General features: G+C 39.6%; 1 protein-coding gene across 2 annotated transcripts; it reads right to left on the bottom strand.

Annotated features, from left to right (window-relative positions):
• Positions 1-29,845: 29,845 nt before the first annotated feature.
• Positions 29,846-95,422, bottom strand: LOC124622376 (dolichol kinase). Of its 2 annotated transcripts, none has more exons than XM_047148062.1 (8): positions 95,026-95,422; positions 94,658-94,915; positions 83,070-83,290; positions 78,837-79,025; positions 39,355-39,564; positions 32,754-33,015; positions 32,043-32,120; positions 29,846-30,451 (listed from the first exon to the last, which is right to left on the bottom strand). In XM_047148062.1, the coding sequence occupies exons 2-8, from the start codon at positions 94,854-94,856 to the stop codon at positions 30,315-30,317; spliced, it is 1,296 nt and encodes a 431-aa protein (XP_047004018.1). In that variant the 5' UTR covers positions 94,857-94,915; positions 95,026-95,422; the 3' UTR covers positions 29,846-30,314. The 2 variants fall into 2 exon arrangements, with proteins under 2 accessions (XP_047004018.1, XP_047004017.1); XM_047148061.1 differs by having other exon boundaries at positions 29,847-30,451; positions 94,658-94,899.
• Between the last annotated feature and the right edge of the window lie 48,757 nt (positions 95,423-144,179).

Here is a 144,179-nt window from a genome sequence, read left to right as displayed (position 1 = left end):
GCTGCTGATTCTGGCAGGAACCACATGTCACAGGCGTCTGTAAACGTAATCATTTGATACTTGGTCAACATGTTATCTACAAAATAAATTTTGTTGTGTTACCTCTTGTCTTTCTTGGTGTTGCATTTACGGTGGCCAGCAGTGTACTACAGCATCATCTGCAAAAAGCATCAGTGAACTTCTGATGTTATCCACAAGGTCATTTATGTATATTGTGAATAGCAACAGTCCTACGACACTCCCTTGCGGCACACCTGAAATCACACTTACTTTGGAAGACTTCTCTCCATTGAGAATGACATGCTGCATTCTGTTATCTAGGAACTCTTCAATCCAATCACACAATTGGTCTGGTAGTCCATATGCTCTTACTTTGTTCATTAAACAACTGTGGGGAACTGTATCGAACACCTAGTGGAAGTCAAGAAACACGGCATCTACCTGGGAACCCGTATCTATGGCCCTCTGAGTCTTGTGGACGAATAGCACGAGCTGGGTTTCACACGATCGTCTTTTTCGAAAGCCAAGCTGGTTCCTACAGAGTTGATTTCTAGTCTCCAGAAAAGTCATTATACTCGAACATAATATGTGTTCCAAAATTCTACAACTGATAGACGTTAGAGATATAGGTCTATAGTTCTGCACATCTGTTCGACGTCCCTTCTTGAAAACGGAGATGACCTGTGCCCTTTTCCAATCCTTTGGAACGCTACGCTCTTCTAGGGACCTACGGTACACCGCTGCAAGAAGGGGGGCAAGTTCCTTCATGTACTCTGTGTGAAATCGAACTGGTATCCCATTAGGTCCAGCGGCCTTTCCTCTTTTGAGCGATTTTAATTGTTTCTCTATCCCTCTGTCATCTATTTCGATATCTACCATTTTGTCATCTGTGCGACAATCTAGAGAAGGAACTACAGTGCAGTCTTCCTCTGTGAAACAGCTTTGGAAAAAGCCATTTAGTATTTCGGCCTTTAGTCTGTCATCCTCTGTTTCAGTACCTTTTTGGTCACAGAGTGTCTGGACATTTTCCTTTGATCCGCCTACCGCTTTGACATAAGACCAAAATTTCTTAGGATTTTCTGCCAAGTCAGTACATAGAACTTTATTTTCGAATTCATTGAACGCCTCTCGCATAGCTGTCCTCACACTACATTTCGCTTCGCATAATTTTTGTTTGTCTGCAAGGCTTAGGCTATGTTTATGTTTGCTGTGAAGTTCCCTTTGCTTCCTCAGCAGTTTTCTGACTCGGTTGTTGTACCACGGTGGCTCTTTTCCATCTCTTACGATCTTGCTTGGCACATACTCATCTAATGCATGTTGTACGATAGTTTTCAACTACGCGATGATACACTGTTCGTCGTGTGTTTCCCTTCATCCATTCCCTGCCACCTGGTGAAATGTGTTCCCCTCTCGCCCGACGTCGACCTGGACATGCTTCATGTGTTCGCCACGCCCACCGGAGACATCATCGTCGTCGCTCCGTTCCACCAGCAAACCGCTGGCCTCCCTGTCTCTGCACGACCAGTACGACGTCCGGTGCACTTCAACAACTTCCAGGTTCGGTGGCCGAACCTTCCTTCATGACATCTACCCACGCAGCTCCCCGATGACGCTGTCGAACTGACTGGTCCGGCTTCTGCGGGCCACCCCTGCCAATGCCTTGGTCACCCCCCCCCCCCCCCCCCGGCCTCTCAAGAGTACTCCGTACTGCGGGGGGTGGGGGAACTATGTGGACGCCGATGAGGTCGACACCAGCGTGGCATCGATATAAGTTTGTCTCTAGACTCCGAGCATCATCTTTGGACGCTAAGCTAAGATTATCTTTGCTCTCTTCCGTCATGTCCAGTTTTTTGTAAGCCTTTGATGTGTTTAGGTGAATAAACGAACTAATGCAAAATGGGAGTGTTGTTTGGTGTAACCGACCCGAACTTCCCCCTCAATATAAAAGATTTAGGAGACAATCTGAGCAGTCGTCTCAGGTCATTTGCAGATGGTGCTGTCATTTATCGTCTAGTAAAGTCATCAAAAGATCAAACCCACTTCCAAAATGATCTAAATAAGATGCATGTATGGTGCAAAAATTGGCATGAAGAGCACGAGGTTATCCACATGCATGCTAAAAGGAACCCATTAAACTTTGGTTTCATGATAAATCAAACAAATCTAAAGGCAATTAAATACCCAGGAATTACAATTACGAATAACTTAAATTGGGAAGAACACACAAAAAATGTTGTGAGGAAGCAAACCAAAGACTGCACTTTATTGGCAGAACACTCAGAATATTTAACAGATCTACTAAAGAGACTGCCTACACTACACTTGTCTGTCCTGTTTTGGAGTACTGCTGTGCAGTTTGGGATCCTTACCAGATAGGATGAATGGATTACATTGAGAAAGTTGAGAGAAGGGCAGTACATTTTGTGTTATTGAGAAATGAGGACATGATACAGGAGTTTGGGTGGACAGCATTACAACACAGACATTTCTTGTTGCGGCGGGATATTCTTAAAAAATTTCAATCACAAATGTTCTCTTAATGCAAAAATATTTCGTTGGTGTTGACCTGGAGAGGGAGAAATGATCATCATAGCAAAATAAGGGAAATCAGAGCTCACACGGAGAGATATAGGTATTCTTTTTTTCCATGCGCCGTTCAAGAGTGGAATAATAGAGAAGTCCGCAGCTTGTGGTCTTGTGGTAGCGTTCTTGCTTGCTGCGCATGGGGTCCCGGGTTCGATTCCTGACGGGGTCAGGGATTTTCTCTGCCTTGAGATGACTGGGTGTTGTGTGTGTTTCAGCATCATTTCACTCATTCACTCGCAAATCACCGTAGTGGTGTTAAAGAACTTGTGGAGCGGCGGCCGAACTGCACCGCGAGGGGTCTCCTGGCCACCAATGCCATACACTCATCATTATTATTGTGAAGTTGGTTTGATGAACCCTCCGCCAGGCACTTGTGTGAGTTGCTGAGTAGCCATGCAGATGTAGGTGGCAGTGGCAAGAAAAATGTTTCTGAAGAAAAGAAATCTGTAACATTGAATACAGGTTTAAGTGTTAGGAAGTCTTTTCTGAAAATATTTTTCTGGTGTGTTGTCCTGTATGGAAGTGAAACATGGGTAATAAACAGTTTAGATAAGAAGAGAATAGAAGCTTTTGTGACATGGCACTACAGAAGAATGCTGAGGAATACACGGGTATATCATGTAACTAATGAAGAGGTACGGAATGAAATTTAGGAGAAAAGAACTTTGTGGCACAACCTGACTGCAAGATCACTTGATAGGACACATTCTGAGACATCAGGGGATCACCAATTTGGTGTTAGGGGGAGGGGGGGTTTCAAATTGTAGAGAGAGACCAAGGGATGAAAACAGTAAGCAGATCCAGAAGGATGTAGGTTTCATTAGTTACTCAGAGGTGAAGTGGCTTACACAGGTTAGAGCAGCAAGGAGAGCTGCATCAAATGAGTGTTCGGTCTGAAAACTACAACAACAACATACCTCAATACTCTGTGTTACAAATCCATTTAATTTTTGGCTTGCACCTTACTTTCAAAACCCTTGTTAGAAGCGAGAGCAGAACTATTATAATATTTAACTGGCAAATTATTTTTAGATGCCATATCTTTTGCTTTCTAGTTGTTGACATGAGCTAACCACATATAGCCATGTGTAATTAGTATCAGCTTTAAATTAAACTTGTCTGTACTATGCTGCTCTAGACACTCTTAGCTGCATCATCTGGAGCAACCCATCAGCCTGATGTGACAGCTCCGTACAACATGAACTTCTGTATAAAACAGCACACAGTGTCATTTTTGTAGGAGATAAATCCTAATTTTTAAATATTGCAATTTCTACAAAACTACTAATTTGATTTTGAAGAATAAAACATCATTGAATTATGGTACTAGCAGCAGGATTTATGATAATTCCATTTGAAAAATGGAAGATGATGTCAGTATCTCTCTAGTTCATATGGCTATGGAAAGGGACTGGACGTTATTTAATGAGGACTTTTTCACAATTAATTTGTGTGAACACAGAATTATATTATCTTAAATGGTTCAGGAAATATCTGACATGAACAGGTTAGCTGAATCACTCTGTATGTTGTGTATCACTTCACAATACTTAATAATCTACAGTACATAGTATATGTAATTGGTGTAAGCTTTGATGGTAGAGCTATCACTGAGTTTAGACATACAATGGTATGAAATGTAGTGTTTCTGGTATTCTTAATTATACATGAGTGACATAACACAAAATTTGAGTAATGACAGCTACCGTCTCTTGGCGTTATACAAACACTACTCAGTATCCAGTATATGTTACGGCTTTCTTCAGAATCTCGATAATCTGTATGCCTGTCCATATGGTGGGACAAGAATCAAATTTGATTTACAAAGATCATGATTTGTCACCACTACCCCTCTGGGGCCTTGTTGGTTATCTTACATAGTCTGTATTAATACAATGCTGGATTAATGAGGTCTTATTCACATATACACAGTAAAATATTAAGATCCCTAAGATTCTTTTTGTCCCATTATCTGCATGGCTCACTTTATAGTAGGATTATTTTTTCACTTTGAAACAACAGACCCACCCAGTATTGTGACTCCATACTGCATATGCCAATTACAGTTTAAAAGACCATTATAATGTTCAAGAGCTCTTGATATGCACACTTATTACTTGGCCAGTTGTTTCATTACAAATATTATCGCTCTTAATTTACTTGAAACAAAGTTAAAATTGTTTTTCATTTTAAGTCAGTGTCTGTTTTTATGCCTAAAAATTTAATTGCAACTATTTGTTTCAGCCTTGTTTCATTCATAAAGACTTCCTCTTGTTCCCCTTTTCAGTTATTTTTAAAAAATGTGTACACAAATATTTGTTTTAGATTAATGATTAGCTCTGTTCCTGTGAGTCACTGTGCTTTATTGTTGACAGTTATGATAAATGTTTTTTCAGGTGCCTCAACATTGTTGGTTACCTTCCTCACAGCGTCATATCATCTCCGTACAGTATGTTCTATTAATTTTCATCTGTTGCTTGAGCAAGCTAGATCCTGTGTATTTACTCGTATTTTCCTGGCTCATTTCATTTAAAATCAACCAAAATAAAGAAATCTTGTTGCCATCATGTCACAGATACTAGTGAAAATTTGGTGTAAGAAAGTACATAAATAGAAAGTTATAAAATAATTTTTTTCAGATTTTTAAGATCAAAACTGTAGTCAGCGGGCCATTTGGAAATGTCTAGCATTTTCTCCATCTGGCATCCATACAAAAGGTAGGTTGAAAGTTTTTAACTACTATAACTCCCTTATTTATAAAACAATTTTATTCAATTTTGGGTCATTAGAAAGATAAAAGGATCAACTACACTCCTGGAAATTGAAATAAGAACACCGTGAACTCATTGTCCCAGGAAGGGGAAACTTTATTGACACATTCCTGGGGTCAGATACATCACATGATCACACTGACAGAACCACAGGCACATAGACACAGGCAACAGAGCATGCACAATGTCGGCACTAGTACAGTGTATATCCACCTTTCGCAGCAATGCAGGCTGCTATTCTCCCATGGAGACGATCGTAGAGATGCTGGATGTAGTCCTGTGGAACGGCTTGCCATGCCATTTCCACCTGGCGCCTCAGTTGGACCAGCGTTCGTGCTGGACGTGCAGACCGCGTGAGACGAAGCTTCATCCAGTCCCAAACATGCTCAATGGGGGACAGATCCGGAGATCTTGCTGGCCAGGGTAGTTGACTTACACCTTCTAGAGCACGTTGGGTGGCACGGGATACATGCGGACGTGCATTGTCCTGTTGGAACAGCAAGTTCCCTTGCCGGTCTAGGAATGGTAGAACGATGGGTTCGATGACGGTTTGGATGTACCGTGCACTATTCAGTGTCCCCTCGACGATCACCAGTGGTGTACGGCCAGTGTAGGAGATCGCTCCCCACACCATGATGCCGGGTGTTGGCCCTGTGTGCCTCGGTCGTATGCAGTCCTGATTGTGGCGCTCACCTGCACGGCGCCAAACACGCATACGACCATCATTGGCACCAAGCTTCACCATTTTAAATTTTGTCTCAAAGAATTCCTATTGTCATGCATTTCAACATTAAAAAAATCAGAAGGGTGTTTGTTCTGTTTAATCATTTAAAACAGAAAGGACATAAATAATAATACATACATTTCATTTTGTGACTCTTACCTAGTGGTCACAAATGATGATCAGTTCTCATAACACACATTCATAAAATTCTAAAAAGCATTCATTCTTTCGAACAAGTTTTCAATAGACAATATTATGTCTGATTCAAAAGTATATAAACAATGAGTACTTGTGCTTGCACTAGGAGCAGGAAAAGTCATTAAAATGTTTTCATAAGGTATCCAGCAAACATCAGTGTGAAGTGGCCATGAATAACTTGAGGAAGGGCCCTTGGACTCATGAACTTGACTTCTGCATCTGTGTGTTCTTCACTTATCTCTAGAATTTTTCTAAGCCACCACTGGTTATCGTAGATAGCTGCAACAAATGTTTCTTCTTTAATTGTGTTAGAGGCAGTGTTTTGAATTCCAAGAGGAACTTGACTGAATTTAGTAGATCATGAAACAAGCTTTATTAGCAACTTGTTTTCATTCAGTGGTTTGAAAAAATGATTCACTCTTGTCCCAGGAATGGTAGAACCAGTCTCATATCATTTTTGTAACATTTTTGTGAACTTTGTTATCTCCTCTGTTGTAACATAAAAGGTTTCTGTTCCTGGAACATGAGTTTTGGTAAATGTAAACAGATCTTTTGGACTTAAAATGTGACTCTCATATGGACGCTGTAAACTTGCTCTTGTTGCTAAACATTTAATAGTACTACTGAGGTGTAGCGCCGTATAACGATCCTGGCTTGGAGGCGGTTAAGTGGGAGATGTGTCTCAGAGCTGGATAGTGACAGATGGTGACACGAGACTGGACGCGCATGTAGTTTATGTATCAGCCGATAGAGGACAATATTGGATAGGGGGACTGTGATTTTAGTTTCAGTTGTGCCCACTAGAGTGCACTAAAGTAATAGAATGTTTTTCATAGACTGTCCTAGTATTTTCATAAAGTGTTATTATGTCTTTTTGTGTATATAAAATGTTATAAATGTGTTTTAGCAGTACGAATGATGCGTGAGTGTGGTTCAAGGTTAATATGAAGATAATTGTTTAACGAGTTATGTAGTAGGTTTTAGTGTGGGAACATTTTGAAGAAGTATGGATGTGGAGAAAGGGGATTTTTGTAGAATAGATTTGTAAAGTAAGTTTAAGGTAAAGGGAAAGTTAATTCAAGTATAAATAACAATAGTAAATAACTTTATGCATAAGCAAAACTTCAGTATATTAGATAATTGTGTTGGTAAAAAATGCAATCATTAGGTTTACTATTTTGCGATTGGTTACTGATGAAAAGCGTGGACTGACGTGGGAGAATGTTGTTTTGCTATTAGCTGTTGAGTAAACTGACCAATGGTAAAGCAATATTCTTCGCGCGCCTTTCTCTGCTGGTAGAGAAGACTTAGAGTATTCGAGGAAAGAGTGGGAGCCTAGCTATGAAACAGTTCGGACGTGTGTAGTAGTAGTTCTGATGGAAACGATAAGTTGCCGGATCTAGCAGTGTTTCATACATCAAAAGGGTGGTAAAGTGACTGCATAATTATTCCGATGGGTGTGTAGAAATTTCGGAATTTTTAAATGAATTTGGTGACGAGAAAAGACATAAATTCCACGTGGCTTATTGAGCAGGTCGGTGGCTAAAAACTGTGACTGCATTTGGTAACAACAGACTTAATATTTGGCGAGCATTATCAATCAAAAACAATCAGTATTTTTGTAGCTATTACGTTTTCGGGAAATGCAACACCATAAACTTGCTAATGTAAGTGAAAGGGATTGTGAGTGACTGTGTTAAGACTAGCATGGCCTTGGCAGTGATACTTGTTCACCTAAGTTTCAGAATATATTAATTGAGGACAAAATTTCCAACTTTTAATTTGAGTGAAAACTTTCTTCCAAAACATTGATTAGTGACTTTAATTGCAGCCTGGTTCACGTCGAAGTACAGTAGGTTTCGCTCGGCTTTCCTACTGATGATCTGCTGAGACAATGTTCACAGGTAGGTGCAGGTCCGTTGTAAAGGGACGGAAAGAACCGCGCCGCTGCACGTGGTGCATTGGTGCCGGGAAACACTAAAGCCGTAGTATTTTGAATACACGGTCGAGAGAAAGAATTTGATGAACTGAACAGTGAACGTTAGTGAATGAATTTAGTGAACTGGTAGTAGCAGAAGTTTGAATGGAACCCAGTTCGAGTTGCTGGAGTTGCAAGAAAGAAGATGATATGCAACGGCTGCAGGAGCTACGGGAGCGCAGCGAAGCAGCAGATGGAATCTTAGCGGTGATGGCAAGCAGTACAATGGGGCAGCGCGGACAACCTACACGACGAGCGGGGGCCTGGAAACTGTTACGGCAGCTGCAGGGGATCAGACTCGCAGTTTCAACACACCGAAGCTGCAGCATTCGACAAAAGATAAGTCAACTTTGTTACATCTGTTGTGTTTGTGTGCTGAAAGACTGAGAAATATGGCAAGTGATAAAGATTTGGTGAATAGGGTGAAGGAGGAAGAACTTTCATTCAGTGTTAGTGCTTCACACACTAGCACACCTGAACAGAGAGAAGGGGTAGATGTTAAAATAAAAGGGGATGTTTTTGATGATATTTCTATGCTATTTACAGACAGTGGAATTGAGTCTTCTTCAAGTATGTCTGTAAATGTAACTAGTGGGGATAATACTAATCCCAAAAGTGGCATTAAGCATGAACTCAGTAACAATCAGTTGTGTGATGATAGTGTTAGTAATGTTACTGAATCAAATGTGGATAACATGTCAAATGTGGATACCAAATTTGGTATAGTTACGGTGGAACAAGGTAAACAAGAAACAGTGATGCCAAAAATGGAACTACGAAGTATGCAGGAAATGTTTGCCGCTTTAATGGGCTCTATACAAGGACAATCTAATGTGGCTGAAAAAATTAATAGTAAACTCAAAAAACTTGACAGTGGTTTTAGTGAAAAAATTAGTAAACTTAATACTGGGTTTAATGAAAAACTTGAAAAGCAGACTGCTGTTTTAAAAGAAATGTGGGAAAATAAATTGAAGTCATTAGAAAATAAAGTAGATGACAAAATTTCTCGAGTTGAGAATAATTGCAAAAGATCTGTTAGCGTTGTAAAAGGTGAATGTGTTACGTAGTTTGTGGTCAGATAAACAAAAAATAGGTTTTATTACGTCAAAATTCTTAGGAGAGGCCAGAACTTGGGGGGTTATTGCTACTGAAAGTACGATACTTTGGATAAATTTAAAGAGGCATTTTTGAAAGAATATTGGAGTAAGCAAAAACAGATGGAGTTATTAAATAGCTTCTGGGCTGAGGAAAACTTTAATACCAGAAGGGAAAGTGTAAAAAAGTTCGCTTTAAAGTGGATGACAAATTTGTCATACTTAAACAACAAAATCGAAGCAGAGCAAATTGTTATGGGTTTGGAAGGTAAACTGCCTGTGCACTGATGGAACAAACTTATTTCAGCGCCGAGGGATGATGTGCATAAGTTCTTTAGTCATTTGGGGAGGGTTGAGAAGTTATTGCATGAGGAGGAATATGCAGATCGTAATGACAGACCACCAAATGATGCAGGACCGTGACATAATGTAAACATTAACAGAATTGGCGTGTTCTGTGGAAATGGCAGGGGCAGAGGTGCCGGGAGGTGGCACTATCCTGCAAATGATAGGCGAAGTAATGGGGAACAGGTGTACGATTATCGATCATATTCTCCAGTGCGAGAGAATAATGTTGCACAAAGGCAGCAGCAGAGAGGGTAAACGTTAGAAAGGATACCAAATTACAGAATCCGTCAAACTAAATGCCGTCTGTGAAAGGGCTATCATTTCCCAGACAGGAAGTAGTAGTTCAAGCCCGCTAGCAAAACCTTTTGTATGTGTTAATAGGAACCAGACAGGGACTGTAAGGGAGAAGGTAGTAGCAACAGATGAAACAAGCTACGTAAAAATCTGTACGTTTAATGGAGGTTTAGAGGATTTTTTAGATAGACATAAACAAGATAAACACTGTATTGCAGACGAGAGGGATGGTATATTAGTGGACGATGTGACAGAATCCGATTGGCAAGAAAGTGGTTAGCAACCAAGTTGGAGTCAAGTCATGTTCTGAGGAAGAAGAAAGTACAGAGGCTGCAGAATTACAGGAAATTAGTGATGCCAGTGTGGAGGAAATATTAGCGTCTATAAATGACGACATTTGTGAGGCAATTAGGGAGAAGCAGGAGGATTGTGACCAAAATGGGGGTCGACCAGTTAATAGTGGAGATAAGGAAGAGAAGAGAGGCTATTATGGAGAATAGTGAAGCGCCAGAAGGGAGTTTTGAGTTGTCACTAGTGGATAGAATACTTAGTATGGGGGAGAAAAGTGGTGAAGCTGATTCTGCAAAAAGCTGTATAATTTCCGGAAACAGGCAAGGTTTTGATAGAAGAGAGGTTGTGAACGACTTGTTGGAGGAGGGTGCTGATACTAGCAAGGAAAGGAAAGTATTGAGTCAACCAATAATTAGTCTGCAAGTGTGTGATGAAGAGGTGCAGTGTTTAGCAGATACAGGTAGTGATGTATGTGCTGTGAGTAAAGGTTGGTTAGAATCATTGCAAAAAGGAAATGATCTAGTAATTATGCCAGTAATGGGGGTACAGATTATTGTAGCTACTGGAAAAGTGAAAAACCTGTTAGACATGAAGTTCTGTTGCCAGAGAAAATAAATGGGGTGGAAGTATTCCATAACTTCCTTATAATTTCTGATCTGTGTATAAAAATGTTGATTGGTGTAGATTTCTTTAACCATTGCAAAGGGAGATTAAATTTTAAAGAAAGTGTGATAATTTTTGAAATAAATGGGAAAGATATGGTTGTGCCATTTTTTCGAAAAGACTATGAGATTATTGAAGAAGTAGCCAGTATACCAGTTAGGTATTGTAGAAGGACAGAGGATTTGAGGGACTACAATGAGTATGGAGATGATGTGGAGGTGGACCCCGAGGAAATGAGGGTGGTACAAGAAACAATAGAACAAAAAGTGAAAGAGGTGCCAGTCTTCCTCTTCTGATCATTCTGAGCTGAATCTATCTTCTGTAATATTCTTCTCTATCAGGGAAGGTGTGTTTGTAGGTGTAAGATGGAGTCATGGGATTAAGATGAAGTAAGTTTTGTGGTGAGAGAGATGGGGGTCAGCTTGTGATTGAAGGCTGAGTGACATGTACAAATATGAGAGTAACCGGACGTGACAAGGGCAATTAGTAAAGGAGATCTAGGTGAAGAATATTTTTTACTTGTGGAGTATGAATGAATGTGGAGAATTTAGGTATATTTTGTAAACACAATTCTTGATTTCTGTTACATAGTGGTGAAACTATGAGGAAGAAGTGATGAAAAGAGACACTACATAAAAAGTGGTAACTATGTAGTATAAAATGTTTATAAATAATTGCTTTATAGGAAATGTGTTTTTTACCATTAAATATTTTCAAGTTGAGTGAAAGCAAACAGAAAAAAATTAATGTAACCTTTGCTTGCAATAGTAACTAGTTCTTTTAAATTCATTAAGTTTTTGCAAAAGAAGTAAATTTTAGAAAAGATTTTCGAATAGATTTGATCTTGCTGATTTGAGTAAGCAATGCTCTGTTAATTTACTTAAATAGTAGGCCACCAACTGCAGTGCCTGAAAAGACATTCAAAAAGTAAACATAAAAAAGTTATTAAAAAAGTTAGGAATGTTTTTGAGAGATTTGCAAAAAATGTTTTCAAGTAAGAAAGGATTATTATCAAAGAAATTAAAGATTTTAGACTAGGTTAGTTATAGACTGCCAAGTCCGAAGTAAGACATTTGTGATTTTAGACTGTAAGAATGAGAATATTTTGTAATTTTAAGTCAGGATCGATATTATTTTAATTTTACAATTTTTTGGAATAAAATTTTATAATCATAGGGGGTGTGAGGCGTAGCACCGTATAACGATCCTGCCTTGGAGGTGGTTAAGTGGGAGATGTGTTTCAGAGCTGGGTAGTGACAGATGGTGACGCGAGACTGGACGCGCACGTAGTTTATGTATCAGCCGATAGAGGACAATATTGCATAGGGGGACTGTGATTTTAGTTTCGATTGTGCCCACTAGAGTGCACCAAAGTAATAGAATGTTTTTCATAGACTGTTCTAGTATTTTCATAAAGTGTTATTATGTCTTTCTGTGTATGTAAAATGTTATAAATGTGTTTTAGCTGTATGAATGATGCGTGAGTGTGGTTTAAGGGTAATATGAATATCATTGTTTAACGAGTTATGTAGTAGGTTTTAGTGTGGGAACATTTTGAAGAAGTATGGAAATGGACAATGGGGATTTTTGTAGAATAGATTTGTAAAGTAAGTTTATGGTAAAGGAAAAGTTAATTCAAGTATAAATAACAATAGTAAATAACTTTATGCATAAGCAAAACTTCAGCATATTAGATAATTACGTTGGTAAAAAGTGCAGTCATTAGGTTTAATATTTTTCGATTGGGTATTGATGAAAAGCGCGGACTGACGCGGAAGAATGTTGTTTTGCTATTGGCTGTTGAGTAAACTGACCAATGGTAAAGCAATATTCTTCACGCGCCTTTCTCTGCTGGTAGAGAAGACTTACGATAAGTTGCCGGATCTAGCAGTGTTCCGTACATCAAAAGTGCGGTAAAGTGACGGCATAATTATTCCGATGGGTGTGTAGAAATTTCGGAATTTTTAAGTGAATTTGGTGACGAGAAAAGACATAAATTCCACGTGGCTAATTGAGCAGGTGACTGCATGTGGTACTGACAGACTTAATATTTGGCGAGCATTATCAATCAAAAACAATCAGTATTTTTGTAGCTATTGTGTTTTTGGGAAATGCAACACCATAAACTTGCTAACGTGAGTGAAAGGGATCGTGAGTGACTGTGTTAAGACTAGCACGGGCTTGGCAGTGATACTTGTTCACCTAAGTTTCAGAATATATTAATTGAGGACAAAATTTCCAACCTTTCATTTGAGTGAAAACTTTCTTCCAAAACATTGATTAGTGACTTTAATTGCAGCCTGGTTCATATCGAAGTACAGTAGGTTTCACTCGGCTTTGCTACTGATGATCTGCTGAGACAATGTTCACAGGTAGGTGCAGGTCCGTTGTAAAGGGACGGAAAGAACCGCGCCGCCGCACTACCAACTCCATCACATGCATTTTTGCCATGCCATGACTGGTGCATTCCATTCTGCAGTTACTCCGTGATCTTGCCTGTGATGGCACAAATTTAAAAAGTTCTTAAAGTTTTTATATTGTACAGGACTGCCCTCACTGAAGTACATAACATGTTGGACGTGTGGTAATTTTTCCAATACATAAGTGGCAGCAGTTTTCCGGATAACATAGAATGTGTTTGTATCATGCTGCAAACAGTCACTTGTACAACACAATGACATTGACTTAATGCAATCATCTGTTTCAAAGTACACCACAAAAGAATGAAGGGTGACTTGAATGTTCTGCCAGTGAAATCCTTGTGCAGCATCCTGAAGCAAACGGGTATAGTTCTCTGCAAAATCAACTATGATGATGCATGTAGTATCAGGGAGGGTTTCTTTGCTTGATTTAAAGTAGTGACTCTGAGATTTTGATACATAATGATGTTAAGTTTTGAAGTTTGTGTATGAAATATTCAACAAATTCATTGGTCATCTTCATTAATGTCTTCAATGTCGATCAGTTTGCATCCATTGTTTGAATATGATATTTTTACAATCTTGTAAGGACTCCAGCTCCATTAAAAAATTGCGCAGATCATATTCGTCATGACACTGAGAACAGCGATGCAGCATGCACTATTCGTTTTCCAGATAGCACACAAGTTTCTGTAGAAGTTCAGTGTATGGTTCTTTCACATGTGCAGCATGCATTAACAGTTTTACGGTTTGGTGATACATGCATACATCTATGTTGTGCATACCACAACTGTTTACAATAACACATTCTTTTGGCCTAAGTTCACAAAATTTAGTAAAACCAATTTTATCTTCAGGATATTTTTCTCTGAAAGCTAAGTATACATCTTTCAGATTATGTAAAATTAGTCTTTTTGTCTTATTCACTCTTTTGCCATTTTCTCAAGGGACAGACAGTCTTTTTTATTAGCAGAAATGCAACTTACTTTTCCCACTTTGTAACTCCCTTTTGACAAAATACCTTCTTCTTTTAGCAATACCCTTGATTTCTTTACCATGTATTTGGTAGTGTTGAAAAACATTTGGGTTTTTCCTTTACTCCGTGCAGCTGATGCTAAGGTAAGTATTTGTAGTTTTTCTTTGACAGAACTTCTGGTGGATTTCTCTTTAAGTTTTTGCATTAAAATATTACAGTCTGTACATTCAGCACTGCCAGTTTCTTCAGACACATTTTTCACTGGATCACGTAGCACTTCCGATGCTGTTTCCTGGAATTTTAAAGCTAAGCGATGAGACTTGGATCGAACCTATTCTGGATGCCTGTCTTGTGCTCCGTTGGTAATCTTAAATGGTGAAATTTCAAGTAATTCACAACTTTCATTAAGTTTTTGAAGGACTGTAGATGGATCTGCTGTATATTCTTGATCTTCAACTTCACATTCATCCATCCCTGGAAGGTTATCCCCCATAGGAGATAAAATGTCCTTACAGCATGTTATGCACAGCTTGGTACCTGGGATAAGCCCAAGGGCTTTATATTTCCTTGCCATGGTTAAAGAAATAGGTTTCAAAGATTTCTTAGCAGTCTTTTACTATGCTTCTTAAAAGGGTCACAGCAAATTGTCTGTCTTCAAATGTTCTCAAATAGAGTCTTTTGTGAGAAGAACAAACACTCTCAATATTTTCATAGGTGCTTCTTAGCTTCAATAATTCAGTATCAGCTTGATTCAGGCTTGACATGTCTATTAAATCAAGCTCTTCACTGCAACTACTTTTCTTCTGACACACAACTGCTGACACAAAACTTAAAAACATTTGGTTTCCATTGTGATTTTTAATCAACTATGTATGTTGCAGAAAAGAACTGGATGGTTTGAAACTTTTTCGTGTTCTCTAATTAGGCACACAGCCTGTGCTGCATGTGAGTGTTGCTACTAGGCTGAAGTTTTCTTTGTTGTTTCATGTATTGTTGATTAGCTATTTGGAGCAATTAATTATTACATTATTGAAAAATTATAAGATCTAACAATAGAGGACAAACACCCTTATAATTTTTTTATGTTGAAAAGTATGGCAGTAGGAATTATTTGAAACAAAAACTTTCAACACGAAGTATAATCTGTATGTTGTCTTTTGTTTTAACTGTTAAAAAAAAATGCAGATTGTCCCTTTCCTATCTTTCTATTATTTTCTTCTAAATTGCTAACATTTATTATTTGAACACTCCATTTCCTACACGCAATTAAATTTTCTTTTAATGCGTTACCATCACCCTTGTTTTATTGCTCAAAACAAATTTTGCTAGTAATGTGGAACAATGTACTGTTACATGTAAACTTGTATTATGTACTACTGGCTTTTTAAAACATCAGGCAGCAGGTCTTAAAATATGCAGCAAATGAAATGAAATTAATACACCATCTCAAACCCTTCACCAACATTAATTGAGAGGAATCCAGTCTAGTGTGCAGTCATAACAGGAGCCAGTATTAAATAATGTGTCTGTAGATCTCTGGTTTACATGACAATATCCAATCTTTCATCAACCAATAACTGTCAGAACAGCATTCAAGTTTTTTCATGAAAGCCAATGGTCTGTTAAGCATGAGCGAAAGCCTGACTACAGATACTGGTCTGTAAACGTTAAAATCACGCACACACTACCTTAAGCATTTTAAGTTGGTCGGGAACTATAATTTCTTGGGATCAACATTTCACAATCTCCAATTGTAGTACAATTATTTCCACTGCAAAGAATTTGTCAAATTATGATTACATGACAGACTAGCTAATCAAACAGGAGTGTTTGATTAGCTGTCATGTAATCATAATTTGACAAATTCTTTGCTTTTACCTTTTAAGTAACTTTTGCCAGCTCCATCTTAGTTATCAATTTCAATAAGCATTCAGTTTCTGTGACTATAGACTGATTACTCCTTTAGGTATTATTTCCATACTTCAATTTCTACTGAATCTCTGTAGTTATTATTCAGGATATTGGCAATATGTCTCTTACCTCTGATGATTTTATTACACACATTCATATTTTTTATTTAGTTTGTTCTATGTTTATGGTTTTTTTTTTACACTTGGTGCTGATAATGTCTCAAGCATTTTTTTTACTTTATTTGTTGATATTTAAGCACTCACCTTTATTGATTTAATATACCAACAAAAATAATCAATTTTTGAAAATGTAATATAGCTGAATTAGACAAAAAAATCTACTCACCAAGCAGTGGCAGGAGAAAGCAGAAATAAAACTTTAAGAAACATACAAGCTTTCAGAGCCAGTGGCTTCTTTTTATGGCAGAAGGGTTGAAGGGGAAGAAAGAAGGAAGATGGGAAAGGGCTGGTGAGGTTTATGTAATGGGGAGAGTTACGTAAAAGTTGCCCGAAATGCTGGATCAGGAGAGACTTACCAGATGGGATGCAAAAGAAAGACTGATCAATCAGTATTATTGATTTGGATTTTGCTTGACTTAACAAATGTGTATACTATTGCTTCCTGTGTGCTTTGAATGTTCCAATACTTCTGTTTTATTCCTCATATGTAGCACTCTGTTCTAGTAAGTCCTTTGTCATCCACTGTTTATTTTGAAGTAGTTTTCTTTTCTCGAAGTTCATAGAAATGCTGCTTTGACTCATTCCACATCATTACGAAATATCGTATTCATGATCCATGGAACTAGTATTAATCTAATCTAATCTAAATGAGGTAATGTACTAAAATACATTGAAAAGCATTGTACAATTCACTTGTCTACTGGGATTAAAGACTATTCATTTCTCAAAATTGCTTTTAATACATTGATGTTTTGTTAGTTGAAAGACCTGAGATCTCATCCTTTAATTTTTGTTTTCTGTTTACGAGTTTCCTGTTATGCATATTCTGTCACATTGTGCCACTGATATTGATGTCCAATTGAATCTTAATGAAACAAATAATCTTCTATTTCCATCCACTCACAAAAAGCTCATACATTATTAATATCCATAGAGCAAGATTATCAGATTATTTTATGGAAACTTAGGACACCAAGGTAAAAAAAATGTAAAACATTTGACATAATTGTAGGACATTACTGGTCAGTACAAAAATGATGTAAAGTTTGAACTTAAATTCTATTCACATATACTCACAAGCATACACATTTATATTTTTCTTAAAATCCTGACATGTAGTGTTCAATGTGATCATCAACAGCAATGATTTATACTTCTCTCAACTCATCTTGCACAAAACATGTAGCCTGTTTGAAATACCATATAACTGAAGTTTTTAAAATTATGCTTCACAAAAACATTGTCATTGATTGAATTAATAGCTAATCTGTTCCTTTCATCTGTCCACTGCACACTTATTAATGAAAATACTCTCAACATTAGCATTTTTAGTTTAGTTTAGTTTAGTTTATTAGCATCCTTTGCGTCACTTACATGATACAGAATTGACATAACACTATACAGCATAGGTGCAGCACAATTCTATTAATTAATATGAAATTAACACTTTACAGTGTATTAAAGAAATTATACAATGAACTAATGAAGTGGTATTACACATGTTCTCTGAATAAGTAAATAATAATTTGACATGCATGCACTGCACTTAGGTGAACACATTCATCACATCGTTTACACTTAAAAGAATACACAAAAAAATAAAAAAATTATAATGAGAATAGGATGATTTCAATAATATTGAAGAAAATACAAGTGTTTGTTAGTGATTTAGGGATTCAAAATATTCCTCTACATGATAAAAATATTTCTTTAACAGGCAATTCTTTTAATTCTGACTTAAATTTTCCATCATCATTATTCCCTTGATGCAAATTGGCAGAGTACAAAATGGCTTTATTCTGTAATGGGGCACATTTTTTGGGTTTCTATTTTTCTTGCTCTTTCCACATGCAGATTCTTGCTGATACATGTATTATAGTGTTGGAAATCTGAATTTATATGTAAACTACTCAAGTGTGTTCTTACATACAGTACACTTTTGAATATGTAAAAATATGGTACTGTAAGTATTTCTAACTAAATGAATAAGGGTCTGCAGTGTGTTTGTGGAGAGCTGTGTGCAATAATTCTAACGGATCTTTTCTGTAATTTAAAAATGTCTTTTAATTGAGATTTTGTTACATCCCACAACATTATTCTATAAGATACAATAAAATGGAAATTAACAAATACTCTATTCTTGCACATTCTGTGCTACAGTTCTAATGCTACAAATTATTTTCAGTGCAAAACATGCAGAACTGAGTTTTTGGGATATGTAAATGACATGGTCTTCCCAACATTGTGTGCAGGAATTGGGGGGAAAAATCCTCAACTAGTTTCAGCAGTTCAGAGTGGCACCAAAATATCTAATCCACTTATCTATAAGGGCAATTTCCCAAGTTCAGAGCTATGCCAGTACAAAAGCTGGTTCACACTACACACTTTATCACAACATTTTACATCCTCTATTACAATTCCTTTATCACTCAGGAATTGCACACACTTTTGTACATCATCTGTGCATACTTTATCATTTAAGTTCACTAAAGCATTTGAGTTCTTAAAATGTCACACACCATTTGTCTAAGTAGTCTAGGCATTCACCAGACAACGAAGTAGCCATCTGCTCAAAACTGTCAACTTTTTATCAAGGCTCTCCTCCCTAACATTTATCAATGTTTTTTCATCTCTAGTGGCATGAAATTACTTTCTAATCTGTTCTGAAGAAGGTGAGTTGTTAGAACAGAAGTCCTGGTGGCAGTGTGCAAATAAATGTGCACTGCCATGCACTGAGTCTCTCTCAAATAAATTGCATTCTTAGGTGACATGATACAATAATGATTTCTCAGATTTATGAACAGTAATTTCATTGTTTTCTTAATAAATATATTGCTGGAAGTTTGTATGAGGTCCAGTAGAATGAAAATTTGTCAGCGACAATGTTTTTTGCCACGTACAACAGTTTCACACCTATTATGGTATTTTATCTTTTGTTTCTGAATACTTTTATCTTTTCATTATGCCTCTATAAACTCAAGAATGTTCACGGTGCAGATCCACCTTACTTTCACTGATTCTCTAAGTGGCAGCACCATATTCAGGTTCATCAAGTTGCGGAGTTCCTTAAAGATGATGAACAGTGTTAGGTGTTTGTGTCATCTTCCCGGCAATGTCGCGTGATTCGGCATATCCACCAATCCTGCTAGGAGATTTCCAGGATGAAGGAACTGGCATGCCACTGTGTTTACTGGCCTTGTATGTTCAATGGTGATGTACAGGTGGGGCAGTTGTCAGGCACACTGGTCAGCTCCACTGCAGTTCTCGCCATTACCAGCTCAGAGGCAGCAGTAGGACAGAGTTCACGCCAACTCCTTGGGACTCCTTTATCCACTTCATCTATGTCCTCCACCTCTAGCAGACAACCACAGTGGTAGTCTTGGAGAGGATCTTTAGAACAGAGGGTGCACCCCTGCATGCTGGTGACCTAGAAGTCCCCAATTCACAGTGTCAAAATTCAAAAAAGTTTTGCACCCACAATGAATTTTAGCATCTTACCACACCCCTCAGCCTCAAACAGGCTGGCAGAATGGTCCATGCCAAAGTGCGACATATACCGGTATGTCCTCCAGGGATGCCTCCACACGACATTTCCAGATCTCCTGTGCCTACTACTGAAAACACGAAGCAAATGCAATGACATTATTCTGAGTGGGTGCCCCGGAGGGGAGCAGAATCTGTAATGGACCCAGGCTCCATGGCAAAACAGCAAGGGTGTCAAGTGTTGCTGGTGGCTACAAAATGTAGGATGCTATATCGGCACCACAACCAGCTCTGGTTGCAGCATCCTAGCCAGTAGCCTCCATTATCAGGAAGCACTTCGCTCTCCCATTGTAGCTTTCCCCAGCTGCAGATGACATGGGTGGCCACCTGGCCCCCTCTTACCACAAGCTACGGGACACACAGACATCGATCCAGCTTTAATCAGAGTTGAATCACTGGATCTGCCACATGCTGCAGGGATGCCTCCATTCTCAGAAGACTGAGCCTACACAAGAAACTCCACATACAACACCACTGTCACCAGCAGCCCTGGATGTCTTCCAGGAACCTTTGATCTTGACATCACCCAGTCTCTGGCCATTTCTGCTGCCTCTTCCTCCCTCATACTGGCCGGACAAGTACTGGAATTACCTGCCAGTGCAACAGGATGGAGGGGGTGGGTGGGTAGGTTAAGTAACCCTACCGAATGTATATTGGAAGGTATGGGCATAGCAAAATGTGTAAAATCACCTGTGTCTCCTTCTGTAATGGGCAGAAATATGACACCCCAGTGATGATTTTCCTGTTATCTGATTCACCTCCATCTGTGGACCAACTGCCGTGACTGTTTACTATGTCCATAGTGCTACAAAACAAACATTTTGGTTTCCATGACTGTTAGGTTTAATGGTACTTTGACTACTAAACACCTTCATATTGGCTAAGTAGTAATTGGACTTTCTGACACTTAACTAATCAGGAACTGTCTAGCTTTTATTTCTATTGTGGCTCAGAGGAACAGTCTGCTGAGAACTTCTACTGCTTGGTTTGTCAACACACACACAATTTTAATTTGTTGTTAAAGAAGCTACTTGTGTTCAACAAATGTTGTAACAACTTCCATTAGACTTTACAAAGATAATGAAAAATCCAGAATCGAAATAGGAGTCAGGCAACAGGTGTTATATCAAAACTATTGTCATTAGGCCATTTAAGTAGGTATAATACGCAACTTGTCACTTTTTGAATTTGGTACAGTTTAACTAGTTTGTGACACACTGTGGGCTCATGTGTTACAGCAATACTACTGGACTGTGCAGCTACACTCTAAGGTTACCATTATTGTAATGGCTCACGGTATCCATGACAAATTCATTTCACTTTCAGACATCCCAGCACAACTACAGCAATTTACAACTACAATTCCGACTGTTCCTTGATCCAAGCTCGTCCTGTATTTGCCATGCACCCTTTGAGATTGCAGCCCACCCCGTACTTTCCCCGAGGCCTTCTAACCTAAAAAACCGCCCAGTCCACACCACACAGCCTCCGCTACCCGTGTAGCCGCCAGCAGGTGTCCAATAATCTGGATTCTCATTTAACAAAAGAGTTAAATTATCTCTTCCCTCACACTCTTAATGACTTCATGATCATGGAATGTAACAATACCAGAGAAAGAAAGTTGCTACTCACCATGTAGTGGAGATGCTGAGTCGCGATAGGCACAATAAAAAGATTCACACACACACACACACACACACACACACACACACACACACACACACTAACAAACTTGCACATACGTCTGCAGTCTCAGAGAGCTGAAACTGTCAGTGATATTATCTGTCCATTTGGTTTTCAGAAGGGGCCTGTAACAGATCTCAAAAGAATTCACACACTCCCTTTCAATTCCCCAAAGTCCAGTTCTCATACCCATTCATTGCCCTGTCCAAACATACTTTTAATAAACTTTTGATGTTTCTTACACTGTATCATGCCTCAACTTCTGAAGTTAATATCTTCTTTTTATTGAAGTCATACCTCTAACAGTGATATTCCACTACCTACTTGACTTACACAGTATCCTAGCCCCTCCTTATTCAACCTTGCTCCCAACTGCTTGCCCCATAGCTTGTATCCCTGCAACATACCTAGATGTGAGACCTTTTCCATACACTCTCCCACTACCACCCATTCCAGTCCTGCCACAGGTATCTCCTACCCAGTCATGTGAACTACCAATGTAGACACAACCACTGTACGGCATTCTACATGGGCCTGCCAATAGCAAGCTGTCTGTCCATATGAGTGGCGACCACTAACTGGCAAGGGAGAGCTGGACAACCCAGTTGCTGAGCAGGCCATTCAACATGATGGGCCTGGTTTCAACAACTGCTTCACAGGCTGTGCCACCTGGATTCTTCCCACCAAAACAAGATTTTCTGAACTGTGCACATGGTAAATCTCCATGGAACTTATCTTTCATTTCCAGGAAGCCCCCTTGCGTCAACCATCACCACTCCCTGATCTCCACCTGCCGGTATCCAGCCGTAAACATTCCTATCCCAACAGCATACCTGTGCAGTCCTTCCCCCCCCCACCTCTACTTCTCTCCTCGCACCTTTGCAGGCCCAAATCTTTCTCACCACAGTCTAAATATTTCCATGATAGTATCCATGGCTTTAAAACTTCATTGTGGTCAAGAGCACTTTTAACACAGTTCCTTAAAGATAAAGGCCCTTTAATACCACATGCATTAAATTTCTCAAAAATATTGTCAAATATTTGGTAAAAAATTGTAATAGTAGTAGTAGTAGTAGTAGTAGCAGCAGCAGCAGCACACGAGAGCATGGTGTCACAAGCAAAACACACACACACACACACACACACACACACACACACACACTTGACTGCAGTTGTGGTTGTGGTTTTGTGTGTGTGTGTGTGTGTGTGTGTGTGTGTGTGTGTGTGTGTGTGTGTGTGTGTGTGCGTGTGCGTGACCTATTTTTAATGAAGGCCTTGCTGGCTGGCAGCTTATTTGTGACAGTCTTTTTGTTGTGCCTGTCTGCAACTCACCATCTCCGCTATATGGTGATTAGCAACTTTCCGTTTCATAATATTGTACATATAAATCAGCTTTTATATGTTTCACAGATTTTGAAAATGAAATTATAGTAATTTGATTACAATAACATGTTTCAGGGATAAATTTTCACAAGCATTTGAGTTAATTTAAAAGAGTAACACTAATCACTTTGATTATGGTTTTGGTCACTATGATTACGGTTTTGGCTGGGTATACTAGGAGCTGGAGATTATAAGACAAATCAACTTTTGATGTGTGTTGTACTTTTCTTAAAAGAAAGTTTTTATGTTCCCTAAAAAATATGCACTTAACAAAGTTATGCTATTTCTAAAATGACTGATTTAACTGCAGAGCTTACCTTATTTTTTTGGAAAAAGCTGGTAGTTAGATGAGCTGGGAAATGTTCTTCCACAAAGCAGAACCAAGCCACCCGCCATCTGAAGTATGAATTGTGTTTGACCTAAATAAACTGTTTCTGATGTTACAAAATTAGATTGTTTTCTTTCATGTACTAGGCTTGGAAAAATTTTATAGTCCTTAGGATGAAATTTAAGAGATTGGAGGTACAGACTAAGTCAGGCACATTTCTCCAACGAACCCAATTTCTGGGAAGTCTTGACAACATAAATATGAATGAGATGTATAGCTTTTACTGTTGCTATGAAAACTAGCACAGTAATAGCTGTCAAACTTCAAAATGCCATTACTCATTGTGACCCACACATTATTGTAGGTAAGTGTCCTCAAAGCCAGATAATGGAGCTATAGTTCAATTCTTTCATCTTGGCGGCTCGCGCATGCCTGACCAGACGCGGGAGATTGCTGCGTTGCCAGTTGCACACGACGCATGCGCCAATAGAAGCAGTGCCGTAGTATAGCATAGCTCGCAAACTTACGTTTAGGGGGGAGCGCGCAGTTCATGAAGTAAAGCCACCACGGCCGCATTAACCCTTTCGCTGCTACAAAGACGTGCTCCCTGCCTTCCGCGCTGTGCGCGATTTTGTCACTGCACTGCTCGCCTGTGCAGGCACATCGTGTTCCGACTGCTTTGACACTCTTATCAATCGATTCCACAAAAACTATTTGGCCCAAAAATTAGATTTTTACACATCATCTTGACTGATACCTTCCCCCATAAATGACTTAATTTTGTTTCGATGTTCAACACAGTTATTATGCAGCATTAAATATAGTAAACCATTGCACGAAATTTTAAAGAGTTTGCAGAGGTAAAAGTCCATAGGGTATACTTTCCGTATGGTCGATTTTAGTTGCCACAATGTTGAGAATGAAATGTGGACAAGATACCTAAATTTCATATAAAATTTACTGTATAACAGTAGCTCATTTAAGTACCACATAGGTGTCGTATGTAATATTGAGAAATATTCCGTCTTTCGCGACTGTAATAAAAGTTTTATTTACACTGAGCACGTTTGGCTTTATTTTAAAGCACTTCAATCAATCAAAAGGAAGTAGACAAAATACATTAAACAAAACTGTGGACTTACAAAAACATTAGGACTTGAATATACCGTCTATCAGTGAAGTGCTCTGAGCTATGTCAAATATAATTTTTGTGTGTGGCACACACAAACATCATTTATTTGCTAAAACACTGATCTGCCAACACAAACGTTGAATATTGTGTTACCGCAGCACAAAACTACGAAAGGTGACTTGGCAATGGAGGAGACAAAATACTGTCCACTGAAGATGCTTCAAAAGAGAGAAACGCGTCTGGTCTAAATAAGCCCCTTATTACAGTTGCAGAAGAGGAATATATTTCAGTACCATTGGTAAGACTGCGACTGTAGAACAAAAACGAGAAAGAGAGCATGAATACCATTGTGTATGTGCCATACCTTTCCTTGATTGAAGTGCTTTAAAATAAAGCCAAACGTGTCCGGTGTAAATAATTTATTTATTACAGTCGCGAAAGACGGAATATTTCTCAATATTACATACGACACCTATGTCGTACTTAAATTAAATGAGATATTGTTATACAGTAAATTTTGTATGAAATTTAGGTATCTTGTCCACATTTCATTCTCAACATTGTGGCAACTAAAATCGACCATACGGAAAGTATATGCTATGGACTTCTACCTCTGCAAACTCTTCAAAATTTTGTGCAATGGTTTACTACATTTAATGCTGCATAATAACTGTGTTGAACATCGAAACAAAATTAAGTCATTTATGGGGGAAGGTATCAGTCAAGAAGACGTGTAAAAATCAAATTTTTGGGCCAAATAGTTTTTGTGAAATCAAACGATAAGTGTGTCAAAGCAGTGGGAACCTCTATGTGTCTGCACAGGCGAGCAGTGCAGTGATGACAAAATCGCGCACAGCGTGGAATGCGGCGAGCACGTGTCTGCAGCAGCGAAAGGGTTAATGAAGAGACAAAGCACTAGAAATTTAAAAAATTGCATTCAAATGAATATAATTCGTGAAGTAAGGCACTTCGATATTGTTTTTAAATAATGAAAATATTAAGCAGTGCACAAGGTTTGAACTCGTAACCTTTCGCGTAGCAGCCCAACACCTTAACCGTTACGCTAACGTACCTCGTCTGACTATACTACTCCATGACGATTATAACATGTCACGCAAAATACTGACAAACACTGTTGGTATGACTATGAATTACTCATGCTTCGTCGAAGTACAATAGGAAATAAACAATTATCGCTGTTCTTTATTGCGAAAAAGCGGTTCGTGAGAGTGATACAAACACCTTTCCTTGCTATCGCCTGAATTAGGAGTCTTATTGCTTGTTTGTTTTAATTAATTAATAGAATATGAAGCAATTGGTATAAAGAATGCTTTTTCCAAACTTTCTATAAAAGAATGTCTGCTATCAAGACATTGCTTTTGTTCTATTACTTTATTTATGACTGAACGTTTCTAAAACTGAAGACACTCGTCCATGCTCTGCACTGCAGTCGAGATGTGGCAACGTCGTTCTCTGTTCATTGGCTGACTGTGTTTTGTGACGTCAGATGCGCAGAACGAACCTAAACTCGGCCGCCAACATAAATGACGCGCACTTTAGTAAACATTATGTTTGCCATTAAGGCCATCTCACAACAGACAGACAGTTTAATAGTTTCTGATAACTAGTATTTTTTACTTCAATTTCACATGAAGTCCACTGATTTTCGCACACTGCTTTCCAAGACATCAAAAATTTAATTTAATTACTTTATCTCTGATACAGTAGCAACAATGGGGGAATTACTGTCTTTTGCTGTAAAATAGGTTTTCTCCTCGTTTAACATTTCATCATTACATTTTTGTGGCAGTTTCCTCCTCAGTAACAGTGTCTGCTGGTTAATTTTGTACAGTAATAATTTTTCTGCAAAATGTCTTGTCTTCGGCTACTTACTTGCCATTTCCTAGTCCTAGAAAGAAATGGCAATCTTTACTTAATGTAGGTTACATGAGAACTTTTATTGAACAATCTCCTGCAATGTGATGTTACATCCCCCTCAGAGCCATTACAAAACCTAAAGAATGACTAATGTGAATCCTTTGTTACTGTTGCAACTTACTGCATTACAATGCTTTTTATGTAAAAAACAAAAAAATTAGAAGTCAACAGAAACAATACTATTAACATTCACATGTAACTGTATTCAACTGGAACCTGTTATCCACTTGGTATGCTGCCATCACAGTAGATAACAAAAACTAGTAGGAGGATCACTGATGGATGTGTTCTACTGTGTTAGTGTGATGATCACTGACTGTGATAGCTGGTTATAGTCTAGTTAGTCAAAGAAATTTTTATCACCAATGCTTGGTCAGGAATGAGGAGAACGAATGAAATGGTGATGCACATTTCTTTAGTATCAGCTGCTGTTTCAAAGTCCTAGGTTAAATCACAAACCTGTGCATAGTCTATTACCTATAGAGGAGACAGGATGCTTCTGGTGATTAACCCCTCAGATATGATACAAAACACACACACACACACACACACACACACACACTAGACTTAGTTGCATAAAACTGTTACTTCTTTGGCAACAGAAAATGTGAATGAATTTTACCCGTTGTGGATGCTTTTGAACTCCCTGACTGTTCCTTTATAGGGTGTAGAAAAATTTCCGCTACCAGTCACAATAAAAGGTTATCTATTTGTCATACGAGTTTCAGATTTCCCCTATCCTCAGGTGTTTATACATTCATGTACATGTTTATATTGAAAGCAGCGTTTGTGGAAAATATATCTGTAGTTACATGAAGATGAAGCATCATTTTTATGATGCTTCATCTTCATGAAAGATGAAGCATCTTCAGGTAAGTACAGATATTTTCCACAAATGCTGCCTCGCCACTTACAATTGTCCCACTTGTATCTGTTTAGTCACCAGCAAATAATTTTTTGTATTTATACATTGATCTCCAGTAATATTAACGTGTACATGAATGTATGAACACCTGAGGATGGGCGCAAGCCTGAAACCGGTTGTGTGACAAATAAATAACCTTTTATTGGTTGGTTGGGTTGGATTGTTTTGAGGGAGGAGACCAGACAGCGAGGTCATTGGTCTCATCGGATTAGGGAATGACGGGGAAGGAAGTCGGCTGTGCCCTTTCAAAAGAACCATCCCGGCATTTGCCTGGAGCGATTTAGGAAATCGCAGAAAACCTAAATCAGGATGGCTGGACACGGGAACTGTCGTCGTCCTGACTGCAAGTCCAGTGTGCTAACCACTGCGCCACCTCGTTCGGTAAACCTTTAATTGTGACAGGTTGTTGTTGTTGTTGTGGTCTTCAGTCCTGAGACTGGTTTGATGCAGCTCTCCATGCTACTCTATACTGTGCAAGCTTTTTCATCTCCCAGCACCCACTGCAACCTACATCCTTCTGAATCTGCTTAGTGTATTCATCTCTTGGTCTCCCTCTACGATTTTTACCCTCCACGCTGTCCTCCAATACTAAATTGGTGATCCCTTGATGCCTCAGAACATGTCCTACCAACCGATCCCTTCTTCTGGTCAAGTTGTGCCACAAACTTCTCTTCTCCCCAATCCTATTCAATACTTCCTCATTAGTTATGTGATCTACCCATCTAATCTTCAGCATTCTTCTGTAGCACCACATTTCGAAAGCTTCTATTCTCTTCTTGTCCAAACTATTTATCGTCCATGTTTCACTTCCATACATGGCTACACTCCATACGAATACTTTCAGAAATGACTTCCTGACACTTAAATCAATACTGGATGTTAACAAATTTCTCTTCTTCAGAAACGCTTTCCTTGCCATTGCCAGCCTACATTTTATATCCTCTCTACTTCGACCATCATCAGTTATTTTGCTCCCCAAATAGCAAAACTCCTTTACTACTTTAAGTGTCTCATTTCCTAATCTAATTCCCTCAGCATCACCCGACTTAATTAGACTACATTCCATTATCCTTGTTTTGCTTTTGTTGATGTTCATCTTATATCCTCCTTTCAAGACACTGTCCATTCCATTCAACTGCTCTTCCAAGTCCAATTACAATGTCATCGGCGAACCTCAAAGTTTTTATTTCTTCTCCATGAATTTTAATACCTACTCCGAATTTTTCTTTTGTTTCCTTTACTGCTTGCTCAATATACAGATTGAACAACATCGGGGAGAGGCTACAACCCTGTCTTACTCCCTTCCCAACCACTGCTTCCCTTTCATGTCCCTCGACTCTTATAACTGCCATCTGGTTTCTGTACAAATTGTAAGTAACCTTTCGCTCCCTGTATTTTACCCCTGCCACCTTTAGAATTTGAAAGAGAGTATTCCAGTCAACATTGTCAAAAGCTTTCTCTAAGTCTACAAATGCTAGAAACGTAGGTTTGCCTTTCCTTAATCTTTCTTCTAAGATAAGTCGTAAGGTCAGTATTGCCTCACGTGTTCCAGTGTTTCTACGGAATCCAAACTGATCTTCCCCGAGGTTGGCTTCTACTAGTTTTTCCATTCGTCTGTAAAGAATTCGTGTTAGTATTTTGCAGCTGTGACTTATTAAACTGATAGTTCGGTAATTTTCACATCTGTCAACACCTGCTTTCTTTGGGATTGGAATTATTATATTCTTCTTGAAGTCTGAGGGTATTTCGCCTGTTTCATACATCTTGCTCACCAGATGGTAGAGTTTTGTCAGGACTGGCTCTCCCACGGCCGTCAGTAGTTCCAATGGAATATTGTCTACTCCGGGGGCCTTGTTTCGACTCAGGTCTTTCAGTGCTCTGTCGAACTCTTCACGCAGTATCATATATCCCATTTCATCTTCATCTACATCCTCTTCCATTTCCATAATATTGTCCTCAAGTACATCGCCCTTGTATAGACCCTCTATATACTCCTTCCACCTTTCTGCTTTCCCTTCTTTGCTTAGAACTGGGTAATGGAAATTTTTCTACACCCTAAACAGAAAACACGCCTTTGCATGTACAAAATTGTAAATTTCATGGAGTAGTTCAAAAAACTCTTCGGGTCTTTAGACCAACAGAATGATCAGAACATTTGTGACAAATTACAGTGGTACTATCAAAACCAGAACAAAATGGATTCAGCAGAATATGGTTGTGACCTACAAGGCTTTGCAGCCTCTGTGTCAAACTGACGCTCCCATAACAGAGTACCCACAACCCTGCTTCCTATTCTATTGACTGCATGTCAAGAGGTACACATGCAACCAGTGCCAAGATGTCATTACGATTGTGATTTCCAATATTTTGTCTCCAGAATTCCCAAATATGTGATCATTCTACAGAATGATTGCGAGAAATATTAAACAATACTGGAAAGGTTCAAATATCAGAATAAAATTTATTGGCATGAAGGTATGATGTGGATACAGTGATTTTTCAGTCCCAACAAATGAAGATATAGCTGGTTGAAAATTTATCTTGTCATAAATCTTATTACAACTCTGTAAGAGAAAATGAGAGAAATGCGAGTCTTGAAAGTGTCATTTAACAACTTAAAAATACACTAACAAGTAATATGCAACAAATCTACATTTTCAACTGTTTTTATGTAGTAACATGAAGGCACTTTAAAAATCTATAAATTATCATTATAAATATAAAAATACAGATTTGTATACGTAGCTCTGAAATTAATTTCCTCTATTGCAGTTACATTAATGTGTAAGATTGTAGACCTATGTTCTTTGGCATACAGATATCCTCCGTTTCTCTCTCTTTTTTGTTACACAAGTGAATGGAGCTATTATCAGTACTTCAGATCTTATGTGCTCTATAGGAATGAGCACAGCCAGTCACAAAGTTTGCAGTTTCTATTTCGTACCACCATTACAGTTCAAGAATGCAATACATAAATAGTGGAAGCACTAAATTGTCCACCTGATCTGTTTTTGCCTCAAGAAGGGATGTCAATACCACTGACATTACCAGCTTTGAAACAGATGCTACACTTGCATCAAGGTAACCTGGAACAAGACATTTTCAAAAGAGTTAGTTTACTCATGAACACAATGTCAATGTCTACAGTAGAACCCAACCTTTAACATGCAAGATACATCAGCTCAAGACTTACTAAGCAATAATTCTTTTCACACTGTGTAACGAAGTAAATGAGGGATGAATGAAGCAGAGGCCACAGATATTCCTAATATAAAGGAACCTATGTACAAAAGTGATTATAAGCCACCATCACCCACAACCGCCACCTCACAGTTAATTTCTAGCTCAGTGGTGAATTTCTGGGGTTCGATTCCTCATCAAACCTAAGATTTTTATCTGTAGCTTATTACTTCTTTCACTTCTTATAATGTTCGAAAATGTGAAAAATGCCAAACTGCAGCGTGGTTCAGAATCCACATTAAGCTGTAGGTCCCATTATAACTGGCTGGGTCAGTCAGTTCAAAAATGGGAGGAAAGCAATGGTATACCACCTCGAAGAGGACCAGGAATAGTAAAGGTTGGGTTGTTTACGAGAGGAGACGAAACAGCGAGGTCACCGGTCTCATTGGATCAAGGAAGGATGGGGAAAGAAGGCGGCCATGCCCTTTCGAAGGAAGCATCCCAGCATTTGCCTGAAGCAATTTAGTGAAATCGCGGAGAACCTAAATCAGGATGGCTGGTTGCGGGATTGAACTGTCGTTCTCCCAAACGAGTCCAGTGTGCTAACCACTGCGTTACTTCGCTCAGTCATGGCTAGTAAAGCACTGAAGTGTTCAAAACAAGCTTCAGACTGATGACTACTTCACTTTTAAACTATGTTATAAGCCGGGATTAAGTACTGATTGACCACCATGAAACAAACTGCAAATAACCTAGTCTTGAATGGAAACATCTGGAATTTGATGAAATGATGTTTTGGGACTCGCAAGGCCAGTTATTTGTGATTATTAAGGACGACAATGTACTGTTAAAAGTGAGTGGTGTTCACACATGCTTCAAAACTAAGTGGAATCAGTGATAAGAATAAAATAACATGGTGTTCTTGGCAAAGGTTCCAATGCACAGAATCACCTGGCCCCATACTGAGAAACAAACGCAATGATCATCAATAATCTGGGTAGAGCAGAGAGGGAGGGAGGGAGGGAGGGAGTGAGGGAGGGAGGGAGAGAGGGAGAGAGAGGGAGGGAGAGAGAGAGAGAGAGAGAGAGAGAGAGAGAGAGAGAGAAAAGCTGCCACATCCATCTTACAGTCCTGACCTTGTGCTGCTTGATATCCAACTATTCAACCAACACAATTTTATTACTTGTTCAGACACAGCAAAAAGATGAAACAAGCTGTACATGAGTAGTTAGAAACAAAAATTAAGAATTCTTCACCAATATCATTACAAAGCTCAGATGATGATGATTATAATGGAAATTAGGGTAATGTTTAAATTAATTGTTTAGTTAGTTAATTCTCACTGAATATTTCTTTCTGCTTTCCAAATAAAATACCAACTGTCCCTTATACCTTTTGTGAATTCAAAAACCACCTCCTCTGCAAATGTACATACATTATTTGCAAAGATACACTTACACACAAATTATGGGCACGAAATCACCAGCTGCAACTTACCCAATGCCATCAAACACCCACTCAAAAAAATCTGGCTCAATATACAAGCAACAGTTCCTTCAATTGTTTTCACCGAATCTGTAAAAGAAATTACATATGCTGTATAAGAGACCAGAAGGTGTGTGTTTCAATACTGACTTCTCCCAATAAAAAATAAAAAATCCACGTTGCTTCTTTCCGAAGAAGCCAATTATAGTATCTACGATCATCATTACAACTGTGAATGTACCCACCCATGTAATAAACAATGCATTAATAAAGCTATTTGCACTACTGTCAAATTCGCTGTTATTTTCACAATATTATGAAAAGAATAGTTGGTACTCACAATGTAGCGGAGATGCTGAGTCGCAGGTAGGCACGACAAAAAGACTGTCACAAACTAGCTTCCGGCCAGCAAGGCCTTTGTCAAAAATAAACAGACACAGACACACACACACACACACACACACACACACACACATACACACACACATGACCAGTGTCTGGCAGCTGAAGCCGGTCTTGTTTGCTGAAAGCTCATACTGTGACAGTCTTTCTGTTCTCCTTATCTGCGACTCAGGATCTCTGTGCTATGATGAGTAATAACTATCCTTTTCATAATATTGTTACATTCCATCCTGGATTTTCCATTATTTGATTTTGCTGTTATTTTCCATATTGATAATATAATTATTAATTATATTAGTAAGTGTGATGGGTGACACTCACTTGGCCACCTGTGACTACCTATCCAGGAACCAAATGCAGATGCAGCTGTATCTCCTATTCCAACAGCTAGAAGACCTGCTAGAAAGGATGATGGCAAATAGTTACTGACAGCAGCAGGGTGTAGCCACAATGGAAGTGACACACCCGTCAGCAGGTACATAGGTGTCAGTGCTCCACCACCAGCATCTTTCTCATCTGCAAACAGTTCAAAACCTTGCTGCAGGCCAACATGTAGTGGTGGTATATGCAAAAGACGCATTGCCTGGAAATAGCATTCAGTGTTAGTAATGTGCACATAATATTTTTCTGTATGTGTAAATGAATTTTCATTATTATTTATGAACAACATAAATATGCACTTTTGTCAGTTCACAATTTTGAGTACCACAAAACAAAGTTAAAAAATTCTTATTATAATAAAATAATTTTGTTTGTAGTGGGTAGAAAGAATTTAAAATAAATATGAGTAATAGCTTGGAACTTTTACACTGAGAAATTTAAAATTTGAGGCACTTTGAAGTTAATATTAAAGTCAGTACAAATAAATTATGGGATTTTTCTGCTTTTATTTTATGTGGTGCGATGTCACATTTATATATTACTGGCCATCCTGGATTTCAGTACATGCTGATAAGATATTGAAACCATAAAATCATAGGTAGAGACCTTCAAAACTTTGTTCCTCTTTTGTAACCGAAAAATTTTGTCCAACTTAAATATTTATGGTTTGGTCAACTAGAATGCATGAAACTACATGTCTTTTCTCTCTGCAAAAACTAGCTGCCAGCTCAGATACTATCAAGATTTTTAGAGCGACATGTGCTAAAGCACAGTCTTTTGCAGTATACCACTTTGGTAATGCCTATAAGGCTTCATCAACTTCACATTATCAGTTTTAATATAGTAGGTATAAAACTTTCACATATCCCTAATACTTTCAAGGAAGACTTCCAAGCCAATAAGCCTGCTTATAACTACTACTATAATTCTCTAATACACTCCTGAAAATTGAAATAAGAACACCGTGAATTCATTGTCCCAGGAAACGGAAACTTTATTGACACATTCCTGGGGTCAGATACATCACATGATCACACTGACAGATCCACAGGCACATAGACACAGGCAACAGAGCATGCACAATGTCGGCACTAGTACAGTGTATATCCACCTTTTGCAGCAATGCAGGCTGCTATTCTCCCATGGAGACGATCGTAGAGATGCTGGATGTAGTCCTGTGGAACGGCTTGCCATGCCATTTCCACCTGGCGCCTCAGTTGGACCAGCGCTCGTGTTGGACGTGCAGACCGCGTGAGACGACGCTTCATCCAGTCCCAAACATGCTCAATGGGGGACAGATCCGGAGATCTTGCTGGCCGGGGTAATTGACTTACACCTTCTAGAGCACGTTGGGTGGCATGGGATACATGCGGACGTGCATTGTCCTGTTGGAACAGCAAGTTCCCTTGCCGGTCTAGGAATGGTAGAATGATGGGTTCGATGACGGTTTGGATGTACCGTGCACTATTCAGTGTCCCCTCGACGATCACCAGTGGTGTACGGCCAGTGTAGGAGATCGCTCCCCACACCATGATGCCGGGTGTTGGCCCTGTGTGCCTCGGTCGTATGCAGTCCTGATTGTGGCGCTCATCTGCACGGCGCAAAACACGCATACGACCATCATTGGCACCAAGGCAGAAGCGACTCTCATCGCTGAAGACGACACGTCTCCATTCGTCCCTCCATTCACGCCTGTCGCGACACCACTGGAGGCGGGCTGCACGATGTTGGGGCGTGAGCGGAAGACGGCCTAATGGTGTGCGGGACAGTAGCCCAGCTTCATGGAGACGGTTGCGAATGGTCCTCGCCGATACTCCAGGAGCAACAGTGTCCCTAATTTGCTGGGAAGTGGCGGTGCGGTCCCCTACGGCACTGCGTAGGATCCTACGGTCTTGGCGTGCATCCGTGCGTCGCTGCGGTCCGGTCCCAGGTCGACGGGCACGTGCACCTTCCGCCGACCACTGGCGACAACATAGATGTACTGTGGAGACCTCACGCCCCACGTGTTCAGCAATTCGGCGGTACGTCCACCCGGCCTCCTGCATGCCCACTATACGCCCTCGCTCTAAGTCCGTCAACTGCACATACGGTTCACGTCCACACTGTCGCGGCATGCTACCAGTGTTAAAGACTGCGATGGAGCTCCGTATGCCACGGCAAACTGGCTGACACTGACGGCGGCGGTGCACAAATGCTGCGCAGCTAGCGCCATTCGACGGCCAACACCGCGGTTCCTGGTGTGTCCGCTGTGCCGTGCGTGTGATCATTGCTTGTACAGCCCTCTCACAGTGTCCGGAGCAAGTATGGTGGGTCTGACACACCGGTGTCAATGTGTTCTTTTTTCCATTTCCAGGAGTGTATTTAAATACATTAATTTGGAAAAAATTTTATTACAATAGAGCATTTTTTTAGTGCGTGCACAAAGGCTTGCTTCTAGTTTCATTTTTCTGGTTCTAGTCTGAGCTAAGCCTCCTCTCTTTCCTTGCTGATTTAAGTGCATGTTGTGTCCAGCAAAATTACTCATTCCATAACTGCTTATGTCCAGTAACTTTACGTTCAGAAATCTGGTACTAAAGATTTTTAATCTTTTATTAGGTAATCTAATTTCTCTGTTTGCACAAGACCGATGTGGTAGGTTATATGCGAGAGGCACAGTCATTACATCATCATTTGTGTAATATGAAATTTGCAGTACTGTGGTAAGTTCCCCTCTTCATTTCTGTAGGTGTCATTTGCACCTCTAGTAGAGCTTCTCTACTTGAAGCTGGCATTACAATGTTTGCTCTTCATAGATCTTAGTGTAACACTTTCCTCAGCTGCCTCAGCAACCTTTTTGGAGACTTATTCCAATATAACTCAGAATGACCTTGCTCAAGTTTTATTACACTGGCTACTCTTTATTTTCTCAAGTTCTCCAGGTACTGTTTCTTTGTGGGATCATGTGGATCATCTTATTTTCGAAGAACAGTGGTTTCTTAATATTAATTATTTTCATAACTTTGGTGGTAATGATTTCTTTCAGACTGTGTGTGGATATTGACATTCCTATGTGAAATTCTGCAAGTGTTCCGTTTGATTTTAGTCCTTTTGTTTGCTGACATGTTTTTACTAAATTCTGTTAGTTTTACACTGTTTCAATTTATCTTTTTCTGTGCAGCATACTCACTTGTCTTTCAGAATACATTACTAAGGAGACACCTAAGGCAATAATTAACATTTTTACAGTTTCTTTGACAATCTGTGTTTATTATCCAATTTCATTTGTTTACTTCAGCCTCTTTGCCCCTTTACTGTTGAAATGGCTCTGAGCACTATGGGACTCAACTTCTAAGGTCATCAATCCCCGAGAACTTAGACCTACTTAAACCTAACTAACCTTAGGACATCACACACATCCATGCCCGAGGCAGGATTCAAACCTGCGACCGTAGTGGTCTCGCGGTTCCGGACTGTAGCACCTAGAACCGCTCGGCCACCCCTTTACTGTGCATATCTACTTAAGGAAATAACTTATTTTTGGATACAAGAACAATCAATTTATAGAAATTGTAATAAGAGTTTTGTCAATTTTACTGAACAATCATTTATCTTCGGATTTTCTTGCATTTGGTGCTTAAATATAAGGTAGTATAATATTTTTCCCACTAATAAGTGGACCCCTTATGAAAATATATTGATGCAGTACATATAAACATTTAAGCTGTGTGTGTATCATGAATGTTTACTGCACGTAGTGGCCACAATATGTATGCAGCGGGATGTAGGTGTAGCTGAATGGGGCAGTAATGTGTCACCAATTTTGCTGTATTACCCACAAAACTTGAGCATCTTTCAAATGTGTTCACAAGGAATAGCAGTCATGACATGGAAATAAGAGGAAATTATGAAAAACTCCAAAACACTGATACACAGGGACTGCAGATGTCTTTAGTGAGAGCTGAAACCATTTTGGTACTACTAATTAGTATCTGGAAGTAGACACACAGTATTGGAGGCTATTAGTCACTTACAGAAAGTCATTAAGTGTGTTATGGCAATGAAAATCTTGCACCACCTCTTATCAATACATGGAGTATCAGTTCCTTGAACTACGGATGTTAAATCCTACCATGCAGCACTCAATTATTATCCACAGGACAATCTGGAATGGTCTTTTCATTATAAACAAGATGGTGCCACCTCTTTGTTAGGCACCATCTGTAATAGCTGGTTTGATAAAAGAAGAGTAAAACAACATACCAAACTAAATAAGCCTCTCTGGTCTCAGACAGTGAGGAATGGTAGCCAGACTATTAATAACTAGCTGAGAGACTGCGAACCACCATGATGGAGAAGTAGATAAAAAATACAGAATCTTGCCATAACTTATTTTGGGTGTTCTACAGTGAGGCTGGAAGCTTTATTAGATGCAAAAGGTATTAATGAGAATGGTATGAGATGCACATAATAATGTGCATCCTCAATAAAGAGAGAGACAAGCCTGAGCAAAAGTGGGTGTGGCTGACCAGCCCAGCGAGGTAACAGCAGACATTGATGTTGCTGGCCACAGACAGTGTGCGAGCCAGCACTGACAAAGCACGTGCCGGGTCAGCGTCTGGTAGAATTCCCAGAAGTTGCTGTCCAACACTACCTGGTGGCTGCCTCTGGGTGCTGCCAAAGAATGCCGCAATTTCAGTTCCTTATCAATATAAAGTTGCGATAACACTGTATGTAGTACTTATTAGGCAAAAACAATGTTACATTCGGAAAAATAAACATTTAAAACAAGAGTGCTTTTCATTGGATGATAAATGACCAAGTCATGACAAAAGTAAGTGGCATGTTTCAACATTTATTTTTGATACTTGCATAGCAAAACGGTCATAGTTGTACTCAAGATGTCATTCGGTGATGCATTTCATGTGGTAGTGAATGATGTACGAAAAGTTTGATATAATTGCAATTATAGTTAACTGATATTAGGTAAATGGACAGCAAATTACAACAGGAAATTTTAGAATACCTTAGACATTAGTAATATTAAACGTTTATCGATCAAAAACTGGATGAGTCCTCCCAGAATGAGATTCTCACTCTGCAGCGGAGTGTGCACTGATATGAAATATCCTGGCAGATTAAAACTGTGTGCCCGACCGAGACTCGAACTCGGGACCTTTGCCTTTCGCGGGCAAGTGCTCTACCATCTGAGCTACCGAAGCACGACTCACGCCCGGTACTCACAGCTTTACTTCTGCCAGTATCTCGTCTCCTACCTTCCAAACTTTACAGGAGCTCTCCTGCGAACCTTGCAGAACTAGCACTCCTGAAAGAAAGGATATAGCGGAGACATGGCTTAGCCACAGCCTGGGGGATGTTTCCAGAATGAGACTCTCACTGTGCAGCGGAGTGTGCGCTGATATGAAATTTCCTGGCAGATTAAAACTGTGTGCCCGACCGAGATTCGAACTCGGGACCTTTGCCTTTCGCGGGAAAGTGCTCTACCATCTGAGCTACCTGCTGGGTTCTGATAGCCGCAAAGTCGGCAGAGCTTGGTCCAAACATGCAAGTGGGAGGTTCGTGTGCCATTGGTGGGGACATAGTATTCCCAACACTCCTGCTTCGTTTGTTTGATGATGAGGCAAACCTGCGCTCGGAGCCATTTGAAGGCAATCATTAGATGTAGAATGAATATTCAACGAACACTATTAAATCTAGGGACAAATGGTTATCAGTGGAAAGAGCAGGATAAAATTTTCAGAAATCAATAGGCTCATGCTTATTTTTAATTATCTCTTTTAAGTGAATATAAATGTAGTTACATATGACAATAGAAGCGCAAGTTTTGGATTCAGAGAAAAACAGTATGCAATGCATGTGGCACAGTGCCCCTTTACTATCCGTGTGGTACATAATGTCGAACTTAGCAAAACTTTCATGCAATGTCCCCAATCTTTAGTGATTTGGAGTCAACAATCAGTACTCTGACCTTTACTGGCTAATTAGTGTTAATCTTGAAGCTCAATTTACAGTGCTGAAATCTGTGGAATTATTTGACAGAAGAATGCAGCTTGGATCTGAAAGATAATTTGACTCTAGCACAATCGTATACTCCACTACAAACACATGTGCTCATCCTGGACAGGAGGTTACTAATATTTATTGCTGAATTCTGCTGATCAAAGTAACATTGAGCAAATTCTAGTATGTAGCCTAACATTAGTGATCTCCCACTTCTTACATTTTAATAATAACTGGTATTAGAAGCAGAAATTTTGAACTTGATTGAAACAAAGTGCAGCTATGTGTTGTCGCTATGCTGAACAACCAACAGACAAACAATTTGGAGGCCACATATCATATTAGCATTCCTTAGTGCTGATAGGAAGCATTTATTATAGGAAGCATTTATTGCAGGTGGAACTATGTCAATCATACAGCTCCTTATTAGCAACTTTCTGCAGATGTCTAATCAGTAATGACTATTAATAGATATATTTTCAAACACTACTGTCACTATAACTAAAAAATTCTCCATCTGGAAAAATATTTCAAAAATACATACCTCTAACATGACGAAGAGTGCCAACACAATGCCACTTGCTAAGTACAGGAGGCAGTATGTTCCAATAAGACCTGGTACATACACAGCAACAACCAAAATATGGAAGGACTTCCTGGTAGCTGTCGAAGCATGTTTACCAGCTTGTATTTGAACTGCTATTGCAGCCACCGCTACAGCGCAGCAAGCAATCCAGTAGCATACCATCAGTATCTGTCTGACAGTTCCATCAGCTATTATTAGATCACAAATATTTGTACTATAGATACAGTGACACTGTACAAAGGTTTATCTAGTACTATAGCTCCAACATACATCACACGTTAAAAACATTTTTAAGTTTACAGCAGATTTATGCTAGGAAAGCTATTAAATCGAATGCAAGTATTTGTAACAAACCAGCTGTGAATGTTGACAAAATTGGTGACATTTCTGTAAGTTGTAAAACAAGAATTCAATTTATGAATGTCTCCTTTCCTGAAATTACACATAATTTTGGTTGCCATATCTTCTTTCAACACACAGAGTCAGGTACATCACAAACAGCAGTTATAAAATAAAAAATCAGAATCCAGCTTTTTTTTAAAGATAATGGTTGAGTTTGTATGAGAGTTACTTATGATGGCTTACAAAAGCAGCTGGAAAGTAACATGGTTTTGTGATTAAAAAGGGTGAAAACCTTTCCTTTACCGACCCAAACACCAGAAATATTTGTTATTTACTGTTTAAAATTTCTGGAAGGTTCTTGAAATTTCCTATGTTTATAATGTTTGCATATTCTGGAGTAATACTGTTCATATAAATTTTTGCAGCACTTTCTATCCAGGAAACAGTTCTGTTCTCTATTTACATTTGCGTCTGCAATAAACATGCTTTCAGCACATTCAGTCTCATACTTGAATGATGGATCTGCTTTTGGTTTTGCACTTGACTGCAGCTGCTATGTGACAATGGTCGGTGGAGGCATGAGGTATTTCAAAATGTCTACATTGCTCTGATTCCAATTACACAAGATAAAATTCATCGCCTGCACACACAGGAACCAAAATGCACATAGCACACTGTTCCCAAAGCTAATTTATTCAGGAGATCAACGGATCTCATATGGCAGAAAGGATTTGAGAGAGTTACCAAATACAAAGGGTGCAATGACAAGATGTGGTGGCAAATGTGTACTTTTCCTAGGATGGCACAGACCAACAGTGGTTCAAGAATAATGAAGGTAAGCTCTACAACTGCAACAAATTCCAGCACTAGCTGAAGAGAACATTTGGTAACAATCAACTACAAATCTGCTTAGCATGAAGGATAAGGATAACATCATGAGGAAATAAACAGTCATCCTTACAGCATATTTTGTCCCTGTGCCACATTGTGATTACAAGTATGACAGAAGCCAACAAACCTCACATTTAATTAGAGGAGTCACAGAAGACATGTACCAAGTGCTTATTGTAAAGGATGTTACGACAGATAATTACAGGAGTCACAGAAGATATGTACCAAGTGCTTATTGTAAAGGATGTTACAACAGAGGAATTCCGTAAGTTGTGCCAGCACATTGAGGAAATACAAGAGAAATAAGTCCAACTTCCAAATGTGGTCTATGCTGAATGTAGTAGACGGTCATGGCCTCGACTCTCATACAGCAAATACCAACTCCGCCAGCAGTCTAACACTCCATGAAGAATCGTCTTTGCCAATTTGGAGTTACAATGCGTGTGTCAAATGAAAACCCAGCATCTGACCAATTTAAGTACAACCAACTCCACTGTTTAGTGTAATACCTCAAAGAAGAATAAACATTTGGAGGACAGAGTGCAACTTGCCAGTATATTTTTACTGTGGATGCCTTGTGCACCTTGTATGTTTCTATCTACAGAGAAAGAAGATGAGGGTTTGAAAACAATTATGTTGCAAGCTGTCAACCATTACAACAGTCCTACACACGCCAGTCAATTGCAGCCAATCATAGTCTTTTCTTTGTCATTTGATGTGGCCCGCCACGAATTCCTTTCCTGTGCTAACCTCTTCATCTCAGAGTAGCACTTGCAACCTACGTCCTCAATTATTTGCTTGACGTATTCCAATTTCTGTCTTCCTCTACAGTTTTTGCCCTCTACAGCTCCCTCTAGTACCATGGAAGTCATTCCCTCATGTCTTAGCAGATGTCCTATCATCCTGTCCCTTCTCCTTATCAGTGTTTTCCAAATATTCCTTTCCTCTCCGATTCTGCGTAGAACCTCCTCATTCCTTACCTTATCAGTCCACCTAATTTTCAACATTCGTCTATAGCACCACATCTCAAATGCTTCAATTCTCTTCTGTTCCGGTTTTCCCACAGTCCATGTTTCACTACCATACAATGCTGTACTCCAGACGTACATCCTCAGAAATTTCTTCCTCAAATTAAGGCCGGTATTTGATATTAGTAGACTTCTCTTGGCCAGAAATGCCTTTTTTGCCATAGCTAGTCTGCTTTTGATGTCCTCCTTGGTCCGTCCGTCATTGGTTATTTTACTGCCTAGGTAGCAGACTTCCTTAACTTCATTGACTTTGTGACCATCAATCCTGATGTTAAGTTTCTCGCTGTTCTCATTTCTACTACTTCTCATTACCTTCGTCTTTCTCCGATTTACTCTCAAACCATACTGTGTACTCATTAGACTGTTCATTCCATTCAGCAGATCATTTAATTCTTCTTCACTTTCACTCAGGATAGCAATGTCATCAGCGAATCGTATCATTGATTTACTTTCACCTTGTATTTTAATTCCACTCCTGAACCTTTCTTTTATTTCCATCATTGCTTCCTCAATGTGCACATTGAAGAGTAGGGGCGAAAGGCTACAGCCTTGTCTTACACCCTTCTTAATACGAGCACTTCGTTCTTGATCGTCCACTCTTATTATTCCCTCTTGGTTGTTGTACATATTGTATATGACCCGTCTCTCCCTATAGCTTACCCCTACTTTTTTCAGAATCTCGAACAGCTTGCACCATTTTATATTGTCGAACGCTTTTTCCAGGTTGACTGATCTTATGAAAGTGTCTTTATTTAGCCTTGCTTCCATTATTAGCTGTAACGTCAGAATGCCTCTCTCCTCCCTTTACTTTTCCTAAAGCCAAACTGATCGTCACCTAGTGCATTCTCAATTTTCTTTTCCATTCTTCTGTATATTATTCTTGTAAGCAGCTTCGATGCATGAGCTGTTAAGCTGATTGTGCGATAATTCTCGCACTTGTCAGCTCTTGCCGTCTTCGGAATTGTGTGGATGATGCTTTTCTGAAAGTCACATGGTCGTTTTGTTGCCACTTCCCCCAATGATTTTAGAAATTCTGACGGAATGTTATCTATCCCTTCCGTCTTATTTGAGCGTAAGTCCTCCAAAGCTCTTTTAAATTCCGATTCTAATACTGGATCCCCTATCTCTTCTAAATTGACTCCTGTTTCTTCTTCTTCTATCACATCAGACAAATCTTCACCCTCATAGAGGCTTTCAATGTATTCTTTCCATCTATCTGCTCTCTCCTCTGCATTTATAGTCTATGTGTAGGATTAAGACCATGACCTTACTCTGATCAAGGTCACACCCCAACACACTGCAGCCGTTCCCCAGTCACTGTACAGAAGCGCCTGTCACTTTCCTAGCTGCCCAATTCAGGAAAACTATGCAACATGACTGAGACCACCACAAACGAAAATGTGAACCACAAGACAGTTACACATACCTCAGGAACTCTCATCAAAGGCCAACCTATCTGGGTGTTAGTTGACTCATAGGTTCCTTTTTCTGTAATGTCGAATGCTTGTCACTGCCAGCTAAAGAAGAATATGCTCCACGATACAAAAGTGATTGTGTTGAAGGCCACAACTGGGAAATATGCCCACCTGATATGAACATGTACTGCAAGCATAACTATCAATTACAGATCACAATTCTTCAAATTTGCCACTTTCACAGAATGCAGAATACATATTTGTCAGAATATTCTAAGAAAGGACTTCTTGCAGGTAACGCAAGCATTCAGACTGTGGAATATCAGAGCTCCAGACTGATGAAGCTATTTGACAAGCACATAAAGATTGCTCTGGATGGTTGTTGGCCATTTACGAGACTGCAGGTGGTCAAGGAGAACTTTTAAGTGCTAACTGCCACAAAAAACCAAACCAGTCCAGAATGGGCAGCCCAGTGCCACTGATGTATCACTACAAACAACACAGAAGAAGAAATTACTATCTAACTTGTGGTGTCATCCGAACGTGGTCATATGAGAAGATAGTCACTGCAAGTCGCATTGACAAATGGGCAACACCGGCATAGTCCCACCCAGAAAAGTTTTGCTGTGTCGTTGCAACTATTCTGCAACACAGAACCACTCAGCCCAGTCTTTATCATCGACTAGGATAACAGCATCATCATCTAAACCATTCAGTCTAGTCAATGATCATCTAAGACAATGACATCGTCTTCTAGTAGGCCAACAGTGTAATCAATGTATGAGGCAGATCTCCAAGTGAAAGTTATTATTAAATACAGTCTGAGTCAGAGACTTATTTTGTCTGTCTCAAGCAATATGTCAGTGTTCAGAGATAGTTGTAAATACTCATGACATTCCATGCAAGTGGACTGTAAAAGGTTAAGTAATTCTTCTTATCTCTATTACAATAAAGGGAACTAATATTTTGTGTGTTACAGTATCCACTACATCTCCACCTGCAGCAAATTAACAAACTCTCAATTTTACGAACAAGTATACTTTCGTTCCATTAAGTTTCGGGTGTGCAGCCGCAAGAAATCTCCTTCTTCTTCTTATATTTCGGCTGTAAAACGTTCAACCATCTTCAGAGTGAGCCGCAAGACTGCCGCTTCAGTGCTTGCTTCGTCCCTTTATACTGTTGTACCGCGTGACTGCGCACGCGGCCACAGATGCAAATGCGCCAGAGACGTTGGTCGGCGCATTTGATCAGCAGAGATCCCACTAATCGAGTGGCGAAGAAAACTGTTTCGCTTCTGAATGATTCTCCCTTTCCACCAGAAGTTGTTCGGAGATTGAAACCAAGTGGTCCGGTGCCTCCTAGACTTTATGGTCTACCAAAGGTACACAAGAAAGATGTTCCTCTACGCCCCATAGTGAGTAACATAGGCTCTCCGACCTATGACATTGCCAAACATCTGGCATCATTGTTGAGGCCTCTTGTGGGAAAATGTACTCACCACATAAGAAACTCGGCTGACTTCATTAGTAAACTGAAATCACTGAAAATGAACCCGTCTGATATATTAGTTAGTTTTTATGTGGTGGCTTTATTTACAAAGGTTCCCCTTCCAGAATCTCTGCAACTTATTGAAAGAAGTTTTGACAAAGAGATTTCAGCTTTATTTAAACATGTTCTGACCTCCACATATTTCTTATTTAACAACGAATTTTTTGAACAGACAGACGGAGTCTGCATGGGTAGTCCCTTATCCCCTCTGGTGGCCAATTTATTTATGGAGGACTTCAAGAAGAAGGCGCTTGAATCTGCTGACTTGAAACCCACGGTATTCTGGAGGTATGTTGATGACACCTTTGTAGTTTGGCCCCATGGTGAAGACAACTTGCAAGACTTTTTAAGACATCTGAACTCCCTCCACGATCAAATAAAGTTCACAATGGAAATTGAAAAGGAGGGATGCCTTCCATTCTTGGATGTTCTGGTTCGGCGCAGAGAGGATGGCACTTTGGGACATGAAGTGTATAGGAACCCAACACACACTGATCTGTATTTACGTGCAAATAGCTGCCACCATCCTGCCCTGACAATGAGTGTTCTCCGATCTTTGACTCACAGAGCGCATATTATTTCTGACGAAAGCAGTCTGCAAGATGAACTTTCCCACTTACAAAGAGTGTTTGAAGACAATGGGTACTCTCCACAACAAATACAGAGGGCACTGAAAATGAAACCGAAAGAGACCACAAAGAAAGCAGATGATGATGAAGAAACCTTTAAATCGATGGCCTTCCTGCCATATGTGGGTAGTCTCTCATCAAAAATAGGACGCATTCTCGGCAGACACAAAATAAAAGTGATTTTTCGTCCTCCACCTAAGACAGCGGCACTCGTGGGCTCTGTCAAAGATGATTTGCTGCTCCGAAAATCTGGAGTTTACAAAATTCCATGTGAATGTGGCCTCTCTTACATCGGACAAACAACTCGTACTGTTGTAAGGGATCTGAGAGATGTTATTTTTTTTACCGTATTTGTCGATACTGAATTGAAAATGTTTTCTTATATTTTTGTCAGAATTTATTATAATTTGTCTTATTATACGTTAATTTACTTCTGTTTTTGAGAGTAAAAGCATATTGATTACTATTAGAAAATGTATCGAAGAATAGCAAAGAAACTGATTGTGTAAAATATCTTTGACGTTGGAGTAGTCTTTGACTATAGTCAGTCCGAGTCGGAAGCTAACTCTTGGTGTGTGTTGACGGAAGAACAATGTGAAGGTCGCCGTCATAAATTATTTTGAATTATGTTAACTATTATTTTTGTATTATCTGAAAAGAAGAAACTACATTGGAAGAAACTGTATTTGAAACACCAAAATGAGAGAAACACGCTGAACCACGTCATTTTCTGCAGCCGACAACGATGCATTGTGGAATCATACTTAGACAACTGCAGCCAAGACTTACATTTGCTTGCAAACGTCTAATGGAAAAGGTACTGTCACGAAATATGGCAAATTTAAGTTTATAAAAAAATAGTGACCATATTTTCAACTTGTGTAATAGCCGGGATGCCATATTTCAACTGGGGACTGTAGCCGGGATATTGTGTTCACGAGATCTTCAACAGTGCTACGAGGAAGAAAATTTTTGTGTGTTAATACCAGTTTCTTCAGAATGTGTGTTACAGTGTTTGTGTTCATCGGGAAGTAAAAGTTTTGGAGAAGAAATGTTTCGGCAAAAAATATAATTTTTGACAGAAGAAAATACTTCAAGAATTTTGGTCAACAATCACATGGATGGAAAACGTGGTTTTGCAACAGTAGAAGAGTGTTCCAGATAAGTCACGAAACCCTCGTATTTTGTTAAAACAATATTTTTATCTTGTTTTGTATTGTTGTGTATAAATTTTTGTTCTTCACAATGACTTATGAGATTTTCGAGAGTATTGTGCCTAAAGTAGAAAGTAGTAATTTAATAGACTTCGAACATCAGGACAGGTCAAATGAAACAGAAAGAACCGATCAATTTGATTTAAAAAGTTTTCTTGTAAATTTCACGAAAGAAATTAAACAATCAGTTGACGACAATAAGACATACTGGGATGAAAAAATTGATAACATTTTGTTGCAAGTCCAAGCAGTCAATACCCAAGTGGGTGAGCTTTCGAACAGAGTTGGCAGTGTTGAGGAAAAAATTGAATCTGTGGAAGCGAAAGTAAATGAAATTGATGCTAAATTGAGCGGTGAAATTAATACTGTAAAAAATGAGTTACTGGTAGATAGGGAAAGAAATTTAATTGATTTTAATGAGTTAAAAGGGGAAATTAAAAATTTGGATGAGAATACAAAAGTTTTAGTTAAAAATGTACAACAAGAAACTGACAATCGTTTGGTTACACTAGAAGAAAAAGTAGAATGTAATGATTTAGAAAACAAAAAATCTGTCAAAGAACTTGGCGAAAAAATTGAAAGTTTTAACATTGAATTTCAAAGCAAAAATTACAATGTCAACACGTGTAATCTTATATCTAATATTCCAGTGAAGCACTTTTCGGTAGATGGACCCTTACACCCCGTTGATTTTATGCAGTATTGTAAGGATTGTTTTTTACCTCACTCACCAGATGAAATAAAAATTAAATTTGTGAAAAAATTCTTGGAAGGGGAAGCTTTGACTTGGGCAAACCAGATTGTAACTTTGGGGATGACCTTTTCAGAATTTGAATCAAAATTTTTGGAAAAATTTTGGGATGATCTTAAACAAACTAGAATCAAAAGTGAATTTTTGAATGGGCGAAACTATAGGGAATCAATGGGAACATGAAACAATTTTGCAAAAATGAACTTCAAAAACTTATTCATTTAACAAAACCTTTGGATGACTTGATCAAAATTGATACCTTAAAGAGAAGATTGCCATTAGCAATGCAGTTGAGTTTAGTTCATTGTCCTGATAGTAATGTAGAGCAGTTTCTCAATTATATTGAAAAGTTGGATAGGGTAACAACAAGAACACACAGTGGGTTTACTCAGAAAGGTAATGGTCAAAATTGGGGAAATGACAACTTTCAAAAAAGGGAACAAAACAATTATCATGGTGTCAGTCAAAATTCAGGGGGATATAGCAATTTTGAAAAGAAGGACCATAATTTTTATCCAGAACAAAAACAACATTTTTGCGTTAATAATCAACAAAATAGAGAACACTTTAGGGATCAAAATCACAGAAATTTTGATAGAGGTCAGTACAATAGAAACTACCAACAATCAGGTAATGTTTGGCATAGGAATGGGAACAGAAATGTTGATCAGAGACATTGGCAGAACCATAATCAGCAGTTCAAACAGGAACCGGAAATAAAAAACGAGTAGACGCCCCCTTGAAGGTCCGCAAGGTTGAGGCAGAAGGTGAGCATGATCAAAGGACCAATGGATGTGACTATCATAAACCCAAACAGGACAGTTCCAAATCTAAGCTATCACATGAGGTCATTAGTTGTTACTTATTGAAGAAATTTCAAGAGGAAAATAATAATGATAAAGATAACATTTTCAATACACAAGAACATACAGTAGATAAAAGTAATTGTGATTCATTTAATTTAACAGAGTTTTACACTTGGGCAGAAAAGAAAAACACTTTGTCGGATGATGTAATTTGCAGTAGTTCAGAGATGTGTGTGAATGAAAGAGAGAATGCATGCTGTGAGAATGAAAATGTTGGTGAAAGGGATCTGGTAACTTTAGAAAGGGGAAATAATATTTTGGGGGATAATTTGAATGTGTATGACCTGAATATGTGTAATGATAATGATGTTGTTGATAAAGTTGATAATGATGGTAATGGTATTGATGGTGATGTTGAGGAAAGGTATTTCATTAGTTTAAATAGGGAGTTGGGTATACACATGGTTGAAAATGGATTAAATAGTGAGAAGATTATAGAAATTCCCAGGGATGTTACCAGGATGAATAATACTCGCAATCTGGGTGTATGTAAAAGTGTGAATTTAGATGTTGCTGGTAAAGAATCTGACTACACAAATAACGATGACACATGTATAACTTCTAACCTAAGTGAAACTTTTATAGATACTAATGATACACACACATTTCTTATGAATATATGGCTGAACAGTGAAACTATTTCTTTTGACAAGAACTTTAGAAAGATGCTTATTAATGTATGTGAAACTGTATGTCCTGAGTGGTGGAAAAAGATGAGATATGTTATTTTTGAAAAGCTGAAGGATAAGTACTTCAATAGTATACAATGTGATTTGGATGAAAATTCTTGGCTATTTGAGATAATAGAGAGTACTAATGACAATTTTGTATCTTGTGCAAATTTTATAACTGTGACAAATAATACATATAATGGTATACCATATGATTCTGATAAGTATAGGTTTGGGGAAATTGAAAGTGATTTATTACATGAGGATACAGGTTCTGAGAAAAGTGATCAATTTTGCAGTCCTTATATAAAAGTTCAAATTGGGTCATGGATTGGTAAATGTTTAATTGATACAGGAAGTGAGATCTCAGGAATATCTGAAAGATTAAGCAAAAAATTGAAAGTGGGGAAAGATTATGTTGAAATGCCAGTTGTTGGGGTAAAGATAAAAGGTGCTACTGGGAAGAGCAGTAAATTGGTAAAAAGCCAGGCTTTAGTGACATTTTTAATTGAAGGCAAGTTATTCACACATGGATGTTTTGTAATTCAGGAATTTAATGAGGATTTTCTTTTGGGTATGAATTGGATAGTAAAAGTAAATACAGCATTTGATTGGGTTGGAAGAAAACTTTTGATAGAAACTAGTGAAAGGGAATACATTCAGACAAATTTTGTGAACACACTTGGTGATCAGAGTAATGGAAATTTTGACAGTATTAATTTACTAAAAGAAAATAGATTGGAGAATATTGAAACTCATAGATTTGATACCGATGAAGTTGAATTTGGGAATTTAGTAAATTTGAAAATTTCAGAAACACAAAATTTATCTGGGGAGCAAAAACAACAGTTAGAAAATCTGCTGTGGGAATACAGTGATGTTTTTAGTGACATACCTGGTAGGGTAAAGGGTTACCAGTGTGAGCTTCAGGTAAAACCTCATGAACCATTTTTCATAAAACCATACAGTACTGCAATATCAAAAAGACCTGCTGTCGAGAAAGAGCTGAAAAAGATGGAAGGATGTAATATAATAGAAAGGAGTATCAGTGCATATAATAATCCTCTAGTAGTAGTTTCGAAAAAAGATGGTGGAGTAAGATTGGTTTTGGACTCTAAGACACTTAAACAAAATTTTGTTCAGACAGACCGACCATCCTGAAAATATTGATGAGTTATTCTATAAATTTACAGATATAAAATATATGTCAAGTTTGGATCTAACTTCGGGTTTTCATCAAGTACCACTTTCGGTTAATTCTAGAAAGTATACTGCTTTCTTGTACAATGGTAAGAGTTACCAATATTGTGTTGTGCCATTTGGGTTAAATTCTTCTGTTTCCGAATTTATAAGAGCTTTGGATCATGTACTGGGGCAAGAACTTGCGTCTAAACTGATAATCTATGTAGATGACATTTTGGTTACAGGGAAAAATTGGGAGGAACATTTTTTGATTTTGAAGTCAGTTTGTGAAAAACTTAGAAAAGGGGGGATGACATTGAAATTAGAGAAATGTAAATTTGCAGTTTCTGAATTAAAATTTTTGGGTCATGTTGTCACAGACAAAGGAATTTTGGCAGATCCAGAAAAAATTAAAGCAATTTCAGAAATTCCTATTCCTAAGACTAAAAAACAATTAAAGTCGTTCTTTGGGTTATGCGGTTATTACCGAAAACATATAAGTGATCAGAGTCTGAATGCACCATGTTTAAGTCAGTTACTTAAGAAAAACACTGTTTGGGTTTGGGATAAAAGTTGTCAGGAAGAGTTTGATAAAATTAAGCAAGAGTTGAGGAAGCAACACTTATTACACAGACCTGATTTTAATTTACCATTTTGTTTGAACATTGATAGCAGTAATTATGGGCTTGGAGCAGAGTTATTTCAAGAAAGAGTAGAGAATGGAGTTAAGATACATTGTACCATAGCATTTGCAAGCAGAATGTTGCTCAAGCATGAGAAAAGTCTTAGAAAATCCACACCCTAATGCTTATCGTTTGGTGTATCCTAAGTCAAAGAAATTATTTGGTCTTAGGAATGTTGTCTCTTTAAAACTGTATAAACAGAAATCATAATTTCAAAAATTTAAATAATCTATTATCATCTAAAACAAAAGTCCTCCACTGGAATATGCTTGTTAGAACAAAACTACCTGTACAACCAAGTATGTATACTTGCATGTATAAATTAATAATTTGAAGTCACATGTTAATTGAAACTGATGAAAAAAAACACTGATGTAACAAAGAATGAGAGAAAGATTTATTTTTACTTTTTTACAAAAAAAGTCTCCCTAGTGAGCATTTCTGAATTTTTCTAATTTTGGAAGCTAAGTCTTCCCTGTGGGTGAAGGCATGCATGTGAGGACATGCATGCAAAGGTATAAGTTTCAAAACCAATTTTAGATAAAGCCTCATGATATATGATGTTTATACTGATGTTGTGGGGAGCAAAAGTACTCTTCATAAAAATGTGACTTGTAGTAATATTGTAGTAGAGAGGCAAGTGTATATAAACAATTGCAAAAATTTAGATAATACTGATGTATCTTTAGCTGTACTAAAAGAAGAAAATCATAAAAAAACATGAGTGAAAAAAATTAAAAAGAAAATCATAAGGAAAAAAAATATACAAAAAAAACCATGACTAATAAAAAAAATATAAAAATTAAAAAAAATCAGAAGTTAAAAAAAAAATATATATATATAAAAGGCAAATATAGAGAAAAACACATTACACTATATATGTCCAGTATCATTTTTACTGTTACAATATGTAAGCATAATGAAATTAACATTAATATAAAAAAAAATTAATTAAATCTTATTCTAGGAAATGAGTTTTACCTTTCTATTATTTTCAATCTGTATGCTGTATGTTAGAATATTTCGCATGTATGTTTTATACCATGTATATTTGTCATGTTAAATAATTTCTTTACTTGAAATTTTTGTGTATGGGATTGATGGGGAAGTATCATTGCAACAACAGCCAGTAACAAGTCCACAGATTCAAAGAGTCCAAATTTGGAAGAGGTTATCAGACTGCATCATTAATGTACTAATGGTGTAATACAGATCCATCACTGAGTGTTGTCGGGATTTTGTTGTATATGTCCATAACAACAAAAGCCCTGGGGAGCAGTTGTAATGGATCTGAGAGATGTTATTTTTTTTACCGTATTTGTCGATACTGAATTGAAAATGTTTTCTTATATTTTTGTCAGAATTTATTATAATTTATCTTATTATATGTTAATTTACTTCTGTTTTTGAGAGTAAAAGCATATTGATTACTATTAGAAAATGTATCGAAGAATAGCAAAGAAACTGATTGTGTAAAATATCTTTGACGTTGGAGTAGTCTTTGACTATAGTCAGTCCGAGTCGGAAGCTAACTCTTGGTGTGTGTCGACGGAAGAACAATGTGAAGGTCGCCGTCATAAATTATTTTGAATTATGTTAACTATTATTTTTGTATTATCTGAAAAGAAGAAACTACATTGGAAGAAACTGTATTTGAAACACCAAAATGAGAGAAACACGCTGAACCACGTCATTTTCTGCAGCCAACAACGATGCATTGTGGAATCATACTTAGACAACTGAAGCCAAGACTTACATTTGCTTGCAAACGTCTAATGGAAAAGGTACTGTCACGAAATATGGCAAATTTAAGTTTATAAAAAAATAGTGACCATATTTTCAACTTGTGTAATAGCCGGGATGCCATATTTCACTGTCCAAGAAAGATGTACAGAACACCAGAGGTACACACGACTTTTACAACCTAACAAGTCGGCCATGGCAGACCACTGTATTGATAATGGTCACAGTATGTTGTATGACAATGTCGAAATTTTGGCAACTACATCGTCATTTTGGGACTCGATAGTAAAGGAGGCAATTGAAATTCGCTTGACGACGAACTTTATTAATAGAGACAGTGGTTTCAATCTTGATAAATCCTGGAATCCGGCACTTGTTGTAATAAACTCGCAAAGACGTTGTCACAGTGCAGCTCACAATGATATATCGATATGCCAACAAAGATCAACTGCGGAGTCATAGATACAACTCGCGAATTATGCACGTCTCTGCCGCCGACCAACATCTCTGGCGCACTTGCATCTGTGGCCACATGCGCAGTCACGTGGTACAACACAATGAAGGGATGAAGCAAGCACTGGAGCGGCAGTCTTGTGGCTCACTCTGAAGATGGCTGAACGTTTTACAGCCGAAATATTAGAAGAAGAAGGAGATTTCTTTTGGGGCTGCACACCCGAAACTTAATGGAACAGTCTTTTTGCCACCAAAACCTGAAGATTCACAACAAGTATACTTTCATCTGGTACAACACAACTGCTAATACGATCTGGCCCAACCAAGGAATGATGGTGCCAATTTTTGGATGCTTCCAAATCTGGAAGTGGAGAAAATGTAGACCAAGCAATCTAACGTAGAACACTGTATCAACACTGGGTATCATCCACCCAACTAACCAGAACTCGCAAGGGTGTCACAGGCTAAACAATGGACAATCTAGGAGGACATGAAGGAGATGCTACAAGTTGACATCAATGAACTTTCAGAGTGTGCTTGATCCTCTCCTGGGGTCCTTGTGAAGGACGGCACATGGCATGTGTGTGTCAGTTGCTGAAAGATGTCTAGCCACTCACTGATGCACATCCATCCTAGACTGCTTGAAGGAATAAAGTATTTCATAAATACAGACATGCAGACAGGGTACTAGTAAACAGAAATGACAAGGCTGACCAGATAAAGACAGCCTCCGCAACACCAGACAGCCTCTATGAGTTTAAAGTTATCTGTTTGCTGCCCAACAACCATGCTGAAAACCTCCACCTGAACATGAGAAATTGCCTCTTGATCAACCAAGAAATAAAATTTTGGGATATCTAGGCTAGTTAATGGCAATGGAGTCTTTTCCAATCCAGAGAAAACAATTTGTCACTGGTTTTCCCGACTCCTCAGTACATTTGTGGCTTGAGAAAAATTCTCGCAATGTGCTTATTCTACCAGTGATTTATAATCAACTTCCATACCACAGCATGTCCACTGCTAGAAATACTGATGGGATACATCAAGTTTTCCACGAAAAAGGTGCAAAAAAGATCTTTCCGTATCCTTAAATAGATGCTAACATTTTCTCGTCCTGGCATTCTATGAGAAGAGTGCAAAGACAGAACTTCACACCACTGACACTAGCAGGTAATGAATGGGTGCAGTTTTAGTACAAATTCAGCAAGGTGTTGAAAAGGTGACTGCTTAGGGTTCCAGAATTCTCTCTCTGTACAAGACAAACGATTCTGTAACTGAGAAAGAGTGACACCCTGTAGTTATTACAGCCATCGACCAGTTATGACCATACTAATTTGGCAAAACATTTACAGTTATAGCACACCACCATTCTCTACGCTGGCTGACTAGCCTGCAGTATCCATCAGGCCATTGGCGAGATGGATAATGAGACTTCAAGAGTACGGCCTCACAGTAATATACAAAAAAAGGACACAAACGCAAGTGACTGCCCTTCAAGGAATCCTTTGGTGGAACACTTCAGCATTGATGAAATCTAAGTCATCACTGCATTAAACTTCCTGGCAGATTGAAACTGTGTGCTGGACCAAGACTCAAGTTATTCAGAAGAGCTCCTGAGAAGTTTGGAAGGTGGCAGATGAGATACTGGTGGAAGTAAAGCTGGAAGGACGGGTTGTGAGTTGTGCTTGGGTAGATCAGTTGACAGAGCACTTACCTGCACAAGGCAAAGGTCTCGAGTTTGAGTCTCAGTCCGGCACAGAGCATTAATCTGCCAGGATGAGTGCACTCTACTGCAGAGTGAAAATCTCATTCTCAGATCATTGCATTAAGTGACATTGTTGCTGAAGAGAAGGAAGGTATAGCACTGCTGAAATGATACAAGCCTTGAAGAAGGGGTAACTGACTAAAGGTAAATTCCAATGGATAAAGAGACCGTTGTATGACATGTCCAGAAAGTAATTACCATTTTGGAAAAACACAAAAAAATATTTTTTTCAACCAAAATTTATTTTTACGAGAAAGAGCATTACTTGAATTATTTTTCTACGTAGCTGCCACCATTATTCAGACATTTGTTGTAGTGAGAAACAAACTTTTCTGTGCCGCCTTCATAGAAAGATGCCACCAATTAAGAGAGCCACTCCTGAACATCTTTCTTTTGCACTGCCATTGTTGTCTAAGTGCTATTGTCCAAATTCAAAAACAAGTGGTAGTCAGAATGTGCATGATAGGGGTTGTACAGCCTGTGATTGAACTGCACCCAGCTGAATTGTTATTCACTGTCATGATGCACACAATACCTTGACTGAGCATTCCCGTATCTTGCTTTGAATTGTGAGCCAAGGTTGTCTCCCAGTGTTTTGCAGTATCATATCCAATTGAAGGTTTCAACCCTAGGAATGAACTCAACACACAGAATGCCCTGCCTGTCCCAAAACACAGAGCACATGATTTTTTTTTTCAGCTAACATTGTTTTGAATTTTTGGCTTTTGGGGGATCATGTGCACCTCCACTCCATCAACTGTTTTGATACTGGAGTGACATGAAAAAACCCAATTTTCATCACTGGTCACAGTTCTTTTTAACAATTCATCTCTCTCATCCCTGTATCAGGTAAGGAATGTCAAAGCAAACCCATGTTACTTCATTTTGTGGACATCCATAAGCATTTACAGGAACATAATTTGTGAAAAGTTTGGCTATTTGCGACAATCTCATGCAGAACAGTTTTTGAAATTTGTGGAAACTCATCACAAAGCACTTTAATTGTGAACCATTTGATTTCATGAATTTTCTAATTAACTTTCCCAACCAATTCATCATTGACAACATAATGCTACCCATCAAAATGGTTCAAATGGCTCCGAGCACTATGGGACTGAACTTCTGAGGTCATCAGTCCCCTATAACTTAGAACTACTTAAACCTAACTAACCTAAGGACATAACACACATCCATGCCAGAGGCAGGATTCGAACCTGCGACCGTAGCGGTTGCTCGGTTCCAGACTGTGGCGCCTAGAACCGCTCGGCCACACCGGCCGGCTGCTACCCATCCCGAGCTTCATGATGAACTGTGGTTTGTCATCAACTGAACTGTGGTTTGTCCATCACTGAACTATCTCACCAACTTTCTCACCATTCCATCAGTCATTACACCTTCACCATAAATCTCTACAAGTTGTTGATGTACTTCAGCTGGGTTAACATTCTTTGCACTCAAAAACCATATGCAGAATTCAGTTCACAGTTGGCAGGCTCAGAGATTCTCTTGAACATTTTGAAGCATCACTAACACACACAAACAACACAATCCATCTGTAATGGCATTAGTGGAAGGACAGTGAACCAGAAAGAAGAGTCTGAAAGTGTGGAACTGTGACACTAGTGCTAGTGGTAGAATGAAATGGTACTTACTTTCTGGATGTGCCTCGTGTAAGAGGAATTACAATCTGGTGGGACAGAAATGACTGCTCAGCTGACAGCTCATCTAGGGACACCTATCCCAAAATTTTGCAACAATGCTGAGATTTCTGAAGACTAGACAGAATCAGATGTTTGAACCACTGTAAGGAATGCCAGTGACAGAAGCATGTACCACAATATGTGCAGTGCACCTGGTAACTATCTGTCTAGCAGTGACTTTCCACCAAATTGACATCAACTTCTTGGTGAGGTTTCTGGAGTCAACAAATGGCCTTAGAGAGCCTTTATCAGACAGATGGCTCACACAGGCTATGGATGCTGAGGAGGGGGACAGAGAGCACTCTAATGCAAAGTACCTACCAATAAGATACAGCCTAGAAAACTTGTTATGGATTTTTATGCCTGCCAGGAAAGTGGGATTATTGTAAAAGTTTTTAAAATGCTACTTTGAGCCATAATGTGCCCTTTGTCACTTGCTGGACATCACATACAAAGGCAAGGATTATGACCCTTCATCATTAAGCCAAAAGTGCAGAGAGATGTCCGGTCTTTCCTCCATATGAAGTCCTACTATAGTCCTGAAGTGCAGAATAATGATGGGAACTTCTCACCCAAGGATACTGAAGGTCCACTCAATGACTGCCTATCTCTGATGGGAGGGGCTACCTCCGTTCTCATAATTAAGAGGATGTGACCGTGCAACCAGAATGTTACAATCCTTCAGTGCTGCCATACAGAGGATACCTCTATATCTAGGTCGATGGTGCTACTGTCGGCTCCAATAAGAACCTCTGAAACAGTGGTTAGCTGTTTCTCCAAGACAGGGAGCAACGCTGCAAGCTGTGGTTCAAATCCAATCACCAGCAAATATGTGTTGTTCAGTGCTTATTTCTGGTTGGTTCCTGTAATTCTGTTTATAATGTTTACATATTCTGAAGTATTCTGTGTTAATTATACTAACAACACTCTTCATTCATGAATTCAGATCTGTTCTGTCTGCATGTTGGTGTCATTAATAAAAGTGCTCTCCAGGCTGTGTGTTGTTCTGCAGTCACGACCCTGGTTTTGGATTTGGGCCGGAGTTGATTATTACATGACATATATATAGTTATAATAGAAGGAAATATTCCACATAGGAAAAATATATCTAAAAACAAAGATGATGTGACTTACCAAATGAAAGTGCTGGCAGGTCGACAGACACACAAACAAACACAAACATACACACAAAATTCAAGCTTTCGCAACAAACTGTTGCCTCATCAGGAAAGAGGGAAGGAGAGGGAAAGACGAAAGTATGTGGGTTTTAAGGGAGAGGGTAAGGAGTCATTCCAATCCCGGGAGCGGAAAGACTTACCTTAGGGGGAAAAAAGGACGGGTATACACTCGCGCGCACACACACACAAACATATCCAGCCACAAATATACAGTCACAAGCAGACATATTTAAATTCGGTGCTTCCACCAAATTCGGTGCTTCCACTAAATGCAAATGCGTGCATGCATGCACTGTCTAATTTGGATGAAGGCCTTTTGACTGAAAGCTTACTGGCTTGACAGTCTTTTGTTGTGCTTACAATCTTTTGTTGTGCTTACATGTGACTCAACATCTACACCATATGGTATCAATGTATCCTTTTCATAATACTGGTGTATTTTAAACGTGTTTAATATTGTGTGTGCATTTTTATCTAAAGTTTCGGAAGAATTAGTGTAAAGAATTACAACATTTACTACACAACATTACTGGAAGAATAGAAGGTTTGTCACTGTTGGGCAGCACCTTTGATGGTTATAGGCTTCATAAATTACACTTCCACATTTCTCCATATAAATATTTCTATCTCTACATCTGTAATCTGCAAACCACCATGAGGTGGATGGCAGAGGGTGTGTCCCATTGCACCAGTTATTGGGGTTTCGTTCCATTCCATCTACGTATGGAGCACAGGAAGAGTAATTGGCAATGTCTCTGTGCCTGCAGTTAATTATTCTAATCTTACCATCATGATCCCTATGTGAGCAATATGAGGGGAATTTTAGCATATTCCTAGTGTCACCATTTGAAGTTTGTTCTTCAAACTGTTAATAGACTTTCTCGAGATAGTTTACGTTTGTCTTGAAGAGTGTGCCAATTCAGTTCCTTCAGTATCTCTGTGAGACTCTCCCATGGAGTAAACAAACCTGAGGCCATTCATGCTGCCCTTCTCTGTATACATTCACTATCCCTGTTAGTCATATTTCGTATGGATCCCACACACTTGAGCAATATTGTAGAACCAGTCGCACAGGTGATTTCTAAGCAATCTCCTTTGTAGACTGATTGCTCTTCTCCAGTATTCTAGCAACAAACCAAAGTCTAACACTAGCTTTATTCAAAACTGAGCCTATGTGATCATTCCATTTCATATCTCTACAAAATATTTCACCCAGGTATTTGTGTGGGTTGGCCGATTCCGAAAGTGACTCACTAACTTTATAGTCATCTTTTCATTTTGAGACATGCACAAATTTACATTTCAGAACACTTGAAGCACACTGCCAATCTTTGCACCACTTTGAAATCTTGATGGCCTGACTGAGTATTTAGTCACCTTCTTCCAGACTGTACTTCAACATAACTGCATCACCTTCAAAAAGCCCAATGTTACTATTAATATTTTTGCAAGGTCATTAACATTCAACATGATTAGCAAGAGTCCCAGCAAACTTCCCTGTGGCACACCTGAAGTTACTCCTACATATGACATCATCTCTCCATCCTCCCTACTAAAATGTCCTCAATCCAGTTACGATTTTCACTCAATACTCCATATGATTGAACTTTCAGCAGTAAGTGTAAGTTAGGTACCGAGTTAAGTGCTTTTCAGAAATCAAGAAATACAGTATCCATCTGACTGCCCTGATCCAAACTTTCAGCGTATGATGTGAGAACAGTGCGAGTTGGGTTTCACATGATTGATGTTTTCGGAATCCATGCTGGTTGGCATTGAGGATGTCATTATGTTCAAGATACCTCATTATGTTTTAGCTCAGAATATTTTCTAGGATTCTACAATGAATTGACGTCAAGGATATTGGATGGTAGTTTTGTGGGTCACTTCCACTATTCTTCTTGTAGACAGGTGTGACCTGAGCTTTTTTTCCACAAAATTGGCAGAATTCATTGTTTGACGGGCCCATGATGGATTATAGGCAGATTAATGCTAACTCGGCGACAAATGCTAACTCAGCGACAAATTCGGTATAGAATCTAATACAGATTACATTAGGCCATGGAGCTTTGTTCAGTTTTAAATATTTCAGCTGTTGCTCAACACCACTGACACTAATACTTATTTCAGCATTGAACTGAGGTGGTTCTCCCGGGTTTTTCTTTGTAAAGGAGCATTTGAAAATTGAGATAAACATTTCAGTTTTTGCTTTGCTACCCTGAATTTCAGTTCTTGTCTCATTCATTACAGGCTGGACACTAACTTTAGCACCACTAACAGCCATTACATACGATCAGAAATTCTTTGGTTTTGTGAAACATCAGTTGACAACATACTGCCATGGTAGTCACAAAGCATCACACATTGCTTTCTTGACAGCCACATGCGTTTCATTCAGCATATCTCTATCTTAAGTCCTATGCTTTGTTTTACACCTATTGCACATAATCTCTGATTTTTATAGCAGTAACTATATACATTGGGGGGGAGGGGGGGGGGGAGAGGAGTGGGGGGGGGGGGGAGAGGAGTGGGGGGGGGGAGAGAGGAGTGTGGGGGGGGGGAGAGAAGAGTGTGGGGGGGGGGAGAGAGGAGTGGGGGGGGGGGAGAGAGGAGTGGGGGGGGGAGTGTGGGGGGGGAAGAGAGGAGTGGGGGGGGGGGTGTCCTTCCCATTATGAACTGTTCTACTGGATATATATGTATCCAGTGCAAGGTACACTGTTCTTTTAAACTTGAGTCACAGTTCCTCTAGATCAGGCTGTTCTAGCTCGTCGGCTCCGTTGTGAGCTGCGGAGCGCTCCCTGCTCCAGGGAGCCGTGTCGCTCGCTGTAACCAGTCAAGTGGGCCGGCACGCGGCACGGTTGGCTGAGGCAGGCAGCAAGGCAAGCGTTTTGATGTGCCAGCTGCGTCAAGATCGAAAACCTCATACTCTTAGCTGCTAAGACGTGGTGACATGCTACACCAGGAAATACGGTGTTCAGGAAATAAATAAGAAACAACTGTTTTACAAGAAATTGCATACTAACTTTATTGGGTCTCTGTAGCTTGACATTTTCTTTTCATTACAAGATCGGAAATATCGGGCGTCGAAGTATTTGCAGAGTTAATGCGGAGGATGGCCTTCATTGTTGCGTTCTGAAGAAACGATCGTTCCTTGCTTTTTACTTTTTACTCTTTTCATTACAGAGAAAAGCTGCTCACAACAATACGTAGATCCAAACATGCACATGATCTGAGCGGCATTGTTGTGAAGCTTGGGAAATGTTTTTTGCTGTAATGAACGATACCATCGTGACAAATCCAACGTGTTGTTGTACCTCTCTTTCAACAAAGTTGAATTTTGCAAATCAATGATCTCCAATTGAAGTGACGGTGACAAGTCATCGGGGGAAACTGAAAAAGGAGTGCTGAACACCTTAAGTTCCATTTCCAAACTAGTGAGGTCTCGGAATCGTGTTTCAAACGACGCGATGAGCTGCTTTAACTTTGCTTGCTAATCGCCGAAAGTAGTACCTTCAGGTAGTTCTAAAGAAGCAAGACGACTGAAGAACGTTAAATGTCCATTACTCATCTGCCTCTCAAATAAACGTAACTTTTCCATGAATGCTTTGATCTGGTCGTGCATGTCAACGATTAGCTGCCCTTTGCCCTGCAGTGACAGATTTAAATTATTCAGATGCATAGTTATATCAGCTAGGAACGCCAGGTCTGATATCCATTTTATATCTTTCAGACAACGCATTTCTTCCCCTTTCATTTCGAGAAAAAGGGATATTTCCTCACGAATGGCAAAGAAAACATTAAGAACTTTTCCCCGACTCAGCCAACGAAATGTACTGTGGTAAGGTATATCCCCATACTCCACTTCGATATCTTTCAGGAATCCTTTGAATTGGCGATGATTCATACCGTGATGCCGCACAAAATTCACACACTTCACGACATCTTTCATTACGCCACCTAGCTCTACTGTTTCAGCACACAGTGCCTCTTGGTGAATAAAACAATGAAGAGTCAAAATGTCTTTCCCGAATTCGTCCCCGAGTATTTTTCAAACGAGAAGCAAAACCTTGGTGACGCCCGATCATTTGTGGTGCACCGTCTGTCGCTACAGAATGGAGCTTATCCCACAGCAAATTCATATTGTCCACTGATTCACAAACAGCTTCAAAAATGTCATGTCCTGTTGCGGTGTAATCGAGTGGTACCAGATCCAAGAGTTTTTCAATTACTTGCAGCTCCATGTCGACACCACGCACAAAGACTGCAAGTTGAGCACAGTCCGATATGTCGATGCTTTCGTGAAGCGCTAGCGAATATGCAACAAAGCTCTCCGCCTTTCTCCTGAGCTGTGTCTCTAAATCCGCTGCCATGTCCAGGATTCGACGAGACATTGTTTGCTTCGACAGGCAAACCCCTTCAATTGCCTGCACCTCCATTGGAAACAAACATTTTGCAACAGCTACCATGCACGATTTTACGAGTGGTCCCACCAAAAATGGCTTGCCACTTGTCGCAATGATGTGAGCGACCCTGTAGCTTGCTCGAAGTGCAGATTCAGTAGTGTTTTCTCCGCTCTCATTCACCCGAAAATTATAAGCGCATTACAGAACACGAACTATGTTGCATGTTTTGATACCCTCCGTATTACGAAACTGTTTTTGAACTTATGTCTCCTGCTATGTCGTTCTTAAGCCTGGCTACCAGTTCTCTGCGTGCAACGCCTTCTGCCTGATTGTAGTGCGCAGCGTGAAGACGTGTATAATGTTGTTGTACATTGTACCTCTTCGTAGAATTGAATACTTTATGACATACAAGACATTGCGGACGACCATCCTTGTCAATGAATAGAAAGGTATCCTCCAACAGAGGTACAGGGCTCCCGCAGCTAGTCATAGCTGTCATTGAACAAGGATTATTGCGTCACTTGCGGCTGCATGCGGCCAGGGGGCAGTGAGTTCGCTTTCCCCCTCCACGCGGGCTCCGAGCTGTCGCAGTGAGCGCTCCGGCTCCCTGGAGCTCGGTTGGAACAGCCTGCTCTAGATGCTCCTGCTCTGTGCTGAAAGTTTGAAGTTCCTCATTGAGATATGGCACTGTTGATTTTTTTATCTAGTTTACTGGATGTACAGGGGAACTTTGATTTTACAATCTCTGATTTTACAATCTCTGATTTTACATTTTTTGCAATTCTACACCATTAATTAGTGACCCCTATGAAAAATATATAAGACCAAAGCTAAAAATTCCCCGATTTTACATTTCCTCCTAGTAAGGTTTACCTTGATTCTAAGTACTTACTCAATGTCTCACTTGACTTCATCCCTTTTTCTTCCTATTGACATTTGATGTGACTTAACGATTTGTAAGTGGCACAAAAGACAGATGGTTCGCACCAAGGATGGTGAAGGATTTACAGGAATATTTATGCAGTTGTGGAGGGAAGATGTGAGAGAGCAAATACTAACATAATCCATGATCATTGTTGCCAACACAATTGCGCTTCACCACACAATTATGACACCACTACTTCATGGTTGCAGCAGTAATGGAAAAAGCGTTCTGGATTGAGCCAATATGTGACCATCTTATCTTGTGCCACTTATAACTTGGTCTCATCTTTTTGCATTTATTTCTGATGTACTGTATTCAGCAACAATATCAATCATCAACTCTTTAATTTGAACATTGAGTCTCTAAGAACATGCTCAGTCATAATCGTGGAAACATGGCCCACTTCGGCTAGTGAACTCTTATTGCTTGGTGACTTTTGTTAAGTCACATAATAGCCAGCATAGCTACCACACCACACCAACACATGTAAAATGAGCTCACCTACTGGATGTACGGAGAGGGGGAGTGGCTCTTCAGTGATGGGAGTACTGGTAGCGGTGAAAGCATTTTGTGAAGTGCTGAAAATATACTTTTCATACAGATGATGTGTTATGACAGGGATTTCACATGGAAACAGAGCAAAGGTTTTGCGACAACACATTTTAAAGACTTTCGTGTTCAAATCTGATGTGATACAGTTGCAACAACTACATACACTACTCATGTATACACTTTGCACCACAGGCTGTACATCATAAAGATTGGCTGTTGTGACTGAGGGAATGAAGCAAAACTGTAGCTACTCTGAAATGAAGAACTTGGCACAGGGGAGGAATTCATGACAGGCCACATCAGCTGTGACTGAGGGCATGAAGCGAAACTGTAGCACCTGAGCTTTCTTTCAAATTTAAATTTTACCAATGTGCAGAAATTCACTGAGTCCACTTCAAATAAGCTTGTAACGTCAATTGGGGAAGTGAACTCATTTTTTCACATCTACATTTCTCTCAGGAAGGTTAAAATAACATTTTAATGGTCATGAGCATATGAAGTGTGGCATGTAAGATACACATTACACAATAACAGCAATGGTGAAAAGTATGACATTAAGCAGATGTCTACACAGATTTTATACGAAGTATTGGAGAGGATTGAGATTTTTAATCATATATGCCAATTACATGTAGTTTTGCTCACATTTTAGGTGGTTTTAATACTTTCCTTGATCCAGCATTTTCGTCAATTTCAAGTTTTTTCAAGTCTGAACCTCATGAAAATGTGAAATACGGGTTTCACTATATGTATCTTGCTACTTGTTTCAGTTGTCCTTTGTACTGAGGTAATCATTGTTGCCGCAACTGCAATCACGGTCACTGATACCAGTTTAGCTGTGGACATTCTCAAAGGGGTCATGTCTATTTACTGCAGTTACTGCAGATGCAATATATTCTCGTCATGACCGGTGCTCTTAGCTATTTGCTCTAGGTAATGATTGGATTAAGGAACAGTCGGAATTGTAGTTGTAAATTGTTGTAGGTGTTCTGGGAAAGTCCCTGAGCTTCAAGCGCTAATAGAAAGCACAGAAGCTGAAATCGTTATAGGTACAGAAAGCTGGCTAAAGCCTGAAATAAGTTCTGCAGAAATTTTTACCAAGTCTCAGACGGTGTTCAGGAATGAAGATTAGGCAGAATTGGTGGTGGAGTGTTTGTGTCTGTCAGTAGTGGTTTATCTTATAGTGAAGTCTAAGTAGATACTCTGTGCGAATTGGTATGGGTGGAGCTTATACTTAACAGCCGAACTAAGATAATAATTGGCTCTTTCTACCGACCCCCAGACTCCGATGATTTAGTTGCTGAACTGTTCAGAGAAAATTTGAGTCTCGTAACAAATAAATACCCCACTCTTACGGTTATAGTTGGTGGGGACTTCTACCTTCCCTCGATATGTTGGTAAAAATACTTGTTCAAAACCGGTGGTAGGCAGAAAACATCTTCCGAGATTGTCCTAAATGCTTTGTCTGAAAATTACTTCGAGCAGTTAGTCCACGAACCCAAGCGAATTGTAAATGGTTGCGAAACCACGCTTGACCTCTTAGCCACAAACAATCCAGAACTAATAGAGAGCATCATGACTGACACAGGTATTAGTGATCACAAGGTCGTTGTAGCTAGGCTCAATACCGTTTCTTCCAAATCCACCAGAAACAAACGCAAAATAATTTTATTCAAAAAAGCAGATAAAGTGTCGCTAGAAGCCTTCCTAAGAGACAATCTCCATTCCTTCCGAACTGACTATGCAAATGTAGACAAGATGTGGCTCAAATTCAAAGATATAGTAGCAACAGCAATTGAGAGATTCATACCTCATAAATTGGTAAGAGGTGGAACTGATCCCCCATGGTACACAAAACAGGTCCGAACGATGTTGCAGAGGCAACGGAAAAAGCATGCGAAGTTCAGAAGAACGCGAAATCCCGAAGAATGGCTACAATTTACAGAAGCGCGAAATTTGGCACGGACTTAAATGCGAGATGCCTTTAATAGGTTCCACAACGAAACATTGTCTCGAAATTTGGTAGAAAATCCAAAGAAATTCTGGTCGTATGTAAAGTACACAAGCGGCAAGACGCAGTCAGTACCTTCGCTGCGCAGTGCCGATGGTACTGTTACCAACGACTGTGCCGCTAAAGCGGAGTTATTGAACGCAGTTTTCCAAAATTCCTTCACCAGTGAAGACGAATGGAATATTCCAGAATTTGAAACACCAACAGCTGCTAGCATGAATTTCTTAGAAGTAGATACCTTAGGGGTTGCGAAGCAACTCAAATCGCTTGATACGGGCAAGTCTTCAGGTCCAGATTGTATACCGATTAGGTTCTTTTCAGATTACGCTGATACAAGAGCTCCCTACTTAGCAATCATATACAACCGCTCGCTCACCGACAGATCTGTACCTGCAGACTGGAAAATTGCGAAGGTTGCACCAGTGTTTAAGAAGGGTAGTAGAGGTAATCCATCGAACTACAGACCTGTATCATTGACGTCGGTTTGCAGTAGGGTTTTGGAGCATATACTGTATTCTAACATTATGAATCACCTCGAAGGGAACCATCTATTGATACGTAACCAGCATAGTTTCAGAAATCATCGTTTTTGTGCAACGCAGCTAGCTCTTTATTCGCATGAAGTAATGGCCGCTATTGACAGGGGATCTCAAGTTGATTCCATATTTTTAGATTTCCGGAAAGCTTTTGACACCGTTCCTCACAAGCAACTTCTAATCAAGCTGCGGGCCTATGGGGTATCGTCTCAGTTGTGCGACTGGATTCGTGATTTCCTGTCAGGAAGGTCGCAGTTCGTAGTCATAGACGGCAAATCATCGAGTAAAACTGAAGTGATATCAGGTGTTCCCCAGGGAAGCGTCCTGGGACCTCTGCTGTTCCTGATCTATAAAAATGACCTGGGTGACAATCTGAGCAGTTCTCTTAGGTTGTTCGCAGATGATGCTGTAATTTACTGTCTAGTAAGGTCATCCGTAGACCAGTATCAGTTGCAAAGCGATTTAGAAAAGATTGCTGTATAGTGTGGCAGGTGACAGTTGACGCTAATAACGAAAAGTGGAGGTGATCCACATGAGTTCCAAATAGAAATCCATCGATAAATAGTACAATTCTCAACGCTGTCAATTCAACTACTACTTGGGTGTAAAAATTACAAACAACTTCAGTTGGAAAGACCACATAGATAATATTGTGGGGAAGGCAAGCCAAAGGTTGCGTTTCATTGGCAGGACACTTAGAAGATGCAACAAGTCCACTAAAGAGATAGCTTACACTACACTCATTCGTCCTCTGTTAGAATATTGCTGCGCGGTGTGGGATCCTTACCAGGTGGGATTGACGGAGGACATAGAAAGGGTGCAAAAAAAGGCCAGCTTGTTTTGTATTATCACGTAATAGGGGAGAGAGTGTGGCAGATATGATACGCGAGTTGGGATGGAAGTCATTAAAGCAAAGACGTTTTTTGTCGCGGCGAGATCTATTTACGAAATTTCAGTCACCAACTTTCTCTTCCAAATGCGAAAATATTTTGTTGAGCCCAACCTACTTAGGTAGGAATGATGATCAAAATAAAATAAGAGAAATCAGAGCTCTAACAGAAAGGTTTAGGTGTTCATTTTTCCTGCACGCTGTTCGGGAGTGGAATGGTAGGGAGATAGTATGATTCTGGTTCGATGAACCCTCTGCCAAACACCTAAATGTGAATTGCAGAGTAATCATGTAGATGTAGTTTTCAGACATGCTGTTTTCCCAGTATGTCTCATCACACCCATCACACACAAAACTAGTTTTCCCAATTAATTATTGGATGATTAAAGTCTCCATTGATGATTATGGTACGATTGGGGAACTTACATAGAACTGAATTCAAGTTATCTATGAGTCAACTGGGTGATAGCACGATCCAATTATCGTTTTATGCCCATCCCTGTTACTGAGTCTTGCCTTAACAATCTCACTTGCATCTGCAATTTCTGTGTCAATGGATTTGTTTCCTGTCTACAGTGACAAATACACTACCACTTTTTCCCATTTGCCTATCCTTTTGATACATAATCAAGTTTTTTCCAAAAATCTCACAGCTATCAATTTCAAGTTATACTTTGACGACTTCATAAAAAATAGCTATTTGATTAATTTATGTGCATTACATTTAAAGTAATCAGTAATGTGTCTTTTTGATCTTGACATAAATAAAACTTGCTGCAGATTTCAAATGAAATGTTTTTTTTGAATTTCAAGTAACCACAGAAATAGTTGCAAATTTCAGCAAGATGACTAACTTCAGCAGACGTATTTTATTTTTTTCTAGGACATCTGATTTTCTGACGGAAGTCACACTGTTACGTGAGTGGAAAAGTGTAGATATGTATTCATGCTGCTAGCTGCTCAGTATGCCATAATAAGCACTTGACCAAAGAGCATTTACCACCAAAGTCTGTATAATGTTATTGGTTGCAAAAGTTTTCACAGTTGCTCCAACATGATAATTACTCTCTGTAAATCTTATCGCTTTCTGAAGCATAGTTAGAACCCTTGGGAAACATTTTTCCATATCTACACTTGTGTTACGAGATACATAGCCCATATGAGGCTTTGGGACTTAACCCTGAAGATATCCACAGTGAAAAAGTACCATAACACATCATGTCATTAGAACTGAAAAACGCATGAAGCAGTTTCTTGTTATTGTCATGTGTCGATGCAACTGTGGAGAGCTACTACAGTGAGCCAGTTTCTATGTGTTTTCTTGAAATGCATTAGAGGAGAAAGGAATTACATATCCCTTACAGCACATCAAGCCCATTCACAACATTCAGATTCTTGCATGTGTAATTTACCTAGACAATATTTTAGCACCTGGCTAAATTTTTGACAAGACCAGCCGTACTATTTCGCATCGTAGGAAGGAATTTCTTCTATTCTTGACTCTTTTAAACTGTGACCGACTTTTATAGGAAGTAGCAATATTTATACTCACATTAGAAGAAGGAAAGAGGCATTTGACTTGATGCTGCTGTTGTGTTCAGTCCAAACACTGGTCTCATGCAGCTCTCCATTCTAGTCTATTCTTGATCTTTGATTAACTGCTACAACAAGACATTCATTTGCATCTGTTTACTGTAGTCAGGTCTTGGTATCCCTCTATCCCGTCAGCAGCTTAATTTTCCATCAGACTGACGTGACCAGGGTCCTACATGAATGTCACAGTGGCACTGTCAACAGTGAGCAAGTGGTAGCTTTCTTGGACCCACTGCACAAAGAGATGTACATCACACACAAGCTCTGAAAGGCACAGAGAATAGGAGCATATGATGATAAAAAAAGCCTGTGGCACTGGTTGCACTGGATGGTCAGAGAGAGAGAGAGAGAGAGAGAGAGAGAGAGAGAGAGAGAGAGAGAGAGAGCGCAAAGAGCTCTGCTGTAAATATTGAGCAGTGTTCTGGAAGCCAATACCGATAATAGTCTGTTATTTATTTATTTTCTCTTTTTTTTGTGGTTTTAGGGCACACAACTTCAATGGTCATTAGCGCCCAGACTACGTTAGGAATGCACCGCGAGGCACAAGTTAAAAACAGCAACTAAAAGGGAAAACACGATAAAAGACAGACTGACATGGATAGGATTAAAAAAAAAACAGCATAATCAAATGTCCTTAGAGAGGTTTGTCAAATTGATAAAACGAAGAACGCGAGCAGCTGCTCGTGGGTCATCCGCTAAAATGGCATCTAGAGTACATGGCAGGCCAAGATCAAGATGCAGTGTGTTAAAATCCGGACAGGACGTTAAAATGTGGCGGACCATCAGCAATTGCCCACATGGGCAGAACGGCGCCGGCGCAGCCGTCAGCAGATGGCGATGGCTGAACCGGCAGTGTCCAATTCGTAACCGGGCCAAAAGACCTCCTCCCGCCGAGAAGGGCGTGAGGAGGACGGCCAAGCCACGGGAAGAGGTTTCAAGGGCCGAAGCTTGTTGTCCGTAAGTGCAGCCCAATCGGCATGCCACAGCGATAAAATGCGCCGACAAATGACCCTGCTACAATCTGATGAAGGGACACAACAAGAAGCTGTCCGAGGCTGGAGGACCACAGCCTTGGCCGTGGCATCTGCAGCTTCGTTCCCAGGGATACCGACATGGCCAGGAACCCACATAAAGCTAACCGGAGAACCGTCGTCCACCAGCTGCTGAAGAGAGTGTTGGATCCGGTGCACGAAAGGGTGAACCGGATACGGATCACTGAGGCTCTGGAGTGCGCTCAGGGAATCAGAGCAGATGACATAAGCAGAATGTCGGTGGCAGCAGATGTAAAGAACAGCCTGGTAGAGGGCAAAGAGCTCAGCTGTGAAGACCGAACAATGGCCATGGAGCCGGTATTTGAAACTTTGTGCCCCGACAATAAAAGAACACCCGACCCTGTCATTGGTCTTAGAGCCATCTGTATAAATAAAGGTCATATTAACGGGAGTGGTATACCGAACCAGGGTTAACCTCCTTTGGGAGCGAGCTGAGGTCAAGGTGAACGCGAACCTGAGCCTGGAGCCAAGGTGGCGTGTGGCTCTCTCCCACTCGAAAGGTTGCAGGGAGTGAAAAATCAAGGTGTTGAAGGAGGCGACGAAAGCGAACTCCAGGGGGTAGCAGGGCAGAGACATACAACCCATATTGACGGTCGAGAGAGTCGTCAAAAAAGGAACGATAAGATGGGTGGTCGGGCACTGACAGTAGCCGACAGGCATACCGACAAAGCAGTATATCGCGCCGGTAGGTGAGTGGCAATTCACCAGCTTCAGCATGAAGACTCTCGATGGGACTAGTATAAAACGCTCCGATCGCAAGACGTAAACCCCGATGTTGTATGGAGTTGAGGCGGCGTAAGATGGATGGCCGTGCAGAGGAGTATACGAAGCTCCCATAGTCCAGCTTGGAGCGGACGATCGACCGATATAGGCGAAGTAGGACGGTTAGATCCGCTCCCCATGACATACCACTGAGAACACGGAGGACATTTAGAGAACGGGTACAATGGGCAGCCAAATATGACATGTGGAGACCAGCTAAGTTTCCTGTCAAATGTAAGACCTAAAAATTTTGTTGTCTCCACAAATGGGAGAGCAACAGGACCGAGTCGTAAGGATGGCGGGTGAAAAACTTTGTAGCGCCAGAAGTTAATACAGACCGTCTTCTCGGCAGAAAAACAGAAGCCATTGGCGACACTCCAGGAGTAAAGACGGTCAAGAGAACGCTGAAGACAGCGCTCCAGGAAACACGTACGCTGCGCGCTGCAATAGATGGTAAAATCGTCCATGAAAAGGGAGCCTGATACATCAGCTGGGAGGCAATCCATTATTGGATTGATCACTATGGCGAAGAGAGCGACGCTCAAAACTGAGCCCTGTGGCACCACATTCTCCTGGCAAAAGGTGTCTGACAGGACAGAACCCACACGTACCCTGAACTGTCGATCCATTAAAATGGAACGAATAAAAAGAGGGAGGCGACCGTGAAGGCCCCATGTATGCATGGTGCGGAGAATGCCCGCCCTCCAACAGGTGTCGTAAGCCTTCTCCAAATCAAAAAACACAGCCGCGGTCAAGCGCTTCCGCAAGAAGTTATTCATAATGAAGGTCGACAAGGTAACCAGATGGTTAACAGCAGAGCAGCGCCTACGAAATACACATTGTACATTGGTAAGTAGGCGTCGAGATTCGAGCAGCCAAACCAAACGAGAGTTAACCATTCGCTCCATCACCTTACAGACACAGCTGGTAAGCGAGATGGGTCGGTAACTGGAAGGCAAGTGCTTGTCCTTCCCCGGCTTAGGAATCGGTACAACAATAGACTCACGCCAGCATGCGGGAACATGTCCCTCAATCCAGATGCGATTATAAGTACGAAGAAGGAAACCTTTACCCGCAGGAGAAAGGTTCTTCAGCATCTGAATATGAATAGAATCAGGCCCTGGAGCGGAGGACCGTGACCCGGCAAGTGCGTTTTCGAGTTCCTGCATGGTGAATGGGGCATTATAACTTTCACGATTCGAGGAGCGGAAGTTAGGTGGCCTATCCTCCTCTGCCTGTTTTCGGGGGAGGAAGGCAGGGTGGTAATGAGCGGAGCTCGAAACCTCTGCAAAAAAGCGGCCGAAGGCATTGGAGACATCCTCAGGGGCCACAAGGACGTCATTCGCGACCGTCAAGCCAGAAACTGGTGAGTGGACCTTAGTGCCAGATAGCCGGCACAGGCTACCCCAGACAACAGAAGGAGTAAAACTGTTGAAGGTGCTTGTGAAAGCAGCCCAGCTGGCTTTCTTGCTTTCTTTAATAATACGACGACACTGTGCACGTAATCGTTTATAATTGATACAATTCGCCACTGTAGGGTGGCGTTTAAAGGTGCGTAAAGCATGTCGACGAGCATGTAAAGCGTCTCTACATGCTGCGGTCCACCAGGGGACCGGTACGCGACGTGGAGAAGAAGTAGGGTGAGGGATGGAATATTCAGCAGCAGTGAGAACGAGTTCCATGAGGTGTGCGACCTGACTATCGCAGCTTGTGAAGGTTTGATCCTGAAAGGTCGCCCTGGAAGAGAAGAGCCCCCAGTCTGCTTTGGAGATGTTCGAACTAGATGAGCACAGAGAGGGGGTATGCTGCAGGAGATGGATAACACACGGGAAGTGGTTGCTCGAATATGTATCAAAGTGCATACCACTCAAACTGGCGTGCAAGTTGGGTAGTACATATAGAAAGGTCTAAATGGGAATAGGTGTGAGATGTGTCCGAAAGAAAAGCAGGGGCGCCAGTATTGAGGCAGACAAGATTGAGCTGGATGAAAAGGTCTGCTAACAGGGAGCCCCTCGGGCAGGATGCTGGAGAGCCCCAAAGGGGATGGTGGGCATTGAAGTCTCCAGTTAAAAATGGTGCAGGTAGCTGAGCAATAATTTGCATCAAGTCTGCCCTGGTAACGGCAGACGACGATGGAGTGTAAACGGTACAAATGGAAAATGTAAAAGTGGGGAGAGTAATTCGGATGCCAACTGCCTGCAGGCCGGTGTGCAATGTGATGGGATCGTAGTAAATATCATCCCGGACCAGCAACATAACCCCTCCATGAGTCGGAATACCTACCACAGGGGGTAGGTCAAAACGCACAGAGGTGTAGTGTGCCAAGGCAATTTGATCGCAAGGGTGTAGCTTCGTTTCCTGGAGGGCTACGACGAGCGGACGGTGCAAGCGGAGCAGCAACTTCAAGTCCTTCCGGTTGGAGCGAATGCTGCGAATATTCCAGTGAATAAGTGCCATCGTAAGAAGAAAAGGAAGACGAAAGAAGGGGTCACCTTGAAGGCCGCTGAGGGCCCGGCTTCGAGTGAGCACTGCCGCCGCTATCAGTAGGCGGACAGTCATCGTCCATTGGTTCTATAGGTTCATCGGCCATCTTGGTAAGATGGCCGGGAAGGGGAGCTTCCTCCGCCGGTGAACGGCCAGATGGTCGGCTACCAGCGGTGCAGCCAGGCGAAACGGATGACGGCCTGGGGTGGCAACCGCTGGGTGGCGCAGGAGAAGAAATGCGCCGTGGCGGAGAAGGAGAACTGTGCTTCCTATGAGCCTTCTTGGAAGGTCGTTTGGTGGAAGTACTGGTTGACGGCTGGGAATTAGAGGTACGTAGGAAGTCTGCACGGGACGGTTCCTTCTTGAAGGCCCGTGCATCTGACTTCTGGGTCTTCGTCTTGGCAGAAGCTGATGAAGGGGCTTGTGTCTGTGGGGTGACGGGAGGAAGAGGAGACGTCGACCGTGCGATATTAGCACTGGCCGAACGGACGACCGTGGTGCTGAAGGTCAGATCGCATGTCTGGGTTGCCACCTCCCTGGTAGTCCGAGGAGAGGCGGGGACAGTACTGTATTTCCCCACTGGGAGCAGCGTGGGCTTCCTACTAGCAAATAGCTTGCGAGCAGCCGAGGTGGACACTTTCTCTTTGACCCGAATTTCTTGGATACAGCGTTCTTCCTTATAGATGGGACAGTCGCGGGAGGACGCTGCATGGTCACCCTGACACTTCACACAACGAGGAGACGGAGGTGGACAGTCACCCTCATGGGCATCCCTGCCACAAGTGACACATTTGGCCGCAACGGAACAAGACTGGCGAGTGTGTTTAAAACGTTGACACTGGTAGCAGCGCGTAGGTGTCGGGACATAGGGGCGAACAGAAATAACCTCGTAGCCCGCTATGATGCGCGATGGCAGCTGAACACTATCAAAGGTCAAGAAAAGTGTCCGGGTCGGTACAAGGTCATTGTTGACCTTTTTCATGACCCTATGGACAGCCGTCACGCCCTGCTCAGCGAGGAAAGACTGAATCTCCTCGTCAGTCAATCCGTCGAGTAATCTAGTATAAACCACACCAAGAGATGAATTCAAAGTTCGGTGAGCCTCCACCCAGACAGGGAACGTGTACAGGAGTGTGGCTCGAAGCAGTTTTTGTGCCTGAAAGGCGCTCTCAGTTTCTAGTAACAAGGTACCATTACGCAACCTGGTACAAGACTTAACAGTTCCGGCTATGGCATCTACGCCCTTCTGGATAACGAAAGGGTTGGCTGAGGAAAAATCCTTTCCGTCCTCAGATCGAGAAACGACGAGGAACTGTGGGGCAGACGGTAGTACTTTTGTCACTGGTGGCTGGTCAAGTTTCTGTTTGTGGGCAGAAGTCGAGAGAGAAGAAGAAGAGAAATCCATTGCGGAGGAATCCCCCATGATTGCCAGCGTCTCCGATGGCGTGCTCCTTCCTTGTGGGGACCCTCTCAGAGGGCACTCCCGCCTTAGGTGAATGTTGACACCTCAGGTCACACCTCCCGAGAAACAGACGGAGGGACCAATCGGCATGGTCAGAAGGTATCAGCTCAGGCAATCACCCCTCCCTGGGCCTGGCCTTTACCAGGGGGTATGTGCGTGCCTTACTTGTCTACCCAGGGCGGGGAATTACGCGTTACCCCGTCACCATCTACGCGTGCGAACGCGTGGGTCAGCCTTCAGGCGCGCACAGGGAGGAAGGAAGAAGAGGAAAAAGAAGAGAGAGAGGACAGACTGTCTCAAACGCCGAGGCGGAGACCAGAAAAGGCAAGGAGAAGAAGGCAAGGGAAAGAGTAAGGTAGACAGTGAGATGGAGAAGAACAAAGAAAGGAACCAACCAAAGGAAGGAAGAAAAGAGAAGTAGTGAAAAACCAGAATGACCACAAATATAGATCGTGGAACCGTCCGTCTCCAGACGCAGGCGCTAACTACCCCCTTGAGGGGGAGGGACTCCTTTTAGTCGCCTCGTATGACAGGCAGGAATACCTTGGGCCTATTCTATCCCCCGGACCCGCAGGGGAGCGATAATAGTCTGCATCAGTGGCGAAGGCATACCCGACACCACAGTCAGTCTTAAAGCCATCAGTGTAGATGAAGTTGCGTGCGAAGGTCAAGAAACTTACAGTGAGAGATCAAATCTGGAGCTGTTTCCTTAGGAAGCAAATGAAGTCCAAGATGAACATGAGCTGCCACATGAAGCCAAGGTGGTGAAGGGTTCACACACATCAGGCACGTGGTAGGTAACATGAAGTTAAGCTGCTGGAGTAGTAGCTGAAAGAGAACTCCTGGTCATAATAAAGAAGAAGGGTGAGCCCAATACTAGTGGTCAAGGGAGTCACCGAAAAAGGTGTTATCTGATGAAATGACTGAAGAAATAGGAGTTGACAGGGAAGAGCTTTGGATGACTTATGATCAAACAGGGCAGACAGGATAGATAACATTCCATCATAATTTCTAAAATCATTGGGGAAAATGGCGATAATACGAGGTCTGTTAGGAAAGTAATTGACCCATGGCCAGGAGAAACAAACTGGCTTACCTGGAGCACTGGACACCTAATCACCCTGAAAGCAGTTCCTTTGGGACTCCACACACTTCTCCCAGCAGAGCCAGCATGCCGAAAAAGCCTCTTTTGGAATGGAGTTTAGCTCAGCTGTTGTTGCTGCTGCTATAATGTCCTCCCTTTTCTGAGACAGCTTTCCTTTCAGTGGCCTCCTGAGTTTGGGGAACAGCTAGAAGTTGCAAGGGGCCAGATGACGAGAGTAAGGACCCCATTGAAGCACAGGATTCTGGTTTTTCACCAAAAACTTCTGAATGATGTATGAGGAATGTGGTGGAGCATCGTTGTGATAGAGGCACCAATTTCCTGTTGACTGCAAGTATGGTCTCTTGCACCAAACAACAGAATGTAAGCAATGGAGGGCATTCCTGAGGTACGGTTTGGTGATTGACCCTGTGCTGTGTACTCATGGTGATCTGATAGGGTTAGGAATGAGGAATCAAAAGGTAAGGAATATATGTAAAAACACTGACAAGACAAAGTGACAGGATGGTAGGACATCCACGAAGACATCAGGGAATCACTTCCATGGACTAGAGGGAGCTGTACAGGGTAAAATCTGTAAAGATAGACAGGGATTGGAAAACATACAAGCAAACAATTGAGGACGCAGGTTTGAAGTGCTACTATGAAATGAAGAACTTGGCACAGGGGAGGAATTCATGACAGGCCACATCAAATCAGCCAGAAGACTGCTTGAAAAAGTTCACATCAACTGAAATGAATTCCTCAGCAACACCAGGCTACACTCCGTTACCCTTGCTTCACTTAAGCTCATGTTCAACTTATAAATTATTTTTGAGTCACTATTTATTCCTTTCAACTAACTCTTGCAAGTCCTTTGCCCATCTGTGACTTAATTACAATAACATCGGCAAACCACAAAGTTTCTACATTTCTTCTCCATGAACCTCAATTACTTTTCAAAATGCTTGTGCATTACCCCTATTTGTTTTTCCTGCCACTGCACTTCACTCAGTCCCACTAACTTCATCCTAGCCATTTCTCTCTGAATGGTACTCCCAACATAAGTCAAGAGAAGCCTTCCTCAGTTTTTTTTTCCATTTCTCTGGCTGCTCACAATGGTAAAGTGTACAGGTAGAAGTACACAATGGATTTGTCTCAGATACTTCTGTTGGTTTCGGGTGATCTTTGAACACCCAAATAGCCAATTGCTGCTTAGTTTGGAGCATGTATAAATATTGCCTCCTGTTATAATGTTGATTTTGGATTTCCTTGGTTGAATTTTTTGAGCATTTCCTAACATAAAATAATGCAAGTCCACTTTTGAGCGTGGTTGAATTGTCCACAACCCTCTGGGATACAATATTTTACACACCTATATCTCCTCACAAAACCAGAAGTGCTGCAATATTCAATACTCCTAAATATGTCTCTACCTCCTGTAATTCACATTCCAATCCTCTTCATTCCACACAATGTTGATGTTAATCTGGAAAAATTGATTTTGGTCAACATTCATGACTAGTATCATCAATGGCTCATCCAAAGCAACTACTAATAGTCTTATCTGGAGGTAATTGATTACCTGAAGGTGAATGAAGCTATTCGACTGCTGTGCTGGGCATGCATGAAAATCTTACAATGACAACCATATACCAAAAACCTTCATGTGAAATTCCATTTTTCACCTCACTGACCTGTGTTTGTTTTAATAATAAGAGACCTTAAAAAACTGCATTTACAATATGTGCGAATTCTGCCTCAAAATGGCGGAAAAATGTGAATTAATGTAATAAATGCTATTTCACAGAGATTTTCCCCCCAGATGAACTCTATTTTATCAGAGATAGTTTTAAAAAGCGTTATTTTTTGCATATAAAGATAGATGATGAAAGTAAGCAATTATTAGTTACCAGTATTGCGTAACATCTAGTGAACCAAAATTTGGAAAGAGAATGTATGTTTGCAGAATACATTTCACACTTGAGTGTCGACACAAGGATATAACAGTACACTTATAAGCTGCACTCCAATCCCACATCAAAAAATGCATGGTTGAATGATCTCTAACATACATGCTGCATATGGCAACTTAGGACTCAGCCAAAGAGACGGGCCTGTTTTGTCTACTAACTAAAGTTGGTATTATGCAAAACTGCAGTCACTGTAACATGGCAGCTTCTGGTGTGGGGTACATAAGATACCAACAGAGGTTGCACTGAACCGCTTCATTTACGAAGTTGCCAACCACAAAATTCAATTTCGTGCTAGCTGTTGCCAAATGCTTTGTGCACGCCACTTTATTCTTGTTTTGCATAGCATGTTATTTTCTGTTCTTATTTTGAAATGAGAGACGAGACTATTTCTGGTTCATCAAGGGATCAGAGTACGACTCATGACACCACAAGGTATTGGCGATCCATGTATCAATTCTCCTGTCACAGAAACACAATCATTGAAGGCTATTGAACTGTGAGAAGGAAGCAGGGCTCGTCTCTCACCTGCATAGCACTCCTCGCCAACTGAACATCTGAAATCATCTGTTTACTCTCACACTACGTTGTAATGTCTGCACTGCAGGAATTGCATCAACAGTCTTCCTCAAAAGAATGAAAAAGAGTTATTTTTTCCCCTACATCCCCTATCTTGTCAGTCCTATATGCAGCATTGAAAAGGGCTCTACAGTATAGCCAAATTTGATTCCACCAGGAACCACCAAGTACAGTGACTGTAGACTATAAGAAAGGAGAGGTACACAGTTGTCAGTCGAAATTCCATTAGTTTTTATCACTCTAGCAAATCTAGATTTCAGATATTAATAGCCATCTTCAATGTATTTTTGTTACGATTCAATAGACTTGTGGCAGTTCATGTCACCATATGTTCTTAAAGGCGCACAGGCAGAAGGCCTGTACACCTATAGGAACATGACATGAACTCCACGAGTCTATTGAATTGCAATGAAAAGGCAACAAAGACTGGCACTTGTAGTCAAAACATAGATTTGCAACACTAATAAAAACTAATGGGATTGTGACTGATTGCTGTGTGGCTCTACTGTATGCTAACCATGGATTAAATGCCACAGATTCAATAGTGTTCTGCAGAATTTGTAATTATTGAACTGGGCAGGAAAAGAAACAAAAGGTCAACATACACCTTAAATCAGGAAAGCACGCTGCTCACCAGTGAGAAATGCAGCTGTTTCTCAACAGCAGCAATCATTTGATGAAAGTTTAAATAAAGCCAAAAGAAGAAAGTAAGCAAAGACTATTCCAGAGAAATAATTGAAATTTCTGTAGAGGCAAACATTCCACTCAAAAACTCTTCTTACTGAGAATAAAAACTAGTTTGTCTCCTTATTACTGTTATTTCAATCCAACAATGGCTTTTTTTTCTTTTTATCTTCTTTTGTGATCAACTAAAACCTAGACACAAAGCGTGGCAAACAAATTTGTATGTCAAACAATTTTAAACTACATCAATTATGGGAAAAAATGCTAATTTTGCTAAAAATAAATGCTATATTTTCAGTTCCCTAACAATAATAAATGACAAATTTGAAAACAATAATATTAGATTACAACAGCATGATCTAACAGATGTTTGTAAAAAAATCCTTCACATAATTTACCGTTTTCACATCTGCAAACAGCAACTGGATAATCCACATAACTGGACTGGCTCCCATGATAATGTGCAATGGGAGGATCACAAGTCCAACGAGTACACTTGCACAAATGTTGTAGAAGCCAACTGTTGCTCTCAAAGCTGGAACCAGCCACAGTCCTAGACAAATAACTGTCACACCCACCAGGCCAACCTGTAAATTTCATTTGCAAAAGGACTTAGTATATCAACACACAATTTCTCTGCAAGCTAGGTGACACTGACCTTCATAATATATTAACTCATTTTAAAAGGGACACAAAGAAGCAACCAACATTGTAACTGCTTCTCCCTCCCTCCCTCCCTCTCTCTCTCTCTCTCTCTCTCTCTCTCTCTCTCTCTTTCTCTCACACACACACACACCCCGATAAACAACTGGAATTGCTATGCATAATTTGTCTTGCTCATGATTCCCTGGCCTCATAATAGACATAAAAATATACAGTAAATTAAGCAGATTTATTCATTGTTATTCCTAAAAGAATGCATGTATTTTATTACTGGGTGAGTAAACACCTTTTGTCACTTAAAAGAATTAACAATGTTTTTTGGTCAGCAGTCTTCCAACTATGCCACAACTGCCTCACCTGTGCCAACCTCTTCATCTCAGATTAGCATTTACAGTTATCAATTATGTATTACACAAGTAAGATCAGCTTTCAACAACTACTGTGGTTTGTCTTTATGGGGTACAATGTGACACAAATCTATGTAAAAAAAGGATTAGAATTGATAAATAATAAGTAGTAGTAACAACAACAATATCAATAACAACCCAGCACATGAATGGATTAAAATCAAAGAATATGGAGGAAGAATAACTGTCTGGTGCAAGTGAGACAAAGGCAAAATGTGAACTGCAATACAGAATGGTCAATGATTTTAAGAAAAAGTTGGACCAACACTCAAATTAGTTGCTTAGACAACATTCAGTGTGATACACTGAACCATAACTCTGACAAAATATTACAGGTTGTTCAAGGTTTCTGAGTACTGTATTCTGATGTAAGGGACATGTGGTCTCTTGTGGCCTGTTACTGAGTGATACTATAATTACAATTCATTCAGTTTGTTCCTTCAGTTACCCATGTTTCTGGGCAAAAATCTTTGCAACAGTATAATATGCAGTCGTCAAAACAGAGTAATGCAACAACACTCAGAAGAAAAAACAGATACTTTCTTAAACAGAAAAAAATACTTCTGTCACAAATAATGATTTTTATTTCAACATACAACGCACTTTGAGCCCAAGGGGTTCATCCTCAGGTGCTTGATCAGCTATACATTTAAAAAACAAAAAACAGATTATTACTGGTCCTGTTAAGTGTACATGGGTGTATTACAATGTGGCACATTGCAGCTTTATTTTACAAAAATTGTAGTCACGATGTGCTGCCTTGTAGTATACCTATGTAGTCTTAACAGGGCCAGTAATAATTGTTTTCAAACAATGATGCAGACTGATGAAGCACTTGAATATGACTCCCAATCCTCACAATGCATCATGTATTGGAATAGAAATGACGATTTCTGACTGTAGACAGTTTGTTTTCTTTTTTTACAGAATAACAGTCACAGCAGCAACACTGACAATGGTGGACAAAATTAAGACACACTTCTTTGGTTACTGTTTCTGCATTAACAGCTCAGCATAGCTTCTCTGTGCAGTCTCTCCCAATGCATTCAGCAAAACCATACACAAGGTGCATTCTGGACAACTCTTCAGAGGTAAAACCATCCACACAAGTGTGTGACTTATCAGGGTAGAGTAGGTGGACTTTCATTGGTAAATCATATGGACCACATGAAAATTTTAAATCAGAGATGCATACTTGCTGGCATTTGTTTGCATCTTAGAACTCATTATACTATACAGTATTCCAGTCACTGTGTGACCTTACTTCCCTTTGTGATGAATATCAGTAATTATTTCAGTCCAAGTAAGTAATAATCTGAATTCTGGGAATACTCAAAGCTTTTTGTCTTTATCCCAGTGCTACATATAGAGTTCCCATATTCGTTTTCTGTGCCAAATCCCACTTCAATTTGAATCATCAATCATTTTATTATTAATTTTTTTTAAAGGAACACAGCCATTTCTTGTAGAAGTAATATTAGGGAGGCCCCTGTTTTGTTACAAGATCTATTAAACCTGTGATAATTCACACTGCCATCGTTTCTACAAGTTGAGTATCTCCTGTTATTTCTGTTTGGTAAGAGTCCCACACATCTGAGCATAATTCCATTAAGTAATGAGTCAAATTTGATGTTGGACCTCCAAAACAGTCAAGAAGTTCAAGTGTAACAAAATTTCAACGTTTATGACTGCAGACCAAGATGTGGAACAATTGCAAATACTTATCACAGGCTTGCGAATGTGAAACACAGCATTTTGCCAATAGGCGGATAAATAAAACGTGCTAACAAAGGGAAAATTGGTATGGAACTCATGTTTTCACCAGAGATTACTACCAAAGCACAAAGGGACAAACTTGGGTTATATGCTTCCACTTAAGACCAATTCACACTGGCCATCATGTCATGTCTGCTACATCATGTCAAAACTTTCTCAAATGCATTTCAAATGGTGACACACATACTGGCTTTCCATCATGATATGGCATCATCAAGGTTTCTCTGGAAGAAAGTTTTGATGGTTGGCATCATCCAACCATTATTGATTACATGACCCCCAAGCTTATTTCCTCCCAATAAACAGCCGTATGGTGATCTTCATATTTTGTTTTGTCATAGTTTTCAAGGTTTATATCACTTATCTGTTTGCTATTTGTAATATGTTGTTTTGTTTCATTATTTCTTTTGTTAAAGCTTATAATAAATGATGAAAGATTAATTGAAGCAACGGGTTTGCAGTCTGAATTGTATGACATGAATGTACTGAATTACTTGCCCTTTACTACGTTTACAAAGTGAATTTGTATACATACCAGAACCATTTTAATATTTTACAATGAAATGGTTTGCAATATGGCTGCAACTTTAAGTGAGAAAGTACTTTGGGTAGAATCAGACTGATTAGTACATGTAATTTATTTTTGTGTGGTGTCCGGCATTTTTAGTGTTTCATAAAGAAATGAACTGAAACCTTCAGACACTGCAACAGTGGACAAAAGCTTCTTCAGTGAAGTATACATCAAGTAATGTATTAGAGTTGTTTGTTTAAATATGTTGTGGCAGGCTTGTTCATTGTAGTAGCTCTCGGGAATGTGTGTGAAAGTTCTTCGGGCATCAGTGGTCAATATTTAACAATGTGGTTTCAGTGGGTAATGCAAGTACAAATAGAGCACTAACTATTAAAGCCAAATACACAATGTAAAGAAATCCTAGAAATCTTTAAGGGAAAGGTAATGAAAATATGCCTACTGTGCAAAAATTTGTACACTGGCAACTAAAATTAATCTTAAACAAACCAGTTTTTCACGGATGTGATGGCAGATGTTCCTTTCAGTAATTCTGGGTGTAATTTGACAAAACAAATGAGAAAAAACTGTTGTTTCAACTTTCTAAAATTTGCAGCGCACGTTTCTCGTGCTTTACCTCCTTGTATTGTGTGAAATTCCCTTTCTGTTTCATGTAATGACATTTTTGAGACTATTTTTTGTACTGTTTTACACATCTGCCTTCCTTCTCCAATATACAAGCTACCCCTGCAAGCTGCAAACAATCTGAGTCCAATAAATGTCATTTCCATGCATGTGTGGACTCCAGCACCCATTATATAAGCTACCGCATTGTGTATGTACACCTTGTGCTTAAAAACATTTCACAATCATCTTGCAAAGTCGCAATTCCTGAGAAAAAAGTTGAGGACAGCTGAGCAAGCTCAGATCAAGTGACTTGAACTGATTTGACATGTCATGACATGATGGACAGTGTGAATACACCGTGACGTGACGGTGCCATGACAGCCAGTGTGAATTGGCCTTCAGTGACGAAGTCCACCAGTTGACGTAAATGATGAGAGCTGCCCTGAGGAGGGTTGTTGCAAAATGTTTGAAACATCCATTACTTTGGGATTTTGTGTCATGAAGTAGCAGTACACCAGAAGGATTGGAACAAACCTTAATTTTTTTAATTCCATTATCTAAAGGAATTTTTGTAGTGAGTTATTACACATAAATCTCTTGTTATATAATTACCTTAAAATGCAACTGCACCTGTTCATTGTTTTAATTACCTGTAATATCACTGTAGCTCTATCAATGTCTTCAAGTGAAGTCATATTCCAGAAGCGAGGTATGTTGATTGCAGCAGAAAATAAAAATGTCAAGAAAGACTGCACAATAACCCCTGCTTCTCCATATGTGAAATATTTTGGGCAGTGTGTTAAAATAGTGGGAATGCCTAATGTATAGGCATATGAACCCAACACTGAACCAATAAAGCATAGTGGTACGCCTAAAACAAAGAACATGTATTATAATGTTGTAATAACTGTGCTAAAATATGCATGTCAACACATCAGGCCAAGAATGAAAAAACAGTAAGAGGAATGTGGAGTATTTTGGCATCCTGGTAATAACTGTACAATAGAGACATCATAACTACCAAGAAGCTTAATAGAGAATGCACCTGAAAACATGAAGTTTACACTACATATTCAATTCAGGATCAATGGAAGCGTCCGATTCCACCCATCTGCTCTCACCCACGACGTAAGGGTGTTATGGTGTGTGACATCATTACGGCGTGGAGTTTATGAATTGGTTGTGTTTGTAGATGTCGTCTTGTGTCTGATGGCGCCTTCTGGTGGTGTGTGAGTATGTGCTGAATGTAGTGTGCGGTACTGGGTTCATTTGAGCCTTGGTGTGGGATGTGTGAAGTCACTGACTGTGTTTGTAGTTCGGATCTAAGGTTTGGAATTTTTTTCAATGGTTATCAATTTTTTTGTTTGTGTGTTTGGTGTTTTTTTTGAGTGTTATTGGTTTGCTGTTCAAGGTGCGGTAAGACATTTCATTTATTCTGTGGCTTCCGTTGTCAGGTATGGATATGACGATGAAATGTAACAGGGCTATGTTGCAGTGCTGAAAGCAAGGGGAAACTACAGCCGTAATTTTTCCTGAGGGCAGCTTTACAGTTTGGTTAAATGATGATGGCGTCCTCTTGTGTAAAATATTCTGGAGGTAAAATAGTCCCCCATTCGGATCTCGGGGTGCGGACTACAAAAGAGGACGTCATTATCAGGAGAAAGAAAACTGGTGTCCTATGGATCAAAGCGTGGAATGTCAGATCCATTAATCGGGCAGGTAGATTATAAAATTTAAACAGGGAATGGATATGTTAAAGTTAGATATAGTGGGAATTAGTGAATTTCGGTAGCAGGAGGGACAAGACTTTTGGTCAGGTGAATACAGGGTTATAAATACAGAATCAAATAGGGGCAATGCAGGAGTAGGTTTAATAATGAATAAGCTACTACCAATAGCATAGTGAATGCAATATTGTGGCCAAGATAGACACGAAGCCCATGCCTACTACAGTAGTACAAGTTTATATGCCAACTAGCTCTGCAGATGATCAAGAAATTGATGAAATGTATGATGAGATAAAAGAAATTATTCAGGTAGTGAAGGGAGACGAAAATTTAATAGTCATGGGTGACTGGAATTCGAGAGTAGGAAAAGGTAGAGAAGGAAACGTAGTAGGTGAATATGGATTGGGAGAGAAAAATGAAAGAGGAAGCCGTCTGGTAGAAATTTGCACAGAGCATAACTTAATCATAGCTACTAACACTTGGTTCAAGAACCGAGGTAGCATACATGGAAGAATCCCGTAGATACTAGAAGGTATCAGATAGATTATATAATGGTAAGACAGAGATACAGGAACCAGGTTTTAAATTTTAAGACATTTCCAGGGGCAGATGTGGACTCTGACCACAATCTATTGGTTATGAACTGTATATTTAAACTGAAGAAACTGCAAAAAGGTGGGAATTTAAGGAGATGGGACTGGGTAAACTGACTAAACAAGAGGTTGTGGAGAGTTTCAGGGAGAGCATAAGGGAACAAATGACAAGAATGGGGGGGGGGGGGGGGGGGAATACAGAAGAAGAATAATAACAATAATAATAGTAATAATAATAACACATTAATAATAATAATAATAATAACACATTCACATCTAACTAAATTATTTAACAAATGTCTGCTTGTGTCTGTGTATGTGCGGATGGATATATATATATGTGTGTGTGTGTGTGTGTGTGTGTGTGTGTGTGTGTGTGTGTGTGTGTGTGTGTGTGTACGTGCGCGAGTGTATACCTGACCTTTTTTCCCCCTAAAGTAAGTCTTTCCACTCCCGAGATTGGAATGACTCCTTACCGTCCCCCTTAAAACCCACATCCTTTCGTCTTTCCCTCTCCTTCCCTCTTTCCTGACGAAGCAACCATTGGTTGCGAAAGCTAGAATTTTGTGTGTATGTATGTGTTTGTTTGTGTTTCTATCGACCTGCCAGCACTTTCGTATGGTAAGTCACATCATCTTTGTTTTTAAATATAAATTATTTAACAGTTACATTGCAGACCCATACACATTCCCTGATACACTTACACATGGAATAACTTATCTGAAACCTAAAGATCAAGCAGACACAGCAAACCCAGCTAAATATCGCCCCATAACATGCCTACCAACAAAGAGGTGACATATCAACCTAAAACTAAACAAAGGTCGCTACACTATGCATACATTGATTACCAAAAAGCTTTTGATAGTATACCCCACTCATGGTTACTACAAATATTGGAAATATACAAAGTAGATCCTAAATTGATACAGTTCCTAAACATAGTAATAAAAAATTGGAAAACCACACTTAATATCCAAACAAATTCAAATAATATCACATCACAGCCAGTACAGATTAAGCGTGGAATATACCAAGGAGACTCATTAAGTCCTTTCTGGTTCTGCCTTGCTCTGAACCCACTATCCAACATGCTAAATAATACAAATTATGGATACAATATTACTGGAACATACCCACACAAAATCACACATCTGCTATACATGGATGATCTAAAACTACTAGCAGCAACAAATCAACAACTCAACCAATTACTAAAGATAACAGAAGTATTCAGCAATGATATAAATATGGCTTTTGGAACAGACAAATGTAAGAAAAATAGCATAGTCAAGGGAAAACACACTAAACAAGAAGATTACATATTGGATAACCACAGCGACTGCATAGAAGCGATGGAAAAAACAGATGCCTATAAATATCTAGGATACAGACAAAAAATAGCAATAGATAATACAAATATTAAAGAAGAACTAAAAGAAAAATATAGACAAAGACTAACAAAAATACTGAAAACAGAGTTGACAGCAAGAAACAAGACAAAAGCTATAAATACTTATGCTATACCAATATTGACCTACTCATTTTGAGTAGTGAAATGGAGTAACACACACCTAGAAGCACTCAATACACTTACACGATCACAACGCCACAAATATAGAATACATCACATACATTCAGCAACTGAAAGATTCACATTAAGCAGAAAGAAAGGAGGAAGGGGATTTATCTACATAAAAAACCTACATTATGGACAGGTAGACAATTTAAGAAAATTCTTTATAGAATGAGCAGAAACTAGCAAAATACACAAAGCAATCACTCATATAAATACATCGGCTACACCACTGCAATTTCATAACCACTTCTACAACCCTTTAGATCACATAACATCAACAGATACGAAGAAAGTAAATTGGAAAAAGAAAACACTACATGGCAAGCACCTGTATCATCTAACACAGCCACACATCGATCAAGACGCATCCAACACATGGCTAAGAAAAGGCAATATATACTGTGAGACGGAAGGATTCATGATTGCAATACAGGATCAAACAATAAACACCAGATATTACAGCAAGCATATTATTAAAGATCCCAATACCACAACAGATAAATGCAGACTTTGCAAACAACAAATAGAAACAGTAGATCACATCACAAGCGGATGTACAATACTAGCAAATACAGAATACCCCAGAAGACATGACAATATAGCAAAAATAATACATCAACAGCTTGCCTTACAACATAAACTTATAAAACAACATGTTCCCACATACAAGTATGCATCACAAAATGTACTGGAGAACGATGAATACAAATTATACTGGAACAGAACCATTATAACAGATAAAACAACACCACATAACAAACCTGACATCATACCAATAAAAAGAAGAAATTAACATAACTAATCGAAATATCCATACCCAATACAACAAATATACAAAAGAAAACAGGAGAAAAAATTGAAAAATACATCCAACTGGCTGAGGAAGTCAAGGACATGTGGCATCAGGATAAAGTTGACATTATACCAATTATACGATCAACTACAGGAGTCATACCACACAATATCCACCAGTACATCAATGCAATACAGCTACATCCAAACTTATATATACAGCTACAGAAATCTGTAATTATTGACACTTGTTCAATTACTCGAAAGTTCCTAAATGCAATGTAACATATACCGTACAGTTAAAAGGAAGTCACGCTTGTTCAAGGTCCGCGTCACCTTCCATTTTTAACCAGACATAACGTCTGAGACAAGAAGGAAACAATAATAATAATAATAACGGGTAGCTTTGAGGGATGAAACAGTGAAAGCGGCAGAGGATCAAGTAGGTAAAAAGACAAGGGATACTAGAAATCCTTGGGTAACAGAAGAAATGTTGAATTTAATTCATGAAAGGAGAAAATATAAAATTGCAGTAAGTGAAGCAGGCAAAAAGGAATACAAACGTCTCAAAAATGAGATCTACAGGAAGTGCAAAATGGCTAAGCAGGGATAGCTAGAGGACAAATGTAAGGATGTAGAGGCTTATCTCACTAGAGGTAAGATAGATACTCCCTACAGGAGAATTAAAGAGACCTTTGGAGAAAAGAGTACCACTTGTATGAATATCAAGAGCTCAGATGGAAACCCAGTTCTAAGCAAAGAAGGGAAAGCAGAAAGGTGGAAGGAGTATATAGAGGGTCTATACAAGGGCCACACCTGAGGACAAAATTATGTAAATGGAAGAGGATGTAGATGAAGATGAAATGGGAGATATGACACTGCATGAAGAGTTTAACAGAGCACTGAAAGACGTAAGTCCAAACAAGGCCCCGGGAGTAGACAGCATTCCATTAGAACTACTGACAGCCCTGGGAGAGCCAGCCCTGACAAAACGTTACCATCTGGTGAGCAAGATGTATGAGACAGGCGAAATACCCTCAGACTTCAAGAAGAATAATTCCAATTCCAAAGAAAGCAGTTGTTGACAGATGTGGAAATTACCAAACTATCAGTTTAATAAGTCATGGCTGCAAAATACTAACGTGAATTCTTTACGATCGAATGGAAAAACTGGTAGAAGCCGACCTTGGGGAAGATTGGTTTGGATAACGTAGAAATACTGGAACACGTGAGGCAATACTGACCCTACGACTTATCTTAAAAAATAGATTAAGGAAAGGCAAACCTACATTTCTAGCATTTGTAGACTTAGAAAAAGCTTTTGACAATGCTGACTGGAATACTCTCTTTCAAATTCTGAAGGTGGCAGGGGTAAAATACAGGGAGCAAAAGGCTATTTACAATTTGTACAGAAACCAGATGGCAATTATAAGAGTCAAGGGGCATGAAAGGGAAGTAGTGGTTGGGAAGGGAGTGAGACAGGGTTGTAGCCTCTCCCCGATGTTATTCAATCTGTATATTGAGCAAGCAGTAAAGAAAACAAAAGAAAAATTCGGAGTAGGTATTAAAATCCATGGAGAAGAAATAAACACTTTGAGGTTCGCCAATGACATTGTAATTCTGTCAGAGACAGCAAAGGACTTGGAAGAGCAGATGAACGGAATGGACAGTGTCTTGAAAGGAGGAGATAAGATGAACATCAACAAAAGCAAAACAAGGATAATGGAATGTAGTCGAATTAAGTCGGGCGATGCTGAGGGAATTAGATTAGGAAATGAGAGGCTTAAAGTAGTAAATGAATTATGCTATTTGGGGAGCATAATAACTGATGATGGTCGAAGTAGAGAGGATATAAAATGCAGACTGGCAATGGCAAGGAAAGCGTTTCTGAACAAGAGAAATTTGATAACATCAAGTATAGATTTAAGTGTCAGGAAGTCGTTTCTGAAAGTATTTGTATGGAGTGTAGCCATGTATGGAAGTGAAACATGGATGATAAATAGTTTGGACAAGAAGAGAAGAGAATAGAAGCTTTCAAAATGTGGTGCTACAGAAGAATGTTGAAGATTAGATGGGTAGATCACATAACTAATGAGGAGGTATTGAATAGAATTGGGGAGAAGAGGAGTTTGTGGCACAACTTGACAAGAAGAAGGGATCGGTTGGTATGACATGTTCTGAGGCGTCAGGGGATCACAAATTTAGCATTGGAGGGCAGCGTGGAGGATAAAAATCGTAGAGGGAGACCACGAGATAAATACACTAAGCAGATTCAGAAGGATGTAGGTTGCAGTAAGTACTGGGAGATGAAGAAGCTTGCACAGGATAGAGTAGCATGGAGAGCTGCATCAAACCAGTCTCAGGACTGAAGACAACAACAACAACAACAACAACAACAACAACAACAACAACATATTGCAATCAGAAATGGGGGAGGACTTGTCTGCTATTAACTTCCTCCAGTTATTTGGACTGATTGCTGGGATTGTGAAGTGTAGTATTTGTCATGAGAACATGACGTTGACCAAGAGTTCTCTTGTACGTATGGCGATATCGGCGCACACGTGTGTGTGTGTGTGTGTGTGTGTGTGTGTGTGTGTGTGTGTGTGTGTGTGTTGGCCGACCTAGTCTGTAGTGCCAGAATTTGTTGGTGGCAAGTAATATATATATTTTTATTTTTTTGGGTATCAATAGTTATGGTTGACCTATAAAGGTCATCATGAACAACAATAACGTAGCAACCTGGTTGTATGTTGTTGCTTTTGCTTCTGAATCCTGAGTCAGACACACTGTGAAGACATGCTGTGCATGAACCTATAGTTAAACAAATACTAACAAAGAGAGAGGGGCTGGCCAGTACTTACCTCAGCTCAGTACAGCTGATAGATACACAAAAAACAGAACCGAAAATTTACGTTCCTAGCTTTAGGAACAAATGTACCTTCATCAGGGATGAGAGAGGGGAAAGAAAGGGAAGAAGGGAAAGTGGATTCAGTTACTCACAACCCAGGTTATGAAGCAACAGGGAAAGGAAAACAGGGAGGGTAGCAAGGATGGAGGCATGGTTGTCAGAGGGAAGCCAAAGATATCTTTGACTTCCCTCTGACAACCATGCCTCCATCCTTGCTACCCTCCCTGTTTTCCTTTCCCTGTTGATATCTTTGAATTCCCTCTGACAACCATGCCTCCATCCTTGCTACCCTCCCTGTTTTCCTTTCCCTGTTGCTTCATAACCTGGGTTTTGAGTAACCGAATCCACTTTCCCTTCTTCCCTTTCTTTCCCCTCTCTCCTCCCTGATGAAGGAACATTTGTTCCTAAAGCTAGGAATGTAAATTTTCGGTTCTGTTTTTTGTGTATCTATCGGCTGTACTGAGCTGAGGTAAGTACTGGCCAGCCCCTCTATCTCTTTGTTGGTGTTTGTTTCACATCTTTATATGAGATTTTCCATTAATCATTTTGAACCTATAGTTAGTCTGCTCATCTGCACATTGTCTGAGTCCGCTGGAGAGAAGTGATGATGGCTCCTTGTGCCTGCAACAGTTTAACTTGTTCTAGTCTGCTGTTTAGCAATTCTTCGACTGATTTCACCTCATCTTTTGAAACCCAGAATGACTGTATGCCAGAGATATTTTTCTGTACCCAGGTAAATAACTGAAGAGGTGTTAGAATGTGACCTTCTGTAGGGTGCTGCAGACTAGCTCGTGTTGCCACGCACTTAATGGTAGCACCAATACCATCACATACATTTTTACCGTGACTGTTGCGAAAAAATTCCATTCTGTATGAATCTGAAAAGCATGGTAATGCATGCATAAATTTTTGAGATTTTTACAGTTTTTGTACTGACTAGCTGCCCCATCACTGAAGTATTTCACAAAATGTATGAGGCAGCTTGTTTTGCCATGACAGTGCGAATGTGGGCATGAACTGCAATGGTGTCATGAATTAAACAGTCACTAAAAACGCACAGGTTCATGACAGACACATCACCTGATTCACCTCTATAGTAAATCGCAAATGGCTGGAGAGTTGCTTGACTGTTGTCCCAATGATATCCTTGGATGGCATCTTGAACTATAGGCCTAAATGCATAATTTTCAGAAAAGTCTAGTATTATTATAATTTCATCTTGTTTCAAATTATCCTTACAAAACTGGAGATAAGCCGATTGTGCTGTTGCTGTGAAGCTGTGTGTGGTCAGTTTATCCATTTTTTGACAACACATTTCAACAAAATCTTCCACTGTACTTTGCTTTGTTTCAAGACTTGTGCGATCCATGTGTGTCCATTGTTTATAAGAAACAAGTTCATCGTCATCCGCAAGGAGTTCACCACACAGTTTGTTATTCATGTATTCTGCAAGATTTGCCTTACCAGGACACTTTTCACACCTGTGTATCATGTACTGGTAGGAACTGATGTCACACACTAGCAACTTCATTGCACCTTTGTAATCCAGACCAGAATCCTTTATAGCAGCAATCATGAGCTTAGCGTTTTGATGGGTCTCACATAAACAAACATTGTGTGTGCCCCTTGCACTTACAGGCGCAACCCATTTCGGCCGAAGATTGAAAAAAAGATGATAAACCTACTTTGGTATTGGGATACTTTCCCTTGAATTCTACATACAGTTCTGATATGTTGCATAGCGACAGTATTTTTTGCATCTGTACACGTACATTTCCCATTTTCACCATTACATAGTCTTTTTTCCAGACATTATTCGGCTGTAGTCATTATTTTCATAGAACTCCGACACTAGCACCTTTATTTCTGAACTCAATTACTTACCCTGAGCCTGCTGAAGTTGTGGAAGCACTCCTTGGGTTGCTTTTATTTTCCTAGCTTGCTTTACCATATATGTAGAAACATTAAATTCCTTAGCAGTGTAGTCAATAGTCCAGCTGGGAGGTGCAAGGGCAAGAATAGCTACTTTTTCCTGGTGTGTGGATATGGCACATTTTTCTTTCAAATCATGTAAAATTTTGTCCAAATCAGAGCATTTCTGGCATGATTTCTGTTCCTTTGGAGCAGATAGTTCTTCCTCTTCCACCATTAGTGTGTCAGCTATTTTGTGTTTTAATTCCATTTGAGCTTCTTGTAGTTTTCTTCTACCATAGCAGGGCCCGTCTATTCCCAACTTTGTGTGCCTTCATGGGAGACAAACCAAGAGCAGTCACTGAAGTATTTAATTGTTCATCCGCTGTGGTTTTAGGTGGTTGATATTCTTCATCAGTCATGTAAATTATCAGAATATTTTTCATTTTTTTTAGCAGTGTAACACACCTGGAACATAACTTTTGTCCTGGTTTCATGTTAAGTCCCACGCACTGATTCACTTTCAATACTGATTTTGTATCAATTTCTCTGAGGCTACACTTCACTGTCTTCTTATGAATCCGAAATGGATCAAAACAACTTCTTTGTAGGAAAGAATACTTATCCAGAAACACTTTCATATGATGTTAAACACTAAAGTTTCCTGGAACTGCACTTCTTGTGCCCACAGGGTGTATCCCAGACCTCCATAGCAACAAATCTTGGTCCAATTCATCCAGATTATACAGTACAAAGTGAATGCCACATTTCGTTCCATATGTTGTTTTATGACATTCAGATGCTTGTGCTCTAGCAATACTGCAACTTGTTTGAACAACTCTGCCTCCATACTGACTTTCCATAACAGCACTGACCAGTCTGAACTAGAATCTTAAAAACATTAGTAACCTGTAATTGTTGCTTTGTTTCCTTTGTTGTTCCTGCCCAACAATGACTAATTCTGTCCCTGAAAGCTACCATTGTTTAACTTTTTGTTGCCTAATGGTTCCCAACAATTACTTCAGCTTTATCTGAAACAAGCTGTCTGCACCATCACTATTACTCGCTAAATCGCGTTAACAGCAACGTAACCAAATACATCTCTGTCAACTTTTATTGTACACAAATGCCTTGCAATAACAAGTTGAAATTTTGCCACATATTATATCATGGTCTACTTATGCAGTGTTTGAAATTTGGCTTGGGTATCACTTGTCCCTTTTGTGCTACCACACTTAGAAAATCCATGTTTTCAGGTAATTTTTCAAATTTTTGTATTTTCATGTGCATGTAACTTTGTGTGACTGATATGGACAAATTGAGTTCCGTGTGTGTTTCGGCCACATTAAGCTTATCACAAAAAAATTTATACTCTTTTTGAGTGAATTATATTTGGCACAGAGGGCACCTACAATTTTACCTTTTAACGTATGACATTTTTTAAATCACATTTTGGAATTTTTTATTTTCCCTCAGAAATATGTTGGTGTTTTGATTAATAGTGTGTTCTCTAAGTGGATGTTACAGGGTTGTAAAAATTTCACTGGACTGTGCGGAATAGTTCCTAAGTTATTAAGACCTGAAGTTGGGTCTGAAGATAGATTGCCAGATGCGGGTTGCAATTTCCGAGTCATGCCACTTTCTTTCACAAGCCATAATTCTTGAACTAATTGGCAGGAGAACTTGAAATTTTGTACATGAGTGTTCCACATTTGGTAGCATTGGTGTGCTGTATGTCAGCCAAATCTGAGACTATCAGCCGGAACATTTTCTCAAATTGGTTGAATTGACATGGAATGAACCTTGTCTTACCTATACGTATTTTCACACTTGTGCCCTGTGTATGTATGGACATAATAGGCACCATGTTGGAGACAGAATAGCCATTGCCGCAATACTGATTACGTCATAGATCAAATAAGACGTGCACTTATGTTTCTACAAAAGCATATCGGAAATAATGATTATTTAAATGATTTTTGGTAATCGTGACAAATTTTGTTGTTCCGTGTTACAGAATACTACAGCACAAAGCTATTACAAATAGTATTGTTTCCTAATTAAGTATGACACCTAGTGGAAACAGCCAAACACATCTCAACCTTAATATCTACACACCTGACACCACCCCCAAAAATTAAGAGATACTGTTTGTGTAGTATGCACAAAGCCAACTTTATATTGCATGACAAATATTTCAGACAATGGAGCCAAAATCTTACTGTTTTTTTGATAATTACTGAATTACATGTGGGTAAACGCAAACAGACACTTCATAGACAGAAAATTTATACGCCATTTGGAAATGATCAATCGAAATAAAACTCTATACGCAATACTGTGTGCTAAAGATAACTAAATTGCATACACAATGGAAGTAGCCTATTGAGGAAGCATGCTGATCAAGATTTCAAACAGAAATACCTTGTAATGAAACTTTCATAAACACAATATCCAGCAGGCTTTGCTCTGAAAAATTTCTCACTGACAATCGCTTGCAATTGTCAAATATAATTTTAGGATAAAACCAGTGTTGTATGTCGTCAGTGTTTATAGTTTTAGACTACAAATTGTTAAAAGCAACACTGACCACCTTCCAGTATAATCAACCAAGTAAGTAAGTATCTTTTAGCCGTCAGATTTATTGGCAAATAATAATACGGTAGCTTCTACTGCAACATTTCTGGGCCTACCCTCATGGACGAACTACGGGTGATGTACTTACTTGTTTTCTGCAACTTTAGAAGCAGAAAGATTACAGCGCCTGGTATCACATCATAAACATCGAAATGTTTCAAAGTATAATTTTCACATAAAGAAATTCTTATAAGTTTCCATACGGCAGCGCCTAGCAGACCGGCACTGAAAGTCATCAGCAAATAGTTTGGATTGTGAGTTTTTATTGTACTCAATACCACTGCCATTGGGAGGAGAGAAATCAGCCATTCTCCTGTTGACGCGCCGGGCCTGTTAACAGTAAAGGCTGAAACAATCCTTAAATTGACAGAAGCATCTGGCTGAAGGAAAACCGCATCTTGTCTGTACTCTAGTGTTTCACTGCATAATAATGTAGAGACAAGGTTTACAACTGACCTCGTGTTATACTTATCCCTCATTAAAATTGCCTGCAATCGACTGCCCATTATTTTGATTTTGCACCTCTGCGGTACTCTGTTCTCGGCCAACAAACAACCGCTGCCACCCGTCAAGGAAGGCAGCCTACGTACTGAAATCAAAGTTCAATCATCGTCAGCAGTTCGGAACAGATAACTCGTGCTACATCTCAGCTTCTTGCATTATTCCTGTCACTGCTTGTTTACATCAGATGCACACCACCACAGATGCTACATACACACGACTGACATTCCAAAGTCGAAGGAAATGTCACCGTCAAATAATCGGTAAGACTTCGATCAACATCACTTCACTTAGTCCAGTCGCAAACGGTGAAAGTTTACAGCCAACAACACCTGGTATGTACCATCTACAAGACACAAAACTCAGAATATGTAATCCAAAGCAAGAAACTAAAAATAGGTGTTTATCAATGCCCAAGAAAAATTCGTAACAGATGCTCTTCACAAAGGTTGTACAGCAAACATCGCACAATGCAGAGAAGTGAAAGATGAGGAATACTGTCATCCAGACATTTCAGTTATTTTTTATTTGCCCCAGGAAAAGTAAATATACAAATATGTTTATATGGCTATATATATACAGTTCTTTTACCTTTTCTTCTTTGTCAAGTACCAACCAACGACAAAAACAACGGAGTTTTTCTCCTTCAGTAGGGACAACTTTTCACTGTTAAATACTTTGTCTATTTATGTTCTTGTTTACGTGCACTTTGGACTGTTTCTTTGTCCGTGCATTGTAAAACGTAAACATTTTTTTCCGGTTCAGAAGAACACTCAAAAATAAGAAATATTCAGATCGTCATGGAATCTTCGTAAACAGAGCATGTAAAATATATGGGCTGAGAAATCACAAAAGCACAAATTCCTATACTATTCGTCTGATGACGATAGCACCTCCATGCCCCTACCTAGATATCATCAGTTTTTTTCCACAGAATCGTTGACGTTACATTCCATCCCATTCCGTCGACGATCGGTAAGAATGACCCAATTTAAAATGCATTGTCGCACTGTGAATTGTTTTCACTTTCTGTTTTGCTACGTCCTTTGTGATTCAACATAAAGAGTGGGGAAAGGTGCCTGTTGATGTAATAAAATCGAAAGACGTAAATAAATCTAACTTCGATATATTTTCGTTCTGTCCTACTGTAGCACCTCGCTTCATATTCTTTGAAACCCCTCTACTGCAAAACTGTACACTCTTAGTCTAGTTTATGCTTTGGCTTAATGTGGGCTGTGCAAGAACGGCAGCGACACAGGGTTTTGCACTGTCCCCACCACGTCGTCCCAGCTCTAACCAAGCAATCAATGAAAAATCAGAACTCGAAGGCCAATCGGAAAGTGCTATGTTATTCCCATGTGCCTGTAAAAACAAATGATTTTTGTTTATTGGCTACAGCACTGTTGCTTCTTCGAAAATGTGCCTACTTAAGTGCGAAAAATGTTTCCTCTGGAAATTATATTTATTTGCGATAATTTTACTTGTTTGTGAAAATTATGTTCATTGTTTTTTCGTATTGCTGTTTCAGAAAATGAAATCAGAAAACTATTCATGTATGACGTAAAATGTGAAGTTTCTAGAATAGTTTCTGCCAGAAATTTTTGGTGAAGGTGTACTTCACACTTGAACGATAGCGCAGTGGTAAAGACAAGCCCTGTTTCATGAATGCTATGAAATGGGCGCCAAATAAATTACATGACGTGCACTTATTTATACATAGTGTAAAAGCATATATCGAGAAATTGGTATTTTTCATAGCTGTTTGATACAGTATTCACACACAGCATATATTGTGCTCTGATACATTTGTTGTATCAAGCATTTTTACATTTTGATTGGATGTTTGGTTAAAAAATTATTCTGCTATGAAATGTAGGTAAACTGGACCTCCTGAAGTTCCTTAAACTGGGCGTCTTTCTTTTTCATGATTAAAGTCTTCCCGTATTAGTGCATTATTGTTTCCTTGTAGTTCTCTTGCTGATTTCAAGAGGATAATAGAGAGGGTAAATCAAAGAAAGTGGAGTTTGTCGAAAATGACTAAAATTAATGATGTAGTTCAAAAACAGCTGAGTTAAAAGAAGTAAACAGTTCAATGGCACAAAAAAAAAAACTCTTATAAGGGTGTCCAGCAAGAAGTGCGATGCACCTGATCAATAGCAAAAACAAGAGGATGGAGACCAACACATCTTGGTAAAGATCTTGAAGAAGTGTCGATTTAGTGATGTCTTGCTATGGAAGCTCCTTCCTTCATGCTTAATCGCAATGAGTGTGAAGAATGACTTCACAACTGTGAGAGAGAAATAACGTTGAACACCCATTTAAAGACGAAACTGCTGGGAAAATGTGGGGTATTTCTAGAAGACTGGGTGATGTTTTCTCTAATTTAATACCTCCTCCTAATTTTGTTCAGTGTCATTTTGATTATTTGTACATGGGATCCGATTTAGCAGCTATTTTAGGAATTCGCTAAGTGTAAAGTTTTTAAAAATATTTTCTTCCTGATAACTTCTCGTTTATTTCCTATTACTAAAATGTAAATGGCACATAATATTATAAATTAAATATTACATGCTTTTAAAGGATAATTTTTTAATATTTTCTATTTTTTAAAAATAAAAACGAAATGGGAGTTCATTTTTATGCACTTTCCTCTCCAAATGCCACTGCTGTTAGTTCACTCACAGCAACGTAAGCTGTAGTCTTAGGTTGCTGCCAAACCACACTCATGGGAATTGTGACATAGTCACAAAAACTGTCAAGTATTTATAACAATAAGAGCCTAAATATCATTGCTGGTCTCAGAATCCGTCGCAATGGCGAAGATTTAAAAAAAAAAAACCTTTCAACAAGTTTTGAATCTGTGACACAGTAATCTGATGATTCTAAGTATATGACCAAAGATAACACTAGAGTTGGAGGGAAAAAGTTTTTGTTTATACTATAATCTTCTGCTGACTCTGACAATGTGTCGTTAGTTGATATTTAACTGTAAGAAATCCTATGATGGGTAACATATTTGTGACAAGTCTTCAATGCACCAAAAACAGCCTTAGTGAGGAAACAAGGAGAAACCTGCATGCGGGTGAAACATAGCACATTCCAATTGATCTCCCAGTTCTGACTTTTCATTGGTCAGTTGGTTAGAGCTGGGACAACATGGTGTGGTTAGTGCAAAACCTTGTGTTGTTTCCGTTATTGCTGTGTGCTGTAAATGGGGCAAAACATTTATTTTGGAGTAACCGTTATCATGGTTACAGTTATTTTTGTAACCATTACTTTTAAAGATGATATATAATTGCCAGTTATTTTTCACTACTGAATACGCCAGATGGGGTTACTGTTAAAAACAACTAATAAGGTGGAATCCAACAGTTTAGTTATCAGTATAATTATAACTGCGAGTAGTGCAAAGTGGCAGCAATGTCATATTAATTGTGCCATAAGCTTAGTAAATTAACTGTCTGGTACATTTCAGTTGATGAAACTTCCTGGCAGATTAAAACTGTGTGCCCGACCGAGACTCAAACTCGGGACCTTTGCCTTTCGCGAGCAAGTGCTCTACCATCTGAGCTACCAAAGCACGACTCACGCCCTGTACTCACAGCTTTACTTCTGCCAGTACCTCGTCTCCTACCTTCCAAACTTTACAGAAGCTCTTCAGTTGATGTCTGGATGGTTATTGGTGTTTCATATTATATGTAATTAGTTTATCGGTAGCTGTTATGTTATCCTTGCACCTGAAGCAGAAAGTACACGGAACTTCGCCACAGCTCTGTTTCAGTGAAACGTTAAAAACATGCTTTTTAAAGCATGAACTAATATGTAAGCTGAATACTGTAGATAAAATTCGAAGCTTAATTTCTTGTGCTTTCACTTAATTGAATAGGTGGATGGCCCTGTAATACAACACAAAAAGATACGTAACATGATAGATTCGTTTTCTCTTGTACAAGATAGTCCATTTGAGGAAAGTGGGAGTACTCTAACCCAAGTCTTACGTGAGATTTGAAAAACTGACCGATTTCTTCAGCTAGTGTGAGGGTCTTTACTTTTTGGTGGGAGAATGACTAGATTTCATTTCTCCAAGGCTTCAGTTTGTTGTGTATCTCTTATGTTTGGAATTACTGTACGCAGAATTCCAGTGGATGATTAGTCGTGTTGACTTCATAAGGGTAACAGATTTAAATAGCTCTGACGTCATTATGATATCTTATTTACTCTGTTGATCTAATTCTTCTTTGGGTATCCAGATTGTGAGAGTATGAATTAATAGTATTGATGTTGGGAATACGCATTTGCATTAAGTTTTCAGAAATTCGTTAATAACAAAATTTCGTGTCCTGAGGAATACTTTACTTGCCGATTCAGTGTTTTACTTTTTTTCGTTCTATCACACATATGAGGCAATAATAAACACTTCATCTGTAAATGCCAAGTGTCTGCTTTGACATTTTTCCTTTTCACTGTTAATGTCATGACAGTTAACTGGGGTTGGGTTGGGTTGTTTGGGGAAGGAGACCAGACAGCGAGGTCATCAGTCTCATCAGATTAGGGAAGGATGGGGAAGGAAGTCGGCAATGCCCTTTCAGAGGAACCATCCCAGCATTTGCCTGGAGTGATTGAGGGAAATCACAGAAAACCTAAATCAGGATGGCCGGACGCGGGATTGAACCATCGTTCTCCCGAATGCGAGTCCAGTGTCTAACCACTGCGCCACCTCGCTCGGTGACAGTTAACTGTCTGAATATATAACAGACTAATTCATGAACGAGATTGGTGAGCACTTAAAATGAACAGCTAAGTTTTGCATATAACAGAACCCCAACATAGCAATGGGTGCACCTGACAAAGTTTTTTAGTGTTTCTTAACACAACAGAAAATGAACTGACTTGAGCTCTTTGAAAACAAAAAAAACATATATTATTCAAAAACGTTCATGTTGTATGCACAAGTACTAGTAGGCTCTAATACTGGTAAATCTATACTTTTATTTAAATACTGCTGAAAAAGTATCTGACCTGATTATTGTTGTAAGTATACCTGTATTCATTCCAAATATGCCTCCATGAAATGGTTAATTTGCCATACATGTGTCTGAAGTGTAAATATTTCATTGTACAATTTTCCTGTATAAAACTGATGTGCTCAATACTATGTAAAAGATGTTTCAAAGTCAATGGCCAAAAATAAATGAAAAAGCCCATTTGCAATGGATGCATACAAACTGAGAAAACTCATTTTTCTCTTAGTAAAGCCACAAAGCTATACTTCACCAAATTCCAGAAGTTTTTTTGTACTCTAGTTGATAAGACACAATTTAATGAGATTGATCTGATACAGCACTGGCACTTTTTTATCATGATAATGCCACTAAGTGTTAGGGTATGGTATACTATTTTCCGTTTTTAGACCACCTACGACACTCAAATATTTCAGTAAGTGTAAAACTCCCAAAAAATATTAACATTTTGCATACTCTTTACAGCGCCAGCCGGAGTGGCCGTGCGGTTCTAGGCGCTACAGTCTGGAACCGCGTGACCGCTACGGTCGCAAGTTTGAGTCCTGCCTTGGGCATGGATGTGTGTGATGTCCTTAGGTTAGTTAGGTTTAAGTATTTCTAAGTTCTAGGGGACTGATGAGCACAGCAGTCAAGTCCCATAGTGCTCAGAGCCATTTGAACCATACTCTTTACAATATTTTGTAGCTTTCCATGTATACGACTATTGCTGGTACTACTAGTCTAGTGTCAACAACACAGAGGAAACCAGAACACAAAACGAAAGTCAATACCCTCTATCGCAACTAAAGGCCAGAAAGAGAGTGACACCTGTTCCAGAACCTCAAGAAATGGAAAGAATAGAATCCCATTATTTGTCAACTCTCTGGAACCCTGAAGGCCAGCGATTATTTGCGTAGCAGTAAGAAAATATTTTGTTCACTCCAATAACTATCCTTTCTGGAAATATCATCAGTTCTATGACTTTTAACTGGAGTTATGAACACAGTTACCATCTTCGAGGTACTGCCAAATAACAAGAACTGTGAGTGAATACGCCAACTGCCAAAGAAAAATACCGACCTCTGAGAGTTATTTCCGTAGTCGCACGCATTCCTTACGGTGACCATTTGTACTACCCACACTAACTAAATTGACACACAGAGTGGTGACTTAAAGAAAGAACCGTACATGTGCAATAGCTTTGCGGTCGCTCCTATTAGTCACCGCTCTGACATTAACTTTATTTAATTGTTTGTTCTAAAAGTAGCGAGAGCGCACGAAATAGTACACAATTCCATCAACAGATGGCGCGCAGTCTCACAGTTATTTCCATGGCATGCAGAACACCTGTCAGATGTTGTATTCTTTCCATTGTAGCCAGATCTCAGACGAGTTGACGCGAAAGCATAGCACGATCTTTGGTAAACAGATGGCGCAAGACACTAGTGGCAGTTACTGAAATAACTGCTAGTATCAGATGAGTGGTCATCAAAGTAAGTGCTACTTCTCAATGACCGGTTATTTCTATCATTTACATTATTTTTTGCCACCTCTAATGCGCTGTTGTTTTGTGTATCTGTGTAGCTACAGGAAGTGAGCCTTACTTACTAAGTGTTTAGTTCATTTCTTGCTACAAAATGTGTCAAAGTAGGGCTCTAAGGCGAACTAGAATCACTGCTGAATGATATAAGACGCGATTATACATGAACCGTTTTATTGAACAGAGCGAATTTACATAGCTTCCTCAACCTTTAAAATGTCGAGAATGTGCTGCTCCTCTTGTTTTCTCACAGGCGTCTGGAGCTACCAAGCAAGGCGATAGATGTCGCTATGGTCGCGCTACTGTCATCCCTTACCGATTAATTAAAGCATTAACTTAAAAAAAAATATTTTAGGCCGTTAAAATTCACGCAATATGTATTTTTCTGGAGAATATGTACCGGTATGTGTACAGTTTGGAAATTTACTCAGATAGCTCGCAGCTCCAAATGAATTCTGTTGCTGAAAGGAAGGTGCAGGAATGCGATTTGTACAAAATAAGGTTTCCCGATTTAAGTAAAACTGTGATAATTAAAAGGGGATAGTGTGTGGTTGGACCCACAACTGAGGTTTGATTGTGGTGACACACTGATGTGTAGCCTAGCCCAAACTGTAGGGTAGGGTAGGAGGTGATACTTTTGCCTGTGAGTTGGCAAATGTGAATGCTAAATAAAGGTAGTGGTAACAGATTGACATGTTACGTTACCTAAAGTTTACATTTGCACTATATGTAATCCATGTTTCCATAACTGATGAACCATAAAAACTAAAATTGCAAGGTGAATTCAGGGAAAGTTTATTAGATCATGGATATGTTTCAGATATTTTAATAATAATACAAGCATTTCTATTATATTTTCTGTGCCTATATTTACTTTAAAATCATAGTGATAAACAGCAATTTTGAATATTCTTCCTCCTGAGAAATTTTTTCTGGCTGCGGTGTTGTATCCTGTATTGATGCCTTGCTCATGCAGCTTGAGTACTTAAGTCAATGTAATTTTCATAGATGAAATGCTCATCGTTTATTTGAAACATTCGATACCACCATCGACAAAATACATGTGTAACCATATAATAACAATAATTATAGCTATTCTCACGAAAGCACATTCATTTACTTCTTGAGCTTACCATCAAACTGTCACATTTAGCCTACTCTAGACTTAGACTATTCCACATACCTATCTGCCAAAACCTATAACCAAAAAATACTACTGCTACGAAAGATCACTGAAGAATGAGTGTGAACATTTGATCAAGCCCCCTGGACTCACAAAGGATCATGGTAGCATGGCCATAGTGATATCTACTGGTCTGTTTAGTGACTGAGTTACGATGTTGCGTAGACCATATATAACACAGACCACACATGTCCCTATCTCTGCTGTGTTCAGACTTGAAACCAACATCTAAGTCACATGACTTGAGGCAGAAAGCTGAATTCGTGTCATTATTTGCTGTGTGAGGTGGAGCTGACAGTTACAGCTTTTCTCATATACAGCTGAATTTATCAATTCATCGAACTGTAACACTACTGTTACATATATACACATATATACCAGTGCAGTTAACATAGTTTCTTCGAAATTACTGATAATAAAGCAATTGTTATTGTTTTTACATGTGATCAAGCCCAAAAGTATTGACAGTTCTTTTTAACAAGTAACGGAATCCTGTTCATTAGTGAATCCTTTTATTGCGCTGTGAATTCTTGTAGTTAACCGAAACGATATCAAGATAGTAAGTGTAATATATTACAAAACATTATTACACATGTGCAGTGAGCTAGATATTAACGATACATCATATCAAAATCTTAGTCACACATCAAATTTAACATGAAGGGACCAGCATCCATCCTAACTTTCAACTCATGGGAATACCTCTGCAATGATTTTAATAATAGTTCCTTTTCACAATTGAGATTTTCGTCTGTTTGTGAAGTGTGTGGGGTGAAAAGAAGACTTCTCTGGGAATACATGAAGGTCATTAATTATGCTGCTAATACAAAGCACGAAATTTGATCTGTAACAAAATTATATTTTAGATGGAGAACGCTCAGGGGTGTGGAGTCAGTCAAGATTTACTGTAACAACACACAAATTTTAGATAATCTGTGTTAACATTAATGTACCCACCTCTATACTGCATAGTTGTGTTCATGCCTACAGCACCTAATTGGTTAAAGAAAAAGAAAGATGCTACTCTGAAAAAAGCTGCTGCATTCACAGTTACACTAAACACTTGCTGCTTGCCTCCCACTGACAGCTTAATAGTAACTTCACCACACTTGAATTTTCCAGACAAAACACAAAATAGTTACTTATATCCACAAAAACAGAGTTTTGCTTGCAGTGCACTACTATGTAACATATAACATTGCAACATGTATTTGTACCTGCCAAGTAACCAACAGAACTTTTTAGTTATTGAATCTAGATCGTCAAGTAATAAAAAGAGTGGCTAATTTAAGTACAGTTTTCTTTTGAATTAGTAGAAATTCCCAGTTTCTTGCTTCATGTCAGATCAGAGCTTATTGGATACCATACCCTTGCAGCAGAATCTGTTACTCATCTCAGAACACTGGGCATGAATGTAAAGTGCACATGAAAATGATTTTGATTGCCTTCTATTGTGTTAAGTACACCACAGTTCAGCTGAAACTAGTTTTTGTTGTCAGTAAGAAAAACCATTAAGGGGTACAGGTACTGGGTGTAAGCATTCCAAGAGCCTTAAAAAGCACTCTACTCAATGTGTGGTTATCTGCTTTACACAATAATCTTGCTGCTCATTTCTGGTGATTGGACACTATATACTAAACACATGCCTAGTTACTTAAAGTGCTCTGCTCCAGGGGATTCATTTAGAACAGAGTGAAAATTTGCCAACACCAATGCAACCCCCCCCCCCCCCAAAAAATCATCATTTACATGCACAGTGCACAGCAATGCACATCCAAAACACTTTGTACAGATATTAATCAAGCTTGACACCATTGTATTTGTATAAATATTGTTCCATATTTCTTATATATGAACTGCTCTCTCAGACAAATAAGTTAAACAGTCTTTTTTTAACAGGATCATTATCAGTGTCGTAACTTATTTATGATCAGCAATAGGCTATATTATCTTTATTAAGGATGCAGCTTTTTCTGGTAAAGTGTCTGGAGGGGAGTACATTTCTGATGACACCATTTTCACTTTCTCACCCAGCATCAACATGTTGAACAGAATTCTAAAACGAGCACTTAAACAAAATAAAAATAAAAGTACTGAAGGTAATAGTACAGTTACTTAATCTGTCACAGAAAAACAGCATTTATGTAAGACTGACATCCCTTTAATGTGGAAGTCCATTACTCTAGCACTTAACACAGATCTTATAGAATCAACCTTATTTAACCCAATTTTGGAAGCTGTATGAGAGGGAAGAAGAAAAACTTGTTCAGTCATCTTAAAATTAAGATGATAATTGTGGTGTCACCGCCAGACACCACACTTGCTAGGTGGTAGCCTTTAAATCGGCCGCGGTCCATTAGTATACGTCGGACCCGCGTGTCGCCGCTGTCAGTGATTGCAGACCGAGCGCCGCCACACGGCAGGTCGAGAGAGACGTCCTAGCACTCGCCCCAATTGTACAGCCGACTTTGCTAGCGATGCTACACTGACAAATACGCTCTCATTTGCCGAGACGATAGTTAGCATAGCCTTCAGCTACGTCATTTGCTACGACCTAGCAAGGCGCCATTACCAGTTTATATTGAGATTGTTATGAATGTATCCACAAGAGCGATGTTCTCCAATTATGGATTAAAGTTAAGTATTCCAAGATCTTCGTACGTTATTTGCAATTCTCAAGACATTGTCCTGTTCCAGACCTCACGCCAGTCTGCGTGAGCTTAAACGCATGCCTTTCGGCTACCTCCGAGTGGCTTGGCTGTCTTGCCAAGTCACTACAATAACACAGTTTTAAGGCACATAAATTTGGAAACTGATATTCTGAATTACACACTGAAACAAATATAAGGCATTAGTTTCTCACTTGTCAGCAACAGAGTTTAAGAAAAATACAGAGCAGGTCTACCGAATGAGACTCAAATTCATTAATTTATTTCACACAAACAAACAAAAAAAACTGCAGTTCAGCTGTAAGTGATTTGACCTCTGCAACTATAGGCGCTACCACATATGCACGCAATTCTATTTTCAAAATCACTGAATATTAAAAAAAACAATTTTTGTGTGGCTGCTTCTAATCAGAGCATGGTGTAGTTTCTTACTGTAGAGTCTCACTACAAAGTGTAGTCTTATTTTACAATACTCAATGAGTGCAGCATTGTTTCAGTTGATGAATGCGATTATCAAGAGGAGGACTATTTGGACCATGTTTATTCAGCTGAAGGAAAACATCATTCCTCATGTCCTGCAAAGCTAAGGTAGCTAATTTCTTGAAAGGATTTTTCACATTAAAACTGGACATTTGAAGAACCACATCTTTTTTTCTGTTCAGTGTAATAGGACTAGAAATTTTAGGATACAGTGAAATTTGCCAATTGTGGCACTCCAGTTCTTTGTTCAGTTTACTAGTCAAATACAAAGTGTTAGAAACTGGATGAGGTATGTAATCATAGTAGTTATTTATTACAATAGCAGAACAATTTGTGCTAGTAGATGTACCAGTCTCAATGTGCACCAAAAATCGCTTGGAAGCAGCTTCAGACTGTTGGATTGATATTCTGCTCCTCCACGAATTATCACAGCATTAAATAATACTTCCACCAGTAGGAAAGTCCTTTGTGGTGCAGATTTGCCTCTGACAGCGTCATACACAACTAAAGGTGAATGTAAACTGTTGATTGTACCTAGAAAATCTGTTCTTGTTGAGTGAATCAGCTACATTCCCTCAGGAGATTCTTTTAATAGAAACTGGCAGTTCTTTACTTGCTTTACATATCTGCATCACTAAGTGGCAAAACTCATAAAAGCGAATGCTTATGTTGCATAAAAACCGAACCTTATTGTTATAAAAGGATTTAATTTCTTGTAAAAGCACAACAAAACATCTTCCACATTTGTTGAGGGATCTTCAGAAAAGTAACGTTGCCTGCCAAACCGATGTTTTTACTCGACTCTTGTGGAAACGGTGCACAAAAAGACTCACAGCACAAGAAAAACAAGTGTTCACTGAAGAACTGTAATTTTGTTGCTTGTAAACAGAACTGTCTGTATGTTTCACATCGCCACATACAAAAACGATAATCAACGCATCAATATCTGGAATTTGGGAGAAACCAGATTAACTGCACTACTACATGTGTAATAGCAATAAGGTAAATTGTTTTCTTGTTAAAATCAATGTTTCATTCCAACTACAAATGAGAAAAGCTGTGTCAACTCTACACCACACAGTGCTTAATAAGAGAAACTAGAAATTCGGGCCGTGTGGGATTAGCCAAGCAGTCTAGGGCGCTGCAATCATGGACTGTGCGGCTGGTCCTGGCGGAGGTTCGAGTCCTCCCTCGTGCATGGGAGTGTGTGTTTGTCCTTAGGATAATTTAGGTTAAGTGGTGTGTAAGCTTAGCAGTTAAGTCTCATAAGATTTCACACACATTTGAACATTTTTTATTTTTAGAAATTCGGCGTCCTGCCCCGAGTCAGACGTTGGTTTAAGTCTAATGACGTAACACGCAGTCCAGGTTATTTATGGTCAACGCGATGTTGGCTCCAGATACCTGACTTTTTTGCCGCCAAAGGTACTCTCCCTGGACGTCAGAGAGGTTTCGACCTCTCAACACTCTCTACGTTACCACACATATATTCGTAGTTCACCACAGCAGATTACAGGTCCTGAGTTGAACGCAGTAGTTATGATAATTATAGTACTCATTCAATGGACTATTTGTCGGTTACTAAACTACACGAGGCAGCAAAATTTGTGGCAAGAGACTGACACTGTCCTTCAGCAGAATGATGACAGTAGTCATACAGAAATTTGCAAGTTCTCAAGTGAAGATCTGTGGGAACCATGGAAAATGGCAAGACCATTTTTGTTTCAACGATCATTGCCTTTGCTTCATTGTAGATTAACGGAAGGAGAAGAACCGTTTGACACATTTCGCTGCTTGCAACACAAGAATGCAGTGCCAGCTTTTGTCATCAGAATGTACTGGAGGAACTATCTGCTTTTCATGTATGATATAAGACTGAAGCAAAATAACTCTGAACAGCCGTTTATCAATGTTTGAACAATCTTCATTGGAGCGACTGTTAGTTTGAAATGACAGAAGATGATGTAACATGAGCAACAAAATATCTGTCACTGCTCACAAACATTTCCGATGACTTATGCAATGAACAGAGAAAATTATGATGCAAATGCAGTGCTACCTCTTTTGCTACTTTAGCATCATATTTTCAAAACATTAGGTCCTGAATATTAATTTTATAGGTGGACATATTATCGTTTTTTTTAAAATCTGAACAGAGGAGGCGATAAAGTTTCTTATTGAGAATTCACCAGTTACATATGAGAAGACTCAGACAGCTGGCATTTTCTATGGAAAATCAAAATTGGACAAGCAACAGCGTAAACAGAAGAAATTGACAACAGAGTGGAATAAGACAAAGAAACCTCACTCATAACTATACTACAATAAAACTGGACACATTACTGCAAACTGCTCAAAACCCATTGCTGCAGCTACAATATACACATCAAAAAAGGTTTTGCGTCACCTTGGTTCGAAGAGTTCTGGAACCTGTACAGAAAACTGAAATACAGATGAACATAAACATCATTCCCGGCCTTTTCACTGCTCATGAAAACCACACATTGCATGTTGTACCATGATACAGTGAGACCTTCAGAGGTGGTAGTCCAGACTGCTGTACACACCAGCACCTCTAATACCCAGTAGAACGTCCTCTTGCGTCGATGCATGCCTATATTCTTCATAGCATACTATACACAGGTTCATCAAGGGACTGTTAGTCCAGATTGTACCATTCCTCAATGGCCATTCGGCGTAGATCCCTCAGTGTGGTTGGTAGGTCACGTCATCCATAAACAGCCCTTTTCTATCTATTCCAGGCATGTTCGATAGGGTTCATGTCTAAAGAACATGCTGGCCACTCTAGTCGAGCAATTTCGTTATCCTGAAGGAAGTCATTCACAAGATGTGCATGATGGGACCACAAATTGTCGTCCATGAAGACGAATGCCTCGCCAATATGCTGCCGATATGGTTGCACTATCTGTCGGAGGACGGCATTTATGTATCGTACAGCCATTACAGTGTCTTCCATGACCACCAGCGGCGTTCGTCGGCCCCACATAATGCCACCCCAAAACAGCAGGGAACCCCCACCTTGCTGCACTCGCTGGACAGTATGTCTAAGGCGTACAGCCTGACCAGGTTGCCTCCAAACACGTCTCCAACGACTGTTTGGTTGCATGCACATGTGACACTCATCAGTGAAGATAACCGGATGCCATCCTGAGCAGTCCATTTGGCATGGTTTTGGGCCCATCTGTACCTTGGTGCATGGTGTCGTGGTTGCAAAGATGGACCTCACCATGGATGTCAGAAGTGAAGTTCCACACATAGTCTGGGTTGTAACACGACGTCCTGTGGCTGCATGAAAAGCATTATTCAACGTGGTGGCGTTCCTGTCAGTGTTCCTCCGAGCCATAATCCGTAGGCAGCAGTCATCCAGAGCAGTAGTAGCTCTTGGGCGGCCTGAGCCAGGCATGTCATCGACAGTTCCTGTCTCTCAGTATCTCTTACACGTCTGAACAACATCACTTTGCTGCACTCTGAGATACCTGGACACTCCCCTTGTTGAGAGCCCTTCCTGGCACAAACTAACAATGTGGACACACTCAAGCCACTGTATTGACCATCTAGGCATAGTTGAACTACAGACAACATGAGCCCTGTACCTCCTTCCTGGTGGAATGACTGGAACTGATCAGCTGTCGGACTCCCTCCATCTAATAGACACTGCTCGTGCATGGTTGTTTACATCTTTTGGTGGGTTTTGTAACAGCTCTGAACGGTCAGAGGGACTGTGACTGTGCTACAATATCCACAGTCAACGTCTATGTTCAGGAGTTCTGAGAATCGGAGTGATGTAAAACTTTTTTGATGTGTGTAGTTCTAGTTCCAATTCAGAAGTGAACAGTAGCTGATAGTGCTGATAGTGGTGATTACTGGATTTCTCTACTTTTCAGCAAACAGACTGTACTTCGCTATGTTTGAAAAGTTTGTGATTCTGCTATGTGTATTCTGCTATGTGTACAGACAGCTAGCAATGAAGTTATTTTTGAATGTGGGAGTAGCAATATTATTACTGAAATATGCATGAACAAAAAGTGGATACCTGTTTCCCTAGATTATGTTTGGTATATACCTCGTATCAAACATCAACTTTTCTCTTTTGGTCAAGATGAACAAAATAGTTGTAATATGAATTATGATAAAAATGGTGTTATCAGTCTGACGTATTAAAACAACTGCAGTGAAAAACTTGTTGATTCAGTGAACATTATGAACATGCATGTTCATTTTTCAGACTCACAAACACACGGTTAACTTAGCAGGTGCAAAAGAAAAATCACATGGCTGCAATGAGAGACTTTGCCATCAACATGTACGTTATATATGAGATGTGCTCTCTCACTTTGGTATGTTGTTAAAGTGTACAAACTTGTGTTGTGTTGGATGTGTTCTTGGTAAATGTCAACACAAACCATTCAGTCCTAACAGAGATCATCCACAATCTGTCTATGAGTTGATTAATGTTAATGGTCCAGTGTTTGTTGCTTCTATAAGTGATTTTCAGTAGTATGTGATTTTCAAAGGTGGTTATTCTTGTTTTGCTGGTGTATACCTCATGTGAAATAATCTGAAGTAGCTGACAATTTGTAAACATTTTTGAAGGAGTGTGATGCTGCTATTCACAAGGTAGAAGTGTTTCAGTCTGGTGGTGATAGATAGTTCAGTTGTAAAATGGTCACTCCAGTGTTATGCAAGCATGGTATTGAGTTTCATTTTATGTATCTGAATAAGTCTGAACGAACTGGTGTCATCCACCAAACAAATCGACAAATAACAGAATTAGCTTGTTCCATATTATCATTTAGCAAGTTGCCAAAACCATTTAGGGGTCATGTATGTGCAACAGCCATTTATCTACTCAGCCATACTGGTAAGTAAAGTGATAAAGGGAAAAAAACCTTTTGAGTTGTGGACTGGCAAAGTGTTTGAAAATTTTAGTTATTTATGCAAGTTTGGTTCAAAATGCTATGTTTATTTGTCAAAGAGATGTTGTTCCACATTCAGTATATCTTGCCACTCCATTTTATTGGTTGTGTGAATGACAAAGATTGTCACAAACCGCATATATTATCAAAACATCGAGTACTGAAATTATGCAATGTTGATTTTTGACCAGAGAACTTATATAAAACTGGAAATCAGCTTAAGCTGGAACTTATTTCTATACCTGGAGAAATACGAGCGGAAAGTGAAGAACTGATTAGCAATTCTCCATCAAATTAAAAAGTTAAATCTACTACTGATCAGACTGAAATTAGCAACCAAGAATGTTCAGATAATTTACAAAATCGTCATCCAGTTTAAAAAATATACATCAACCAGTAAGTTTTAACGATTATGAATTGGGTTAGCAGACTCATCAGTCTCAAGAAATAAATACATTAGTCAGTCAGACAAAAGCAGTCCATGAATAGGTTGCATCAAACAAACCAAATAATTCTTAAAGTTGTACATATTTTTTATTATAAATGCTATTTAATATCTGTAATTGAATGACCCATCGTCCACATACCCAGAGAAGGCAAACTTGATGTATATATATAAACAATGAGGAGGTGCTCCACATAATTGGTGAGACAAGGAATATATGGAAAACACTAACTAGAAAAAGGGACAGGATGGTAAGAAATCTTTTAAGATATTGGGGAATAACTTTCATGGTATTACAGGGAGCTGGAGAGAGGAAAAACTGTGGAGGAAGACAGTATTTGAATACATCCAACAAACAATTGAGTGCGTAGGTTGCACATGCTACTCTGAGACAAACGGGTTGGCACAGGAGAGTAATTTTTGGTGGGCTGCATCGAACCACTCAGGAGACTGATGATAAAAAAGTGTATATGTCGGTAACTGTGGTAAAAATCGACAAAATTTATTTCCGAATTTTTGTGAGTTGTTCACCACTTATCTTTAATAAACTTTATCTCTTGTCTTCTTCTTCTGTTAGCCTACTCTCTCCTGCCTTGGTCATTTCTTGTGTAAACATTTGTGATTATTATGTAGGAATAACTGCATTAACTGGGAATGGTATGCATGCATTTATTGTAAGACTAATAATCACCATTTTTACAGCTGACAGACCAGACGTCCAGGTTCCAGTAAGTAACTGTAACATTTTCCGGAGTAACATATTGCCCATGAACTATTAGCAGCCATTTTCTACATACCATGCAGATCATTACTAAAGGTCGCAAATTTTGTGTTTTTTCAGCAAGGAAGTACTAGGCTGCATGATCTCATTCTGAAAATATAGATAGTTTTCTTTGTCAATGTAACCGTTCTTCTCAGTCAGAGAGGGAGAACTACACTGGAAACATCATAAGCAGGACTTGATTTGTATGCTGTATATTATGCTGCATAGCAGAGGTGCCAAATCTTTCAGCTCCCCTGGGCCTCATTGGAAAAGACGAATATTTTTGGGCCACACATAATACACTTAACATTACTAAACATAACTGAAAAAAATGAACTAATGAGAGAGTAGCATCACATGGCCCACCATGTGATGCTACTCTCCCATTAGTTCATTGAGTGCGTAGGTTGCACATGCTACTCTGAGACAAACGGGTTGGCACAGGAGAGTAATTTTTGGTGGGCTGCATCGAACCACTCAGGAGACTGATGATAAAAAAGTGTATATGTCGGTAACTGCGGTAAAAATCGACAAAATTTATTTCCGAATTTTTGTGAGTTGTTCACCACTTATCTTTAATAAACTTTATCTCTTGTCTTCTTCTTCTGTTAGCCTACTCTCTCCTGCCTTGGTCATTTCTTGTGTAAACATTTGTGATTATTATGTAGGAATAACTGCATTAACTGGGAATGGTATGCATGCATTTATTGTAAGACTAATAATCACCATTTTTACAGCTGACAGACCAGACGTCCAGGTTCCAGTAAGTAACTGTAACATTTTCCGGAGTAACATATTGCCCATGAACTATTAGCAGCCATTTTCTACATACCATGCAGATCATTACTAAAGGTCGCAAATTTTGTGTTTTTTCAGCAAGGAAGTACTAGGCTGCATGATCTCATTCTGAAAATATAGATAGTTTTCTTTGTCAATGTAACCGTTCTTCTCAGTCAGAGAGGGAGAACTACACTGGAAACATCATAAGCAGGACTTGATTTGTATGCTGTATATTATGCTGCATAGCAGAGGTGCCAAATCTTTCAGCTCCCCTGGGCCTCATTGGAAAAGACGAATATTTTTGGGCCACACATAATACACTTAACATTACTAAACATAACTGAAAAAAATGAACTAATGAGAGAGTAGCATCACATGGCCCACCATGTGATGCTACTCTCCCATTAGTTCATTTTTTTCAGTTATGTTTAGTAATGTTAAGTGTATTATGTGTGGCCCAAAAATATTCGTCTTCTTCCAATGTGGCCCAGTTTCAGATTGAAAATATGCAGTTTATCATAGTGGTACATACACAGATTTTTTAAAGGCCACTTTGATACTTGTTTTTTGCCACATACGACCAGTGGGCTACAGGTTGGACACCCCTGCTGTATGTGTTGTAATAATTTAGTTCTTTCCATGAGAATAAATAATGAATGAAATCAATGGGCCAGTAATTAAATACACTGAGAAATTCAGACGTGACAAGAAACGGAGGATAAAATATGCTGTCTCTATAAAAGGCAAGAAACTCTGGAAGGGAAATAATCTGAAATCAAAGAGTTACAAATATATTATCATAAAGGTTCTGGTGTATGCAGCACCAGGCAATGAGAACAGAACACTCAAAGCTTTTAAATTTAGATTGGCTTCAGTAGAAATAAATTTCCTGGGCATTGAGACCGTTTTTTGCACTTAGTTATATTATTTAGAATTATTTGTAACTAAAATTGGAATCTGTAGAAATTCCTCAATCATAGTTAAGTGCATGCCACTGATTAGTGTGATCAGCATCTGTTACCAAACATACGTTTTGCCACATTTATTAACAAGTGGCAAGTGATATTTCTGTAACATCTTCAATTCTGTTATATAAAAGTGATAACGTTTTAGGAAGCTACAATTCCTTGTTGTGGTGTTAACTCGCCAACAGTTGCTGAAATTGGCACAAACTAATACTGTAAATGAGAATATTCAGACAGTTAATGGTTAGTTCACCAAAGTAAACGTAACTGCCAGTCCAGCTGCGGTGAGCAGCGTTAACATCGCTAGCTGAAACTGACATGCATACAGAATACAATATTATGATGGAGTTAAAAGTATGGATTTTCATACTGCAATTGATCCAGATGCAATGATTTCTAACCCTATTATGGGAGAAAACAATGTAACATCAGCCCCAAATACTGAACCTATAACTAACTACATTCTCTTGCACTGATTTTGCAAAAATTAGAATACTTTTCTACTGACCTATCAACACTAAATCAAAAACAGGAAGCTGTGAATTGCGATCTATTCTCTATGAATCAAAGAATAAACTACATAGATCATAAGCAAGACACTATGTCTAATGATTTTTCTACTTTGAAACAACAAATGGAGCAAGTCACTAAACAAGTAAGAAAGCAAATTAAGCAATTGAAAGTATAAGTGCCTAACAATGTAACAGAAATATTGAAGATTTGAATCATGTAAATACCGAAATATCAGGTTTGCAGGAAACCATTAAAAGTATTGCTAAAAACAGATTTGTCTGAAAGTTTTACACTTTACAACTAGATGAAGATATCTAAAGCCCATAGTGAAACAAGCAGAGTCGCCCATGGGAAATCTATCTGCTGAGCCTGAGAGCAAAATAGAGGAATTTCTAAAAGGAAAGAGTAATCAAAAATTGCTGAAAAATTTGAAGTAGAACTAAGGCAAGTGACAGATGAGACTCTCACTGAGGTACATGCTGAACAGGGTACTGCAGTGCAAGCTGTCAAAAGCGAACTTAGTTTTGTGAGAAAAACATTGACTCAAGATCTGCCCAAATGGCAACAAGAGATTCAAGTTAAATTAACTGGTCAAACTGATAATGTGGAAAAGGAATTACATACCATAAAAGAGCATACTGGTGATAAACACAAAATATATCTCAAATAGATGGAGCCAGTGACCGGTATTAATGACATATTTTCAGGTGGACAACTGCCACAAAACTATACCAGTAGGAATTTAGTGGAAAGATCCAACCATACTTCTATCTTGTTGGAGGAAAGTCTTCCCAGACACAGAAAGTTTCACATGATCATATCAGACAAGAAACTGTGCATCCTGTTGAGGCTGCACTATGGGCTACAGCGACTGCAAAACGTTGTCACTCACATGAACAGTTCAAAAATTCGTGTTTGGCAAGGTATTTGTCAAAATATGTTCAAGAAAAATTGAGAAAAGAACTCTTTAATCCAGAGTTATATAATCCTAGACAAGAAATTCCAAGAAAGTGTTTTGAGAAATATTTGAACAAGACCGGGTTCTGGGATGAACCCATATCACATAAAAACTTGTTATGTATTCTGAAAGTCATCTTGCCAATTTACATTAGAGAAAAGCTTGTGTAGGTACCTGAATATAATTTGGAATAATTTTTATCTGTACTAGACTCTGCTGATTTAATAAATGAAGATACAAGGACTAGTAATAATGTAAATAATCATCAGAATGGGAATGAAAAGGGCCAGACAACGCCATCTCGCCACAGTATGTCAACAATGGCGACCAATCAGCTTAGACTCGCATAGGATTTGTTGCCCCGGTGCAAGGTCCTCAGTTGTCAGGTGCTGGTGGGTATGTAAATATTGACTCTCCAGATCATACGAGGAGGAGAGGGACCGATTATAGGTACAATATGTGTTACGAAAATAATGAAATACTCCCCTCAAATAATCACAATAACTGTAATCAGTGCTATACCAATGCTCAAAACACATCACAGTTCAGTACAACGCAAAATAATCCAAACAACCAGTGGCATTCCTATCAGCAGAGCAGCTATACTTTAAAGAAAATAGTAACACCCACAAAGGAATCCTGAAGTGAATCGTGATGTCTACATTAACTGGCCTGATCTATATTCGCTATGTATGTTGTCAGAGTCACAAATGAGACTTGTCCTGTAGTGGATAGTTGAACAAACTTAACTGGCCACATTAGTACCCCTATCCCAAAGTTGGCAATAGGATGGAGTGGGGGTGAAAGTGATTTATGCAGTCACTGTTGATGTATAACGAAGATGTAGATTTGAGAGATGAAATAACGGATAATTTTTACATGTATACTGAAGGTTCAAAGGAAATAGTGTGAGCATGAATCAAAGCTACTATAGAAACTAGCCCAAACGTTACCTTTCTCAATACTGTGGCAATGATCAGTGTTATGTCTATAGCATTAGTTGATAATATAAGTAAAATTCGAAAGCTTCCCAACTCAAAACTGCATTGTCTTGGAGCAGTAGGTAGTAAGTCGAAACAAGTAAAAATTCAAACCCATGCTAACATGATAGTAGCAGGCACAGCCACAAAATACATCTTTTTAGTAGTGGAAGATTTGATAGGAAAGTGTATCTTGTTACTAAGTTATTAAAGGAGAAATGTTTCAAAATTGAGTTAGAGATGGGAAGATGCTCTCTTCATGTTGATCAGAAGGAAGTCAGTGTGGATTTAATCAAAATTCCTAAGTACCACAATAAGTATTGTCGAAACATTCGATTACATCCTGTCAAAATGAGATGTATTGACTGATGATTCGTTGGATCATAGCACTTTGAGTTATGAAAATGAAAAATTAGTTCAGGATAAAGTATCAGAGTCTACCAATATTACTCTTCAATGGCAGGAGGAACTGAAAGATCTACTATCAGAGTATATTGGTGTGTTTGACAAGAAGTCTAGAGTAATTAAAACTACAAAAAACATGTGGAAGTGAAACCATATGAAACCTTAGTAAAAATGCCTAATTAACTGTTTGATCTAAGAGAGAGGTTGTGATTCAAGAAATACGATACATGTTAGAGTGGAGGGGGGGGGGGCTGTCATCAAGCCTTCATTCACCCTTTACTGCAGTCTTCTTCTTGCAGCAGCTAAGCCTAGTGTGAAAGTACACCTTGGACTCCACACAAGGGAAATAAATCGCATAATTGTGCCAGTATGAACAGGTTCTGAAAACTCGGAGGAGCATCTACAGAATTTTTTCAGCGATAGCACTTATGTAGCTTCAACGTGCAACCTTCATACTGATAGATTTTGCTGCCAAAATACTCGCGGAAATCTACTGCATTTATCTGTGCTGTAAGATCTTACCACTACCACATGTTGCCCTTTTGAATTAAACATTAGTTTAGGAGGCTTTATAGCATCACTTGACATGGTGCCTGGATCAGAATTACTGGATAAAATAAATATGTGTCTGTGTGACATCCTAACTGCCACCCCTGTCTGGCAAGAACATAATGCATTTTTAGAAAAAAAAATTTTATCTACTGGAGTTACTACAAATTTATCAAAATACAAGGTAGTGCGAAATGGGGGCAAATTCCTAGGTCATGTAATTTCATCTGGATGTGTAATACCTGATCCTGAGAAACTGATCGCTGTTAAGAACTTTCCACTTCCAAGGAACAATGACAACTGAAACCCTTTATAGAGTTATGTACATTTTTAGGTTATTTGTGCCACATCAGTTGTTGAATAGCAATCCACATAAAATATTTTAAAGAATAGTCAGTGATGCTGTAAAGCGCATTGCTAGAAGGATTTTGAGGCTACAAAGCATGTGTTACTTCATTCTGATGTATTGTTTCATCCTGACATGCCGAAAGACTTTTGCTTTGCGTCTGATGCCTCATTTTCTGAGATGGGGGCATGCCTCTTCCAGTTCATACCCAATAAAGGAAAAGATGAAAAAAACGATAATATCTTCATTGGTAGGATATTATGCCATTGGGAAAGGGGATTTTCTGCAACTGAACTAGAGACTTTGGTTACTGTCTGGGATTAAAAAAAAATTAACTATTATTTGTTTGGGAGACATGTCGAGGTTTACTGTGATCATGAAGCCTTGAGTTTATTACTGTCATGTAAGTGGCAATTTTTTCAGTTATAATTTTGAAATTGTTTACAAAAAAGGAAGTGAGAAAATAATTGCTGATGCCTTATCATGAATACCTCAAGGATTACCCGAATTTTACATCTGGTAGAACAAATTTCAGAAGTCAAAATAATGCTGATGAAAGATTCAAAATATAAGCAATATTTTCTAGACTTTTGTAAGGAAACGAAGAAGTTACTAAATAACGACTCCAGGTGAAGTAAAGTCAAACATCTTCTACAGCAAAAGAATAATCCCAAATGCAACAACATAATCAATTACATGAAGGTGCTTTCTTTTGCAGGGGAGACATCCTATGTGAAAGTGGTGCATGTGTGTTCCTGCTGGCTATCGAAACGCTCTTGTATGACATTCAGGCGCAAGAAAATGTTGCAGGAAATTGAACCTATATTGCTACTTCCAGGATATGTTTCAGCACACACAACAAATTCTTAAAGGTTGTGTACTCTGCCAAAAGACAAATCCTCGAAACTTGGGTAGTAAGACAGAAATTCATCTCATACTACCTTTAAAATCTTTGAGTATGGTTTGTATTGACCTTTCAGGACCACTACCTTCTGCCTGAGGAGGCATTAAATATACTGTTGGCTTGTATGACATCTTTTCTAAATATGTTAAGTTCTATAGAGTGAAATCAGGTGCTGCCATGGCAGACATGAGAAGAAAGGTAAATGAACATCTTTCTATGTTAGGCAAGCCTGAATCGATTTTATCTGACAATGCATACAATTTCGATCATTGTAAATGGAGGGAATTTTCGAAAGATTATCAGAATAAGGAAATAATGGTCTCGTGACTCATCCCAGAAGACAGCCCTATGGAGAAGATCTTTCTTGAGTTTAATCGTTTTATCTCATAAACACACCAAATGGTTAGAATATTTAGGTGTGTTCGAAGAAATAGTGAATAGTCTTCCTGTATATTCCACCTCACACACTCCAGCTGGTTTAGTGAAATGGGGGAAAAAAAGAATACGTGGCTAAACCCCATTTCCCATGTGCCACGAGTAGAGGAAACCTTGGAAGAAAACATAAAACAAGCGTTTGTCACTATCATGGAAAATGCTGATTTGTGAGAGAACAGTATGACAATAGGCTAGGCAGAATGCAAGTATACCCTATAGGTGAGAAATTGATGTTGAAAACCCACATTGTTATTAAGAAGGAATAAGAAATGGCAACTACTATATATTGTAACATTCCAGATAATGCATATTTCCCTATTGGCCTACCTGATTACGAGGAACATTAAAGGTCTGTACACTTATCATTAGCTGAAGAATTATTTCCAACAGCTGGATGCATATATTGGCAGAACCAATAAAATACAATGAGCATAGGCTTCAGTAAAGCAATTGGGCTAATTACAGTGAATATAATTTTCTGCTGATCTGATAATGTTAAGAAATTGGTTTCACTCGTTTCAAACTATTCCTAAAAAAAAAAAAAAAAAATACTAAGGACCGATTTCCGCGTACTTTAGATCTGGGTTTTCACACAAATATAAGGCGTTTGTGTAAGTATTAAGTGATGAATTAAGGTTGCTTTTGTTACACTTATACAGGGTGTTTGAGAATGAACATTCTGGTTTTAAGTATTAATTTAATGGCGAAATGAATGAAAAATTACATTAGTGAGTACATATCATGGAAGGGAATTCCTTCAAGTTTTGTTTAATGTTAGTAGTGGGATCCATTTGTGGCCCTGCACACATCGAGACGATATACCGCGCAATTTAAGTCTTTTACGCACAACATCATACATAGTACCTTTAGGCACTCCTAATTGTAGACTACGTCAGGCCAATGACTTCTTCGGGCCCTGAACTCAAAAAACATGGACCTGTTCAACAACATCTTCAGAAGTCCTCACTCTACCTGGTGATCTTGCTTCTAAAACTCTACTGGTTTCCTTGAAAAACTTTAGCCAATGACGCATAGTTGTTGCTGTAGGTGGTTCGCGACCATACTGATGTCTAAAATTATGTTACACTGATATACCTGACTTAGTTTTCAAGAGCCAAATAAGACATTGCACTTTCTGTTGTGGAGCACACATTATGGCTGAGTTGCTCTGCATTACGCTGCATGCACACCTGGATTAAACTGAGGGAACAGAGGAAAAAAACAGCACTGGTGCCATCTCAAGGTTAAGCAGACCTGCCAACTGCAGGGGAGCCAAACTTGGAGAGTTGATGAATCAAACACCACATACTAGAATAGTGTATGTCACTTTCTACAGATTCTAGGACACATTAAAACTAGGGAGTTCTTTTTCAAACACCCTCTGTTTAACAGTGCCATATCTACTTGAAGAATCAAAGGTTTTAAGCTCTACTCTTAATTTCTTTTCAAAAATCGTAAAGTCCATATCGCGCAAATGCGATATTAAGCCTAATTTTTCTCTTAATTGCATTATGTTACTATGTTAATAGTATACACATATGTTAGCATTGCACATAACTCTATTGACTGGTGTGATCTACAGCTAACAGAATATTACTGTTATTGGTTAGATAAATTTTGTAAAAAGATTGTAAATAATTGTGAGTGAGAAGTGTTTGAGCTGCTATAGGAAAGTTGGTTGTGGGGCTCTCTGCAGCTGTTGTGACAGATGGTTACATTGGGGGGAATGTAATGGAATGGGAATTTGGGAATTAAAGGGATCTCTTCCATGGCGTTGCAAAGTATGTTCAAGGGATGGGAAAGTAGCTGAATGGGAAGGGAGGATTAGAGACCTTAAGGTTGAACTGTATAGTTCTAGAGAGTAACTGGTGACGTTAAGGGGGCAGATGGGTGAAGACAGGTGGGAAGTCGTAGCATGGAACAGGGGCCACAGAAGGAGAACAGTGACAGTTCCATCATTGGGACAAACAATAATTGGCCTTCCTACCTCAGTTGACTAAGGAAGGGGCTCAGGCAGATTTAAGTGTAGTTAACACTCAAAAAATTTTCACCAGAAAAACAACTGTTTAAAAAAAATGAAAGTAGGAGGAAAGTTATGTTGTTAGGTAGTAGGAGCTGTGGAAGAGGTTTGGGCCAGATCTTGCAGGAAAAAAATAGCTGAGAGGTACCAGGTGACAAGTTTTTTCAAGACCAGTGCGTGTCTTAGCTAAGTGACAGAGGATGTAGGATCACTGTAAAAGGCATTTACAAAGCAGGATCATGTTGTGATAGTGAGTGGAGAAGGAAACAGGACTGACAGAGATCAAGGCTACAGTATTAAATGTAACCTGGCAAAAATAGTATTTGCAACGAACCATGCAAATGTTGGCTTGGTTTCTGCTTTCATGCAATATGATCGGCCCCAACTGAACAGGTCTGTCAAGAGGATCAATATGGGGCTAGATCAGCTGCTCTGTCAGGCACAGTTTTGGTTCCTGTTAATGCTATTGGTAGGTGGGATTCCACAAGACATGGCCTGCATCTCAACAGGAAATGGAAGGATAAAATGGGCAGGAGGATGACAAAAACTTTAAGTGGAGGGGGGGGGGCACTGAAACTCATATGAGTACCTCTTTTTTAGGGTAAGATCATAATCTAATAATTCAACACTGAATGAAATTAAGCTTAATGAGAAGCTCAGACAGGCAGGTACTAGAGATGTTAAAATATCACAATATTCTCATAAAAGTACAGTGAAAAATAATGTTATTATATCATTAGATTCTCATAAAAGTACAGTGAAAAATGATGTTAGTATATTGCATCAGAATAAGGGTATTAAAAGACAAAGTAGATGAGCTTCTTGTCTGTTTATAAGATTTAGTAACTGAGGGTGGAATAGATGTACTACACCTGTCTGAATATCACACACTCACAGATATGGAAAAGGTAAATGAAGTGGATATAAGCTTTCAGCACATGTAAGTAGAGATGCTATGAAGAGAGGAGGAACTGTCGTATATGTTAAAATTAATCAAAGTATGAAAAATTTAGAAACTAAAAACTTTTGTGCAGAGGAATATCTAGAACCATGCATGTGTGAGCTTAAACTAAATAATGATACTTCTCTAACTGTAACTGTGTATAGTTCCACAAGCGAAATTTTCGACTATTTTTGAAAAACTGGGATTTTTTGTTGAGCTGTCAGACAGAGGGAAGCTAATTATTGTTTGTGAGGATTTTAATGTAGATTTTCTGAAAGAGTCCAACAGAAAGCTTGACTTTTAAATATTATTTGGTTCTTTCAATCTGGCACAAGTTATTGATTTTCGTATGCAGGTAGTACCCAACAAAATAAAGAAATTTTCGGTTAAGAATTATCTGTGGGATCATTACGCACAGCTAGTTACAGTATATGACGTAGCTGCATACAGTAATGCAAAACAGTCCTGCAATTAACTATTTAACGACTGCAAAGTATGGGAAAAGCTTTCAACAGTTACACTGGGGTGATGCGTACAGGGTATCCAATGCTAGTTTAAAGATTAACCTATTTCATGAGGCATCTGTGAGTATATTTGAAAACAGTTTCGCTAACAAAAGAGTGAAACACAATTGAAACAAAGCATCTAAAAAGCCATGGTTTACCAAAGGATAAAAATATCTTGTAAACAGGAAAGGGAAATGTATCTTAAGCTAGAATCCAGAAACTGTCAAACATCATAAAAACTACTGGACTGAATTAAGAAAGTTTTAAAGAAGTCCAGAAATATCAGCATTAAGTCTGAGATTAGCGTCTCTGATAATAAAATTAAAACAATTTGAAATGTTGTTAAAAGGGAAACAAGGCAACCAACAGCACAGGAAAACTATATTTCTATCAACCTCAATGAAGAGTTCGTTATGAAAAAGCCTTAGGTAGAAAACATCTTTCATAATCATTTTTTAAGTGCTGTAGAGAAACTTGATAAAATTGAAGTTCAGCCCAACAGTCCGACTGAAATTAGGAAAGTAATAAATTCATTCAAAAGTAAAAGCTCGCATGCAATCAATGGCATTTCCAACAGAGCACTAAAAGCTTGTTCCTAACAGATAAGCAGGATTCTCAGCCACATATTTAGTAGCTCATTGAAACAGAGCATATTTCTCAATAGACTGAAATATGCTTTTGTTACACCATTAGGTTAAAAAGGGGATAGGTCTGATGTCAACAACTACCACCCAATCTCACTTCAGACAACTTTATCCAAAATTCCTGAAAAAGTAATGTATTCAAGTATAGCTTCACATATTTATAAAAATGAACTACTACCAAAATGTCAGTTTGGTTTTCAGAAAGACTTTTCAATAGAAAATGCTATACACACATTCACTGATAAAATATTATGGACATGTGAATCATGAAATTTTTCCAGATAAACTTAAATGTTGTCATATGAGTGGAACTGTGCTCAAATGGTAATGCATATTTAACTGGAAGAATGCAAAAGGTTGCATTAACAGTACAGATTCTATGCAAAAATCAGCAGAGTCCTCTAACTGGGGGGGGGGGGGGGGTATCAAGAATGTTTTCCCATATGGGATCAGTCTTGGGTCCATTATTGTTTGAAATCCACACAATTCCGAAGACGGCAAGAGCTGACAAGTGCGAGAATTATCGCACAATCAGTTTAACAGCTCATGCATCGAAGCTGCTTACAAGAATAATATACAGAAGAATCGAAAAGAAAATTGAGAATGCGCTAGGTGACGATTAGTTTGGCTTTAGGAAAAGTAAAGGGACGAGAGAGGCAATTCTGACGTTACGGCTAATAATGGAAGCAAAGCTAAAGAAAAATCAAGACACTTTCATAGGATTTGTCGACCCGAAAAAAGCGTTCGACAATATAAAATGGAGCAAGTAGGGGTAAGCTATAGGGAGAGACGGGTCATATACAATATGTACAACAACCAAGAGGGAATAATAAGAGTGGACGATCAAGAACGAAGTGCTCGTATTAAGAAGGGTGTAAGACAAGGCTGTAGCCTTTCGCCCCTACTCTTCAATCTGCACATCGAGGAAGCAATGATGGAAGTAAAAGAAAGGTTCAGGAGTGGAATTAAAATACAAGGTGAAAGTAAATCAATGATACGATTCGCTGATGACATTGCTATCCTGAGTGAAAGTGAAGAAGAATTAAATGATCTGCTGAATTGAATGAACAGTCTAATGAGTACACAGTATGGTTTGAGAGTAAATCGGAGAAAGATGAAGGTAATGAGAAGTAGTAGAAATGAGAACAGCGAGAAACTTAACATCAGGATTGATGGTCACAAAGTCAATGAAGTTAAGGAAGTCTGCTACCTAGGCAGTAAAATAACCAATGACGGACGGAGCAAGGAGGACATCAAAAGCAGACTAGCTATGGCAAAAAAGGCATTTCTGGCCAAGAGAAGTCTACTAATATCAAATACCGGCCTTAATTTGAGGAAGAAATTTCTGAGGATGTACGTCTGGAGTACAGCATTGTATGGTAATGAAACATGGACTGTGGGAAAACCGGAACAGAAGAGAATCGAAGCATTTGAGATGTGGTGCTATGGACGAATGTTGAAAATTAGGTGGACTGATAAGGTAAGGAATGAGGAGGTTTTACGCAGAATCGGAGAAGAAAGGAATATGTGGAAAACGCTGATAAGGAGAAGGAACAGGATGATAGGACATCTGCTAAGACATGAGCGAATGACTTCCATGGTACTAGAGGGAGCTGTAGAGGGCAAAAACTGTAGAGGAAGACAGAGATTGGAATACGTCAAGCAAATAATTGAGGACGTAGGTTGGAAGTGCTACTCTGAGATGAACAGGTTAGCGCAGGAAAGGAATTCGTGGCGGGCTGCATCAAACCAGTCAGTAGACTGATGACAAAAAAAAAAATTGTTTGAAATATATATTAATGACTTGCCACTCTATATTCATGAAGGTGCAAAGCTAGTGCTTTTTGCTGACGATACAAGTATAGAAATCACAACCAAGAAACAAGAATTACCCAAGGAAATTGTAACTAATACATTCCAGAAAATTATTAAGTGGTTCTAGCAAATGGTCTCTCATTAAATTTTGAGAAAATGCATTATAAAAATTTTGTACAGTAAATGGCATAATACCATTGATAAATACAGACCTTGAACAGGAGCCTAGTGCTAAGGCAGAATGTTTCAATTTTCTGGGTGTGTGTTGATGAGAAATTGAATTGGAAGAAACACATTGATGATCTGCTAAAATGATTAGGCTCAGCTACTTATGCTATTACGGTTACTGCAAATTTTGCTGATAAACAGATCAGTAAATTAGCCTACTATGTCTATTTTCTTTCACCACTTTCATATGGCATCATATTTTGGGGTAATTCATCATTAAGAGAAAAAGAATTCATAGCACAAAAGCATGTTATCAGAATAATAGCTGGAGCCCACCCAAGACCACCTTGCAAACATTTATTTAAAAAAACTTCCTGGCAGATTAAAACTGGTTGTCGGACCGAGACTCGAATTTGGGACTTCACCTTTTGTGGGCAAGTGCTCTACCAACTGAGCTACCCAAGCACGACTCACTACCTGTCCCCACTGCTTCAGTTCCACCAGTACCTCGTCTCCTACCTTCCAAACTTCACAGTAGCTTGCTTGTGTACCTTGCGGAACTAGCACTTGTGGAAGAAAGCATATTGTGGAGACTGGCGGAATTGCAGCTTAGGGGATAGGACATGAGTCGGGTCTCGGTAGCTCAGTCGATAGAGCACTTGCCTGTGAAAGGCAAAGGTCCTGAGTTCGAGTTTCGGTGTGGCACACAGTTTCAATCTGCCAGGAAGTTTCACATCAGTGCACACTATGCTGCAGAGTGAAAATCTCAATCTCGATTTATTTAAGGAACGTGAGATACTCACAATACCCTTGTAATACATATTAGCTTATGAAATTTGTTATTAATAACTTATCCCAATTCAAAAATAATAGCAAAGTGCATAGCTACAACACTATCACTATTCTGGGTAAAATCTGACTTTGGCACAGAAAGGAGAGAATTATGTTGCCTCAAAAATCTTTGGTCATTTGCCAAATAGCATAAAAGTCTGATAAATAGTCAACCAGCATTAAAAACCAAATTAAAAGAATTTCTGAGTGACAACTCCTACTCAATGGATGAATTTTTGGATATGAGTTAGTTACTATAAAAAATTGTGTAAAGAAATCGTTCATTAAACTGGCACACTCTACATCATTACGAAATGTCAATCTATGGAACAAATATTAATGTAATGTAATGCAACAACCCATTACGTTTCAGTTTTTGTAGATAAAATGCTTTGGCTGCAAGTAAGTCAGAAAATATATCTAATCTATGTGCCCATGTTATTGGTATACCAACAGGAGCTAGGACATAGACAACTAGTCTCTCATTTAAGAGACTACATGCACTTGATGTGTCAGAGCAAAACGTTTGCATAGTATGACCTCTGTGGCCATAGGTTAAGTATTGATTAAGGGCATTGGAGTCGATGGACATGACACATCTAATATGTAAGTAAAAGCAGTTTGATGAGACAACTATTAGTTAAGAGAGGATGAGAAAGTAACGGCCCTCTACAAGGTATGAAAGTATTTTGTATAATATCTGAATGAGTGCATGTAAGAATTTCATATGTAACACATGTAACCAGCCAAATGCTATATTCCTGCAATATAATTTACTAAAGGATACAGTGTCAGTAATCAGAAAGTTTACACAAAAAGATCATACTGTAAACTTATCTGCCTTCTGTAGCTAAGATCTAATGTAAATGTGTTAGGCTATATTACAAGGATTTTACTTAACCATCATGTAGCTGAATTTGGGTCAACGAGTGTTTTGTTTGTGTTGTAGAACAAGTTTTGTGTCATGTGATTTTGAATCTGATAAGCAAAATGCAGTAAGCATTATATGATTTCTAGAACATAAGTATATGAAATGACCAATAATTACAATAAAAAGGGTCTAGATAGCGAAGGTTTCTAATGATCGAATGACTGTTATCAAAGTAAATGTCAAAGAAATATTTATTAGTAGATAGTGATGAGATAAATCATGCAGTAGAGACTTTTACAGTGACAATATGGTCAAATAATGTGAGAGTATTGTATCAACTAAATGATTTAAGTAAGTGTCTACTTTGTCGGAAATTCGGTAAAATTTGTTACTGACACAGGATTGTGTGAGCCCATGAATAAAATTAACTGTACTACCAATAAGGGCAGAATGCAGCATATCACTGGACTGTTGGAATAACAGTGGTAGCAATAAATTTTACTTTATTTATATAATGAATTACCATGCCTAAGCATGTTAGTATAAGTATATATGCATATATAGTGGCAACAAATTTTCTTGGACACAGTAGTAACCAGGTACCTCATATAATGGAAACAAAGCAAGAGACGAAAATAATGTCATACATAAAACACTTTAAGAATGTTTCAACGTGAGTATTTTGTATGAAGAATTGCGTTACCTGTGTCCAAGGTCGAGGACTAATGTAAAACAAATCTTAAACTCACGAAATGTTCCTTTTCCTTTTGTAAAGCAGTTACATTGGTAGTGATTTTACTCCATGTTTCTGATGTTGAGGTTTATTTCTTGTAAAAGTATGATGCTATTCATAGTATGAATAAACTGACTGACTAGTCAGTGATGCCAAACATTACAGAGTGATTCTACTCTGTTAGGGACAATTGACGGGAACTCTATCTGTAATGAAAAATGTGTTTCCATAAAACGAGAATGAGATATGCAGACAATCTGTAAATGTGCCAATTGTTGTAATGAAATGTTAAGGAACTATACATGTCAGTAACTGTATTCTTCTTTGTAATAGGATTTCTCATGAGTGAGGACTAGAAACATGTATGTAAACTACAACATAAGTAAGGCAACGCAGACAGGAACCACGATAGTAATCAATTTCAAGCAGCCAGCACAAAAAGGGACTTGAAAAGCTGACAGTGTGACTGATACAGGTGTAGACAACAGCAAATGGCAGTAATGTACACTTGTTTACCTGTAATATGGTGTGGCGATCTGGAAATGAGTTCTCATTGGCCACTCGGAATATTATTTCATCCAAGAGATAATTGGTGTTGTATTAAAAGCTGCAGCTGAAAAGTGCATACACAAAATTGCGCAACTATTTCATGCCGTCTGGGTGCTACTATTGACTAGCAATGGAGTGGTGTGAGCAGCGAACTGGCTGCTGAGGCGGTTTAATTCTAATTATTGGCGGTGATTTAGACATAGAGTCCACAATCTTGAAGTTTAAATGGATGAGTAGAGACAACTTTTGAATTTACAAGATAATGTATAAAGACAGTGTCACCTGTTGCATCTGTTTTGTTATTTTGCATTTAATTTGTATCAGATGAATGAACTAGTTCAAAAGCTATTTACATCACTTTGTAAGCAATGTATGTACAATGTAAGACCACAGCAATTGCCTAATGGTAACACACAGCTTCTGTTACTCTCATGGGAATTACATGCAAATCAATCCATACAATAAAAACGAAGTCTAATGCGTAATATCCTTAAAGACCAAACAAACAATTCACTAGGTGAATTCTGGAAACATCCCCCAGTCTGTGGCAAAGCCAAGTCTCCACAATATCGTTTCTTCTAGTAGTGCTAGTTCGGCAAGGTTCGCAGGAGAGCTTCTGTGAAGTTTGAAAGGTAGGAGACGAGATACTGGCGGAACTGAAGCTGTGGGGACATGTAGTGAGTCGTGCTTGGGTAACTCAGATGGTAGAGCACTTGCCCAAGAAAGGCAAAGGTCCTGACTTCGAGTCTTGGTGTGGCAGACAGTTTCAATCTGACAGGAAGTTTCAGTTCAATAGATATATGTATTTAGTCGCATAAGCAATTTATTTGCTTGTGCAATAACTATACTTACTATTTATACACTCCTGGAAATGGAAAAAAGAACACATTGACACCGGTGTGTCAGACCCACCATACTTGCTCCGGACACTGCGAGAGGGCTGTACAAGCAATGATCACACGCACGGCACAGCGGACACACCAGGAACCGCGGTGTTGGCCGTCGAATGGCGCTAGCTGTGCAGCATTCGTGCACCGCCGCCGTCAGTGTCAGCCAGTTTGCCGTGGCATACGGAGCTCCATCGCAGTCTTTAACACTGGTAGCATGCCGCGACAGCGTGGACGTGAACCGTATGTGCAGTTGACGGACTTTGAGCGAGGGCGTATAGTGGGCATGCGGGAGGCCGGGTGGACGTACCGCCGAATTGCTCAACACGTGGGGCGTGAGGTCTCCACAGTACATCGATGTTGTCGCCAGTGGTCGGCGGAAGGTGCACGTGCCCGTCGACCTGGGACCGGACCGCAGCGACGCACGGATGCACGCCAAGACCGTAGGATCCTACGCAGTGCCGTAGGGGACCGCACCGCCACTTCCCAGCAAATTAGGGACACTGTTGCTCCTGGGGTATCGGCGAGGACCATTCGCAACCGTCTCCATGAAGCTGGACTACGGTCCCGCACACCGTTAGGCCGTCTTCCGCTCACGCCCCAACATCGTGCAGCCCGCCTCCAGTGGTGTCGCGACAGGCGTGAATGGAGGGACGAATGGAGACGTGTCGTCTTCAGCGATGAGAGTCGCTTCTGCCTTGGTGCCAATGATGGTCGTATGCGTGTTTGGCGCCGTGCAGGTGAGCGCCACAATCAGGACTGCATACGACCGAGGCACACAGGGCCAACACCCGCCATCATGGTGTGGGGAGCGATCTCCTACACTGGCCGTACACCACTGGTGATCGTCGAGGGGACACTGAATAGTGCACGGTACATCCAAACCGTCATCGAACCCATCGTTCTACCATTCCTAGACCGGCAAGGGAACTTGCTGTTCCAACAGGACAATGCACGTCCGCATGTATCTCGTGCCACCCAACGTGCTCTAGAAGGTGTAAGTCAACTACCCTGGCCAGCAAGATCTCCGGATCTGTCCCCCATTGAGCATGTTTGGGACTGGATGAAGCGTCGTCTCACGCGGTCTGCACGTCCAGCACGAACGCTGGTCCAACTGAGGCGCCAGGTGGAAATGGCATGGCAAGCCGTTCCACAGGACTACATCCAGCATCTCTACGATCGTCTCCATGGGAGAATAGCAGCCTGCATTGCTGCGAAAGGTGGATATACACTGTACTAGTGCCGACATTGTGCATGCTCTGTTGCCTGTGTCTATGTGCCTGTGGTTCTGTCAGTGTGATCATGTGATGTATCTGACCCCAGGAATGTGTCAATAAAGTTTCCCCTTCCTGGGACAATGAATTCACGGTGTTCTTATTTCAATTTCCAGGAGTGTATGTCTCTTCTATGTAAATCACCAATTATGGAAGTTTATGCAACTTCCTGGAGTCCTAGCAAAAGCTGCCTGGAGGTACCTAAAACGATTGTGCAGATGACAGGTCTGTGGATGTTCCATCATTGTACCTGCAATTCGCCATTCCTAATCTCGTATCCACTGTAAGTATCACACAATCCAATATGAATGAAGTACATTTTATCTGAAACAAATAATAGAGTGACTATTTCTCAATTTTTTTTCAGAAAAAATATGCGAAGTAACATTTCTGTAACTTTCTCTTATATGTATGTTAAGTGAACAGATTAAAATCAAGCTATCTCCATGAGCGAGATTGCCAACTCAGAACTGTGGAGTGGTGCTCGACAGAGGGGTGACCAGTTCGAATCCTAGCAGTGGAAAAAAATTTAAACTCTCAGTATTTGGCCGACAATGGGAGGAAAGATGGTGGCATACAGTTTCTTGTCACCAGACTTGACAAAAAATGTCGTAGTTTCAATTCCAAACTTAGCCACAGTGTCTCATGAAGTGAGAGCGTGTGACACTGTTGATGGTGATCCGTCTGTTGGGTGGGGACGTTAAGCTTGACAATCCCCCTTGGTGCTATTCGCAAGGAGCTGGCTACTTACAGGCATCGAGTTTCACCCTCACCCTTCTCTCAACATTGTCGGTATGCAACAGAAACATTACACTGCTCTACAAACACACACACACACACACACACACACACACACACACACACACACACACACACACTGGAGCAAGTTGTAAATAAATAAATAAATTAAAAAACAGAGTAAATTCGAATGAAATGCATGAAACTTATATTTGACAAGTATAAAGAGACTTAAGTTTTACTGAGATGAAAACAAAGAAACGAAGAGAAAAAATAAACTGTGAGCTTAAACTAAAACGACCTGGACAAAAAGAATTTAAATTTTTATATTGTACACAAATAATTACGTGAAACTTATAAAACTGATGTTAAACATAAAATAAATGTCCTATATAGACACTCCTGACAGTGAAAGGAACATTTAATTTCACTGTGTACTTTATAAAGAAAATTTCTTGCCTCAATCAAAGTGGTCGATGTAACGATACATCAATTTCTTTTACTATGTATGGTAAATGATTCTTAAAGTTGTGTATATTTTGTGTTATAAATGCTATTTAATAACTGTTATTGAATGACCTTTTACTCACATGGCCAGAGCAGGCAAACTTAATGTATATATATCAGTAACTGCAATGAAAATCGGCAACATATTATTTGAATTTTTGTAAGTTGTTTATCATTTGTCTTTAATAAACTCTCTCTCTGGCCATCTTTTTCTATTAGCTTTTGTCTCCTTCCTTGGCCATTGCTTGGGTAAATATTTTTGATCATTAGATAATAATAATTGCAGTAGTTGGGAATGGAGCACTTGTATTTTTCGTAAGGCTAATTACTAGCATTTTTACAGCTGACAGAATAGATGTTCAGATTCCAGTAAGCACTTGTAATGATTTCTGGAGTAATGGCTTGCCAATGAACAACTAGCAGCCATTTTCTACATCTTATGCATATCGCTACTAATGGTAGAAAACTTCTTCATAGCCTGCAGACATTATTTCATTACAAAGTCCAGTGTCCAAGCATGAATAAAGTTGGTGCATCTATAATAATTAATATTCACGTGATGACACATGAGGTGTTGCAAGCCTGTTATTCTGGCAATGGAATACTAGTCTCGATACTCTCATTGTCAAAAATATAAATAAATTTTTGACAATATAATTCTCGTCCTTGGTCAGAATGGAAGAGTTATAGTTTGATCACGTATATCGCCTCAATAAATCATTATATACATTTAACCAATCACCTCAGTGCTGGAATACTATGTTTGTCTCATTCACGAAGAAAAATGGACTTATTCATTGTATTTACATTTGACAGAACAAAACGAAAAATTGCTGATTGCTATTTACTTTGATGATAGCCTCATCACAACATCAGCTCAAAGTTCAGTGAATTCGTTATTAGGTTTGTTAATGTCAGAATTCAAATAACAGTGAGTTCGCCAGGCTTATTTTTATGAAGGAAATAGAACAAAGAGAGTTTCGTATGTTTATTTCACAATGAGTACACACAGAGAAGTTTCTACATATTTCTAGCAGCATTGATTCGAAACCATGTCCGCCCCGATAGCTGAATGGTCAGCATGATGAACTGTCGTTCTAAGGGGCCCGGGTTCGATTCCCGGCTGGGGTGGGGGATTTTCTCTGCTCAGGGACTGGGTGTTATGTTGTCTTCATTATCATTTCATTCCCAACCAGCGCGCAGGTCGCCCAATGGTGGCGTCGAACGTAGTAAGACATGTGTCAAGGCGGCCGGATCTGCCCCGTAAGGGGCCTCCCAGCCAATGTCACCGAACGCTCATTTCCATTTCCATTTGAAGCCATTAAAGTCTCTGTGTGATAGCAACCAGTGACTCGACAGCACCATTCATTCCTTATTGTTCAACTGTGGGACCATTGGTATCTGACATGTTCTGTTCATCCAGATCTCGCATATGCTATTTTAAATGCTACTTGATCAGTGGCTGGACCTACTTCCTCTGTATGAAACGAGTTTGCAGTGGCGAATACGCCCAGACTCCTGCTGCACTATGTATTGGTGACAACGAAAATTTGTTCCAGACCGGTAAGCATATCCAGACTTCCCGCGCTATATCCGACTGATTGCCTTAACTGCCTCGACCATCAGAAACACTCAAGCAGGACTGACCCAAATATCAGAATGTCACTGTGTGTCTGTGTCTTGTACTCGCACTACTGCTGTGACTTCCACACAGGGAGAGAGTTATGATTATTGTCATGGCCTTGTCTTGGCATGAAATAATGTGTTATACTGCAGTGCATCATTATTATACAACACGATGTACTCTGCAATGTCCATAGTATCATTTATTACGACTGGAAACCCGTAAAAGACATTTTCAAATATCATTGTGATAAACTTTGCGGTAAACTTTGTGTCTATGCCGCTGCTCACTTTGCAGGAACATTACAACAAGACGATCAACGAACTGTCTCGTCGGCGACGAGGTTGTAACGTGGACGACTTAGTTGAAGAATCCAGTCACACTATCTCTCAGTGACGTGAAGTTCATTGCTGCCAGTAAAATAACCGAGGAACTGGTATGGTTTGAAAGACTCTTTTTGTAGAAACAGTAAACCACCAGTCAGTTGCATGTTGGAATGTTTATTAAAACCCCTTTACTATGGTTTCAGCGTTTATAAAAACGTCTTCTTCAGAAGAAAATGTACAGAGCTGGATTAAATGTTGTGGTAGAGGTATATTAAAATATTATAACATGTGATCCAGCTGTCTAAATATATTTTTTAAGAAGACGTTTTTTACAAATGTTGAAACCATGGTAAACAGATTTCAATAAAACTTCCTATTTGCAATTGATTGGCTGTTTACTATTTCTACAAGATGATTTCATTATACAGTTTCTGCTCCAGCCATGTCCAAAACTTTAAAACGTTTGAAAGATAGTTCTTGGAGATTAGTGAGAAAAGGGACATGCCCATATAATTCATTGATTAAGCAAGTGGCATTAAATCCAGGATTCCACAACCATTCTAAGGATATAAAACTACTTTGTTATTTTGAGTGTGAATTATAAGGGCCTGCGGGCTGTGACCCTTGTGGATACAGGATGACGAAGTGTGGAGCACTGTGGCGAGAGCCTGTCATGTGCAATGGGGCGCTAATGAGACAGCGTTAGTGGATTTTACATCTGTTAGCTTTAGCGTACAAGTGAACTGTCTTCTTCAGAACAGCTGAGAGGATGGGTGTAACACAGTACACAGAGTGGAATGTGCTGATGCGCACGACTCAGTGGTTTCTGGAGACCGTCAATGGGGTTAAAGTAGCTCATGCAGGGGAATAGCACAGTGCTGGCTGCATGCATTGCTTGTGCGATATTGACGCCGAACTGGTCGCTGAATCTCTTGACTATGGCACATGCAAGGCTTTCACAGGGAGTGCCCAATCAGGTTCCAACAGTTCTGCAAGGACTGTGATGGCAGTGCAGAGTTACAGCACGCCCTCACTACCAGAGGAAAGCTGTGGACACCTGTGTCAGCTCGCAGATGCGACTAAGGGACGGTGATAACTTGCACTCCTCTCAGGTACAGAAACAGTGTTGTAGTGTGTCAAGCACCATCAGTTCAGTCCCCGTGAGCCAGGCTGGTGGTGGTCTCGAAAGTAGCAATAAAGTGGTGAAGGGTAGAAAGCACACCACAGGTTCTGCCTTGTTGCTGGCTCACTGCAAATGGAAGACAGAATGGCTTGGGAAACCAAGTATTTATAATTGTCTGTTGTAGGCAATGATATTATGTCTTGGCAAGGATGCCTCAATATGGCCTCATTTTCTAGGTTTGTCAGCAGTCTTCACCACACCACAGTGTCACAAATGTGATTTTCAGCTCTAGAGCTTGGTGCTTTTTTGGAGTGTCACCAGGATGAAAGGCGTTCTTGTATAAGTAGTTACAGCACCTTGCAGTGCTGTCAAAATGACGTCACGTTCCATTCACAGTGAGGTCATGTTGCTGAATTGATGAGGCACACCACTAGCTCAAGTTATGTGCGACAGTGACCTCTGTTGTGTGCCATAGTATTGCAGTATCGGCTTTTCTGCCTGTTTGGCATTCCAGTTGTGACACTGCACTCGTAACTGCCTTGCCATGGCTCACTGCTGGTTTAAGAAAACTAATTTCTTTTTGCATTTGCCCAGTATATCTTCCTGTGGAGTAACGCTCCCGTTCCCTTTAGAAAATTCGCCTCCAGTTTTTCTGTTTGCTTCTGAAATAATGTTATTACATATCTGTTACATGGACAATTACGCACTCTAAAAATTTTCTCATTTAATTGTTCTTGGAAACTGACTCACAAAGTGCTTATTTGCGTATTAATTCTATGTTGTCTCTGTTGACTCTATATACAATAATATAGTTTACTATTTTATTACATTACATTTATGTTCTTTTATTTACTCCAGTTATCCACACGATAGGTATCTCATGTTCTGGCAACTCAGACGGATGGGCAGCTCTACATTTGAAGCAAAAGTAGAGTTCACAAACTGCTAGCAGAAACATGGCAGCACAAGTAGTTGTACTACCTATAGTCATGATGGTATACTGTTCTGTCTATTGCTGAATATACTGGAATATCTGTTTTGGAGTAATTCTTCGTTTTTGCGATACTGTAAGTTTGTTCAATGAACAACAGATGATTTCATTGGCAATTGTAATCTGGCATTAATGACAAATTCACTTCAATGACATAGTATGGACCATGGTGTTTCGTTAAAAATCTCTTAGTACTGCGAACTCTGTTCTGTGGCAGTTTGGCTACACTTTGCCCCACCCATTCCTCACGTTCTAAGGCCTTCCTGAAGGCTCGTTTCATTCTTTGCCAAACTTAATGTAAACGTTTTGCAACCTCCTTTTCTGATTCACTATTGGCTTCAAGTTTAGGCACTATCATACCAAAGGGAGATGGCATCTTCCTGCCATAAACCACCTCACATGGCGAAATATTGTTACTTGTATGGACTTTGGAGTTGTATGCCAAGACTATGAATTCAAGATATGTGTCAGCTCCTTGTATTGTCTATTAACGTAGTGTCTTAACATTCTAGCAGAATGAGTTCTATGTACCCGGTCTGCTCATCCATTTGCTTGCAGATGAAAAGGACTTATTCAGAGTTTCTGAATGCGAAGCAACTGACACAATTTTTCATTAACTCTGATTTGAAATTTGTACTCTGATAAGTAATTATGGTATCTGGTAAACGGAACTTAATGATCTGACTATTTACCATAGCTTGTGCTATGTGTTAGCTTGTTGGTCTGCAAATGCTATCATTGTTATGCATCCCAAAAAATGTTCTATTATCACTAGTATGTACTTGTTTCCTGCCAGTGCCCTACTGAATGGTCCTCATATATTTAATTCAGCCATTTCGAAAGGTTTAGATGCATCTGATAATCTCTGCAACAGAATTTTCTTATGACTAAGGTCAACCCCAAGTGCACAAGGAATATAGCCCTACATATATTGTTCCAGATCTTGTTTCCCAACTCTCCATCAGAACTTCTCTGCTCCTAGTCTATCCATCGTCCTGTGACCACATTGGTATGCCAACATGCAGTCACGTGCATCCCTGAACACTGCAGGAACCACCACACACTTTGTCGATCTGTAGAGTAAGACATCATGCAATACAAACTGTGTCTGTGACCTGAATGTCTGATAGTCTATGTCAGATGCTCGTGCCTTTTGCTGTTCAGTTGTGCTGTTGCCCAGTACCTGGAGCACTGCAATTTTTTAACTTGAAGTACCTGTATTTGTAGGCTTAATACCCAGTTTATGGCCGGCCTCAGTGGCCGAGCGGTTCTAGGCGCTTCAGTCTGGAACTGCGCGACCCCTAAGGTCGCAGGTTCGAATCCTGCCTCAGGCATGGATGTGTGTGATGTCCTTAGGTTAGTTATGTTTAAGTAGTTCTAAGTTCTAGGGGACTGATGACCTCAGATGTTAAGTCCCATAGTGCTCAGAGCCATTTGAACCCAGTTTATGATTAACTCCGTAATGAAATTTATTCACTTTGAATGCTCACCTCTTCAGTCTACTAGAAGGATCTTTAAATCCCAACAATCACTTCTGTGATGCGTGGTCAGTTACCACCTTAAATTTTTGACCATTCAAATAGCAGCAAAAATTATTGATCCTGTACATAACTGCTAACACCTCCTTTAAAGTAGAGGAGTAATTACATTCTGCCCTGTTTAGCTATCCAGATGAATAATCCACTGGATGTTTCTTACCATCTGTGTTTTGACTTAAAATACGACCAATCAACTGTTGCTGGCAGCACATGAAAAGATGAACTCCTTCCAGAAATGATGAAATATAAATACTGAATCTGATAATAACATTTTTTTATGTTTCAACAGCCATTTGACACTCTATCAAACACCTCAAATTTTAGATATTTCTTTAATAAGTGACTGAATGGTTACACAATTTCAGTGAAGTTACTGAAGAATTTCTGATAATAATATAAGCCAATGAATGATTATAATTGCTTTGTAGCTTATTGCGTTGAGATGCTATGGACTGCTGATACTAACTGGGGATAGGCTTTCACCATCTCCACAAATTACAAGTCAGTGGTGGTTAACTTCAACCTCTGCAAAACCTCATTAATCTAAACTAAGCATCAGAGATGCTGTTCATAGTTTGCTAAATACTTCTTCCCAATGTCTCACTTGTTCTTATATACCTTTCAAAAACACCATTACGTCATATAAGTAGACCACACATTTCTTATGCTTTAATTCATGAAGTGCTATGTCTAGAAATCTCTGAAACGTAACTGGTCCATTCTTACGTCAATATGGGATTATATAATACTGGTAATGAAGGCAGCTTCTGGCCTATTTTATGGGACTACTTCAAGTAAATATTATCCATTTGTTAGGTCCATCATTGACAAATACCCACACTAGCCGAAATTGTCCAATGTGGCAGTAATATTAGGGATAGAATATGTGTAAGTGACAGTTTTTGCAATGTTGGAAATTCCAGCAGAATCTGTATTTCTTCGACCCACCTGATGATTTGTTCAGAAAGATGACAACACTTGCGGCCCGTGGACCATCACTATGTTTTGTTCATTCTTCTGCCAGCTGCTGATGAATGAATTCCTCAATTAATGGTGCAGATGCCTTGGGACATGGTACAGGTTCCCATAGAATGGAATGTTGATACCTATGAGCATATATTGTGTAAAAGGCGTCGCAGGTAGCAGACCATTTATACAGGATGTTCAGGAATTTCCGTTGCAAATTCCAGGAGTTTGAGAGTGAGTATACAATATTTTTTTATTGGCGCCCAGATCCATAAATGTACCGTTTCTGCACTATGGCTACTTGATAACATGTTTCCTAGATAGGTATGAAAAGCGCACTCGCAATGGTATTGGGGGGGGGGTGGTTACATCGGATTGGTTTATGTTATTTGATAGCTGTTGTACCTCTCTGACCTGCTTCGAGCCTTATTCACGTATCTGTGTGTTAGAGCAACAAGGCGGAGTACATGTTTGCAGAATACACCGACGTGATACTTCTGAATGTGGAAGCACACAGTGATAGAAGAGCTGCTCATTGTGGTTATCAAGACTGTTCTCCACAATGGTCGACCCTTTTCGCCAAAACTACTCGATGGCTTCGAGAAAGGGTACCTTCACCATCAGCAGGCGTGACACTGGCCCTTAAGGAGGCGCCACATATCCGAATTGAAAGAAATCGTACTGGATGATGTCGAAGAGAACCTGTCAATGAGTTCACATGCAGTTCCTCTGGCTATTGCTGAGTGGAACTGTAAAACAAACGATGTACATGATCACACCTAATCAATTACCTGTAATAGCGTTTGTGTTACTAACACGTTTTCAAATGGTTGTAACGCAGAAAAGTATTTTTTCAGACTTGGGCTCCAGTTCAAAGTATTATCCACTCACTCCCCTCTACAACCCATAGAAGACTGTATTGGGGATTTCCGAGCACTCTGTGTTAAACAAATCCATGAACTGTAGTCGTAAAGCTTCCATCAATTGACGATCACTCTTTTGTGAGAGATTCAAATTTTTGTGTAATGCAGAGACACTAACGGTTTCCTTGTGACTTTGATCATCATCTATCAGTACCTTCATTATCCAGAACATCTAAATTGGCAATCATTAAGTCCTAGGCACACTAAATCCTTCAATCTCAAAGTTATCTAGGATAACAGGAACCACAAATACAATGTTTATTTTACTAACACACTCTCTACATGTGTCTGTTTAGTATTATGTTCTACTCGGAATGATTTCCGACAGGCGATGCATTCCCGTTTACGTTTAACAGAATTTTCGGTTCCTGCTTCTCTTACAGTCTACTCCTGCTTTCCAGTGCCTTATGACATACTCAACCATACTCATAGAAATCTGGTTGGCGATGCTGCTGTTGCAGGTGGTCCTTATGTCCAAATACGAGGGCAGTTCTATAAGTAATGCAACACATTTTTTTTCTCGGCCAATTTTGGTTGAAAAAACCGGAAATTTCTTGTGGAATATTTTCAAACATTCCCGCTTCGTCTCGTATAGTTTCATTGACTTCCGGCAGGTGGCAGCGCTGTACGGAGCTGTTAAAATGGCGTCTGTAACGGATGTGTGTTGCAAACAATGGGCAGTGATCGAGTTTCTTTTGGCGGAAAACCAGGGCATCTCAGATATTGATAGGCGCTTGCAGAATGTCTACGGTGATCTGGCAGTGGACAAAAGCACTGTGAGTCGTTGGGCAAAGCGTGTGTCATCATCGCCACAAGGTCAAGCAAGACTGTCTTATCTCCCGCGTGCGGGCCGGCCGTGCACAGCTGTGACTCCTGCAATGGCGGAGCGTGCGAACACACTCGTTCGAGATGATCGACGGATCACCATCAAGCAACTCAGTGCTCAACTTGACATCTCTGTTGGTAGTGCTGAAACGACTTCAGCGTGTTCGTAGGCACAAAAATCTGAACGAACTTCTCCTTCTTCATGACAACGCAAGACCTCACACAAGTCTTCGCACCCGAGAGGAGCTCACAAAACTTCAGTGGACTGTTCTTCCTCGTGCACCCTACAGCGCCGATCTCGCACCGTCGGATTTCCATATGTTTGGCCCAATGAAGAATGCAATCCGTGGGAGGCACTACGCGGATGATGAAGAAGTTATTGATGCAGTACGACGTTGGCTCCGACATCGACCAGTGGAATGGTACCGTGCAGGCGTACAGGCCCTCATTTCAAGGTGGTGTAAGGCCGTAGCATTGAATGGAGATTACGCTGAAAAATAGTGTTTGTAGCTAAAAGATTGGGGAATAACCTGGTGTATTTCAATGCTGAATAAAACAACCCCTGTTTCAGAAAAAAAATGTGTTGCATTACTTATTGAACTGCCCTCGTATATAACACATTACTTCAGATGTGAAGACCCAACAGTCATAATATCCTTTTATAGCAATATCGATTTCCTCCAACTGTCTGGCGATTCTGATGACTATGGCCAGATCTGATGGGTTCTCCACCCTGAGCCCGCGTGATATATCCATGGGAATACCGTGCAAGAAGACATGATGAGCCCTGTTCTCAGCTTCATGTAATGTGACTGCATCAGCCTCTGCATTCCACATCAACACATACGTTTGTGCATTGATATTTCGGATTTTATACGAGGAGCGTTCCATCGATTCGTTGTGCTTCTGTGCCAGATCATTCAGTTTTTCCCTGGAAAATCTCGTGCTATTCTCTTTCCAGTAGCGCAGGTGCCGGTCTTCATTTGGTTCCTGAAACGTTTCTGCCTTGCTAAGTGCTTCATGACACATTTCGTGTGTTTTATCCTTGCCCAATAACTGTAAGTTAACCACCTATAAACATGTTTCACCCGTACAATTACTCAGTTTGGTGGTAGCTATGACATCATTAACAAATATAGTTTCATCCTTTGTTGATTTCTGGAAAAAGGCGTAATCACGTTGGCTGCTCACGGATCTGTGGAAGGATGGGATATGTTCAATACTGAGTTTACTTCTCCTGATCGCGATTGTTGTAATTCTTGCAGTACATCTACTTGTCTACATAATTCCTCATTATATTTTTCTTGCTTTTATAAAGCGGCGACAGTCTCACCGTGGGAGCTGCAAGTGTGTCTGGCGTTTTGCGTATTCTACAACTGTCGTTACAATAACAGAAACAATGGGAAAAGCTGCACTTATCACACGCACGAAAAATAAACTACATTAATTTTTACGCCTGGTCGTGGCCCAATACTCCTGTACTAAATGACCAGATCAGCAAATGTTGCAGTCCGGAACCGCGCGACTGCTACGGTCGCAGGTTCGAATCCTGCCTCGGGCATGGATGTGTGTGATGTCCTTAGGTTAGTTAGGTTTAAGTAGTTCTAAGTTCTAGGGGACTGATGACCACAGATGTTAAGTTCCATAGAGCTCAGAGCCATTTTGAGCCAGCAAATGTTACATGTAGCTGGTACTGATTTAGTGCACGGTAACTCATGTCCCAATGAATTAAAAAATTTACACCTCACCAGCGTTCAGTACTCTTCCTTGCAATTTCCCTTAAATAGAGACAAGTCTGTAGGCTCCTGCGGTTTAAAAAGTGACACTGAGAGTATTATTGAAGTCCCTATGACTGGACATGGCCACACAAAAATAAACGCAACCAGAAAGGCGACAGAAAAAGACTTCACAGCAAACATAAACATAGCCAAAGCCTTGCAGACAAACAAAAATTACGCGAAGCGAAATGTAGTGTGAGGAGTGCTATGCGAGAGGCGTTCAATGAATTCGAAAGTAAAGTTCTAAGTACTGACTTGGCAGAAAATCCTAAGAAATTTTGGTCTTATGTCAAAGCGGTAGGTGGATCAAAACAAAATGTCCAGACACTCTGTGACCAAAATGGTACTGAAACAGAGGATGACAGACTAAAGGCCGAAATACTAAATGTCTTTTTCCAAAGTTGTTTCACAGAGGAAGATTGCACTGTAGTTCCTTCTCTAGATTGTCGCACAGATGACAAAATGGTAGATATCGAAATAGACGACAGAGGGATAGAGAAACAATTAAAATCGCTCAAAAGAGGAAAGGCCTCTGGACCTGAGGGGATACCAGTTCAATTTTACACAGAGTACGCGAAGGAACTTGCCCCCCTTCTTGCAGCGGTGTACAGTAGGTCTCTAGAAAAGCGTAGCGTTCCAAAGGATTGGAAAAGGGCACAGGTCATCCCAGTTTTCAAGAAGGGACGTCGAGCAGATGTGCAGAACTATAGACCTATATCTCTAACGTTGATCAGTTGTAGAATTTTGGAACACGTGTTGTGTTCGAGTATAATGACTTTTCTGGAGACTAGAAATCTACTCTGTAGGAATCAGCATGGGTTTCGAAAAAGACGGTCACGTGAAACCCAGCTCGCGCTATTCGTCCACGAGACTCAGAGGGCCATAGATACGGGTTCACAGGTAGATGCCGTGTTTCTTGACTTCCGCAAGGCGTTCGATACAGTTCCCCACAGTCGTTTAATGAACAAAGTAAGAGCATATGGACTATCAGACCAATTGTGTGATCGGATTGAGGAGTTCCTAGATAACAGGACGCAGCATGTCATTCTCAATGGAGAGAAGTCTTCCGAAGTAAGAGTGATTTCAGGTGTGCCGCAGGGGAGTGTCATAGGACCGTTGCTATTCACAATATACATAAATGACCTTGTGGATGACATCGGAAGTTCACTGAGGCTTTTTGCGGATGATGCTGTGGTGTATCGAGAGGTTGTAACAATGAAAAATTTTACTGAAATGCAGGAGGATCTGCAGCGAATTGACGCATGGTGCAGGGAATGGCAATTGAATCTCAATGTAGACAAGTGTAATGTGCTGCGAATACACAGAAAGATAGATCCTTTATCATTTAGCTACAAAATAGCAGGTCAACAACTGGAAACAGTTAATACCATAAATTATCTGGGAGTACGCATTAGGAGTGATTTAAAATGGAATGATCATATAATGTTGATCGTCGGTAAAGCCTGTGCCAGACTGAGATTCATTGGAAGAATCCTAAGGAAATGCAATCCGAAAACAAAGGAAGTAGGTTACAGTACGCTTGTTCGCCCACTGCTTGAATACTGCTCAGCAGTGTGGGATCCGTACCAGATAGGGTTGATAGAAGATATAGAGAAGATCCAACGGAGAGCAGCGTGCTTCGTTACAGGATCGTTTAGTAATCGCGAAAGCGTTACGGAGATGATAGATAAACTCCAGTGGAAGACTCTGCAGGATAGACGCTCAGTAGCTCGGTACGGGCTTTTGTCAAAGTTTTGAGAACATACCTTCACCGAAGAGTCAAGCAGTATATTGCTCCCTCCTACGTATATCCCGCGAAGAGACCATGAGGATAAAATCAGAGAGATTAGAGCCCACGCAGAGGCATACCGACAATCCTTCTTTCCACGAACAATACGAGACTGGAATAGAAGGGAGAACCGATAGAGGTACTCAAGGTACCCTCCGCCACACACCGTCAGGTGGCTTGCGGTGTGTGGATGTAGATGTAGATGTAGATGACGTTAAGTTCCTTCCACACTGAGGTCATCTCGCTGAATTTGTAATTCATATCTCTCACTCAAGTGATGTGTGTCAGTGACCTCTGCTGTATTCCAAAATATTGCAGTGCCGACTCTCGTGCCTGTTTGTCATTCCAGTTGTAACCTGCCTTGTCATGGCTTGAGAATGGCTGAGGAAAACAAAACAATTTTTACATTCGCCCAGTATATCTTTTAGGGATGCAACATAACTCTACCAAATATCAATGTGGAATGCGTGAGTTCTGAATATCAATTTGACAACATATTTACAAAGTCTTTAAACTAAAATCTAGAGCAACATGTAATACTGTGGGACTTTGTAACAAATCTGCTTTGTTTCATTATTATTTCGTGTTTCTTACTGAAAAGTATTTTGTGCAGCACAGTTCGATTTAGGGGGAAATACTGACGTAAATAAATGAAACTTTGATGTGTTTTCTGTTCCTTCCTACTACAGCACCTACTGTAGTTTTGCGTTCTGTATTACCTCTCTGCTCTGAAAGTGCGCATTCTTGATTTTTTTATGCTTTGGCTGAGAGTGTGTAGTTAGTGTATGTAGCCATTAGTGATGGGCTAAACTACGATTTTCCGATATCAAGGATTTCTGTGAATGCTACTTTTCAGTATCTGTTATTCTCAACTGTGATTTGTCGCAG

This window comes from Schistocerca americana, chromosome 7 (genome assembly GCF_021461395.2).
Source record: "Schistocerca americana isolate TAMUIC-IGC-003095 chromosome 7, iqSchAmer2.1, whole genome shotgun sequence".
NCBI lineage: Eukaryota > Metazoa > Arthropoda > Insecta > Orthoptera > Acrididae > Schistocerca > Schistocerca americana.
This window is presented reverse-complemented; position numbering and strand designations above follow the sequence as displayed.

Excerpts from the sequence above, each read along its gene's own strand:
- LOC124622376 (XM_047148061.1), bottom strand. The coding sequence starts at position 95,075 with ATGGGCAGTCGATTGCAGGCAATTTTAATGAGGGATAAGTATAACACG. Across the intron at positions 32,121-32,753 it reads AGGTAGTCACAGGTGGCCAA|ATTCGGTGAAAACAATTGAA; the intron begins GTGAGTGTCACC and ends TTTCTTTTACAG. Across the intron at positions 30,452-32,042 it reads TGGGTGTTTGATGGCATTGG|GTTACCTTGATGCAAGTGTA; the intron begins GTAAGTTGCAGC and ends GTCTTGTTCCAG.